The following is a 126,125-nucleotide window of genomic DNA, read 5'->3' on the forward strand; positions in this document are numbered from 1 at the left end:
TTATTTCAGCCAGTGGTCTGTTGTATTGCTTAGATGTTTGGTTGCATAGGCTAGTTTCTAATATAACGACTACTTACTTACTTGGTTGTTTGCTTTTAAGCATTTCATCTGGCACAGACGGTGTAGAAGTTAAACTCATCTCTTCTGCTTTTGTTAGGACCTTTTTTAACTGTTAAACTTTCTTGTATGTTGTTAAACGTCATCATAGCCGTTTCTCAATTCCTTTACCGTTATAGACCATTGTGTATAGACTTATGTTTGACAATGGTATACATGCCATAAGAGCTGCCAGCTGTCAAACTACTTTATTCATTCTTTAATCATTTAAGTCATTTTTCAAGCAACAAATTCCCTAGTTTCAGTTTCTCATCTGTGAGGATTGGCTGCTTTTCTTGGTTTTAAGTGATTGTAAACTGAATATCTTTGGGTTTCGGACTATTGCTCGGTCAAAACAAGACATTTGAAGACATCTACGTGGCCTTTGGAAAACTGAGATGGATATTTTTCACAATTCTTTAACATTTTATAGACCCAACACTCCACTAATCTAGAAAATAATCAGCACTTTAATTCATAATGAAATTAGTCGTTAGTTGCAGCCCTACATGGTATTCAACATATGTAATATATAACGTGTTGATGTAGTTTCTGGTATTTATCTGTTTTAGATGAGAACACCATTCTGAGCACAACCACCAGAAACCGAGACACCCAGTGAGAGGAGAAATGGAAAAGCCAGTCTTACAGACACAACCGTCCACCCTGCCTTTTTTCGACACGGCCCACGCCTTCAATCTGCTGCGGGGAATCCATGAACTCCGTGCCGAACGAAAGTTTTTCGATGTGACTTTGTGTGCAGAGGGCCGCGAGTTCCACTGTCACCGCACAGTGTTGGCCGCTGCCAGTACCTACTTCCGGGCGATGTTCGCAGGCACTTTGAGGGAGAGTGCTATGGACCGAGTGGTCCTACACGAGGTGTCAGCTGAGCTTTTAGGTCTGCTGGTGGACTTCTGCTACACGGGACGGGTCACCGTCACTCAGGATAATGTGGACGTCCTGCTGAAGACGGCTGATCTGTTTCAGTTCCCCTCTGTCAAAGAGGCCTGCTGTGCTTTTCTGGAGCAACGGCTGGATGTTTCCAACTGCTTAGAGATCCAGGACTTTGCAGAGGCTTACGCTTGCCGAGAGCTGGCGACCAGTGCTCGCCGCTTTGTCCTAAAAAACATAATGGAGCTGGCTAAAGGGATGGACTTTGAGCGGTTGACATGGAAACGTCTCCTTGAGTTTGTGTCAGATGATGAGCTTTGTGTGGACAAGGAGGAGACGGTTTATCAAATTGCAGTACGCTGGGTGAAGGCTGATCTCCAGCGGAGACTGCACTACTGGCCCGAGCTCCTCCAGCAGGTCCGACTCCCCTTCGTCAGGAGGTTCTTCCTGTTGGCCCATGTGGAGAGCGACCCACTGGTCTACCTGTCACCCACCTGCCTGCGCATGGTGAACGAAGCTCGTAGCTTCCAGTCCTGTGAGTACGACCGCCACGACAGGCCCTGCCACCGTATGAGGCCACGGCCGTCCACGGGATTGGCAGAAATCCTTGTGGTGGTAGGAGGCTGCGACCAGGACTGTGATGAGCTGGTCACAGTGGACTGTTACAACCCCCAGACTGGACAGTGGCGCTACCTGGCTGAGTTCCCTGACCACCTGGGAGGAGGCTACAGCATAGCTGCCCTCGGAAACGATATGTATGTCTCAGGTAAGTTCAAGATGTTCAAACACACTTTTTCAACAGATATTTTTTATCAGAGTTGAGTCGTTGGAATCCAAAGCATTGAGGAAATCAATATAAGTATAAAAAAGGTGTAAAAGTAGCACAGAGGACAATAAAGTGGATGGAGTAAACTGTATTTAAATGACACTTTCAATCTAAAATGAATGTTTTTCCATCAGATTCTTGAAGTTAGAGTTCAGTTTCATCTGGTGTCCCTTACTTACTGAAGGACAAGCCTTGGACAGAGTGCAGTGGTTACAGTTGCTGTGTATATTACATTCACTGTAGTGTGAAAGCTGCAGTCAGTAGATTTCCATTCCCGCTCCTTCATCTTATGAAATGGCCGTCAGACTGCGCTTATAAATACACTGCAGGCTCTTTGGCTGGTGGCTCTATGTGTGAGGCAGGACATGGTGTGCTGCCAGGACAGCAGTGGTGTTATCATCATCATCATCGTCATCTTCGTTACCAGCGGGCTGGCCTATCCCCTGAGAATCATCCTAGACCTTCACTCAGCGCTTGTGTCTCCTGCAAGACTCTGGTGGTGGGACGTAAATTTAGCAGCGTTAGCTCACTCTACGATGACAGAAATAACAGCAGCATATGATTGCATAATGTTGACAGGCAGACTTAGTTTTTATAACCTTTGATGCAGTTTCTTTGAAATAACATTTGAGATATTACTATTTAGTGTCAGGGCTACTTTAAACATTGTTTTTTTTTAAGTCCTTGAAATATTAAATGTTTGCAGTCGGACAGATTGAGAAGGAGGCCTGCAGATCGCTGCATCACAGGGTATCTAGAGTGTTCTTCACTCATAAACTGAGCTACTGTAAAGACGGGGAATAAACGGTTGCAGATCCTTAATGAAACTTATATTCTGAGATGACGCCTGGATGCATGAGAAGTCGTATCAATAGACGGGTGACTTTATTTGCAAGTAGAGCTACATTATCAAACTTCAGACGACTGATGATTTCCTTATTCTGAATGTTTAAAACCAGTGTATTGAGTGATTCCTCAGGTTATTTCAGTTTCAGGTTAATTTTTTTATTTGGATTTGTCAGTGTTCAGTAGATGGGAGTGGGGTCTGTATTGCAAGTTGCTTATCATTTGTTTTTTTAATTTCTGTTGTCCAAATTAAGGACTTCAAGCAAATTGAAATTAAAAGCTACCATAATGAGTTAGTTAGGGGTTTTGTTTTAGACATGTGAAGGATTTATTTGTTTCATTGAATACATAAGAGTGAGACACAGCTCATTGCATTCAACATTTTGATTGTTATATTTTGATTATTTAATGTGATGTTGCATACATTTGTTACATGGAGATACCTACAAATATTGAAAAAATGTCCATAACCCTAATTCATTAATTCTGCTGTGGAAAAGGTATTAAATTTCCTGTTGAGGTCTTAAAAAGCATTACATTTGATTTAAAACATTGTGCAGAAACCCTGATGAAGGCAGACACAGCTTTGTTGTGTATCTTATCACCTGGAGGATTGAAATGAATCTATATAGACAAAACAAAACTGCTATTTTGTTTTGTAGTATATCTTATTGTGCACCATGAAGCAAAGAGAGCAACGGATGGAAATCCTCGATGCACATTAACCGTTAACACAACATGTCTGCGTCCTCCAGGTGGCTCTGATGGCTCTCGCCTCTATGACGGCGTGTGGCGCTACAAGTCCAGTGTCAACGAGTGGACCGAGGTGTCGCCCATGCTGAAGGCCCGCGAGTACCACAGCTCCTGTGTGCTGAAAGGTCAGCTGTATGTGGTGGCATCGGACAGCACAGAGCGCTACGATCACGCTCTGGACTGCTGGGAGGCCTTACCGGCCATGCTGCACGCCATGGACAACTGCTCTACCACCACGTGCAGTGGACGCCTGTACGCCATAGGCTCTCTGACTGGGGAGGACACCATGGCCATCCAGAGCTATGATGCAGACACCAACCGCTGGGCCATGGTCAGCTGTGGACAGCTGCCCCCATGGTCCTTCACACCGAAAACTGTGACCCTCAAAAGCCTCATCTACTTCATCAGGTGAGTGACATATCTAAACTAAGTCATTTAGGGTGTACTTAGGAGGAGAATCGGCTTCCGTCTGACTTTAAGACACTGATTGGTTTCGTTTAAGAACAGTAGTCCAGATACTAATTGTAAGCACCAGTGATGGAAAGTAACTACATACAATTACTCCAGCACTTTTTGAGGAACTCAACCTTTACGTGAGTATTTCCATTTTATGCTACTTAATGCTGTACTCCATACTACTACTCTTTAAATCAAAAAAGTTGTTGCCAACCTGTTCAGACTTGTGACCCCTTACAAAAAAAGCAGTGTCTAGCTGGGGCACCTCCACCAAAAAGAGACATTTCCCCTCTAAACGTCTCAAATATTTTCATTTAAATGACTGTTTGAGGCCCAAAGCAGTAAAAAGAGGAACAAATTTGAGACATTTTTGAAAACGAATCCAAATTTCTGTATCAAAACTGTATTTTGTCGTCTTTCCTCTCCCATTAATCATCTCTTGACACCACAGATTTATCTTGTGCCCCTATGGAGGTGGGAACCACTGGATTAAACAACCTCACTATATAACGTGGTTCATACTAGCTCCACCTCGACCACATAGAACACCAAAATGCTGCTGAGGAAGCAGTATTAATAATGTCTATGATAATAAATCAGTTGAAGGGCAGAACAAATAATTTTACTTTTAATACTTTAAGTAAGTTGTTCCACATCTGATAAACGCGTCATGATAAAGGCATCTAGACTGTATCATCTAGTAAACAGATGATGGATGTTTTGGCAGCAGCTTGACTTTGGTGTGTTTCTATTTACAGGGACGACTCAGCTGAGGTTGATGCTTACAACCCTCAGAAGAACGAGTGGTACAAAATTAGTCCGATGACCCAGGTTTGTGTTTCACATCTGACACTTGTGTGCTAGCATTACAAATCTTGTGTCTCGATATCTAATAGTTCAGACCAAGCACCTTGACAGTCAAGGTGATGGATGAATGGATGTGGCCATTTGAATGACTTCAGTGTGATTACTTTCAAGTTTTGTTGACAGAAAATGTACGCTAACGCTAAATATTTTTACACTCCATTTTAATTAACTGCCTGTATCATGTATGTATGTATTTGCTTATATTTTTACTTACTAAATACAGTATATTCTTGCCTTTTACTGCCTTTTGTAATGTTTTGGGTATGTACATATTACAACATAAACTGCATTTTCTTAATGTCATTTCTTTTATCCAGGTCCACGTTGGAGGGAGTGTGGCAGTCCTGGGTGGTAAATTATTTGTGTCTGGAGGTTACGACAACACGTTTGAGCTGTCGGACGTGGTGGAGGCCTACGACCCGGCCACCCGCACGTGGACGCTTGCTGGACGACTGCCTCAGCCGACCTTCTGGCATGGCAGCGTCAGCATATTCCGCCAGTTCATGCCGCAGGTGTCCACTGCATTTGCACCTGCTGACATACCTGAGTCAAACGCCATTCACCTGCACCGGCACCAGCGTCACCAAGCGCTCCACAATCTCAACAACAATCTCAACCAAAACCAGGATGTGAACCAAGCACACTGAGTTTGGACTTAGAAATCCCTGTTAGAGTTTCAGTTTCAATTCTCTGCAGGTCATGAGTAGTTTACCTCGTCACAATGCTAAAGTTGTTAAAGGCAGAAGACTGAGCGCTTGAACTAACTGTTGGAGTGGAAATGAGGCTCGTGCACGTTCACCCAGTTCCACAATCATTGAGAGTCATAAAGCAGAACAGGGTGTACATGCAGCTTCATAAATCTGATGAAAAGTATGTGTATGCATATTTCTGTCTTTGTGTGTACACAGAGTTTTAGTCGTGAATCTACACAGAGTTTTTTGCATTTGATCCCTGGTGTTTCTTATCGCCGTGTGTGGGACACTGCATGGTCCCAGATGGAACCCATAGAAAAGGGAAGCAGCTGCCTTTTATACTCTAAATTGAAGACAGGGAAGTTAATCAAACCAAACAGTCCCAAATCCAAAGTGTCTTTAGTTGTTCTGAATGGCTACATTCAAAGGTGGACAGTCTCTCCAAGAAGGCATTCATGGTGTTGCAGTGACAGGAATAGCTGTGTGAAGGATGAAAAAAGAGAGTTCATATCCTGAATGTCGGATTCTTGGTTTTGGAAAGTTACAGAAATGGTTGGACACAGCTCCCCCCTAATCTGACATCTGAAAGGTTTCCAAAGCTGTTTGACTATACGACAACTACTTCTGAAGAGGGATTCTGGCACCTTCATCCTCGAGGTCTTAACTCTTGTAAAACACTTTCGATAAAGCACAAATGCCACCTTTGAGTTGTTTGTCCTTGTAGGTCACGAGGGCCAGCAACAAGCCACACTAAAGAACAACTTGGAAAAGCAGCACAAAAGTGACATGTATGTTTGTTTTGGTGTTACAAGAGAAAAAAACTTAAAGGATGAAGACTAATTGGTAAACTGTATAAAGAGCAGGCCACAGCTGGTTCCCTGAGCTTGACTCCCTGAGTCTGTCGGTTGGGGCTGAAGACCTCTGTAGCCCGCTCCTCATCTCTGCTTGAGGCTAGCGGCTTGAGGCTACATTAGCTACTACTAGCATAACACACCCAAATCTCCGACAGAACGAATGGCGGTCGAGTTGCATTGTGGGTAATGTAGGCGTGAAAAGAAGAAGAACCTGTCCACCATGAGTCCGTTAAAGTAGCTCAGAGCAAAATATTTGGTCAGAAACAGCAATAATCTGTTTACATTCCAAAAAACGACGACAATCACAATTAATATTAAGCACTAAACAGACTAATGGCTGAATAGGATGGGCTGAGATTTACCAGGAGAAATATCTTGTACTCAATGGTGTGCTGAGTTATCTTCATCATAGTCATTGTAGTTGAATTTCAGGATGGTTGCATGATGTTAACTTGTACCTGGTTGATATTCTATTACTAGTGATAATTAGGCCGCACAGCATCTCCTTGTGTCACTCCTGACCCTTGAACTTGGCTCCATCAGCCTTTATCACCACCAGTCGAATGTGCATGAAGAGTTTCCTTTAAAACTGTAGATGTTTTATTGTTTTGTATGTTTACTTATGGATATATTTGTGCTGTGGTTGCTTAAGATGCCCCTGCCTATCAGCTGAAAAGTAACACTTGGTAAATGTTGGTGATGGGTCATGAGACACAACTGGAAGTGCAAAAGAATCTCAATTTGTTCTCATATAAAATAATTTTTGCTAAAATGGTAATAATGTTTTTGAGTGTTTCTATGATAATGCATCATTGTTTTCTTAGTTTTTTCATACAAGTTTGTGTTGTTGAATCAGTTTTGTAAATACAGTATATTCTTAACCTTAGGTACTGTGTTTGTATAATGTTTACAGTGTGGTTACCATGAATGAAACTGCAAGCAGGTCTGAGAGTTTATTCTGCTGAGTCACATTCGATGAGCTGTTAGCAGTTTGCGAATGCATTTCTTATAAACAATGGACAGTAGTTACGGCTGAGTGTGAAAAGAAAAAATGCATTAAGTTTTTTTTATAAATAGTAAGCTAATGCACTTATAAAGCTGTATATTTTAACACAATCATTAACTTGTGCAGCGTCTTAATTCCAAATAAGGATGTTCTGATGTCTGTAAACAAACATTAAAGGTGCCCTGTGGGATTTTTCAAACAAAATTTACAGTCAGTGATTCTCACCAAAACAAAACACACTGTGTGCATCCTTTAGGCCTAACAACCAAATGCTTTTCCTTCTGCATGAAAAATTTGTAAAGCCATTTAAAAAAATATTTTCATTCTTTACGTCCATGTTTGTTTACTAGCAGTCTTCTTCTTCACTGTCTCCGCGGGAGCATTGTTAAGCGTCTTTGCATGTTATCGCCACCAACTGTCAATCAGCCAAATAGCATGAAATCGGTCGCTTGCGTCCTCTGTTGCATGCTCATTACAAACAAAACAGGGACCCGCACACAAAAAAAACATCACTCCATTGGTCAAAAACACCACAGGGTGCCTTTAACCAGGGCCGATTCAACATATATCTGCCCTGGTAATAGCCCCAAATTCAGTGTCCCCTATTTTAGCACTCTGTAGATATAGGAACATCCACCTTAAAGCAAAAAATTTGACATTTTGGGAAATGTGCTTATTTGATTGTTAAATATAAGTCTACAGGCAGCAGCCAGTTAGCTTAGCTTAAAGACTAGAAACAGGGTGAAACAGCTAGCAGCAGCTCTGTCAAATGGTACCAAAATCCGCCCACCAGCACCTCTAAAGCTCAGTAATTATAGTAGTTATATCTTGTTTATTTAACCCAAACAAAAACCAAAGTGTAAAACTGCCACTGCATTGGTCTCAGTTGAGAAATAGTCTGGCAGTTTTCTAAAACGGCAGTGGTCGTTTTTATGCTTAACAAATGAGATATCACACATTAGTGAGCTTTAGAGGTGCTGGTAGGTGGACGGAGCCAGGCTAACTGTTTCCCTCTGTCTCCAGTCTAGGTGCTAAGCTAAGCTAACTCTTCTAACTCTTAGTCAAAAAGAGAAGAAGTATTTCCCAAAATGTCGATTCCAGCTGCAGTAGGCACACTGATAAAAAAAAAATATATAATTTCACATTCAAGCAGCCTTCGCGAGCATGCAGTTCACTTACTGTGTTCACTTACACTAAAAGCACGAGAATTACTTGCTGCTCTTCTCTTGCGTGTCTTGAAACTCAACAGTAGCTGACTGTGTTGTAGTTTCTTTATCTTCGGATCTGAAGGCCAAATGTTTTAGGCTGAGCCTCATCATCCCTTATGTCACATTGAAGTGCCTCTCATTTAGGAAGTGGTCTTCACAGTAACCTTAACTCTAAGACTTAACTCTGAGACTCTGGTCTGTCAGTCCTCAGGTCTTACTCTCTGATAGATTCTCAACGATTCCCTCCATATCCATCGTGGACTCGTATGCCTCAGTGACCAGCTGTGTTTGCTGCAAGACCTCTGGCACAGAGAAACTCTCGGCTGCCTCGACGTGTCCCAGGTTCTGGTTGGACACCACCTCCTCCATCACGGCGTTGCTCGACTCGATCACCACCCTCACTATGCAGCTAGAACTGAGGCCTGTCACGGAGCCGGGCTCTGGGTTAGTGGATTCCTGGACGTCAGAGGTCTCTGGCTCGTAATCTGTCTCCTCTGCGATCAGTGAGGCTTCAGTTGCTTCGTTCTCATCAGGACTTCGGTCCACATCCTGCACTATCACGTTCCTCAGTTTCCTCTGCCGGGGGTTGTAGTTCTCAGTGCGTTTGTGGATTTGAATGTGTCGTCGCAAGTGCGCCTGAAAGAGAAAGCGTGTGAGGGCTGGGTGAGTGTATTGAGCTAAGGGGGTAAAGTTAAGTAGGGGTAAGGGTGGGGTGGGTAGAGTTGAAACAATTAGAAAAACACATTCAGGCGCATTCCTTGATTTTACTTCACACAAAGGCTACCATCCCTGTCCACTGTTTGAGCACAGTGGCTCCCCAGCAGCAGCCTCAGTGGCCTAATGGATAAGGCACTGGCCTCCTAAGCCAGGGATTGTGGGTTCGAGTCCCATCTGAGGTGCACAATCTCAGCAGAGTGGCGCAGCGGAAGCGTGCTGGGCCCATAACCCAGAGGTCGATGGATCGAAACCATCCTCTGCTACATAGGTGGATTTTATAAAGGAACTGAGTATCTGTTTATTAAGAAAACACATTACCTTGTTCTTGTGTCTTCCACCATGTTTCTAGCTTTGACCGGGTCATATGTAGGAGGTTTCCGGCCTTATCTGTTACAGTTTGAGGAAACATTAAAAGCCACTAATCTTCTCAGGTGTAATAAATTCTGAGGAAGATTTTAAAATTACAGAACTTCAAGCTTGAAAATGAAAAATATCTGGCGGTGTGGAGTTAGAAAGAAGTGAGACCTCTGTAGCCCGCTCCTCATCTCAGCTTGAGGCTAGCTGCTCGAGGATACATTAGCCGCTACTCGCATAACACACCTGGAACTGTCAGAGGTTGAGTTGCATTGTGGGTAATGTAGGCACCAGATTTTAACAAGGAAGAAGAATGTGTGAAACAAAACGTTCTGCTGCATCGATTCTGATTTTGTCCATCATGAGTCCGACAATGTCATAGAGTGCAAAGCTAAATCCGTCTTGTACTCTTTCAAGATCATTCAGATTACAGCATAAAGTAATTACATAGATATGGCAAGTAAATACAATTCAGTTTAGATGTAGGTGGTCCACAAATGTGTAACTGAGCTTCACAGCTGCATCCTGCGCTGTAGGATGTGTGGACAACAGAGACAAGCAGCTCTCAAGAACAAAACATCTCCTAACATGAACCATAAAGACTTGCTGCTGGGAGCAAACAGAAATCCAGTCTCTTTATCTTTCTGTCCAGTGTTGGACACAAAGAACAACATCACACAGGCGCATTCCCTGATTTCACTTCACACCAGCTGCCATCCCTCTCCACAGACAAGTGACTAACAAAGGATCACAGAGTGAATACCACTGTCCACTGATGAAGCACAATGGACCCCCTGCAGCAGCCTCAGTGGCCTAATGGATAAGGCACTGGCCTCCTAAGCCAGGGATTGTGGGTTCGAGTCCCATCTGAGGTGCGAGCTCTGAGCAGAGTGGCGCAGCGGAAGCGTGCTGGGCCCATAACCCAGAGGTCGATGGATCGAAACCATCCTCTGCTATACAGGTGATTTTTACAAAGGAACTGAGTATCTTTGGATTGTTCGATCAGCCTGAACAAGCCATATCTCTGGTTCTTATGCATCATGTGTGTTATAGGAGTGCAATGCTTAATCAGTGGAGTGCTCTCTTAGATTTTGTATTTATAAACCCTTGTTGTGCACTAACAAGTGGGTCAGAAGTTCATCTACAAATCAAGCTATCTGAAGAAGTCGCTTTGGGCTTTAAGTAATTCCGAAGCAGCACTACTGGTGAGCTTACCTGTCGAGTGAACTTGTAGCCACAGTCTATACACTCAAACTTCCTCATGCCTTTATGGCGACGCAGATGAACACGAAGCTGCTCCCTCGCTGGAAAAAACACAAGTGGAATCACATCAGTGAGTCTTTAACTCCGTGCTCATCAGGGCACACAACACGTCGTGTTCATTGATAATGAAAGTAATACAGTTATATACAGTTTAATCAGCATGGTGTTTCTTACCTTTGAAGGTTTTGCCGCATATGTGACAACAGTGGGGGCGGCCTTCCTCGTGCTTGCTGGCCTTGTGGCGGACGAGAGCGCCTTTCTCTGTGAAGCGCTGCTCACAAACGTCACAGCTAAAAGGACGCTCACCGGTGTGTGTCCGGTTGTGTTTATCGAGACTGGCTGGTATTAAAAAAGACAGTGATTAATACAATAAAGAATATCTTAGTCTTAAATTAGTGTTAAATGATTTATTAATCTATTACTTAATCTATCCATTAATCTAATCCAGGGGTTTTCAAAGTCTGACACTCTGACACAAAAATGTAATGTTAACGTACTTTGTCACTCCTGTTGTTATTTGTCTTTCTTATTTTGGGGGGATAATCATGCTCTACATTTGGAACTACAATTCCCACAATGCCTTGGGGGGGGGGGGTGTAAACAGGAAGTATAATGCTGTTGTGGAGTTACACTGTGGGCTACAACTTGATCTGAGTGACGACGACAGCAGCAGACCAGGAAGGACAGTTATTACCTTGAGTCCTGAAGGTTTTGCCACAGAGATGACATTGGTATGGCCTCTCACCACTGTGTATACGCAGATGCATGTTTAGGTTGTTCTTCTGGGAGAATGCATGGCCACATAGAGTACATACAAAAGGGCGCTCATTTCTGTAAAGCAGAACAAAAAAAATGATTATTCCCTGTAGTCTGATCAAACTAGCACTGCAGCAGACAAAAAGAAACACGTTCCTGTGAATGGCTTTGATGTGCATCTGCAGGCCGTTTCGACTTGATGCTCGATGGCCACACTCCTCACACACAAACGGCTTTTCGCCTCGATGTTTGGCTGCTTCATGCACACGCAGCTCCGTCCGAGTTAAGAAGGTTTTGGGGCACTGGGGACACTAAAAGGAAAACATTGTTTTAACAGTATCAAAACTACAAGGATACAAAAGTCTCGTTGGAAGACAGTTAGGAAAACTTACTGCGTGTGGTTTGGGATAACCATGGACCTTCATCATGTGAATTGTCAAGTTTTTCTTGTACATAAACTGCTCAGGACATGTTGAACACTGAAAAGAATGACACCACGTCAATGTAGATATCTTTCATTTTAGATCTGACATACTTGAATGCTATGTTCTGTGGGTATTAGGTGTTGGCTGTACCTTGTGGGGCATATCTCCTGTGTGGGAGATAACGTGCAAACGTAGCTCTTCTTTCCCATTAAATGTTGAGGAGCACGTCAGGCAGGTGTACGTCTGTAATTTCAACACAGCGCAAACATGATATCGAAGGCAGTTAACTGAATTGAACATATATTTTGCTGCTTCTTTGTTGTTTTTACTCACCTGTACTCTAGCACAGTCTCTGATCTCATGTATCAAAAGATTCTCCTTCCTGAAGTACCTCTTTCCACATTTAAGGCAACCAAAGGGCCTCTCTCCCGTATGCCGCCTATGAAAAAGACACATTACTGGTTTTTCTTTACACTGTAGTTTACAAGACAAATACTGACGACGTATACCTGTTGTGGACTTTGAGGTAGTATTTGCTCTTGAAGGATTTGTCACAGATGGGACACTGCACAGAGTCCTTCTTGGACTCTTCCTCCACAGCCTCACCGCTCTCGTTTTCGTCTGTTTTACTCTGGGATTTGCGTTTCCGTGCTGTTGACGTGGATGGGGCTAAGGAACTGGGCTCGGCAATGGGCACGTACTCCTCATCTGTGTCTTCAGTGATCCCCTCAAAATCCCCCACATCTTCATCTTCTTCTACGTCTTCATTTCCCTGGCTAACACCATTGTCATTTACGTCAATCTGCAAGTCAGTTATCTGCAAATACAAGACAAGTGTAGTAATAACCACCATATTCATCTTTATTTGCGGTTGTGTGTAGTAGCAAATACCCAATCACTGTGATAGTTTTTTATGCATATGGTCATGTCTTTTACCTCAGTTTCACCAGTTGGCTGATCTGGGTTTTGGTTCTCCACAACACCATCACCACTTTCTCTCTCCATGGGAATAAGTGATGCCCTCTTGCTGGCTTTTTCAGGGGCTGTAAAATCAGCAGTGGGGCTCTCATCAGTCACCAGTCGCCTCGGGCCCTTCACTACACGACCAGAGCGGGTGGTGGTGGCGGTGGCGGCCATGCTAAAATTAGCTGTGGCAGCATCAAAGCTGGACTCATCTTTGGTGACTGTAAGCAAGTTCTCTTCCTTGACTGAACTAGGAGGAGTTGCATCTGATGTAGACTTTCTTGGTCTGCCTCTTTTACGCTTCAAAGGAACAGGATCCACAGAGGTTTCCTTAAACTGCTGACAGAGTGCCAGAGCTTCCGGCACACACAGGCTGGTTGCTGCATGCTGCACCTTGTCGAGGTTGTGAGGATCCAGCTTCAGCTCTCCGGTGTAGACAAAGTTCAGGAGCAGCTCCAGGCCGTCGTTGGGGCACTCCTGAAGGCAGAACTCCATGCATGGTGCAGTGGGCATGTTTGACTGTTGGAATAGTTCACTGAAACAGGCGAGGATGTTGCGATGGGCCAGGTAGACCACCCCACCTCCCACATTCAACACTGCATCACAAAACCTCCCTACTGTCCTCTGCTGGTTCAGGGAGGACAGGACACGCTGTGCATGGTTGCTCTCTGCTGCAGGCATCCCTCCTGTCTCACTGAGGACTGCTGCTGCATGAAATGACAATTGATTGACAATAATTGAAATAGTTACTGATTCATTTTCTGTCAGTCGACTAATTGTTTGTTTGTTGTTTGTACATATGTAAATACATATGTATACACGTAATAGATTCATTGTTTTAGTTATTTTTTAAAGCAATAATGGCCAAAAATGCTGGTTCCAGCTTCTCAAATGTGAGGATTTGCACCTTTTATCTGTCTCCTGTAATAGTCAGATAAAACAAGCAATTTAAGGAAGCCACATTGGAGCTTTAGGAGATTGTGATGAGCATGTTTCACCATCTTCTGACATTTTAAGGCCAAAAGTTGTATGTAAGTACACTGAGAGCAAGTAGAGTCACGTTCCTTGTATGTCCAAACATACTGGGCCAATAAAGCTCATTCTGATTATTTCACATGTATGCAAATAATTCATATAGAGTTAATGTGAAATTGCACAACATGAAACATAGAATATCTGAACATTTTCAACAAGTGCTGAATATTTGGGATGGCTTGATATCACTTCCATCAGGTTAAAAGTCATCCACTTCTTAAATAATTAGCTAACTGACTTATTGTGTCAATGATAGCTACCACATTAAATATACTTTTTTTTTTTTTTATTAAAACACAGTCTAAACACTTTCCAGTATATTTTCCTGGAATGATCATATTTCTACTGTAAAGACTGTTTTTTTTAATATTGCAAACCCCTGGCTACCTACGCACCTCGACGTTTATCTCCTAGCACATATTTTAAGACGCTCCCTTAGCATGGTACGCACGCCACAGTTGCATTTTGAGACTCACATCTGCAGTATCGATGACAGCCGATTATTTCCTCTTATTTGTTGAGGAGCTGCACCCGCTTCGGTTGTACTGTAAATAGTTTGAAAACGTAGCAAAGCCGCTACATGCACCTTCTTTTCGTTTCTTGTAGGCCCCTAAAAACTGCAAAAGGAAGAGGATGTGACGCTGTTTACGCGACCGAACTCCGGGATAAACATGTATTGTCCATTATTAAACATAAACATGCATAACAGAAACAATACAATTGCTACAACTAAAATTATTATTTGTGGCTACGTAGTTTTGACTTAATTTTTGTCTTCGTGTGAATACGCTAAAACGGCGTAATAGGTTTGCATAATAACCTCGTCGTAAATAATAACACTCCGGGTAAAACCATAGTCGACCATCTACAAGCGGCGTCTGTTTGTGGATCACACATGTAAGCTAGCCGACTAGCACTGTTGTAGTAACAGTTGGCCAGCTCCTTGGCTTCACTTTAGCCAATTATAAACGCTGTCCGTTTAATAAAATCATTAAGAGCCATCTCTACAGTCCTGCATTGTTTTCCCACAAGCGGGGGGTAAGTTTTCTCCACCTGAATGCAACAACATTAGCTAGCAGTTAGCTGTTAGTTCCTTTAGAGCTATGATAAGTGACGTTAGCCCAGGTAACTTCACGCCAAGTTTAAAATGCACGTTGCATTTATTGTCTGACAGCTGGTTCCCCTTTGTATTGTATGTTTGTATTCATGTATTAATCAGCCTCACATATTGAGAAACTAAAGGGAAAGAAATATAGAGTTAGCTCGTTTTATGTCGTAGCATGGTTAGCTTAGCTTTCAACTGCTATCGAATTGTCTTGCTGCAAAATCAAGCTAGCTATTTGCTAATGTGTTTTGTAAATAAATAGTATCGTTGAATTAATTAGTGAATGGTAATTTGGTATTAGTGAATGGTAGTTTTGCTATTTTTGTTCGCGGAGCAAACTTTGTGATGACACCTGTCTTTTCAGATGCTAATTTTCTTGCCCCTCTCTTTGCAGGCTTTCCCCTTTTTGTTTTTTGTTTTTTTTATCGGCACCCACATGAATAATTGTTGATTACAGAAACATGAAGGTTAACAAACCCACACAGATTAAGGGCCATGCTAAATCTCAGAAGTGGAAGGATGTGAGGGGCAAACGGTGCAGGCCTCCCATCAGTTCCTCAGAGCTCAACTCTAGTCCTGTGATGGCCAGAGTGATCAAGGAGCACCAGGCGTCTGTGAAGAAAAAGCCCACCGTCAAGAGGTTGAAGAATAAGGCAAAGTCCGTTTCTGACTCCAAGAAAAACACTCCTCAGTCTGGAGGGAAGAAATCTCACACTCAGGCTAATGGAAGTTCAGTGTTTACAATGGACAACGAGTCAGAGGACTCTCAGGAGTGGAAGGAGTACTCCCAGTCCATTCTTGGGAATGGTGTGGAGACCTCAGGTGACATGGAAGATGTAAGGCCAGGTAGACTGGAGGGGGGGTCTCTCCATTACTGTGCAGCGAGAGATGATCGACAAAACCACGCAGTACTTGTCATGCAGAAGAATCAGGTATACTTCATGATGTCTTAGTAAAGATCTGGCAACAGTTTCGACATTTTTTAATCAATTGTAGTCTATTTCTATTACTGAGCATTACACTACTCTCCTGCAGACGCTGTGTTTCCGTGGAAAATGCTCTTTGACTTGTCTGTATGGTCGGGTAGAAGTGATGGGGTTCACCATTGAAGAAGGCCAGCAGTCGTATCCACTCTTCTCCCCAGCTTCACATTGTCCACTCACCATTAGAGCACTTGAAAGCTCTGATCACGTCAGAGATGACAAAACAGAGGCTTCACCCATCCTTCGAAAGTATCTACCATCAGGTAACCTCACCTGCCTCGTACTTAAAAGAAATTATTGCATGTAATTCTTTTTTTACATATTTGAGGTTAGAAGTTGTTATTTGGTTACACAATACTGAGCTGCATATTAGGAAAAGATTGGAGTGTATTATTTTGGAGTGTATTATTTTATGGTATTTTTCTGTCCTTAAAGCCCTTTTTATTATGTGCGTTTTTGCAGCATCACGGAAGAAGTTGCTAAAAAGGATTATGTCAAACTCATCCATCATCCTACTGGAGCCCATGGAGACACCTCTGACACGGTTTCTGTCAAGCTTCACAGATCTGAGTGAATTGTTCAGCCCCCCAATGGTAAGTTGACTGATGTTTGTACATGAACTTCTTGTGATTAGGTGAATATGGACATATGATTAGATTATAAATCATGTATAGGTTAATGGTTAGGTAATTGTGAGAGGTCAATCTTACATGTGTCTAACAGAAGCTTTTCCTCCCTGCCTGTTTGCAGAGTGAACTCATGTCAGCTGTTCTTGACACTCCACTCAATGGTTTGGGTATGATTCCCCTAGTCAGCAACATTGAGGGCCTGAAAATGCCAAAGAGCTACACAGATGCTCTTAGCACGGTGGTCAGCGCCTGCAGAGGTGAGCTCATAAGCATTGTGGCCGTTTCTGTGAGAGTGTGGATAAAGCCACCTACAAGTCATCTACATCAGAATAACAAAAAGCCATTACTTTTAACAGATGGATGAAGACAACAATGTTCTGTATTCCATGAGCAAACACTCACATTTGATTCTGCCCGGGCAAATTATTGGACACGTGTCTTTCATTTATAGGGGACATGGACGGTTGTGCAGTTATCCTTGTTTGTGGTTCCAAGAATGTGGGCAAGTCAACATTCATCCGCATCCTCATCAATACCTTACTAAATCAGTAAGTTCTCTTCCGTATATATTCAATAAATACTGGTATTGTAATGTTTTTATATTGTTATGCTACATTTGTATTCATAGTGCATCCCTTTTAGTGTTGAAGTTGGTACTTGAATATTGTTATGATCCCTGAGTGCGATATCATTGGTTATGCTCTGTTATTATGACTCTTTATTTGTTTGTTGTACTATAACAAGTTCTAATGTTTTTAGTAGGAAACTAAATGCGTGTGTGTGTGTGTCTGTGTCTGTAGCACTAGTAGTGTGGATTATTTGGAAGGTGACCTCGGTCAAACAGAGTTCACCCCTGCTGGTTGCCTGTCTTTGTCGACTGTCAGAGAGCCACTTCTGGGTATGTTTTTATCCTCTTGTTACTTCTCATCACCTCTTACACATCTTATTATTTAGTCTTGGATTAATTTTTGATTTTATTCCATAGATTTTTTACGGCTTCCTTTTAGTACGTATTAATAAGTGTATTAAGTGTTAAATTAATAGTTCAACATTTTGGGAAATACGCTTATTCGCTTTCTTGCCGAGAAATAACTGGCCTTGGTCTGTCAAGCCATAACAAAATCTGCCTAGCAGCACCTATAACGCTTACTAATTAACATTTTATGTGTTTGTTTAATCTGTACAAATGTAGCTTGTTACGGTGTTATGTGCCGGACTGTAGCTTCATATTCAGAGTATCGATCTTCTCATCTTGCTCTCGACAAAAAGCAAATATGCGTATTTCCCAAACTGGCAAACTGTTCCTTTAATATTTATCTCAACTCCCCCCCGATGTATTGTTCCTGTACTATTTGTGTAAAATGGGATTAGAAGACTTATGCTGAGTTATTTTTCAGGTCCTCCTTTCACACATCAATGCACACCAGAGCACATGATCTACTATGGTAATTCGTCATGCGAGTCGGACTTAGACCGCTACCTGGAATCCCTTAAATCCTTGTGGCGTAGACGCTCCCAGAGCAGAGAGACTACTGTCATTATCAACACCATGGGCTGGGTCAAAGGTGAGCTCAGGCTCTGTGGCAGCAGTGAAAGAATATGAAGAACTTTAATTGTATTAATTGTAAACAGTGTCTGAACATGTGCTTGTCTGGGCTGTCCACAGGATTCGGATTTCAGATGCTAGTGGACATGATCCGCTTCTTCCCAGTTTCACATGTCGTCCAGCTCAGTCATAGCGGCATCACGCAGTGTCCCGCCCTCACTCCAGAGTTCCTGAGGACAGCACACGGCTACCAGACGCACCCACCTGCCCAGACCGCCCTGGACGAGTTTACAGAGAGCCACAGTCCCTCCAGAAGTTACACTCACCTTATTGTACAATCAGAGTTTCAAGGAGTGGGGCGCCAAGGAACAGCGTAAGTCCACCACCACCAGCCTGTGTTTGCATCAGCATATAAAAACTTTCAGTATTACGTCATTAATTGTTGGTGCATTGTGTTTGACAGCAAACACCAGCGCACTAATGAGCACAGAGAGTTGTCGCTGTTGGCCTACCTGAGTCAGCTGCAGTCTCCTGACCCTGGACCAGTTAGACCTCTACACAGCCTCACCCCGTACCAGGTACATGAGAATCATGATGCTGCAGTTGTATTCTTGATAGGAGTCCCAGTTTTTTTTCTTTGATTACCTCCGAAAATGGTGGCCAGAATTTCAATTTATTATGAATTCAAAATGCACAAAGTTAGAGTGATATATGGCCTAGTAAAAAAAAAAACCCAATGTGATCTTCTCTGAATTATCATTATCATTCTAATCTTCCCCAATGAAAGTTACAAGTATAACCAGGTGTTTGAGGAAATAGACACCTTAAAAGATGTCAACAACAACACATGATGTTGACATTGCATGTCTGTACGCTAAATATGAAGCTGGAGCCAGCAGGCTATTAGCTTAGCTTAAACACTGGAAGCAGGGAAAGTATGCTAGCATGGACGAGGCACTGTCCAAAGTTTAAAAATATGAAGCTACCAGCACCTGTACATTTTACTTGTCACTGCTCCCGGCTAATAAATAGTTCCAGCGTGTAACTCCCAGTAAAACCACCGTTTGTGTTCGGATTAAACAACTGAGAAATAATGTGTTAATAAGTACCTAACCATTCTCCCTCTCTCCCGTAGGTGCCCCACACAGCGGTGGCTTTAGGTGTGATCCATTGCGAGGTAGGGCCCACTCACATGTTTTATGCTGCCAACGCCAGTCTGGTGGGACTCTGCTGCCTCGGAGAGAAAGTAACAAGCAGGGGAGGCCCAGTCCTGCTGTCACAGACACCCCTCTGCCCATGTGTGGGCTTCGGTACGTTTCCTGCCCGACCTTTGAATGAAAGGTCAAATTAATATGTAGTTTGACCCATTAACTGTTGCTTTTTGTTGACATTTGATTACGGTGATTGTAATTACACCAAATAATGAAATATTTTATGTTCATGTAGGCTATATGTGAACAAATATATATTGATTTTCTTTGCCAGTCAGTCACAAAGAAATGTATAGTGTGTTATACTGCATAGTCATGTTGCATATGTTTAGGGTCAGTTGGCTCTCAGAGAGGTCTAAATCCCTGTCTGACCTCTGAACAAACGGTTATAAAACTCCAATAACAAATCAAAAACGTCATCAAAATCATGTTTAGAAAGTTGGTAAAGAGAAGATTGAAATGAATTGAAATGTCAAAATTCAGTGTATTGACATGTTGATGTGTTCCAGGTGTGCTTCGAGGTATTGACATGGTGCGAGGTCTGTACTTTTTGCTGACGCCTGTAGATCCCTCCATCCTTCGTAAGGTCAACTGTCTCCTCTTGGGAGCGATATCGCTGCCTTCCTGCATCCTCAAAACGCAGGTCAGAAGATGGTTCTGTCCTTTCATACATAATACACTTCAAACTATGCTATTTACCTCGCTTTAGCATATAAAGTGATACATAAACGTGTCCAGAGCTTACTTTCACCGTGACTTACGGTATCTCTATCTGTGTTTCAGCCTGGCTTTGAAGGAGAGATGCCCTATGTCACGACAGACTACAGTTTTGATCTCACTGGTGCAGGAAAGTTGCGAGTCTTCAAAGGACTGACGAGACCCAGTCAAATAGGGATGTAATGACATTTTCTACACATTCTAGACATTTGCCCTTTACCCTTCTTGACCGGTGTCTCGTGCCAAACCAGTCACCATTGGCCTTTGAATGTACAGAACTGAGGGTGGGCCAGGCTGTTTTTTTTTATTTGAAGAGTCAGTCTGATAGAGAAGCCAGTATTAAAGACTCTGCAGGAGGAGATGGCTGCCTTCCTGTTAACTGCACTTCCTGCCTGAAAACCCTGGGTGTTCTCACCACGTCTTACAACCCCCTACTGTACGTACTTTGGATTGCGCTGTGAAGGAGTTTCTGTGTTTTCTGGACAATAATATCACACTTTGTAGTGAAAGCTCTTGTTTTGATGTCTTTTCTTTGTAGATGGCATTCCAAAGCTACAAGTGAATACAAAAACCTGCCAGATATTAAATGAGAAACAACTTTTGCTCAGACTTTGTGCTTTTCTTGCTTTCAAGAGCTCTTTAGACCAATGTTAATGTTTGTTTCACAGTCATATAGTCATACATTCATGTAGATTTCAACCAGGCAATGGTCATTTAACCAGCTAATCACAATGTAGTCCCTGATTCAGACAGTGGTTTGTTCATTTGTTACAGTTGTATTATTAGATAAAATGCCCATTGCCAAGACTTTTCATGTTTATGCTTACAATCCAACACCCACTAACTCTAAGGAGGGATCTTTAACATGACAATTTCTGTGAATCTGATGGATTTGCAAAAGAGAGAAGCCCATTTTGTCAGTATTGTTTTATGCCAGTCAAAGGTTTTGCTGAAATGGCTCTATTTTTATTGCTGACTAACTCTGTATTAACTGATGTACAGTTGGTATTGTGTTAAGAGGGACACAACAATGTTCCTGCATTTCATTCAAGATGTTTTGTAAATGCAATATGTTTACAATTTCTTATGTCGGCCTATGTGGGATATAAAAAATCTAATTTAAATGACAATTTTGTTTTTTGGTGCTACCTTTTGGACCTCAAGGGGGCAGCAAATGTATGTTGAGATTTTTCTCTGAACAGCAGCAGATGTTCACTTACAAAAAGTCTCAAGGGCAGGAAAGCTGCAATAAAAACCGTCAAGACACTGGCCTGTAATACTGAATACCTTTAATGTTTCATAATGGTTTTAAGAGCAAATCAAGACTAATTTAAGAAATTACAAACTCCATCTGAACAACTTGTAACTGCTTGTAGACTGACCTTCAAATTATCTGACTGGGAGAATTGAAGGAGGACTCGGTCGTAAACATCCACTCAGGCAGTGAAGAATTGCTAATTTGTTAAGTGGGCTGTTTTAACATCCCCTCTCTGCCCCCTCGCTTTTCTTTGTTCGCTGTTCCCCGCCTCTTTATTGAGGGTGGGAGCATACAAACACAACACGGCTACATTTTGGCAGAGTCATTGTTTTGGCTTTGTCAGGTCAGATGTTTTCCCATAGACCTCATGCAAACCAAAGAGAAATCCCTCTGTAGAGGGCCAATAGACGGTCTGCATGAACCTGGGTGATCAGAAATAACAACACACATCTTTGAAACGCATTCCATTCCAGTGCAGAATACAAATTTAAATTATTTATTTCATAACAAGCCAAGCAAAAACCACAGAATTTTTGAGTGAAAGATATAGTTTCTTCACTCTTTGGATTTATTTGAGGCTGCTGCCATGTATCTGCAAACTTCAAATGAAATGTGAGAGTATGTTAAACTTCCCTGTTGTGACCTGGCATCGAAGTTGAAAAAAGAGCATGTATGTAAATCAAATAGAGCAAAAGCTGTTAGCCAAAGTACTACTCAAATACAGGCTTGGAACTGAAATGATAAACTGTCAACTATTTTGATGAATAAGTCATTTTTCAAATTTCATGCCAAACAGCTTCTCAATTGTGCAGACTGGCTGTTTTTACCTGGGCTACATTTTAAATGTTCCTCACATGGTGACCTGGCAGAATCAGCGGTGTGTTCAAAGACTTGAACATCATCAAGAAAAGTATTAAGGACACCTGCCAACAGGCAAAGTCATGCAGAAATCTCTCTATTTTAACCGTAAGCCTTGTGTTGACAATAAACACTTGATTTCTCTCAAATAATGTGTGGCCACACTTCTGTGATGTCCTCCCTCCCAAACAAACAGTGCATCTGTTGCCTGCAAATACAATTGAGCTGAATCAAGTAACAATGCAGAGGCAGTGTGCCATTATAACAGCTCAAATCCCCCCTGTTCAGTTTCAGAATTAGAGAAAGCCCCACAGATTTAGCAGGCTATTTCATGATATGGTTTGATTTTTGAAGCCACACAAAACTAACTGTCGCCATGGCTGCTACCCCCCATTTCTCCCACTGTTTGTGCATTGAGTACAACCCAGGTTTGGTTGTTTTTGGTTATCTGATTTTCAAGACTCAGCTCAGGCAATAATGGTAGGACCCAAGTAAAGGTCCTGAGTTGATAAATATTAGTAGGGCATATTCTCAGGTTCCAAACCTACTACAAACAGTAGAAAAGCATTATTTACAAAGGCAAAGGGAATGCCATTAGCTAACTACTGTGTATTATTATTCATGGTCATGTTAGAAAAATACCCGTTTTGGACTGGAACATCTACTGCGTGGGAGCCAAGAGTACATCAGAGTTCAGAATAATGATGGTGACTCTGTCCTGCTTTTTATTTGGTTCGGGGAAGTTTACACTCCAGCAACTCCAGCCAAACTTGTGTTACATGCTGCTACATTTGTCAAACTCATTGGTTATTCCTCGTACTTAGTGAAACACACTCTTTAAAAATACATTTAATTTATATACTAAGCGCGCAAGTAGTAGAGAATAAATACTATTTTAACCCTTGTATTATGTTAAGGGTCAATTTGACCCATTTCAGTTTTCATGTTGACGAAAGTACTGGTTATCCTTTCTTTTTCTTCATAAAATTTTGTGACTTTTCCTCATCTTGGGTCATGAACTGGTGTGTAAAATCTGGACACATTGATGTGTAGTGGAATGTCTGTGCAGAGTTTGTATACAAAGATGATGTTGCGGGTCATTTTGACCCAGACACTTTAATGCGGGTAAGTAGCTGTTCAGATCCAAAATAAACATGTCTCTTTGATGTACTTTATTTAGATTGCCCAATTATTTGTATTTTGATTGCCTCTGAATAGCTATTCAGACCCAGAGACCCAGGTGTGAGTAGAGGAGGAACTTTCTCTCCCTTGTCCTTGTCACTGTTCTCATGTCATCTCTTTGACAAACACACCAAAAATGAGCTCCAGAAGGTTAACAGTTGAAGAAACTTTGGCACAGATTTTGAACTGGGATAGTGATGCAGAGGAAGAGATTTCAGAGACAGAGGATCTTTCAGAGACCGAGGACAATGTTATTGATGATCCAGATTGTCAATTTTCCTCCGATGAGGAGGAATCAGAGGACGAGTCTGCCGTTGTCTCTCCATCAGATGAAAACCAAGGAATGCAGCAATCATCATCCACAGAGGGGACATAGGCATCTAAAGATGGTAATATAAAATGGTCAATATCACCACACCAAAGCCGAGGCAGACTGTCATCTTCCAATGTCATCAAAATGACTCCCGGTCCTACAAGATTTGCTGTCACACGAGTTGATGATATTCAATCAGCATTTCAGCTCTTCATATCCCCACCAATAGAGAAGATTATACTGGACATGACCAATTTGGAGGGAAGGCGTGTATTTCAAGAGAAATGGAAGCCACTGGATCAGACTGACTTGCATGCTTACATTGGAATTCTGGTATTAGCTGGAGTGTACAGGTCAAAGGGAGAAGCAACTGCAAGTCTGTGGGATGAAGAGAATGGAAGGCCAATCTTTCGAGCAACAATGTCTCTGGAGACATTTCACATGATATCTCGTGTGATCCGATTTGACAACCGCGACACCAGAGCTGGTCGACGTGAAAGAGACAAGCTAGCTGCGATCAGAGATGTATGGGATAAATGGGTCGAAATTCTGCCATTGTTGTACAATCCTGGTCCCCATGTTACTGTTGATGAGCGCCTTGTTCCATTCAGGGGGCGCTGTCCTTTCCGACAGTACATGCCCAACAAGCCCGCTAAGTATGGCATCAAAATATGGGTAGCCTGTGATGCAAAATCTAGCTATGCATGGAATATGCAAGTATACACTGGAAAGCTACCTGGAGGAGCACCTGAGAAGAATCAGGGGATGCGTGTTGTGCTGGAGATGAGTGAAGGGCTGCAAGGTCATAACATCACATGTGACAACTTCTTTACATCCTACCGCCTTGGAGATGAACTTCAGAAGAGGAAGCTGACTATGTTGGGAACAGTCAGAAGAAATAAGCCAGAACTTCCCAAGGAAATTCTGAAGGTGCAGGGCAGACCTCTGCATTCCTCAATATTTGCTTTCAGTGAGAAAGCAACAGTTGTTTCATACTGCCCAAAGAGAAACAAGAATGTTCTTGTAATGAGCACAATGCACACAGATGCATCTCTGAGCACAAGAGAAGACATGAAGCCACAAATGATCCTGGACTACAACTCCACCAAAGGAGGAGTTGACAATCTGGACAAAGTCACAGCAACATACAGCTGCCAGCGCAAGACTGCCCGTTGGCCCTTGGTGATTTTCTACAACATTGTGGACGTGTCTGCTTACAATGCCTATGTCCTGTGGACTGAAATCAACCAACAATGGAATGCCGGCAAATTGTACCGACGTCGGCTTTTCCTGGAACAACTCGGCAAAGCACTTGTCACTCCCAAGATGCAGAGTCGAGCCAGGCCACCTCGAAACCCAGCAGCTGCAGTTGTCATTGAAAAGGTCAAGCTCACGTCACCCAACCAATCTGCAATGGATCTACTGGATACAGGTGTGAAGAAACGGAAAAGATGCCAGGTCTGTCCCTCCCGAGATGACAGTAAAACAAGTACCTGCTGTGTGAAATGCAAGAATTACATCTGCAGAAAGCACACAATTACATTCTGTCCATCATGTGGAGAACATTGAAAATGTTGAAATGAAAATCTGAGAAAATGGGGCAAGTCGAGTGTTCGTGAAGAGGGAAAAACTTTAAATAGTTCTTAAATATAGTGTTGGAATTAAAAATGTATTGTATGTCTCTTTTCTAAATGTTCATATAATCTAAAATAAAGATGTCATTGGTTTAACCTGTTTTTTTTACTGTTTTGAATGGATTTACACAGTACGGGTCAAAATGACCCACAACATAATCAATGTAATTTTTTTTCAACATAATACAAGGGTTAAGTACATTTTTTAGAACAATACTGCACTGAAGCTAACTAGCTTACATTAGGGCTAACTAACTAGCTAATTTCTTCTAGCTAACTTTACAACAATTAGATAATCGGCAGGTAAGGATACTGACATTTTCCCTGAGTAGGTTTAGCTGGTCTTTTATCATTATGTCATGTATGTAGCCACCATGTGCATATTTCTCACAGGTTTTTCCATTTTAAAGTAAATCAGCTAGAAACCTTAAAACATCAGCTGGAGTCGGTTTTCAACCAACTCGTAGAAGTTTTAGCGTTAGCATTAGCTTAAAATCGCTAGCTACACCTAAATTCCGCTAGCAATGTTTCAGCCGACAAAATCAACGGTTGTCAGCAAGAAATGAGAAGCTGCTTTTGTTTACTTATGTCTGAAATCGGAAAACCCATTGTCTCAAAAATGACTCATAAATGAATTTTGAGTGTCACGTCTGCCATGGTTATCATTGTAAACTGCTAGCTAACTATGGAAAGCTTGACAGGCTTAGCAACAGTAACTAAGGGGTCTGCTTTGTTTTTCCAGGTCGGTTTTGTCACAATATTTTCTAGTTTAATATCTGATCTCTCGCCATTTAAGATGGAATGAAGACAGGTGGTAATTCTGGATAATGTGCTCCCTCTTTCTGACTATTTTCAGATGTAACTTGGTCGGTTCTATCGACGGGACAGACATCTGAGTCATGTTTGGACACAATCACCCAGACAGTGAATGCACCTCTGGTCTGTGCGCTGCTGAATGGATGTGTTGTTGGTGTCTCTGGCGCCTCTAGCTGAAACATTGCGCCACTTGAGAGAGAAACTGCATCGAGTCTTTGTGGATCCAGGTTGTTTGAATGAATGGAGGAGAGCCGATGGTTGTTCGGAGAGGGCTGCGAGACGAAGCGGCGGACTATATTGTGTTCAACTTCAGCAGCACGTTGTGTAAAGTTGACAGAAGGAACTCCATCAGTGGATCTGCTGCTTTAAAGGACCTGAAGAAGGTTTTTTTTTCCTCGTAATCCCATTCCGACCGAGCTTCACCAGTAGACGTTTTCGTTGCACGTCGAGGAGATTTCTTTTTCGCGTGTGTGCAGCCAGCAACAGGTTATTTACAGCTTAGCTCGGCGTCCAACTTGCAGCTGCAGCTCGGTGCTTATTAGACCTGTGTTAACTTTGTTAAAACCGATGGATGCTTTTTTTTTGGCCACTCTTCACCGTGCATTCACCGTGATGTGAGTTGCAGCTTTGTGCTCGCCACAGACCAGATCTCACAGGCTGAGCGCACTGCGTTTGAGAGAGGAGGGCGACAGCAGAAATGGGAAGAATATGAGAATGCCATAGAGAAGACTGCTAATTAAACATTGCTGGGTGATCAGCATTGAGCCTGCCACCCCGACAGACAGACAGACAGACAGACCACCTGAGAGGAGCTGGTGTTGCTGCAGGAGAGTTTTCAAGACCGACTGCCTGCATAGATGGTGCCAAACAAGTGGACCATGAATTCAGTTCTGCACAAATCGCCACCAAGGAGCTGGCTTGGTCTCAGATTACGACTCAGTAAGTAAAAATTCATGAAGCCAGCTATTGATCACCCATTGCATATTAATACCACTGTCAGCAGCTGTTGGATAAGTCAGCATCTTAAAATGAGTCACCTGAGTGCTTTGTTCTTTTGAGAAACATCTTGTGTAATTCACTCTGTGCACCGAAGCCGGATAGGAAGGTGAACAGAGGAGCTTTCATGACTTTGATCCTCAGGCAGCAGATCTTTGTTTAATGCTTTCCTCCAGTCATCAAAGTTAATGGCTGGATTTGGCAAGTGACCTGAGCAATTATCCCAGCTGGAGGCAGAGAGGACAGTACACTCTGATCTGAAGTTCTCCTCATGATGAAGGGTCTTGGGACAATTGGGAATAAACTCATACGATAGATGTTACCTCTTGTAAATCTCCAACCAACAATATTTATTATGGGTTTTTTTTCCCTCCCAGACCTGCCATCTGTGCTAAAATCAACTCATAATTCACATAAAAGTGAACATTTTAATGTTTAGACATTCGTAGGGCTCCAACTAACTAATTATTTTCTTAATCAAAAAAAAAATGCCCATTGCAATTTCCCAGAGCCCAAGTACGCATATTTGAATAGTTTGTTTTGTCCAAAAGCCCAAAGAGAATGAGTTTACTGTAATAGGAGATTGTTATTCACATTTGAGAGGGTGGAACCTGTGAATTGTTGGTATTTTTGCTTTTAAAAAAACGACCTAAACGATTAAAGAATTATCAAGATCGTTGCAGATTAACATTCTATTAGTCTGCTAATTGATAACTCGACTAATTGTTTCAGCCCTGAATCTAGCAAGCTGAAGTTTTTTTTAGCTCTCTCTTTCTTGTAGGCTTTACATGCATGATGTATGCAGCGCTGGCAGTTCATGGGTTCATACAGTAAGGGAAGTAAGCATGGAGTTAAAGTTTAGCAGCCTTAATTGGTTGAGTCTGGAACCCTTCAATGTTCCAGGCCACCAGAGTCTTAAGCCTGTCTTAAACACACTGGTCTAATCTGGGACCAGATGTCTTGTCTGGTCTCTGTCCACCACCGAAAAACAAAAACCAAGGACAAGAAATCTCAGCTCGTAGTCTTTGATGAATCATTAGGATGTTAAAGTGTCGGTCATCATGAAAGAGGACATCTGTTGAAAAGCTAAATGATGCTCTGGCTTAAATTAATGATTTCGTGAATGTGTTTTAGTTAGTTTAGTTCAAAGGCCAACACACTATTTTCATTATGTGATGCACTGATATGTTTATGTTGGAATATTATTGGTTTCATCTATTGTTCAGATGTTAGTCTGCCTGCAGGTTAATGCAAGTGTCTACATGTCCATTCAGTAGCTGCTCTGGAGCTTTCGATCATATCACGTGATCTTCATCAGCAGGTGGAGTTTGCCCTGCTGTCATGGAAATGTAGATGCTCAAGTTTCTAATTTTTCTTTGCACTTGAAGGATTTTTTTGTCTGTGTTTGCTTTAAAGCTGAAGTTCAAAGTTTATCCTTGACCTTGGAAACCTCAGTTAAGAAAAAAAGTCTCACCACAAGGCCCCTTTAGCAGCTGTGCTTGAGCTTTTAATCACGTCACATGATGTTCTAGTTGGCCAGGAAAGTGCTGAGAAACATTTACAGAGAAATACTGCTGAAAGATATTGCATCCAAAGTATTTTTTTGGACAATAAGCACAAAACATGAAGTATTTCCCCCCCAAGCATGTATTTAAGAGCCAACCTGTCCAGTTCCAGTTACTTGACAAAACAATTTCACCACAAGGTCCATTGAGTAGCTGCTCTGGGGTCTTCAATCATATCACGTCATCTTCATCAGCAGATGGAGTTTGCATGGAATTGTAGCACTCCAAGAACTTCTGTTCGCATTAAAGATGAGGCCCATTTAGTAGCTTCTCTGGCGTTTGATCATTGACGTCACATGATCTTCATCAGCTAATGGAGTTTGCACTGACTGTCACTGTGTGTGTGTGTGTGTGTGTGATTATTTTTTTTGCCTCGCTCGTGGCTTGTTACAGTTCAAACTTCCTTCTTCAGACTGTCTTTCCATTGTTCCACTTTTTTCCCGGCAGTAATTTCCTTTCTCTTTTCCACTCTTTGCACTTCTGCCTTTTCCTGGTGGCGCTCCGGGTCACAGTTTCTCTGCCTTTTTTTTGTTTTTCTCGCTTGTCTCCAACTGCTCCAGAATAATGACGACAACCTTCATTTGTTTTATAGCGGTAATTTCGATTGTACTCTTGGTCTTAAAAACGGCTAAGAGACGGCAAGTTTGCCTTTTCTTGTACCACAGTAAATACTGGTCACCCTTGCAATGCAGCTAGTTCTAGCGAGCAACGACTCTCTGATCTTCTTTCTTATGTCTGACAGAAAATACATTTCCTTCCTTGCGTCTCATCATTTCTGTACTGTACTTCCTGTATGTGGATTTCACTGCAGCAGGGAGTACAAAAAGGTCACATGACACAGACAATGCCCTTTTAATTTCATGTACAACCACCAGACATACTATATTAAATGCATTTGAATATTGAACCTGTGTTATTTGAACACTACTCTTTTAGTGTCCTATTTCTTTTTTAAAACTCTGCTCTTGTCGTTCCTCTGAGACAGCTGAAGTCGTGTGCCCCTCCATGTTGCCTTCTGGTCAACTAGCTTTTAGTCCCCACTGTATTTTCTAATTATAGTTTTTTTTTATTTCTCTTGTGAAAACTGAAACATGATACTGTCCATATTCTAAGCTATTTAAGTATCTAGTACTGGATCGTAAAATGCGGCTGAAACAGTTAATCAATTATTATGCAACTATTTTTATAATAATTGATAATTTAGGCGATTATCTTAGCTTAGCATAAAGACTGAAGCTGCCAGGAAGTTATTGTGCCTGGAGAAAATTACAGCAGATAACTTCCCATAAAACCACAGTGTTGTTTTGTGAACAGATTCATCAAATGATTTACTGGTTGTAGGCACACTTTTGAGCTTTGGACAGACACAGGCTAGCTGCTTTCAGTATGAATGCTAAGCTAACTGACGTCTGGCTCTAGGTTCATACCTAACAGACAGATATTAGAGTAGCGTTAGTCTTTTCATGTAACTCTCAGCAAATAAGCATATTTCTCAAAATGTCAAACTTTTCCTTTAATGCAGCTTTGGCACAGGTGAATATCACAATACACAGATATAACAGGTGCTGTGGCCTTCTACACTTCACTACAGTGTCAGTTTTGCTGTTGTTTTCAGTCACAGATGAAGTCATAAATGTGCTCACAGCTGGAGGCCAAACCCCCCACCCTCTTGTCCCACGTATCTTTTCCCATCATCCCTTTTTTTTTTTACAAAGGACTCCCAGAACACTTGGAAACGGCTGATAGTTTACAGAAGCTGAGACTGTTGTATTACTCTTAACTCTGCGGCTCCTCTTACTTTACACTGGCTTTGTATAGCTGTTATTCTCATTTTTGTGGGACATTGCATCACAACAGTAGACATGTTTCTGGGTTCAGATTTCAGATGGTGTACTGCTTTTTTTTTTTTTGCCCTTAGGGGTCTTCTCTGGCCTCGTCCTACCCTCCTGGTTTGCATCATCAGACAGAGAACAAACTGGCTCTGCTTTGTATTCCCGTTTAATTTGCATACGCTATCACGTTAACCTAGTACAGGCTTGTATATTTGGATTAAAGTCTAACTAATATGATCGAAAACACCCCCATCCACATTGTCTTTCACCCTTCAGGCCCCACGTTGTAAATAGAGCAACAGTGAGCTGCTCCTCTTCATGCTGTGCAGCAGATAATTAGAGGGGCTACATTAAGGTCACATACACACATACACCTTCTTTAACATAACAGCAAATGTTTATCTCTGAATGTGTCCTTCCACATTTATAACCTCCACCCTGTTTAAATGACTGTTTACACGTATTGCAGCCTTCCACAGGACAATAACTGTACTTTTAGGGAATAAGTGTTTTTGATTCCTGTTGACTCTGTTATTGGCTTCTCAACAGCAGCCCCCACTGCAATTTTAACCAGATTGTTTCAATTATGGGATTATTCATATCAACAAGTTGAAGAGTGGTTGTTTGTCCCTGTGAACTGCTGGTTTAAGGATGGACAGTTAAATTACATGACGTCTCATAATAATTCACTTGGTGGGGATGGTCCTGCACGCGCTCTCCTTGTAGCAATTTTCTGATGGTTGATATATCAGTGTTTATGGTACAATGTTAGAATACATCTGTTGATAATATGGTAAAATCTACCGGTTTTATTTTAAATTTAGGCACTCAATCCCTTCTTGGATTTGGCTGTATGAAATCTTGCTGGTTGTAGCATGGCATTAAGCTGTTTTTGGCGGTACAGTGTCGGTTTGTCTACTATTTTGGTCCAGACTGAAATATCTTAACAACTATTGGATGGATTGCTATGGAATTTTGTACAGACGTTCATATTTGCCAGACTTTGGTGATCCCCTGGCTTTTTCACTAGTCGTGACGTTTTGAGTTATATGTCTCAACAACTGAGAGATTTTAACGAAATCTGGTTCAAAAATTCGGAATAACTTTGGTGATCCCTTAACTTTTATCTACCTCCATGCATTACCTTCAAAAAGTCAATCCTTTTAGCCTCATCTTAACTTTGTGCTTATCGCTAATTTGCAAACTTTAGCATGTCCCGTAACAGATGTAACAGATCGTCACATTGGAAAAGCTTGAGCTGGCAAATTTTTGCTTGAAAAATGACTTAAATGAATGAATGATTATCAAAATAGATACATTTTTCTGTTGATTGATCAGTTGTTTCAGTTGTACATTATACCTGCTAAAAATCAGCGTTGCTAGCATTCAGATCAAAGCACAGCTGTGTCTAAGTACTGCCTGCAGAGCCGCTAACATGGCTGTAGTCTCTTAGCCTTGTTAGCAGCAAGATGGTAGTTATGCAGATGAATAAATGACCGGAGCACAGGCTGTACTTATTAGTCTCTGCATCTGAGATAGAGATACAGTCAGTCTGGCTGGAAGTTTTTTATAGTGGCTCTTTGATGAAACTGAGGATTCACACAGACGAAGAAGTCTTGAACTACTCTTAGTCTTGGTTTGCCGGTGAAGGGTTAACCTCGGCCTGTTTGATGGGCCACCTTGCTAAATATAACCCCAAACCTCCTCCACATGGGCACGCACAAGCCTTCAACTGCACTCCCTCTGTCAACACTCTGGCTCACACACTTTTTTCCCCACAGCGTTCACACACTCCAGCAGTCTCATTTGCAGTCTTGTCGTACTGCAGTCGTTCACACACTCATTTCTCAACACACCATTAATACTTTAGTGAGTGGGATTCTATTGAGACAGTTCATTCATGCTCGGCACACTCAGAGGTTTTGCAGGCTATTTCTGTCTCACACTAAAACTAATTAGAGGTGGATGAGTCAACATTAGCTTTTGTTATTCTAATGCTCAGGTGTAGGAAATGAATTTGGAAATGTATATATTTTAGGTGTGTTTACCGGCAAACCGAGACTATATTAAAGGAGTAGTTTGACATTTTGGGAAATACGCTCATTCACTTCCTTGCAAAGATGAGTAAATTGATACTACCCTCTTATCTGTCCCATTGAATATGAAGTCACAGCCAGGAGATGTGATCTTAGCTTAGCATAAACACTGGAAGCAGAGAGAAACAGCTAGCCTGGCTCTGTCCCGAGGTAACAAAAACAGCCTACCATCACCTCTAAAGCTCACTTATTAACAAGTTATATTTTGTTTGTCTAATCCTCTAGAAGTGCTACAAGGCTGATTTTGTTACCTTTGGACAGAGCCAGGCTAGATGGTGCTTCCAGTCTTGCTAAGCTAAGCTGAACATCTCCTGGCTGTAGCTTCATATTCAACAGACAGAAAAGAGAATGGTATCAATCTTGTTGTATAACACTCAACATAATGAATGTATTTCGATTTTGTATGTCAAACTATTCCTTTAATATCCTGGATAATAATCTGTAAAATAATTATTCTGACAACATAATGAGCTGCTCCTTCCATCATCTTTATAGCACTAGAAGACACTGCCACACTGAATATGTGAGGTCCATGGTGGTCCATCTGAGGTCCTATCTTTCTTTGGGTGAGCCATTACACAATGTCAGTAAGGAAGGAAGAGGAGGTTGAGGGCTCGTGTTCAGGATTGCACTGTTGGCATCGAGATGATGTTTGCCCTAAACTGCTGGATGCCACATTTGGAAGAAGTTAACACTGTTATCTGATCTAATGATCTAAAGCCAAATCTAAGTCAAAAGCAGCTGTGCACGATGCTAAATCTTCGGCCGTGTTTTGTGTATTTTGTCTTTCATTTTAATGGTGGATGAGAATGTCCCATGCAGGTGTGACTACAAGGTGTCATTTAAAGGGGCACTCCGCCGATTCTACACATGACATTGATGTGGCTCTACAGGAGCTTTCAAAAGTAAAAACAAAGATGGAGCCTGCATTATAAACTAGCGGTGTGGAGTTTGAAAGATGAGAAATGCAGGGAGGGTCTACTTTAAAAGGTTGCGTTGCATCATGGGAAATGCAGGACCCAGTGTTTTTGGAGTTTGACCCATACAAGGGAGGAAAAGTCAAAATATCTCAGACTCTGCTGTTTGGATTTTAACTTGTGTTTCACAAGGCCCCCAACGTTATGAAAGTATAATGCTAAATAGCTGGAGAAGAGGAGAAAACATTCAAACCTGACAAAGTAGATTCACCTACATCCTGGTCGGGGTTATTGGGCTTTCGCTCTGTAACGGGTGACTCGACCTAAACCATGCGTACCAGCACACAGCTGCCAGAGCCCCTCACCGTGGAAAGAATATGTGTTGGTGTTTTCATTGAGTCCGTTCCTAAATTCATGTAATAAGATTTTTTTTCATAACCTAAATACTTTTTGTGTGAGATCAGATCGAAATGCATTTCAATGTCGGTACTTGCGCCATAATGGAGGCAGGTACTTTCTGGCCTTGTGACGGCTAAAAAAAAGCATCTTTTTATTAAAAGGTGATTTGATGGATGATGATGAAAGCGAGGCTGTCTAATACCTCCTCTGCTTCCCTCTTTGTTTCTGCAGTAGGTGGAAATTGGCCCTCGTATTTGCAGCCCAGTTCTCATGCTGCACAACTGCTCTGTTCATTAAAAGGGAAGCCGCGTGCTCAAAGCTGCTTCAGATTATTACCATATGTCTGCAAAGCCCAGAGCTGAGCAGCAAACCGGCTCCCATCCTACCCTCTAATTTCTTATCCCAAAATTGGACATGTGGGTCGTTGTGTGTGACAACGTCCCTCCCTTCCCCCGGCTGGTGCAGTACATTCTCACAGTATTTCTTCTCCCATTTTAGATGCATAATAGCAGTGCATCAACACTGGGGAAAATATTATGTCTCGACTTGATTTATCTAACTGCATGTTGTTTTAATCCTTCAGCTGTTTTTCAAAAATATTAGAGAAGTGGAACTCATTGTCTCAGATAAGCGTCTTTCAATCTTACCCTCCTTTTGGTCATTTAGTGTTTCTCATCTCCAAGAGGCCAATGTGTGCATTGTACATCCATCGAAATAACTGAGCTCAGTCACCACAGAGCTGGTGCATTCATAAAAAGGCATAAATCTTTCAGGAGACATAAAGGGCGCGGGCACTAATTAATGCAGAAAAATGTCAGCCTTTTACAGTTTGCGCAAAACATAACGAAAGTCCACTTTGGATGTAGGAGGAGGTTTAAAAGAGATCTTTGTGTCACCCAGTCCAAAAGCCATTGGCCCAGATTGCCTGTCCCAGCATGCAACTCACCTCTGCATGAATACAACACTTGTCTGATGGAGTGGGCAGAAAGCCCCCCTATCGCCAGGAGATCCTACACAGGGCTTTAACATGAGCAGCTTGCCTCACACACAAGTTTTTCTACAGTTTGAGATACTTTGCCATGGATAAGGTCGAGGCTCAGGGAAGGCGACAGCAGAGGACATTGTACTTGCTGGTGGAGATAAGTTTGCAACACCTTTTAGCAGTTGGACGTCTCTAATTTAGTCAGGAATAGCTCTGTTAAATGGATTAGAAGAGGGCAGCATTTGGTGCTTGACAGCACTTGGTGGGTGGCTTTCAGCGGATGATTAGTGGAGAATGAAAAATCTACAAAATCAACAGGAAGAGGCATCGAAATAAAGGTTGAGGGACACGTTTTAGTCTTTTGCTTGCCTGTTAAAACCTGGATGGCAGCGATAAAGATTATCGCAGGTTTGAAATCAATAATATGGTCCCCTGGAGATGTAATGGATTGTACTTGAAGGAAGTCTGTTTGCTCACTTGGACCGGCCTTGAAGTAGAATCAGACTTGGACAGAAGGTTCAAAGCAAAGTGTTTTGAGGCTTAGTCGGATGAGGTAATTGTGCAGGTGTTGGCAGTTGGCAGAGTTGAATGTTGAGTCGGGCTGGCAAGTTTTATATTATAAAGATGGTTGATGAGAAGGGTGTATTGATTGTCTGCAGAAGTTCAGATTATTATTTTTGTGGGGGGGTCAGGGGCTGGTTAGACATATCACTTCCACAGGTAACACTGTGGGATGAGTTCAGTTTTAAGGTGATGATTTGAACAGTTACATATTAATTACCATATAGCGTTAGCTGGTTGACGAACTCATGATGTTCCTGTACTGGAAGAAGCGCGGAGCGTACGAGCTGGAGGCACTGCCATCCTCTCTCACCCAAGGGGGAATAGAGCGCTACTCCTGGTCCTCATCCCTGGACGTCATCCATGATCTGTGTGGTAAGCTGGGGAACTAGGAGGATCACCTGACTAAGTGGTGGATTTGTGTTTGTTTGTGTGTGTGTATGTGTGTGTTTTCTCACAATGAAACAGGAGGCTGGGCAGTGGACTGGTTTGCGTTTGTTTATCCATTTTATTTTTGATTATTTGCCTCAGATGCCACTGGTCTATAGGTAAATAAAAGATAAAATTAAAATGTTCATAACAGTTTTTTTCTAAATGACCAAATCCTATTTCTCACACATCGTTTTATTGATTTAGAATTTGGTACACATATCCCCTAAAGCTTGCTCTTCAGCTCAGCCTACAGACCAACAATGTATGTCATGCTTGAATTTCACCTTTTATGTATTTTTCTGTAATTAAAAATGTTTGTTTGCCCTCAGAGAAGGACGTACGCTAAACTAAAACATGATAAACATTGCACCTGCTAAACATCAGCATCTTAGCATTATCATTGTGAGTATGTTAGCATGCTAATGCTGCTAGCTTGGCTGTAGACTCTTAGTCTTGTTTTCATGGTTGGGAAGGAGTAACAAGCTGTAAACTTGGTTCAGTTTTACCTATGATATCATGTTGGAAATCTCTCTATTTATAACATGAACATTATTCTGCACAATGGAAAAAGAAATAGATACCTTGTGTGTAGTTCAGACCTGCTCCACTCAGTCTCATCCTTATTCATCCAATGACATGGGTGATACTGTGTAACATTTACCATGGGTCAGACATTACTTCACATTGTTATATGTAACTTTTCTGCAAGCAGATGATCTGGGTCACTTGCACTTTTGAGCTAAGGACTTAAGCACCATCATGGAAAGGTTTTTTTTTTCCATTGCTCTGTTCTTCCGTGGAAAGCACTCAGTGACCTGGCATGAAGACAACCTCACATGAGAGAGAAGAGGGGGGAAAGAACGGATGAGACCAGCTCCACGATGAAATATTTACCACGGAAGAAGTGCATAGCTAAACTGCAATGCTTCCCTGTCTCCACTCAGTGCTTTTTTGACGTGGCACAGGGGCACTTGCTTTCCGCTGTGCCGCCCGATTTATGCCATTAGTGAAGGGGAAGTGATAACACAGGGCTGGGGAGGAATGTTCTTCATCCTCTCCTCTCTGCCAGCCAGACTCTTGGAAATCCGGCTACTTTCTGGTCAGCTTAAAGCCGGTGCCTGCTGAGGCAGACCTGTTTGGCAGAGACCGAAAAGAGGAATGCCACAGAGGGAACAGTGAGGCTTTGATCCTTACCTTTTCACCATCTCTATAATTAAGCTTCAAGTTTCTACTGAATACATTTCCCAACTCTGTTGGAGCACTCAGCTTTGGAACTTCTCAGCTTAAAGATACCTTCCCTTTCTCCAAAATAGAACAGAATCAGTCCCAAAACTCACTTCCCTTGCCTTATTGTAAGAATCACAACTGCATTCCCAGTCTTGTAACTCCATAAAATGACAGTACTTCAGTGCTGCAGGTAAACATTTCAAATTTGTAGTTGTTTCCTTGTGAAGCATGAACAACAAGCCCAGGGGTCCTCTCTGGACTTGCATTTTGCAGTTAGCACACTACTAAAGAAACCAATCTGTTTTCATGCCCTTTTGAAAATGACTTTCTTCATTTTGCCGAAAATCGCCATCAACATTGATAGTTAAATGTTTGTGTCAACATGCCTCACAATGTAGGCTCTAAATGTAGTCTGGGTCATTTTCAAGCTCAAACGATCAGTCAATTAGTCGATTAGTCGAAATGAATTGGCAGTTATTTTGATAATCAATCTATTTGTCATTTTTCAAGAATAAGTGCATTCTCTCTCCAGGCTCTCAAATGACAGGATTTGCTGCTTTTCTTTGTCATATATGATGAATATTTTGGACTCTCGGTCCGACAAAACAATGATACCTTGTGTGAGTTATGGGCTCACAAGAGTGTGCCGTCTTCCCTTTTTGGGAAATAAATGATGTGGGAACACAACCTGTCACACCTTAATCAGGATTATGTGACTATACATCTGCCTTCTGCTACTGAGGGATGGGAGGACGATCTGCAGAAGTGGTCTTGGAGAGCAGTAACACACAAAGCTAGCTTGCAGTAACTAAAGTGTTAGAGTTCAGGGACAAGTTGCGCTGTTTGCGACTGCATCAAGGAAAACTAGCATTGCTGCTTAAAGTAAAGTAGCTAAATATACTACTGTAGTTGTAGGCAGAGGTATGATCACATGATCCCGTTTTAAGGTGTGACAGGTTGTGCGTTTTTTTAGCTGACCACTCTTCTGACTCACAAGGAAAGCTTTTGTTGAGTCTGAAAATTAGGTTGTTTTGTGAGTCCTTATTTGGGTTTCAGTGAAATTTCAGTTCATGGGTTTATCCCAGCTCTAACCTTGTGCTGTACACTACGTTCACCAGTCCAAAATATCCCCAGTGTACAAGCACACACTGGCATTCCTCAGGTCATACTCAGCCCCGGGTTCCAGTAACAGCAGAACATGCCTCTATTTTGCTTGGAGTTTACCGCCAGTAAAGCCCATAAAAAGAATAGTCTGACACAAAAGGCCACACTATTATATAATAATCAGCTCGTACTTGACCAATTACTGTACTTTCTGACATAAATGCCTTAGAAAATTCAAGATATGCAGTAATCCCCTCATGACCGTTCTTAAATATGGTGACAAGGTATTAGTTTTCGGCTAATACTCTACCGTAATGTAAGAGTCATGTAGACCCCAGATATTCATGGAGCGACTTGAGAAAGCTGAATTTTCTCAACTGTCATTGGCATTAAATAATTCCAAAATGAGTCAGCAGAGTAACTCAGATATTATTTGTTTTCCTCCATGTTGTAAATTGAAAATTGTTGACTTCTCCTCCACCCCTCTCTGGAACAGTTTACACTTGTTGTTCTGTGGGTTTCAGTGTTATACATGGGGAGCTTGGGTTTGCTCAGATGTGGTGGAGGAGGGAGAAAGATAGAGGGAGGGGGTAGGAGAGTGTGTGATGCACATGTGTGTGATTTAACCACTATGGGGGTACAACAACATTAAACAGGAGGGCTGTGTCCTGCCCCCACTACCACTGAACCCTCAGCATTAGAAACAGCTGCAACCTGCTCACTTGGCCCAGGCTCGTTCACCTGTAGAGGAATACTGTGGGGGTTCAGTAGTGAAGGTTTGGGTTGTTATTCGCTAGCCAGAGCCTTTTAGGTGTCAGTATTCACCAAATGTGATTTTGTGTTTGAAATGTAATGTTAGATATAAATAGTTTTCTGTGTAACACATTAAGTAACTTTTCCAGAAAGCTAGGAATAAATAAAACACAAACTTTTGTGTTCTGTCATGAAAGTTTAGCAAGTAAGACTTTGCTCAGTTTGTCTCAATGGACTGAACAAACTATTGTCACAAAGCACAGCAAATAACCTGTCTCCCTACCTGCTGTCTACATCTCCACCTGACCGCCCTGCTGTCTTTCTAGGTGTTGATGGAGACAGTTGATACCACTCTTGTATCTGTTCATTCAATATGGAGCTTCGGCCAGGAGACAACTGGCTTAGCTTAGCGTAAAGAGTATTTCTTGGCTGGGAACAGTGAGTCCCTGCTGGTTGCCTTGCTGACAACAAGACTCCAGGAAGTCACTGCTCTCGGCCGATAAATAGTCCGGCACATAATCCTCCTTTAAAAATTGAGGCTGAATTTGTTTTTACACTTCACTTTTTATACGGATTAAACGAACAAGCTATAACCTGTTAATTAGCAGAATTTGTTACCCTCGGACAGAGCCAAGCTAACTGTTCCCCCGTTTCCAGTCTTTATGCTAAGCTAAGCTAACTGTCTCCTGGCTCCAACTTCATATTGGCTGGTATCAATCTTCTGATCGGAGTCTCTGCAAGAAATCAAATAAGCACGTTTCCCAAAACGTTGAACGATGCTTTTAAATTAGCTTCCCCATTAACAGAAGCGAATGCCAATGGGACAGTAATCCTGTCATGTGTAGCCTAATATGGTGGGAATTCTCCTGATGGTGGTGTTATAGCAACCACCGCTGCAACAAGTTTCACCGAAACATATACTGCAGCTTAGTGGAAATAAAAAAGTAAGTTGTTTTGTCTATGAATTGTCAGTAATGAAAAATGCGCAGTATCATTTCCCAGAGGCCTAAGTCCATCTTCAGATTCCTTGTTTTATCTGATCAAAGATAATCAATTTATAGTCATATATGACAAAGAAAATAATTTGTACTTTTGTTTCAGAAAAGATTAATCTTATTATCAAAATAGTTGCCACTCATCTATGAATCGATAATTATTGATTAATTGTTAAAATTCCACCAGAATTGCTGTAAATCATCTTTAGACCTAGATGAGCAATTTTTATATTCATAATATAACAATACTACCATATTTATAGTCAGACATTTTCCTTCATACCTACATTTACCTAATCTTTGTAAAATTAATTTGGGAGACAGAGGATATGTCGTTGATTACTTGTAGCATATTTCATTTATTAATCTTTAAATGAGAACCTACCACAAACCTGCCTTTCTTTCCTGCAGGGCTTCCTTAACTTCTTGTCTGCTCATTCCACATTTCTGTATTGTATGGTCTCGCGTTTCTGTCTGTCTGCTACCCTGCGTGTGCTGATATGACTATCTCTTTGCCAGGTTTCCCAGTGCGTATGCCATCCCGCCTGCCTGCCATCTGTGTTCATCTCTCAGGAGTCTTTTCATAACGATCTCCTAGCGAGGAGGTGCATGTTACCTTACATACGGGGTGGAGGGGCTCTGAAAAACATGATGTGAAAATGAGGAGAGGAGTCAAAGCCTGAGCAAACAAAAGAATAAGCTCACCCCCCTCCTCATGTGCCATGATGAGATCTCACCAAATAGGAGGCAGAGTGAAACATTCTTAACATTCCTCGTAAAAATGTGCGTAAGGCTCGCGGCTAAACGTGTGCTCGCCTCGGCCTCTCCCCGCCTAAACATGGAGTTCTGATGAGGCTCTGAAGGAGGCGTTGGTGCGAGAGGAGGTGAAGACTATGACTTGTGAACACGGCAAGGCATGATGTGGTGATAGAAGGCCTGGTTTAACCTTTTGGGAGTTTGATATTAGATTGCATTTCGGACCAAAAGTGTGCAGATCTTTGGCCTGCAATCGACTGTTCACCAAACTATGATTCATTTTCTGATCCGCTACGTGATCAATAGACTAATCGTTTCAGCACTGGGATGCTTTTCAATTTCCCTCATTGCTAGCACGCATGAAGATTTGACAGTAAAGAACTTGCAAGAACTCTGACTAATTTAAATATTTAAAACCACGTTCATAGTTGCATTATGGTTACAAAATGAGGAAGTGGAGATTGAAGTTGGAATACTTTGTACATCTTGCATGTTCAAGTGTGCATCATTTCGGACTCGCCCCTGCCGCTCTGGTTTATTAATGGGTGCCTAATGGGTCTTTGCCCCTGGCAATGTCTCTCTGTGGTGTGCAAGCCAGCAGAGAGCAGCGTAGATGGGATGCTCCACTGTCTCTTTAGTGTGCAAGCTCATTGTCTGCTGTCACGTGTGTTCGTGTATAGTGTGTGCTTGTGTTTGCTTTTGGCTTAATCAGCAGTGCTGAGTTCAGGAATTCCAGTTCATCAGAGAGAGAAAGAGGGAGAGTCAGCAAGATATGAGCAAGTAGGAGAGAAGATGGAGCTTCAGCAGATAATAGAGTGATTTTATAAAACAACGACATGGACAAGTAGTAGAGAGAGTTGAATGGGCTTAGGAGAGGCTTGAGTTTAGGACAGTGGGAAATAAACTGGATTTGAGGTCATTTGAGGTTATGGCTCAGTTAGGGTTATACGTTTTCAAAAATCACGTTTGAATGAAGGAAAAGTAACATGTAATGCAACACATGTAGCCACGTTCATTTGTGGGGCCTCTGTCGGCCTTTTTGCATGACAAGATGACCTGTCAGATTTGTTGCCATGGTTTCAGTTTCTCCCTCTGTTGAGTCAAATCCAAAATGTGGCTAACTTGTTAGCAAATAGTTGCTTATTTAGACATCCAGCAGATGCAGAGCAACATTAGCATTTATTTGTTTCTGTCCACCTGATGAATGTGAGTCATGAAGTCTCGCTGTGGTAAAGAAAGTTCTGCCTCTTTGGGAAACACTCCATAAAAGCTGGAGGCTCCCTCTGCAGCCTGCTGCTTGTAAACCCTGAGGGAGCCATTAGCTTGAGGCCCGCTGGCAGAGGCCACAGTCAGTGCTGAGAGCACGTCTCGGCCTGCGCACAGCAGAGACATGGGGGAGACTTTTTCCCCCTTTTTCCCTGAATGCGGTGGAAGTTTGACAAAATACACTCGCCTCGTGGAATTGTTGAGAGTTGTTCAAAGGGTCTTTTTAGCCATGCTAGCGGTGTGGCTCTAGGGATGGCAATGCCACTTTGGTCCAGACTGAAATCTCTTAAAAACTATCTGATTGATTGGCATGAAATTTGGTACAGATGTTCATGGTCCACAGAGGATGAATCCTACTGACTTTGGTGATCTCCTGACTTTTCTTCTAGTGCCATGAGCAGGTCAAAGTTTCCACTTATTCTGTGTAATATCTCAACATCAACTCATTGGATTAGCACAAAACTTTTTGCAGACTTTCATGGTTACCAGATGATGAATCCTCCTGACTTTGGTGATCCCTTGACTTTCCTTTAGTGCCACCAGCAGGTTGATATTTTTGGCCTAGTGAAATATCTTGACATCTATTAGGTGGATTGGTATGAGATTTGTTACAGACATTCATGCCCTCTCAGGATGAATTGTAATATCTTCGGTGATCCCTTAACTTTTTACAGATATTTCAAAAACTAATGACATTCCCATCAGGCTTAGCGGTACTTTGTGTTTAGTGCTTATTATCAAATGTTAGCATGCTAACACAGTAAACTAAGATGGTGTCAATGGTAAACATTACACCTGCTAAACATCAGCATGGCATCATTGTCATTGTGAGCATGTTAGCATGTTGAAGTTAGAGTTTAGCTCAAAACACAGATGTGCCTCAGTACACTCTCACAGAGCTGCTAGCGTGGCTGTAGACTCTTAATTTTGTTTTTACTTGGACTGAGCGAATTCATTGCAGACAGGTTGACTCTTCCCTTCACAGTGGGGAAGCCATGGGCTCTGTGGTATGCACCAATTACAGTGTTTTTCCCTCTTCCCCACAAGCACCCTTGACCTGTGAGTGCAGCTGTAGCCAAGTGGATGACTCAAGGTGACTTGTTGTCGTACGCCAGCTCAGAGAAGGGCCTCGGCTGTTATACCATTTCTTTCATGGTGACAAATTATTGTTTGAAGTTGGCCTTTAAGTTCAGCCACTAAGTGACTTCATTTTCTAGCAGCAGCCCGTCTCTATTACTGACGATTCAGTAATGATATTACATGTGTAGCTCGGCCAAAGGTGACATTACAATGAACAGGTTATCTGATCTTGCTGGAAAGGTTTGGCTACAAAGTCCTGTCATGCCCAGAAACTGGAGACTTTTTGCAACAAGCACCTTCCCCGTCTGTCCCAACCCCCCCCCCCCTCCAGCTCTTCCTGCTCCCCTTTCCTGGTCTTACTTTCTCCCTCCTGCACGTGTATTCTCTGTTTTTCTCATTAGGCAGACAGATAAATACTGGTGCGCTCAGGGTCTCTGTTATGATATCTTTATCGTGTGTTTACATGTAGAAGATGTAGACGTAAACACTGCCTTTTATCATGCCCTCAATGCAGCGTTGGCCAACTAGTCAAGTAGATTTTAGAGATTTATTTGACAATGGTGATTTGTTATGGTGGAGTGGAGTACAGCGAGCTTACCCACGATGAGTGCACTTTTGTACAAAAACCAGAATGGGACTTCCTCTCATTTGCTCCATTTTCTTCCTGCCTCTTTGGCCGTTATTCATTTCTCTCTGATCTCCTCCCAACAACACACCCCGCCCTCTTCCCTCTGTTTACCTTTCCATCTAGAAATCTCTTTAACCAGAGTTTTTCATTTTATGACATGGCTTCTCTGTCTATTACTGTGTGAGAGTGTTTCTTGTGCTCATAGTCACTCTCCCTCCCTCTTTTTCACTCCGTCCTTATATAAACACAGGCAGTGACTTCAGTCAGCGTGTCTACAATATGTTTTTACAGCTTTACCAAGAAAGGTGTGTTAATGAATGTGTAGCTGGCTGGGTGGCTGGTTTGGTGTTTTAGTGATAAAGAGAGATGTCAAATTGACTTATGTGTTCTGTTTCAGATGACAAGCCCGTCCAGGAGGAGGACTGGGTGGTGTGCCAGCACCCTGAGTGTCCTGAGCGCCGGAGGGCCTCCAAGGTAAGATCCTTTAAACCTGCCAGGTCAACTAAAAGCAGGTCTGTGCAGGGACTGATTTCACTGACAAGTACGACAGTCAGCAGGTTTATCTTCAGAGAGTCTTCGTGTCCTTTTGGGATTTTTGTGACAATACGCTTGTTTGCTTTCTTGCAGAAGAAGAGCAATACCACTCTCATGTCTGTTTGAAACTGCAGCCAGCAGCAGGTTAGCTTAGCATGTTATATCTTGTTTGTTTAATCTGTACAAAAACCAAAGTGTAAAAAGTAAAAGAGTCTCTGCTGGTTGCCTGGCAACCTCACAGGGACTCCAGGGAGTTACTGCTCCTGGCCAAGAAATAGTCTGGCACATAACCCCCCATAAAACCACAAATTGTCCTTCTTACAGTTCAGTTTTTGTACAAATTTAACAAAAGAGATATAATGTATGAATTGACCTTCAGAGATGCTAACAGATTTTTTCAGGCTAGCTTTTTCCACCTGTTTCCAGTGTGTATGCTAAGCTAAGGTAACCGGCTTCTTTTATGACCCTCTGCCTGAAACTCTCCACCTGAAAGCAAATTTCCCAAAATATTGAATTTTTCCTTTTCATTGAAGTTTCAAAACAGGTGTTATATTTTCTTTTTGGGTGACAATAAAAATGTGCGTTCTTACAACCATTCTGTTCCTTTTATTAGACAGTGGACAGTAGAGAGAGGAGAGTAAACAAGGATAGAGAGAGAAAGATGGGGACCAGCATTTAACAAGGGTCCCAGGCCGGACTCGAATCTTTGCGGACATTGTGATTAGAGACTCTTCTCCCTCCTGTTATCCATCAGAGCAAAGGAGGAAATAGTGTGATGTTGTTATAGAGCCACAAGGTCTGTAGAGAGAGGAGATCAGGGTGGTTGAATGGGTTAACAAATGGTCAGACTTTACCACAGGACACTGCAGTTCGTTTCCCGTTTCCTACCGACAGGCAACATTGGTTTCTTTTTGCCACGACCACAATTGTCCCCTAATCTTAACCAAGTGGTTATTATTGTAACCTTGATGACAAACGTCCCCGTGACCTTAACCAAGTAGTTATTTTAACCTAAACCATGATCTTTCCTTAACCATAACCAAGTCGTTTTTGTGCCTAAAACTAACCAAACCTTAAAATGCTTTCTTTTGCAACAGTGATTTGCTATGGTTTTGGGAGGCACTGACCAATGACGTCCTGCCGACAGAGATGTCAGATCAGAAAACGCCTATATTTGTTGTTTTGGTAGCAATTACATACATCACAGTAATTTGCCGGACTTGTTGTGCTACTCAAGGCAAGCACCTTGAACCCTTAAGCCACTAGGACACCTCAAAACAGGAACCAAAAATGAACAGTGGTGGAGGAAGTATTCACCTTCACAATGCTTTGTTTTGTCCAACCAATAGTCCAAACCTTAAAGTTAATTTGACAAGCTGGAACAGTTAAATTTTTTTAAATGAAAAATGACTTCAACCATTATGAGAATGGTTGCCAATTAATTTTCTGTCAATCGATTATGTTTTTCAGCTGTACTTGTTTAAACTGTGCAGTTAAATGTATAAGAAAACATCATATTTTATGAGCTCTTCACATGTTTTGTATGCAAAAATCTTAACTTGTAAAGTAACTAGAGACTAAAGATGTCAGATAAACGTACAATGTCCCTCTGAGATGAAATAGAAATTAGAATGAAATGAAAATACTCATGTAAAGTACAAGTACCTCAACTTTGTACTTAAGTACAGTACTTGAGTACATTCCACCACTGAAAATGAAACGGCTTTAAAATGAAGATGCACACACTCTGACTTTGTCCCTTTAACTCCCGTTCGGCCCGTTAATCTTTTGACCCTCGTGGGATGCACCCAGCATCTCTCTTGTGTTGCACTGCAACACAGTGAAGGTGAAGCAGTGAGTGGCAAAGCTGCTTTTCTTCTTTTAGGTGTTAAAAGGGGCGTGAGTGCCGGGGCTCTGTGTCTGGCCACTAGACTGTGAAATGAATTATTCCTTTGAAGCCACTGGTTTCTGAAAATGGGAGTCTGGCCAGAAGACCAAGAGAGACCGACATAGTGTTTGGTCTGTCTGTCGGCCTGTCGGCTGTTTTGGTTTGTCGGCTCCCTCATGCCACTAGAGCTGAGCATTAGACGGATTTTTCCCATTGAATCAAGATGTTGTCCTTTGCTGTCCTCTCTGCGGAGACAATGGAAAGGGAAAATGACAGAGATGACAGAGAAGAGACAGAGGATGGTGAATTCAGTCAGCATGTGGAGAGAGAGAGACGTTTATATATAGTTTTTCTCCACGGCAACTGAGAATAATAAAGTGGGGGAAGAAGAGAGAGCCAAAGAGCTTAACCTGAACTATCCTTGCTGCCTCTTCCCCTGCTCCTCACATTATTGAGTCTCCCAAACCCACTTTTCCTGAAAGACAAAAACACTTGGGCCTATCTGGCCCCTCTCACATAACAAGGTCCCTCCTTTATGCATTTGTGTTTATATGACCTACTGTGGCACGGGGGGTGGGGGGGGGTAGTATGGGACAAAGCGTGTCTGACTGATGCCACCTGTCTCCTTGGTCAGGGTCAGGGTTGATGTTATTATGTAAGGATATTAGGGAAAGACTTTTAGCCCAGTGTGGACTGGGATAGACGGACAGACAGTGAGACGGAGGGGGACAGGTTGACAGAGAGGGTAAAAAAAGACAAAGAGGGGTCCAAGGAAAATATTACATTTTTAGATTTATCAGTTGGTGTTCAGACCTCTAATGATTGCATCATGATACACTTTTTTCCCACAATAACCGTTTCTCTCCTAGTAAAGAGGAGATATCCCAAGATGTCACAATTCTTAATATTTCTGGTGATTTTAGTACATCGAGGTGTGAAGTAAGAAGGTGAGTCATGATAGTTTGGGCATTTCCGGACTATAACTAATGAAATTTACTGTGCTGCGTAATTGTTTTTGACACATTTCTCATTTGGCTCAATCTTGTGGCTGTTGCTCAAGAGTTATGCATGTATTGCCTGTAACGAGCTTTAAACAGCAGGGGGCAATGTCATGGCAACCCTGGCCTACAGGCCTCGCTCTGTTGCTTATTCCCCTCAAGAGCTCACTCACACTGCGTTTGCTTCACAAGTGAGAGGCACATTTCTAGGAAGGGATGGGAACATAAATATATCCCTTGATTTTAGCCCACTCCACCCACTAAACAGTTTTAGAAGCATCAAAGACGGCATTTTTACTCAGAAAATGAAAATAAAACATTAAACTTTTATTATTCACTTTAAGAGTTTTTCATAAAGTAGTGCAAAATCTCTTTGATATACTGGCGGCTTGGCAACAGGACACAGAGCAGACACAAACACAGACAGACAGAGAGAGAATCTTAGGCCGGTCCTGCACTGCATTTAAACCGTTTTATTCCCAGACAGGCCTGCCTTTGGTCTCCTACTGCCATATATCAGCTCCCGACGGGGCTGCATCTCTTCCAGTCACAGCATGACTGGCCTGGAACTGAATGAGTCCACCTGCACCATAATTTACTGAAATCACACCAGGTGTCGGCCTGTGTATTTGCGCTGCTATAGCTCAGCGCTGTCACCACATTACACAACAGCACTTAAAGGGTACTAGAAGGCTTTTAGATAGGCCGACACATGTACTTCCAACAGGGTTATTTGGATACTTTGCTGTGGGTTTCTGCAAGCCAGTGGGATTTAAAATCAGCCTGCAGGTGTCCAACTGGAAGATGACGTTCAATCCAGAGTTAGTTCTTGGCTGAGTTGGTGGGATTCATTTCAGATTACGCTGGTTAGCACTCAATGCTAGTCTGAGCTTGCTCCCTGGATCTAGACTCCCACATAGAAGGGCTTATTATCCCTGGTCGCCTGCCCCCCCCCCTCGCTTCTATACCCGTCTCCTTCGTTTCCCTCCCTCCCTCAGCTTTGACAAGACAGGACCAGACAAGACAACTCGTAAGGTGTGGGTCGCCTTGGCAACGGGCCCCTCCTTGCCCAAACAGCTGGAGGCTCAGGGATAATGTGAAGGGATTCTGCGTTTGACGGAGAGAGAAAGGATGAGAAAAAGTTTCAGTCAGCTGACTTTGACTTTGGGATCCCTCTCTCTGCATTTCCACCCACCTGTTTTTAAGCACATTTTCAATCTGCATATTAAAAAAAAAAAACATTGAAATATTGCAACAATATGCTAACAATGCTTGGAGGTGGAGAGGTTGGCGCATTGATTAAAGCAAAATATGACAAAACAATGGAAACAGACTTGGCGAATATATCATGACGTACATGAAGCATTGTGATGTAGTGGTCACTGAAGCTTCCACTGAAGTGATGAGAACATCCGATCTGTGTGGGCCGATAAGGAGACTTTTGCAGATTTTCTTGAAATTCTGTTTAAACTTGTGCTACATTTTCGACAGAAACCCGGTTTGCGTGCCTCATGCCGTCACTGACTCCTCACACTCACCCCCATTGTTTGGTTGACTTCCATTCTCTCTTTGTCTCCCTCTTTTCTGTCCCCATTGCTGATCTTTTAGGGGAAGTAATATCATATCAGTCAGACAAGCACAGACGTACCCCTGTGATATATAAGATATTGCACAGAATCACCTTACTACTACTGGTTGAATCATTCCACCTTTAGCTGTGCTCTTTTTTTTTAATAGTTGTTTTCTTTTCATGCCCATTTTTGCTTTTTTACAAATACAGACGAACCGGCTCTAGTGACTTAACCTCGCTTTGTGCCTTCCACTGACCGGCTTTGCCAAAAATCTCACCTAACTGACACTGACAGGGACCTGCTAAGGCTGCTCAGTAAACACTGTCATTGGGCTGGATGCCCACTTTCTGTATGTGTCAAGGGGTTCAAGGTATTAGGTGCCATTTCCTGGTAGAGCTGAATTAAGTTCTGGGTTTCATTCAGTTATACTAACTGCATCCCACCAGCCCAATTGTAGTCCATCTGTCAGCCTGCAGGGATTCTCCTCTCCTGCAGTCACTCAGCATGTATAGAACTGTTTAAAACATCTGTGTGTATCTTCTTAGTTTACCTGCCTCTCCGCCTCATCCTTCTTGTGCTTCTTTTGAGAAATATTCTGTTAATGTTTAAAAAGGTCCTGCTGAGCAAAACTGCCATGCATTTTATGAATATGCTTATATACTTCCTATGTTTTCTTTATTTGCCTTTTTCCTTGTTTTTTCCATGATGTTTCCATCGTCTTCAAAAGTAAGCTGTCTTAGTTGATTTATTTCAGAACAGGAAAAAGCAGTATGTTCATCAGTTTTGCTTGATTGCTACCCATATGTATTTCTCACAGCTTGTATTGTACTTGAGAAACTTGAGTGACTGCAGACTGCAGAGTCTTTAAATTGTTTTTCTGGGAAAAATGTAAAAGGATGTGACCTCAGCTATAACTGTAAAGTTCTTGGAAAGTTTATTTTATGAAGTAATGCAAGCTCACTAATGGAAACGTTGGTCTGCAATGCTCTGATGACTGGAGTCATTTAGACATCAGGGGAGCAGAGTTACCTAATCGCTATTCAACATGGCGCTGACCATTGAGATACGCGGGTGATAATTTGTTTATGAAGGGAAGGGTGAGCGTGCATGTTCTTTTCCAGCATTTCATTCCCTGCTTCACATTCGCAGACGTACTTGTTCACACAGCAGCCGCACAGTACACAGTTTTTCTGCTGCTAGACTAACTAGAAATTGAGGGTAGTTGTTGTAACTGAAACGACTTCATATAGGGTTCTTGTGTAAAGGAAGCAGCTGTAAGATCAAAGTATGGAAGCTATGATTCATTCATGTACGAGTGTCAGAGATTACGCTCAGTGCTCATCAGCCTGTGGATACTACTTCTGGCTGCCTGAGTTTGGTGAAACTCACTGCTGTAGTTTGGTTAATAGTTAGACTACTTGTAGTGAGTATTGATTTGAATACTTTAAGTGTCTTCAATTAATTTCTTATTACTTATTCCAACATCTATACGTATTGGTGGATTTTTGTTTATTTACTGGACAATTAATGCACAAGTAGAATTAACACAGTTATTACAAGTAAAGTAAAATAAGCCATGATTTTATAATGTAGCCTCCAATTTATAGTATTTTGGAAGTATAATGAAGCATTGATTAAACAAAACTGAAAGTCTACAGCCAGGTTAGCAGCTATGCCAGCCTAAGTGGTAATGTTAGCATGCTAACATGCTCATAATGACAATGCTGACATGCTGCTTTGACCTGATGATGGCACTAAAAGAAACGTCAAAGGATCACCAAAGTTATTACAGTTCATCCTGAGGGGGACATAGATGTCTGTACCAAATTTCATGGCACTCCATTCAATAGTCGTTGAGACTGCTAACTGAAAGCCACAAATGTCAACCTCATGGTGGCTCTACAGGAAAAGTCAGTAGGATGAACTGTCTGGGGACCATGAATGTCTGTATAAAGTTTTGCGGCAATCAATCCAATAGTTGTTGAGATATTTCAGTCTGGACCAAAGTGATGGACCAACACTCGCTAGTATGGCAAAAAGGATTTGGATACACATGCCAGATTCAGTCAGTGTGTTGTGGTCCAGTTGGCTGAGGGGCAATACAATGTACAATGTGAAGCTGAAATGCATAAAAATCATTACAAACCTATTACTGTTATTCTCAGGAAAAGTGGGCTCAGACAGCGTCTATGTGAACCTTAGAGTGTTTCATTTGGTGTGTGGCGGCACTCTAGATCCATCTCTTGCATTTTAACACATTGTTCTTGATTCGCTGTTAATCATCTCCCTGTTTTGATCAGGAGTTTCTCCCATGATTCAACAGTCTGCATGAACCGTCTGTGTTTGGGTTTGAGAAACATTCTTTTGTTTTGATTTGTTTACTTCATATATTTGACGCAGTAATCAGCTTTGTGACTGTGACCAGTGAGTTAACAGTAAGTCGACTTGTCATCACACATTTATAAGACATCTCATAAATAATTTTACTACGTGGGAAGGATGAATTGATCATCAGTCTTGCTTAAGGATAAGCTTTTGTGTTGAGTACCAGCTGGCTTCGTTGTACTGCGTCAGCTGATAACTGAACTTTTTCTCATTAAGTATTTGTAGCTTATAAAAGACAGAAACGTATTCCCTGTTTTCAGTCATTACTCGGACATGATATTCCCATGTTTATGTGCCCATTTCTCTCCGGTGGAGTAAGACTGTCACGATGTGGATCCCAGCCACCCCAGCAGGCTACGACAGGCTGGCAGCTCCCTCTTGTACAGACACACAAGGACTTCATCAGCTAAGAACCAATCGCAGTGTCTTTTGCCCAGCTGTACTTTTCCAGCCCTATGGGACGTGATAGTCCATAAAGAGAGGCTGATGACTCTGAGACAGTGACTCATTTTACGTCAGACAACAGTCACCTCAGCCTCCACGGAGGGGTGACTGTATGAAGCAGTGAAAGTAGAAAACACAGCCATGTAGAGTGCAAAGTTTTGTTTATTAACTTGAAAAATGTATTTCATCACTTTTACTTGGAGCATTTCTACAACACGGGCTGACTATGATTTTTGGCAAAGTACCCAGAATAACTCCGTCAGATAAAAAACAAAGTATAATGTGTGGTGTTGGGTAGGTAGTGTACAGTACGTTTATCAGAGCTTTTTCTCTGAAAACAGCTGCCTGGTGCAGCTGGAAATGATGCTGATGAAAGCAGTGAGAGTCAATCAAAACAGTAAAGTTGTGGGCTGTAAAAAAAAAAACCCAATTAGCTGAAAGATGCCAAACTGCGTTGAGTGATAATTATCTGTGGGTTCATAACTTTGAGTGACCCCTTTCACATAACACAGTTATTTCATAATATATAAATACTGATTAGAGCAGCTTTAAAGCAACTGACTAAAGAGAAGTAAAGAGAAATTCAACGTACTGTCATCCTGTAATTGCTACTTGTGGCCACAGTGGCTGCTGTTCTGCAAATTTTACATATTTGGCTTTGAAGTCTAGTTATGTATATACAACTGCAACTTATCTTACTTTGTTGTAAGATGCTACACTGAGCTTCTAGATCAAATACTAACCCAAAATAATGGTGTAACGCCACTGAAATCTGGATAAAAGGGGACGCCTGTCCATCAGGGTTAGTGGAAAGAAAATCAGTTTGACAGGCATCCAGCAATAACAGACAAGCTGGACATTGATGTGTGTCCATCCATACAATGTCTCATCAGGAAAGTAAAGGGGGGGTGTACGAGTGACGCCAGTTCAACTCCCCAGGAGCATCCCAGTCAGGAAGCAGCATCGTGGCAGTCAGGGGAATAACAGGAAGAGGGTACCTGACTGATGCTCCAATGGAAACGACCTTGTATGGGCCGACCAATATAGCCGGGGTTCAAAGACTTAAGAGGAGGCCCCCAGTGAGGAGATGGATTGAGAAAACAACCCCCCTAAATCCCTCTCATGCGAAGAGTCTTCTCATGGCAAACCCCAGTAATTGTTGGTTTGCTCTGAGTGTTTTGAGAATGTAAACAACCGCTGCTTAATGAAATGCTGTGAGAGTGGCAGTCTGCACAGCTTAGTTAGAGAGGCGATAATAAGCTTTGAAAAATCTCCAATTCAGAACGTGTTATTATGGTTATGGAAGCGCTTGCTCTCTAAATCACTCTTAACTGCAGCCAGCCACGAAACCGTGGAACTTCCAGCAGCATCACGGGCAAAATATTTGGCTTTAATCCTTCTCTTTATCGACACTTCTCACACCACCTTACTCATCCTTCGTTATCTTCAGGCTCACATTTCCCTTTGTTTTTCCTCCTTATTTAACCGCTCCCCTTGAAGACGTGAAAGAATTCAGAGCTTGTGGTTACTGAGGGGTTAATGCCAAGGTCAGGCATCAAGGGAAGGTCACTCATGTTCAGCCTCCCATCTCTGCCTCCAACAATGACAGTGTCAGTGGGGTCTAATCCTTCAGGGTAATTGCATCGCTGCTGTCCTCTCTTTTAAATATAGCCCCCCCTAATTAAGCCTGACAATGGGGGGTGGCGGGGCAGACATGGATTCAACAGGTCGCCTTGTTTTGAAGACACAGGACAGGGAGAGGTGGGGTTTGGGCATTAAAACTTACCCGCTCCCTCCGCCAGTTCACCTCCCCCCATTCTCTTACACCAAACATGTGCCCCCCCAGCCTCGGGGGGTTTTGTTTTTGTGAGCTAGCTAATTGCGGGGGATTTAAACACGGTTCATCTCGGATTAACCTGAATGACAAAAGAACAGAGAGTAGTGGGCTGAGTGTTTGCGGTCAGCGCAACAGACTGTAACAGGACATTAGGCTATAAATATAGAATCTGTGGATTTCCCCTTTCAAAAAGGACTCTAATAACATTACATTAATGAATACATTTTCTGTTAGTTGACTAATCAGTTAATTGACTAATCGATTCACAACGACACCACATTTCCATTACTCTGTTTTTGAATTCATACTGATCTGGGCTGAACAGGTACTCTGAAAGTGGTATTATAAATGTGTGTATGGTAATGTTTGTGTGTTGGTTGTGTTGGAGCAGATTTATTGTCCCTGGTCAGCACTTTTCAAGAAATCCGACTGACCCTGAGGGGAAAGGAGGTTACTTGAGGGAGTTCAAAGTTCAAGTTCAAGTACTAAATCGGGCAGCAGCGTTTAGCGCAGACATGAATAAGAAAAAATGTGACGATTGCTCACCGAAGTGTTTGAACTACATCTGGATCAGCTGAAACATCACACAACTGCACGTCAGATGGAAAACTTTGCTAATTCCCAGTAGAAAAGAGATCAGTTTCAGTGGGAGTTTACGTGAGTCAGCCAGGATGTGTGTGAGCTTGCGGGGGTGTGATTGAGAAGAAGGGGCGGGGTTGATGATTTTCTCAGTGTGTATGTTTATGTGTCTTCCCAGTAGACTGCTGTAGTAAACAGAGTGAGCCTCTTCAGCTCTGTCACATTCTTTTTCGATCCTGCCGTCTGTCAGATTAACTCCGTCCAGTGTTTTCACCCTGAAGATTGGGATTATTTTAGGAACTTGAAACGCACTCATCTGAGGGACTACAGAGCAAGTTCAATATAGGTTACGACTTAAACTTTCACCACCTGCTGCCTTTTGGAGCTTGGACATATTGATTGTTTTTTCCACTGAAATTTAAAAGGGTTGCCTGCAAACTGGAGCTGTCTATGGTGGGTAAACGAAATGTAAAAAGAAAAGCTTTCTCTTTTATTACAGAATATACGATGTTGGAGTTTGTGCCTAGAAACACTCTGATAGCATGTGTTGTTGCACTTTTCATTCATTCTCTGTAAAAGCAAAGGATAGCAGAACTAATGCAGGTCAGATTGTTTCATCATTGGTTAATCTGCTGATTATTTTCTCAATTCATCGGTAATCTAGAAAACATCCAAAATTTTCTAGAGCTCAAGGTGACGTCATCAAATGTTTTTTGTTCAACCAACAGTCCAAAACCCAAACATTCAAGATTGACTTGATTATAGGACGAGCAGCAAATCGTCCAGAAGCTGCCAAATGAAACGATTAATGGATTAATCTTCTGTCGATCAACTAATCGATTAATATACTACTTGTTGCAGCTCTAAACTAAACATTCAGCATTTACGTCATTGTCTTTTTCCCTGTGTGTGTGTGTGTGTGTGTGAGGCAGTGAAGGTAACACACGTTCACATCTGTGCACATCAGCAAGTTTGTTTTTCCTCCTATGTCTGCATATTTCACATCTGCTTCTTATATCAGCAGACCAGTGTACCCCCTGGCACCCACCAGCCTTCTCTCCTTTCCATATTCTTTTAGACCAAATTGGAAGTGGTTTCCCAATAATCAATTTCCATGTCATATTTGGAGCAGCTTGCGTCCAAATCACTGTCGGTTGAAGTTCTAATTCAACTTGGAATACCCTGTTCTTTTTCCTCTCACTTCCTCCTTTTTTGGTCTTGTTCACCGCCCTCCTGTCTATCTCTCTTTCTTCTCCTGCCCTGAAGCTATGGATAGGAAGGCTGGTTGCGTCACAGTCCAGCCAACATTGCCTGAGACAGCAGTCGGTACACTTGACTTTGTTAGAGCAGAAAGAGACCAGCTGCTGGTGAGTGGTGCTTTTTCGCATGTAGTCGTATTGATCATCCTGAAATGAATAGTGTCGAGCCTGGTTGTGTTTAGTTCTTCAGCTCTAAGAGGATTTAGTGCTGTTTCCCTCCTTAAGAGGCAGCTTGAGTGTGTTGTTTTTCTCAGTGACAACACTGTGACAGTGGCATGTGTCATTTGGGTGTCATGTAAACATTTTACTGTGCTGCTGGGGTTGGGGTCAGTTGTGTTTCAGCTGAAGTAGATCTAAAAACGATAACAGAAAATTGAAATCTGTTTTGCTTTTGCTTTAAAACTCCTCGGAATACACTCTATGAAGTAATTAAGAAGGAATTTCCTGTTGCCAGTAATTGTTGCAGTTTCAATTTATGCTTGGATTCAGCTGAAAAAAGGGACCATATTCAGTTGTCCAATAGGAAAATTAGTTGTGGAAGATAAGGAAGTTTTTCTTGGGAAAACTTTGCTGCATGTTGAAACATACCTTTCACAGGAATGCATAGTTTGCTTCACAAAAAAGGAGTTACAGTATTTCCTGTGAGCATGTTTGTTCCTGAGTTTGTTACTTTCTGTGGCTTAGACCTGGAGTGCCTGTGTGCTGTCAGATGGACCTTTGGACAGTGTCTGATCTCACCTTTACATTATTTGCATAGCTGTAGGTGATAGCGGCAGGGGGGGGAAAGATGGCGTAGATGTGACAACAGTGTTGATGCACCATCAGGACAGTCATTCGCTGGAGAGTTAATGAACATTTAGAGTCAACACACCTGTAATTTACATATTTATTACCAGAAGAGGAAATACACAATGTTGTATTCCATAATGGACTTTGGGGAGTCATTTACTTCTGCTGTGTTGCAGTATGAATATGAAAGTGATGTCAGTGTGTTAATAATACAAAAGTGGGCCAAATTCTCCTCTATGTCTATAGTATGTAATCTGGGAAAAAACCTCCTGCATCATGTGTCACTGTGCAGAGGAGGATGACCTCATGAAATGCTACGTACGGTTATACAGTCTGTCCAAAATACTGTCAAACAAGAAAATGAGTCACACAAACTGATCTGGAGTCTTAAATGAGCCTACTGGATATGATATGTTTGTTTTTGGGAGGTGGGAGTTTTTTTCCCGCCTTTGCTGTTGATAATAGTCATGTTGTACAAACCAAATTAATTGCTGAAATCCGGGAAAGCTGTGACATAAAAAGAAAAAATGTGAGCGGTCAAATAGATAAAAGTCAAATGGTAAAGTTATTACCCGAACAGACCGACTTCATGATTCCGCTTGTTGTGCGCATTCTTACTGTGGCTGATTATTACAACCATTAGAGTTGCCATCACTTTTAAGCAATACAAACACATTACTGCTTCATATGTATTATGGCTTCTACATGAATCATCAGCTGGTGAGGATGCTGACTTTTTGGACATATGGACATGTAGCTTTAGCCTCAGCCTTTTAGCATTATAGCATGTATGTAGCCTTCGAGTGTATATTCAGACCCTTTTACAGGGTTCTTGTTTTAAAGAAAACTGGTTGTTAAACTGGTTGTTTCAAGCTTACCTAAACACACGGCGTATTTTGTTTTTAGAATTATTATAAAAAGTCAGCTCCGGACCTTTTATCGGCCAGTCCACTGTGTTAATAGCATTAATAAGCTACAGCTGATAAAATCTGCAAGTTGTAAGCTAGAAATAAGAAGCCTGCTTTTGCTTACTTTAGTGGGAAATCAAAGTCCCATTGTTTCAAAAATGTGTAGTTATTTTGCGTGGTAAGCCTGTCACTGTTATCATTGTTAAGTGCATACACTACAAGCTTGGCATAGCAAAGGGGGGGGGATGCTCAACTGCTCAACTGTGTGATCGTCTGACCTCTCGTGTCGCAGTATTCCCCAGCTCAAAGCAATTAGAGTTGTAAAGTAAGTTGTAATAAGCAGAAATGATCCTTTAAAGTATCAGTTACATGTGGCTGGATGTACAGTATGCCTCATGGGGATCATTATATACACCTGCTTTCATTGTTTTATTTCCACTTACAGTTATTGGCTTTGGATGACATCATCCCCTGTTAAACACCCCTCCTCATCCTACATTTGATATCTGTTAGTGAATGTATACTCACCAGAGTTTACCACCGCGGGTCCTTTTGATGAACATAGTTAACATGTGTTAGGATAACACACACACACACACACACACACACACACACACACACACACACACACACACTCCTGGGAGGATGAAGCACAGCAAGTGCCTCCGTTTGAGTAAATCCATATGTGTGTGGGGCGTCAGGACTGTGCGGTACCAGAATGAGAGAGAGTCGGTTAATAGGGAACAGGCGTACAGACAGGTTGTTGCATAACGGCCGCAGTAAAAAACCAGGCCCTGGCTCTCCTCCTCCGGCCAGAGGACAGATGGCGGCAGAAGAAAGCGAGCGAGCGGCAGCGGCCCTCTCCAATGCCACTCCTCAACAGATGCATCGTTTATTTATTGAAAAATAAATCAGACTCAGGCCAGGCCTGCCCAGGTTCCCCCTTTGATCTCCTGCAGCCTTACTGGGCGCTGTTTTCAATCCCACCTACTGGGCCACAGCTAATGGCAACTCTGTGTAATGTTTAGGAAAGCAGGCCCTCTCCAGCATACACAGGGAGGCCCTATGGGGTCGCGTGCTCTGCTCCCAAGAGGACAATGAAAATCGGCTCTTAGAAAAAGGTAGCAAAAGAAGTAACATGTAGCAGAGTTTGACCTGTCTCTGTCTCTGTCAGCACAGCTGGATGAAAAGCACGCTCGCTCTGCAGGCATTTAGCTCTTTAAACGTTTTCTGTGACAATCGATCACGCTTAATGCAGTAGCATTAACCGTAAGTGTTGCTCAAAAACAAAGTAAAATAGAATTAATTAAACTAAGCTATTTGAAGATCACACCTTTGTGGTCTGGGAACGATTATTATTTATAGATTAAATTATTAATTGACTAATTATTACAATTTTTGTTTTTTAGCAGCCCAAAGATCAGTTCTATCCAGAAAATCATTAGCTTTTGATCTGATGTTACAAAGGAAAATGACACGTGAAGGCGTTTGGGATTACAGTAAAATGAGCTTGCAACCGACAGACAAACATTTATCTTTATTTGCATGGTACACCTGTGTTTGTGCAGTCTCTGCACTCTGTACTGTACTGTATTGATGTATGCACGGGTCAGAGGTCACATCAGTGTATTTGACGGTGAAAACGAGACAGTGGTTGTCTTTCTTTGAGTCGTAGACTATGAACCACTGATGATGTGTACTTGCGTCTGACTTTTGGGTTATCTTTGATTAATCTGATGTTGTAGACGGCATGAGTTGGTCTGACCAAAGTCTGTCTGGATGTTTCACTGACTTCACAGCAGTCATACTATTTGAACAAGACTGTGCATGACTCTGCCTCGTCTAGTGCTAACCAATCATTTTCGTGCGTAGGTGTGTTTATTGGGATGCACTTGAGCTTTTTGCTTCTTTTTTGTGTTTTTTTTGTGTGTAAGAAAAAGGCCAGAGTGGGTTTTTGACAGAAAAATAAAGGGTAAGAGTGTTGACTCCAAGTTACCGTGAGCGGACTCATGATTGATGAGGAGTTAACGCTAACATAACTTACTGCTGAGGAGATTCTCGACCCGTTGCCAAATCAGTGATGACTTTCATGTTAGGACAGGACCTTAAAGCAGCCTTTTTGTGGGAGTGGAGTGATGGTAAGCATTAAAGTTGGCCCGTGTAATTAAACACAGTGTACCTGGATGTCACCCGCAGTCTCAACAAAGACTGAAGTACAATGAAACCTTTCGGTGTTGGACAGAAGGTTGGCCCGAACAATATGGTTTGTGCTCAACGTAACCAAACCATTGTCCCCAATATGAAGCATTAATCAAGCTGTTTTGTGTTGGTTCAGGTTAGCTTTGATTTCATGTTTTCTATAGTGTGTGTGTGGGTGTGTGTGTGTGTGGAGGTTGATGATGGCCACTTGGAACAATGACAGGGAACTGAGTTTGCTCTATGGGCGTGGGCACCACCACGATAAACAGCTGTGTGTGTTTTTATGTGTGTGTGTTATGGAGCATGTGTGAGAACTCCTGTTTTCACAATATGTCAATAAAAGATCTTGCAGTATGTTTTTCTGTTGGATGCAGTAAATTTACGTGTTGCACATTAACCCTTGCCTCCTGGACCCACCCTCACACCTCCGCACACTTACAGCGTGACACATACACACACTCTAACAGTAATCATAACACAATAAAAGCGTCATTAAAAGCTGGAGCTGGAGCATATTTCCTCTCTTAGCCAGCTCCACCTGTTAATTCTCACCTATCATATTATTATGCATCTGGTTGGCTAGTGATTGTCTTGTGTTGACATTAATTTATCCACCCTTAGGGTTGGTTTCCAGTAGCTGGTTCCAGTTCTCGGTCTGTAAAATACCCTGATTTGCTGAGCTCTGATGCTGACAAACCTTTTACCTCTCCTCCCTCTTTTTATCAGACAAGCGCAATGTTGAAGACTCTCTCTTCTCATTTTAAGCATGCACTGTCTGCTTTCACTGGTAAAATGACAAATCTCACCAACAGACCAACAACAGATTATATCAGCTGTAGCTAATTAACATTCATTCCATAATGGCTAAAATGGTGTTGTCTGGTTAATATGCTGTCTTCAAGCTGGTGTCTGCACTGGGCCAAGCCTCGTTCAGGACTGTCTCGTCTACTGCGCGGGATGTTTCCCATTGAAAAACTCAGGGAAGTGGCTGTGTACTGCTCTCTGTTGAAGGTGAGGAGGATAACCAGACGTATATTTGCCAAACCAACCACTTAGTCCGCATCCTTAAAGCCTTTTCTCTTGTTAAATTAAAAAAAACATAGTTTGAAAACTTCCAATAAATCATAAATCTCACCTTCCGCTGTAACCATCCGGGAGTGGAAAAGAGTACCGAATGCGGCTACACTAGGCCAAAGTTTGTGAGTGAATACCACCGACCGGGAGTGAACTGTGTGTTTTTGTTGTTCAATAAAACAAACAGAGTGGTGCCTCTTCCCTACAGAAATGATCCAGCTGACTGCATCATGTCAATATCTGGAGAATCACATCATCAATATTTTTAGCTTATCAACTCAACTTACTTTGGCTAATCAACAGCATTTGGAGGAAAAATAAGATGTGAAAGTCAGAAGGATACAGATGTGACTTTTAAGTGAGGCTCATCTTATTTTGTGGATTTGTGGCTAAAATCGCGAAAACTTAGTGTTTATGGCTCCTTAGCCAACAAAAAGCTATATGGATCTAGACAGTATCTTTGAGGTTTAGTTATTTATAACAGATGTTGAAAACTAAACCTATTTAGATTTGATGAGGGATTCAGGTTCAATAAAATGCTATACAACTCCAACTCTCTCAAGTTTTACACAACAAAACAAGGAAAGCCTATTATTTCTCTGAAGATACACCGTGATACTTGGCTGTGAGAGAAACTATAGCCTACGGCTCACATTACATTTTTTTTTTTACTCCTCACACACACATGCACACGGTGATGCATGCTATTACATAAGTGCTAGGTGTGCTCTGGCAGGACAAGCTGTTCCGGAGGAGGGCTGAGGGAATATGCAGTCAGGTTGTAGTTTTGGCTTTACAAAAACCATGAATGTTATCAGTGTACTCCTCCTGGACAAAGATGTGGAGATGGAGAGATCCTCACAGCCCTGTGATGGATGGGCCTTGTATCACATTGAGTCAGATCTGTAATCTGGGTTTGAATTTATGGGCAGCCTTTTCACTCAATGTGTCATATAATTCTATACACAAAGACTGATTACCCACAGATTTTCCAGCTTGCGAAGGATGTGGCAGGCCGTCAAAACGTATCTGAAATGGTCCTCGGGGGCCAAAATTGTGATGGTGGTGAGGATGTTGCAGCCAAATTGAACTGCCAGGCTGTCACTTTAAACCCACAAGTTCCATCCGTAATTATAAATCATGTTAAAGACATTTGAATCTAAAGTTAATGTAACCATTTCTCAGTTTAATGTCTTTAGCATCAGCTGTGTGAAGTAGACTTGTGCCCTGTAAAGCCACTTTGTACCAAAATAAGATCAAACTCTTAACGTGTGTCAGTGCAAAGTGTGCAGTATGTGTTACAAAGTGTGTTGAAATAGCCTTCGTATGTCGCGTGTCAGTGTTTGGAGGATTAAGTGTAGGTAAGGTAATAATCCTGATTCACCTCAGAAGACTCCAGCTGTCTTCATCCAAACAAGAACGGCTTTATTACAGATGAGCGACTGGGCTCTTCATCGATGACACAGCCTTGGACCGGGCATGCCTGTGTTTGTAAGTCCGTGTATGTGTGTGTGGGAGTGTTGGCGTGTTTGCAGGATGTGTGGAAACAAGGGTGCATAAGCAGGTGCCACGTGGCATTGGATGTGCTAAGCCCAAGACGAGGGCCGCTGTTGGGCTGGTGTGTGTTCTCAGCTGTTGGGGAGGGGGATGAAGGTGGGGCTGTGTGTGTGTGTGTGTGTGTGTGTGTGTGTGTGTGTGTGTGTGTGTGTGTGTGTGTGTGTGTGTGTGTGTGTGCGTGTGTGTGTGTATGCAGCGTTTCATCTACAGTCACTCATGCTCCCCCGAACCTCCCCACTAATCCGTAAAGATCTGAGAGCAGGCATGCGGGGGGCACACGCGACACACACTCACATGACACATGTTGTCTCGCACACAGTCATACACTCGCAGTACGAGGCACGCATGGCCTCCTGTCAGCTGTCCGGCGTGGTCACATTCTCCTACAGTCAGCTTCACTCACACACTCCTCCTCCTCCTTCTTGTTGTGTTGAGAAAGCTGATCCAGATCCAGAAACGGCTGGATAATAAAGTCAGGTTGTCCTCTTACCCAACCATCAATCATCCCTCTCTTTGATAGGAATGTTGAGCATTGCAAAAGTCCCTGTTGCACATATCCGGAGCTGAAACGCAGTTATTTTACGTGTATATTATCAGGTATCTATCATGAATGTAAGATTAAAAGTTTTTTCCATTAGGTGCTTTTTGGTCCACTCATAGAGCCCTTTCTTCATCCTATGATGCACTCGTTTGTCTTGGCTAAAGCGTCAGATATTTCCAGCTGCTTTAGTTGCAGCGGGAATGGGAACGCCCCAACTTGATAGCGAGGAAGGCCTACCTATCTGGGATATTGTCTAAATATGGCATCTGATTTGCTCATATTTCTCTGGCCCGGCCGTCTGTCTCCACACCTCACAGAGAACATACCACCTCTGTGCCATGGGACATTTCACTCTGCTACACGAAAAAATGCGTGCGCATGCGTTGACGTCCACTTCAGGGAAGCATAAGTAGGTGATGTTGTAACAGATTTCTGCGACTTGTTTGCTTCTGCCATGAAGCTGTCTCAGTGGCAGCGTGGTCGTCGAGCGGTAAGTTGAGGTCAGTGACTCAGTCAGAGGTGAGACACTTCACTCCTCTGTACCTGCAACATGTCGAACGTCATCAACTGCCACGATTGAGAAATGTCTTGAATAGTATTATAGTCACCACAAAGTGAGCACAGGACTGAACAGGATCTCAGTTTGTTTAAAAAAAATAGAACACACCACCACCACAGACTGAGATATCTCAACAACTATTCAATGGATTGTTGTAGTGACGTCACCGTGTTCGCAGCGCACTTTAATAAGTCCAAAGTTATCATAACTGATAGAAATTAGCCAAAACTATGTTGCTAACAGTTGCTTACAGGAGGAGAGCATGTGTACAAGGCCGCTCTCTGACTCTTGTCTCTGTCTCTCAGTCTCTTTCTATTTAAAACCTCTCTCTGGTTGGGGGGGCTCTGCCTGGGTATAGTGACCCTGGGTGTATGAGAGGAAGGGAGGAGTCGTTGCTGGTGGTGGCAGAGGACAGAGAAGAAAGAGAGAGAGCGGAAAAAGAGGAGAAGACCACGTCTCGTGGAGCTCCGAGCGGGGCTGTTTAATCTCTGCAGGACCGTCAGATGGCTTTGACAGAGCACAGGCACCAATTAGGCTGCAAGATTAGGGGGGCTTTGTACTTCTGAAAAGCTTCTGGATGGACCTTTTTTTCTTCCTTCCTGCCTTGGGTTTATATCTTTACTGGGACTCCTCACCCTCCCATAACCTTATCCCTCCCTCCTTCCCTCCCTCCTTCTGTCCTCTTCCAGCCCTGCGACCAGCTTCTTAAAATCTGCGATTATACCCGGCTAGACATTGAGAGGAGTGGATTAATAAGGCAGCTCGTCAGTGTGGCTTGACAGGGGAGCGTTGCAGAGTGAATTAGCAGGCCAACGAGGTGGCGAGTTGGATGTTTATTGGGGTCCTGGGTGCCTGCTGGCATGGATATGGAGCCGAATTGCAGGAGTGGGGGAGACTTCTGCTCCAATCTGCAGAATATCACGGTAGAGTACCATTGGTGGGGACAGAGTCATTTGTATTGAAATCTGAGTTACTTGATTGCACTTAAACTCTGTTATGTTTAGCTAGAGCATGTGGCAGTGCATATGCGTGTGTTACAACAATATAGTTAAGTAAGACGGGCCTATATAACAGTGTTTTGTCAGGGGATGGCATCTACCCCTTGCATATCTATAGTTGTTGTGTTTACATGAAAGCTACATTCCTAGCTTGCGCTCAAATCCCTGTTGTGCACATACACACATTAACACACACACATGCACAGACACACTGCTCCTCCTGAGTACATGGAAACAATGACAGGAAGTACATTAGCAGGACCTCCATTGTATCTCCCCATACATCCTCGCTTCCTCAGCTCACCGGGCTGAGGGTGATGGTGAAGGGCGATGTAGGGTGGAGTGAATAGATGTAGAAGAGCCCTCTGATGCCAGGTGCTGAGGTGAGGGGAAAGAGCAGTAGGGTGGGGGTCGGATCTGTCTGGGCCGAGACAGAGAGATCCTTAATCCTGCAGCCTTCTGCTGCCTGTCGCCTCGGCCGCAGAGCTTGTGGAGCTCTGCGGCCTGGATGTCTCCCAGTTGCTGACCTGTGGTCGGTTTCATTGTTTCACTTCTCGGGATATGATTTTGGATTATGTAAGGGGTAAGCTGGTCCCAGATCAGCACACAAGGTGAAAAACTGACTTTAAGTCAATTAGTTGTCATCCCACAGAGGGGGACAGATGGCGGGAAGGTGGGAGTCACCAGACCTCAGGAATGCCCGTGGCAGCCTCTGTGGTCATTTAATTGTGGCAGAAACAATAGTCAGGCAGGGAGCTGTTTATTCTAAATGTGTGTGACTGTTTTACCCTTTTCACTTTGGCCCAAGCTTTTAACAATGTTTTTGTATTTTAATGCAGGGACCTTGTGTACTTGGCAGTTATGTGATCTGACTCTTGTCCTCTTCTCCCCTCTGTATCTCTCTGTTTCTGCTTTTAGGTTTGCCACCACCCAGACTGCCAAGACCTGAATAGCAAAAGCCCCCTTCACCTGTGTGAGTCATGTGACTCACGCTGCCATTCAGAGAACACAGACAACATGCACTTTGACCGGCACCCCCGATTTGACTTACAACCTCAAGGTAGACTTGCATTATTTCATTATTTGGTATTCCCTCTCTTACAGTGACGTCATGCCCATTGCCTCATTACAGGATTTCACTGTGTAAATATCAAGAACACTGAGTTTTCATTGTTGTCTAAATAAGGCAAAAAATGGAAATCAACATTTTCCTTTTTACTTCTTTAACTCTTATGATTTATGTAATTATTCAATGTATGTCTGAATAGTTAAACTCTCATTGTGACTGTTATCAAAGGGCTGGTTCACCCAAAAAATGATCAATTTATTTTCTCACTTACCTTTAGTCCTGATTTTTTGTATCAGTACCGGGTCACATATCCATCCCGGCGGTTGCTAGGAGCAATTACCTTTCAATACAATCATTTATAAATAGGTTTTACAGTTTAGGAGTTGTTACTTCTGTAAGTCAACTCTGATGACAACAACCTGTACAGCTGTGTCGGTCTCATCCACGCCTGTGGCCATGCAGCCAGATGATGTCGTCATTCTTAATCCTGTCTACAAAACTGTTATTGGTCGACTGTTTTTTCCAACCGGCAGTATCTGCCCTCCGTCGGCACAATGCAAGACCTATTTGAATTGTTGTAGAAATCATAGATGTGGACGGCGATTCACAGGTCTGGACCCAGGCTCGTGCTAATTCGCCAGAGCATTTTAGATTTTTTGCCCTGGACTTGTTATATCCATCCCTGAGACTTCTGCCTCCACCCCAACAAACTGAATTGCTTTAGTGGTGGATAATCTACAGACCTCACTATGAACAGATATCCTTGGAACTACTTTCTACCGGAGAAATAGTCCATAAGAAAACTATCCAGAGCAGGATTTTCCAAAGTCTGACACTGTGGGCCCCAGGCTACAACTTGAGGCCTGTTAGCTTATATTTTTATCTACATTTGGAAAATTGGCACCATTAAAAGTCATGCCGAATTAGCTGCTATTATTATTATTATTATTATTATTATTATTATGATTATTATTATTATCTTTGGATGTATGGACAACTATCACTGGATTACTTTGATGCTGAAGAAAAATGACAAATATCATGATTCTCAGGCAAGTTCTGGAGTTATGAGGAGTGTCTTTTTTGTATGATTTTTAAGCAGATTTAAGGATATTTATTTGTTACGGACATCAGAGATGACGATCACGATAAACCTCTGATCCAGACTAACAAAGACACTGAGTCCGGAAAGAGATGCTGCATTAAATGTAATGTGAACACCACAAACAAAATCCCAATTTATTGGGGTGGAGGCAGAAGTCTCAGAGACGAATATATAAAAACTTTATTCAAGCAAAACTATCTGCATGGCAAGACACCACAAGAGGGAGGCGGGTGGAGTTTCCTTTTAATTTGGGTGGACTTGATATTAAAGGCTGTCTTAGGTGTGATCCAACAGAAGGAATGACTGCTGTCTTTTCTTAACCTTTAGCCTCCATCCTGGCTCGGAACGTGTCCACACGCTCCTGTCCCCCGCGCACCAGCCCCCCCTCCGACCTGGAGGAAGAGGATGAGGGGAGCAATGACCGCGGGTCAGTAACCCCTCGTTATATCATGCAAGTGTTCATGTATTCCTGCCTGTCAGTAGAGCTCTTGTCTTTTCACGCTGGAGGATAAGTTACAGCCATGAAATGTGTGTCTCCTGACAGAGATTTTGATCACTTCTTTCCAACTCTCGATGGCCACATTAAGCAGGCAGTTTCTCTTATGTTGGGTTCTTTTGAAGAACTGGTATATAAAAAGTATGATAATGTGTGTCTAACTGTTTTGCAGGGAGCGTAAAACAGGGGGGATGAAGTTGGTGAAGAAGAAGCCGCGGAGACGACACACTGATGTAAGTAATCAGACACATGGCTGCAGCGTGCAACAAAAAGAGTCCCCTCAGGAAACCTGGAAGGAGTCTACAATACTTTACAAGATTTGTGGGGGGAAATAAACAGTATTTGTCACTTGTTTTGTGACAGATATATGTGTAGAAGTGTGGTTTTTCACAAATGTGTACCATACAAGCAGAGAGTTGTGTAATACGAAAGCAGCCACCATTATTCTCTGCAACAATGATATAACATAATGGTATCTCCCAGGCTGCTCTTTGTCTGACTCAGGCAGAGTAGTGAGAAGGAGCCCCCCTGTGGATCTGCTGAGAGCACGCATACAGCATGAGCCCGGGGTGGGCCAGCAGAGCTGCAGCCCCACCTGTGTAAACTAACAGTGTGTCCGTTCCCCCCGCAGGACCCCAGTAAGGAGTGCTTCAGCCTTAAGTTTGATCTCAACGTGGACATAAACACAGAGATTGTACCTGCAATGAAAAAGAAAACCTTGAGGTAGGAGGAGAGGAGGAACGGCCACATAACATGTATTGGAAGATATGAATCCTAATTAACCACTTCTCTTTTATCTGTTACCAGAGAGGTTCTCGGTCCGGTGTTTGAGAGGAACGGCATTGAGCTGTCCCGGGTCAACTTGTTCCTGGATCAGTCCAACACGCCGCTGTCCCTCAACTTCGAGGCCTACCGTTTTGGAGGACACTACCTCAAAGTCAAAGGTGAAAACACCACATGACCCATACACACATTTCTGCACAGAATCAACCCCACCTTGCAACAATCCCCTGCCCTCTGTCTGAGTCATTGGAGGACATAGCTCAAGCATTTGTGGCCCGTTGAACACTAAATTTGCATTTGTCATAATTTACTGAAGGACTGCACTGAGGTTTTGCGCTGCAAGTCAGATGAACTGCAGCTGGGCTCATTTACATCTTTAGTAAAAATGGTGGTGACGCTAAATTTTGCATCCTCGAGGTTAATTTGTGGTAGTAAATATCTATATATTCTCCTGTAAATCCCCCGTTGTGTTTTGTCTTAAAGTGATGAATGTGAATCCATCAGGGACACATAATGGTTGAATTAGAAGTAAAGTGTTACGTGTTGGTGAGAGATTTCTAGGTAAAAGAAATGGTGCTGATGTGCCTACATAGAGGTCCATTAATAATACAAAAGACTTTTTTTTTTTGCTCTGTTGGTTTATTTTTCAAGCATGTGCTGTGAATGTTTACCCACTGTCTCCATGGACTCTGGGCAAAGAATCACACCATGAACTTAATAAATTAGTAAAATAGATTATAATAGTAGCAATAGAAAGAGTCGATCTTTCACTGTGTTCATAGAAAGTGGTACAGTCTTGTACTTTGCAGTCACGGCGTATTTTAGACGTCACACCATTCTTATCTGTGCGCCTTTAACAATGACTGAGCAGGACAGATGGCGTGGGCCAGTTTCCTCTCCCTCCCGTGTTTCTGACTGGGAGGAAAAAGGAGTGGACTGTATCCTTAAAAGTGATCAGAACTACTGTTATTAATAATTCCCATGACTCTTAATGACACAGTAGCAGCATGATGACTCTGCCAGCTTTCTTTCCCTTGATGCCTGAGTGGAAACTGGGAATGGTGCCTCCTCTCTGAGATCACTGCAGTTACACTTGTTGCAGTCTTTGGATGAAAGACCCATTTAAGCCTTCCATAAAAGAGATCCTATACCATGACTAACTGCTATTCTTTTGAAATTGTCACCCTCCCGACATGCACCTCTTGACCACAGTCTGGAGTTACATACAGTCTGAAACACAGAGGTCGAGGGCTAACAGTCCACAGCTGTTTAGTCTCGTGGTTGGAGGGTTAAGAGGTTTTCATGAAGGCATGACTGAGAATCTATATCGTTCTGCTCTATTTTGTTCTATATTGTCAACACTTTCAATAAAATCTCACTTTTTTAAATCTTTAATCTAAGCTTTAAGAAACATTAAAGCAGCTATAATCAGTATTTGTATCACATAACTTCTTGTAGTCGTAGTTGTGGTTAAAGGTGTCGCTCGTAGTGATGAATTATCACCCGACTGCAGTTTCCCTCAGCTACATGGAGCGTTTCAACTTGTTTCAGATCACTGTTTAGTTTTTTCAGTCTGCAACTTTAGTGTTTTGGTTCACTCTCACCACTCTCATAGCATGTTTTTGATTGCAGCAGGCAGTTGTTTTCTGCAAAAAAGCGCCAGAAAATGACTGTGCACTACTTCAGCAGCAAACGGCAGACAGACAAAGTTAGCGACTAGCTGGTGAACATGGTGAAGCATTTGGCTGCTAAAGAGCCAGATATTTCCCTCAGGAGTTAATGGAGACCGAGAACAGAGATAAAAGAGAGGTGGACAGAGACACGACTCGTTTATTTTATATCGGTGTTGAATCTACAACTTGTTTCTGCTGCCCTCAACTGGCCAAAAAGATTATTATTATAGGTTTAATTTGAGTCCTGCTTTGGTTCGTATTATCCTTTCTACAATGTTTACAAGAGTCTGTTTATGGATTTAACTTCAAGAAAAAAACGTGAGCCCTTTGGGTGTGGTGCTCAGTTCAAAATGACTCAAAACTGAAAAAAAAGAAAAGTGAACTTGAAAAGAAAGCGTTCGGCATTGACTATAGTGGCTTCCTAAAAAATAAATAAATAATGATCTGAGGACTGTGCAAGTTTTTAGTTTTACAGGATTCCCTTTCCCAGACTGTCCAACCTTATTTATTTTTTTCCATTTAGCACGGCTGGGTGATGAGGTGAAGGTGGAGCAGAGTGTGAAGGACTTGCGGTCGCTCAGTCTGCCCAACATGAAGCCCTCTGTAGGTCAGAGCCCCTACATCCTCACCCCAGGCAGCGAGAAGGTGGAGCATGGATCTCTGGGACGCAAAGAGAGCATCGACCTGCTGGTGAGTTGCATCTGGCCGAACAGGACGGCAGTATCATTTGAAAGTGGTTATATTTCATGTGACGCTCCAGCTCATAACGTACGAAACTGTCTCTCAGACTCATCAAGCCAAAATACACCACCCCTTCAAACCACACACAAACACAGACACACCCTGTGACTCGTACTGCTTTGCCACACCCTTTACTCTTTTCCATAACTTCACCTCCTCTTCCCTCAGTCCCATGATGCCTTGGGCCCGTGTAGTATCTCATGGTAATCCCACCATGACCTCATTCTATTGCATTACCTTTATCTGCCCAGCAGAACCCTGGGAATGTATTTTTGGATTTCCGCTTCAGTCTACTGCCAGCTGTGTGTGTGTGTGTGTGTGTGTGTGTTTCTGTGTACACACTCGTGTACGTGCATGCAAGCCCGCTTGGTGCTGCCAATTGATCCCTTGAATCTCATATGGTGATGAGTTCACTCAGGAACACTCTGTGCCACTTCAGCACTTCCTGCAGCTACAGGAAGTGGTTGTTTTGTTACCGATGAGAGATGCCGAGAGGCCGGCTGAGGCCTGCAGGATCCTGATCCACATGGCTGCCAAACATGGAGCATGGAAATAAGGCAGACAGTCATCGGGTTCATGTCGTGGCATATAGGGACTCTGTGTCATGGACCCGGAGTTCTGAAGGAGGAGGTCTTTCAGCACTTTGGATTAGTTTTAGCAATAAGACACGTGGACCATTCTTTAGCCATAGAGCTGCAACTAACAGTTATTTTGATTATCGCAATATTTGTCAATTATTTCTTTTGATTAATTGATCAGTTGTTTAGTCTATAAAATGCAATAGTGCACCTCATGAGTTCCCAGAGCCCAAGGTGACAAATTGACTAGTTAGTCCTATATGATAAAGAAAAACTATAGCTGCCATCCTTTGTATTTTCAGTATGTTTTAACATTGCAAGAGAAAAGGCTTTTAGTATGAGGACCATTGTGCTTACACACAGTGGGGGGAAATCACACAGTGGATGTGCTTGTCATGACTGGGGCCTTTTTCAACGAAGGCCTAGTTATGGTTGCTGAGCTATGATTGGACAATCGCTGTGTGGGGGAGAGGATTAGCAAACGTTCAATTGCTTGTTTTTTCTGACCAACAGTCCAAAAGCCAAAGATATTTCATTCACAGAGATAATGCAACTGAGAAAAGCAGCAAATCCTCTCATTTGAGAAGCTGGAACCAGCAAATGTTTGGTAGCTTTGCTTAATGAATGGTTAGGGTTAGGGTTTAAATTATTAAATCAATTATATGAGATATCATTATTCATCTCATTCTTTCAGCTCTGTTTACAACAGTTCAGGTTTATGGGCTCACTGGCTTGGCTGTCTCTACAGCAGAGACGCAATTCAACAGTTGAATATTTATAAACGTTATTTAAAAATCAGCAATTGAAATTGCTTCCTCTGCATGACAATATTCTCACTGAGGAGGAGCTGAACAAAGTGGTTGCTTAGCAACATCCGCTCCAGTGGGAGCAATGATTCTTGTTCAGCACAATAATATTTACATGAACAGTTGTATCATCACTGCCGTGTATAATTGCCAGATGTTGCTCAGACCTGAATCATCATTATGCTGTCATCCATGTGCCCTCTAGTAGCACGACATGACGCTGTTGGGGAGGAAACAGGAGCAGGGGTGGGCCGATTGATCCCCAAACTATCAATACTACCGATACAAAATTGTTTTAAGTATTGATATAACGTCAATAGGAAAAAAATGGAATCTGGGCACATGAACACTCTTCTTAGTGCTACAACATTTGCTGCTGTCACGTATTTAAACATGCATTAGAGGTCGGCGATGCCACAAGATTTGGTTTTGATCAGATACCGAGTAATACCAGGGTCAGGACCACCGATATCAATACAAATTTGTTATTGTTAAAAGCATCTAATGGGGTATCATGAGAGAGATGTGTCATGATTTATGAGCTGAATGTATTATTAATAGTCTACTTCTGAATATACTTTAATTACCACCAAATCGTTTGCCAGACATGATTCTCTGTTAATCACTTAATCACACGCACATTTAACCACAAGACAGTTTCTATTGGCAAATAACAAATGCTCATTAAGTGAATTCTCTGAACTAAAGAGGTGAGTTTTGAGAGTGATTAATGGAATAGTAAAAAGAAATACCTAATGTTTGACAAATTAATTGTAATTAGAATATATTCAGAAGCCTGTTGATAATTAAATCACATTATAAATCATGACATATTTCTTTCTCTTACATGATAGTAATTTAGCTGCTTTTAACCGGTATTATTTATCCGGTATTACTTGGTATCTCCGACCCCTACACAGAAGGAGTCATACCCCTTAAGCTAAAGCATTAGTGCCAATCACTTTTGATAAACTGCACTGCACTTTCATTATGTCTCTGTGAACCTCCGTATGTTCTCATTTTCGGTGTTCGGTGCTCAGGTTTAGGCAGTCAGCCTGTGAGCTGCCCTGTTACGCACTTGAAACAAGTCATTGGTTGTTAAACACCCTTGAGGCAAGTCCAGACCCACACACAGGTGAGTTTGATTATGTGTGTGTGTGTGTGTGTGTGTGTTATCTTGATGTCATCGTTGCCTTGAGCAGGTAGAGGCTCGGTTGAAGCATTTTCTACCGTCTGTGTTGGTAAGTCACTAAGGTTAGTCACCAAGCGGAGACATAAACACCGGAGGTTGCTGAGGAAAGCAGAGTTTTAGTCACACAGTATCTGACCTCCGGTCTCTGTGGGGAATTGTTCTACTTTATTTTGTTTGTGCCATCAAACTACTGACAATGTCATTCCTCTCAAGGAATTTTGCTAAAGAATTTCATTGTACCAACACCGCAGGTGATGACTTGTCAGTTTTTTTGGCTGTGAATGTGGAAATGTGTGATAAAATCAACTGTAGTGGAGTCGCACCTCTTGACCACGGGGGGGCAGTAATGTGCTGCATTGATACTCTGATGGAAGGTGGTGCAGAATCATGTGTGTCACTTAAATGTCAATATTTACTGTTTTTCGTAGTCTTCAACTACCAATATATTCAGGTTTTTGACGGGTGATCGGGCAAAATAAGCAGCATGAATATGTCAACTTGGGCTCTTGGAAATTGTCACTATTTTCTGATGTTTTATAAACCAGTTAATGATTTGGTTAACCAAGAAAATATCCAGCAGAGTAATCAATAAGTCTCTGTGAAACTATTTGGTAAGAGTGACTTATAAATCATTTCACTCTTGGAGCCACATGAGAGTCTCTGGCCACAGAACTTAAGCTCATTGAAGTCTATTGATACTTTTGTCTTTAACAGACTCAACAGCAGAAACCCTGTGATCCCTTTTTGGGTGGCAGCCCATATTTTATGAAAGCTTTTTGGAGGACAAAAGCTCCACTTGGACATGTGGGCACTGAGTGCGGTCTTTGAGTTTCTATGGCAGCAGCTTTGGCACTCGCCATAAAACACATGCGTGCCTGCTTTTTATGGAATCAAGAGCTTTGCTCAAAGACGTTTAGATATTTGCCTAGTGACCGGAGTCATGGCCTGGCATCGCAGCGGCTTGTGCCAGGCTCCAGAGGAAACGCTGCCAAGTCCTGTCCTTTTCTGTATAGAGTTACTCTTTTGTTTCAGTGAGGTATTTCAACTTTATTATTGCATGCATGTTACATTTTATAGGCTCTGGCAGCATTGTGATACGCTGCAGAGAGCTTTGATGGTTCAGATTGATTATTTTACAACAGGGAGCCTAGGCCAAGCTCTCTGATTGGTCGAAGACGCATTCCAACCTTGCTGATAGTTCCCGTATAAGCACCGCTACCCGCCTGTGCCTCGCACTTATTGCACCATCCGCAAATAATGCATCCTTTTACACCCTCACAATATCAGCAGTGTATCAACTGATCTTTAACAAGTTCAACTTTTAACCTGCATCACTCAGTGTGCGATGAGGAAAAACACATTTACAACATCAAATACAAAAGCTATATTTTACATTGTTAAGTGAATTCATCCAGTAATCATGTTTCTCTGCAGGGTTAATTCGACCAATTGAGTCACGTAACCTGACAAAACTAAAAGTAAAACCTGAAGGTTGGGATCCCCCTCCTGTATATACTCTAGTAGCTGTGACTCATTTTACCTGTTTGCTATGTTGAAGTCATTTATCCCCAGGGTCAGGGCTCAGGATGTTTTTCATCCATATGCAGCGCAATATGACGTCAGGTTGGAGCAAAAACAAAACTTTATACACAGGGGACATACAAAATACTGGCATTGCTTTTACAGTATCACAGCAGCCTTTGTGGGGACACACACACACACAGTTCAGACACTCGCTTGTCTTTCCTTCTCCTGAGAAAAGAAACTGCAAGTTTTACAGTCGTCATAAAGATAGCTCAACCGTCTTGGACCTTGTGATTTTCAGTTAGAACATGCAGCACATTGATCCTCGCTCTTTTTATGTAACACTCGACCACGAGTTGCCATAGCACACTGAATACAGCACTAAGTGGCTCCGCCGCTCTGCCACACTGACTGTCTCCGAATCAAGTTAAATACATAAAACCCATGTAACGGAGTATTCAGATACACTAAGATTATTTGATCCAGAGATTGCAAATCACAGTGACCGGGATGACATTACAGTTTGCAGTTGGATGGTTTCGGCTTTCCCAGGGAGTTAAGTCAAGTAATGGATCCTCCATATGTGTGTCAGTGCTCAGGCCTCCCATAATGCACTCCTCCATCACACCAGGGAAAACCTTCCTGCATATTCTCAATTCTAGGGCAGCGTATCAGACCTCAGTACTTATGTGGTACCGACTGAAATGTGTCTTTAACACAAAGTTTCTAAAACGTTTATGCACCAAAAGCTGCCGTTCAATCTCTGGTCAGATTTATAATCTTGTTTACTCGTTCCCTGATCAGTAGTTCTGATGTACCTATCCTATGATATTTTGGCAAAATGATTGTATTGTTCTTTGTGTTAAGTTAACATTTAATGTTTGAGAAAGAAAGTTACAAAAAAAGTAGTACTTTGGTGGCATTAAACGTAAACTTAGTATCCTCACCCATGTTAAAAGTGATGTACTAACTGGTATCTTTGTTGCTTCAAGGTTCCCATTAGAGGTGAAATGATTAATTGACTATTTTGATAATTGGTTAATAGTCCTTTTTCAAGCAAAAATGCCAAACCTTCTTTAGTTCCAGCTTCTCTAATGTGAGGATTTGCTGCTTTTCTTTGTCTTCTGTGAAAATTGTCATATTTCCTCTATTTTCTGACCATTTATAGACCAAAGCATGAATCGATGAAATGAAATAAAGATCTGCAGATGAAGCAATAGTTGCCGCCCTGCTTCACTCATCCAAAAAGAGGCAGAGACTCCTGGCTTTGCCTCGGGGGCGGAAGGGTTTGTTGTGTAATAGACAGGAGAGGTAGATAGTGTTGTTTCATAATAGACACTCTGCTGGGGAAATACTATATGACACAAAACCCCAAAAAGCCTTCAGGGCTGGAGGCACTGTGATGACGTAGAGAGCCCACAGAGACAGTGAAAGGAGTGGCAAGTGTCTCGTCTTCTCACTGTTTGTATGCTGAACTCAAAACAGAGCGACACATGCCTTTTCTTCACCACTGATATTGTATTCATGTAGCTCATACAATGCACTCCGTGTGCTTTGTTCAGGAAGGCGGAAGACGTTGGCAATTGTCATTATTTATTGCCTCTTTTTCAAACTGGCTCATACCGCGTGGTTTTACTTCCCTGCATTACACGACTGTGGATGGTAATGCGTGGAGATTGTTCCTCAGCCGGGCTATCACACCCAACAGCCACCTCTTCTCTCACTATCGGACCTCACAATGGGGACAATTGTCGATTAACACAGAGTCACTTTGAATGATAATGGCTGAATCAGCGGCTGTCACACGGGAGTTCATCGCCACGTTTGATTTGAAGAAACATGACGTGTTCTACACAACAGTCAGTATAGTTTGTTAATAGAGTGAGAAGTATCTGTGATTGAGTTGATAAGGTCTTTGGCATAAACATTAGACTTAAAAGTTTGCTTTCAAGTGTGCATGCGGTTGAATTTTATCCCCGACATCAGGGCTAGTTTGTAAAGTAAGAACTGACAGAAAATCCTATTTTAATTCATGTGAAAATTGTGAAATAATAATACCATAGTACAATACATTATGCATACGTTTGTATATACTCTAAAAAGTAGATTAACTATAGTAAATTAGAGCTGCAACTATTTTGATTTTGATTTACTTCAGTTATTTGTTGAGCAAAAATATTCTCAGACTTCGGCTTCTCCAATCTGACAATTTGCTGCATTTCTCAGTTTTATATTATTGTAAACTGAATATTTCTGGGTTTTGACTGCTGGTCGGACAAAACAAGACATTTGAAGGAATTTACTTTTGATGATTTAAATTTTTCACTATTTAATTGATTGTCGAAAAATTAGTTGCAGCCCTAAAGTTTCTTATGTGTCCATATCATTTGTAATCACTGAATTTGGAGAACATGCTGATTTTTTTGGGGACGTTTTATATATCACATAACAACTATGATTGTTGGAAATGAAACTCACAGCACTCTCTGCTGCCTGTGTTGCTGTTTAGATCTAATATTAGAATCATTTAGCTCCTCACTAATTGCTGAATCCAGTTTGTCCACTCTGTGTGGGAAGAGTTTAAAAGACTGACTCATGTGTTTTGGTAGCACACTCGCTAATTAAACTAATTATACCAGGTGTTAGGAGACTATTATTTATCCCCCATATGGCGTGGGAGGAGCTACATGCTGAGAGAAGATGTGTGTCTGTGGCAGAAAGGTGTGTGCGCTGGAAAACAAAGAACTTCCCCTGGTGCCTAAAGGTGGAGATTACTGCAGGGTTAACACACACCTTTATGATTGTCATTTGTGTGACCGTTGGCCTGCACAGTGACTGCAGGATCAGACACATAAAGGAAGTGGCTGCAATGCCTCACGCTGCTCTGTACTTTTGTCTGGATTGTGATTTCCTGGAAATGGATTCTTCCTGACATTTAAAATTTGCCTCTGTGCTTTTGTTTCTGTTTACTCAGATCTTTGGTTTTTTTTAATCTGAGGTTTTGGGGATTTTTTTTGGTTTCGTTTTTTGTGGAAAATGGTTCGTTTTGGTCGTCTGTCATCCTGGCGCAGCTGGGACCTGCTGCATGTGGACTCAGAGATTCCTGAGTCCCCTTCTCCTGACACGAAACCAACACCAACTGACTGTCAGGTGAGATGGTGACATGTCTGTGTGCATCACTAAGACTGATGATATAGTTTAATATAATGCGCCATGTCTTCCTGCCTCTGTTGGCTGTTGCAATAATATGTTTTAGAGCTGCAATTATTAGTTGATTAATCGATCGACAGAGAATTAAAATCTCCAACAACTTTTTAATTTTAAGCAAAAAGGACATTTCTTACTTCCAGCTTCTCAGATTTGATGCTTGTCTTAAATGATAGAAAGCTGACTATATTTGGGTTTTGGACTGTTGGTGGGACAAAAAAATAGATTTTAAGATGTTACCATGGGCATTTTTCACATGGGCAGATTAATCCATAATGACAGTAATTGTTATTTGTAGCCTCAATGTGTTTAAACTTAATTTAATGTTGTATGCAAAAGAGTTTGACCGTTGATTTGTTGTCATTAATCTCATCTGCTCTGCTGGAACAGAGTTCAGACGTTTGTGATTGTGTATTGGCTGAAGTGTGATGGTGGCCGGGATCTCATTGCATTAGCTCCTAGAATGATGGGGGTCGACTAACAGGAGCGTTGTTTTGACGACTCTCCTCTCTCACCTCAGGCTGAAAGCCTCTGTTTGTGTCACTGTTGTCGCGGTCATCAGGTCCAGATTACTGGAACTGAAATGGCCTTGAAGCATGCAGCATGCGTGGACCACCGGGGGTTTCTTTTAGTTTCTATTTCCTGGTTGTGAGCACGTGTAGTGTGTGTTTGTGCGCCTGTGTTGGTGTGTGTCCAGGCCTTCAGGAAGGTCAGTGTCATGCTGTTTTCCCATCGTTAATCAACCCACCTGATCAAGGGGAGTTGTTATCAGTTGACTAACATAAAGGCAGTAGCAGGGGTCAGAAAGAGAAGGGGGGGTGGGGGGTCTCTTTGCTCTGCTGCTCTTTCTTGGTCACCACTTATTTTAATACAATCCCTTCCCATTTAAAGATTTTCTCCTTTCCAGGCCAAGGTTAATGCCACAAACCGCGGTGATAAGATAAGGGACACAAGGCTTGATATCGTTAACCCGACTGGCCCCCCTCCAGACCCACTGCACAAGTCACAGCTCCCAGAGCGGGTAGCTGTGTAAAGAGAGCTCGCTGCCCTCTGTCCTGACTGACACAGGAGGCACAAGGGAAACCTTGTAAACATAATTAGTTAGGCAGACATGACTAGAGCGGCTTAGCGTTTACTATGAGGGTGTTTTTGCTTGAGCTGAAGTTGTTGAAATTGTTTTAGTATTATTAGCTGCAGAAATATAACCAACTGTGATTAGAATTATTTTCATTCACATATTGTTTGCTTGACCAACAGTCCAAAACACAAAGATATTAAACAGATAAAAACAGCAAATCTACACATTTGAAGATTAAACAACCAGAACAATTAACGGGTTATCAAAATGAATATTCATTTTCTGTCGATCAACTGAATTGTGTTCAAAGTTTACTGACTTTTCTGCTGAGGTGGAGTGCTTGTGCTTATCTGCTGGCCATACACAGCCTATTAAATGTGCTGAAACATGCAAGTAAACAAAGGGAATTTCCCGTTTGGCCATTATCGGGGCATTTCTTTCCTTGTTTTGGCCAACTAGCATGGCATTGTTTGAAGGTCTCCAGGCAAAACAGTGATCTGAGATAGCACAAAGAATAGTGGACCAACTTCAAATAAAAGCAAAGAATGAAGCGTCCCATCCGTTTACGGTCACCCTGTAATTGTCTTGGTTTTATTCGTTGGAATGAAAGCTAATGTTGCATTCGTTTGGAAAAAGATGGCTGATATCAGTGAAAAACCTTTGGGGTGTGTATTTACAAGAAGTGAGCTGACCTAAAGAGCATTTGGCACCTTCAAACACCAGGATGTGTGTCTCAGGGATCAGGGAGCTCCCTACAAGCTGTCACCCTGACTCCTCCTCCAAATATTCAAATCAGCCTTCCCTTCCCTTTTTTTTTTTTGACCTGGCCCTGCCTCCTCTTTCCTGCCCAACACAATGAGGCAGGATCCTCCTGGTTGCTATGACTTCAGGCCAGTGTCCGTATGAAATGCAAGCACTGACTGTTTGGACAGCAGGACAGGACAGAGATACGTCCCATGTTCAAAGAGAAGCTGCTGACGGGCACGGCAGGACGCGGCAGCCAGACACCGGCGCTCGGTGAGCAACCCGGACCCTGTCAGCTGGAACGAGACGTCTCAAGACCGAATGAAGTTCAACGCAAGTCTCTGGATGGGGGAATAACGTGGCGGTGTTACAGTTGTCACTCAGCTTCTCGGACTGATTCGGCATCTCGGCTCCGGACGGCGTGGACGACTTGGATGTGTGTGTGTTTATCAGTGGAAGTGGAGAGAGACAGGAGGCTAGAAGTTGAGAGAGTGCAGCAGCTGGCTCCAGAATGGGCTGCGATCCATGAATCCAATTGAAGGATTAGGATGGTTTTTGTTACTTTTGACATGCCTCTGGCTTCAATGGTGAGCACTGTTAATATGGTGGGAAACTGCTGGTAGCTTCTATCTCTGTGTCCTTTTTAATTACCACTTCCTGGCTTCGTCTTTGTCTTTGGGAAACCAGTTTCTTGTTAAGTGATATTCAAGATGTTTGCTTCCTTTAACCGCAACTACAGCATATTTAATTTTAAGTTTGTCAGATTTTTTTTCATGTGATATGCTGAAACACCTCCAATATCTGTTTTTTCTCAATTATCATTATTTCTAGAGAGCTGTCACGTACCGCGAACACAGACGAAACTTACCGGGTTTCAGTTTGGCTAGTAGTGTGCTGTCAGCACCAGAGACTTTCCCTGTTTGTCCACGGAGACTGAACACTTCCTGACACCTGTGTCCTTGACCATTCGGCCCAGATTCTCCCCCCCTAAAAAAAAAAACCCTAAATGGGTCCAGGCTCGTTTCCACATTCACTAAAGCCACTCTAAGTGTGTCCCATTTTCCCTTTCACTCTAGTTGCCAACATGTCTATTTGCAGTGAAGTCACTCTCCTCTTTGGTAATCATTGAAAAAAGATAAAAGGACTAAAAGCTGTTTGAAAACCTGCAGGACCCCCCACTCAGATTTACTATCTTGTTATGCAACTGTGTGTAGGCCACTTGTGTGCCTTTTACTCTAGTTGAGTGGTTTCACAAAGATCTTGGGATGTTCTTCCTAAAATGTGAACCTGTGTAATGCAGAACAATTTGACAAGAGGTATTCATAATATTTACATTTCATTTTGTTAGATATACATGCCACAAACGTATATACTTTGATAAGACTTTATCTGTAGTGTAATGGAGGTTGTTTAACTCAAATAGCCGGGATGCACAACCTCAAACGTCTGCCTGTTCATACAGTCTGTCTCCATTCTTCAGATGTTGGAAAAGTGGGGTTGATAAAAGTTTGAAAACAGGACTGTTGCTGTAAGCTCTCCTGCATGTTTTTTTGGGTTGAAAAATGATCTATCTTTTTGTTTACAGTCAATATTCTGCTAGAAGGATGCTAGAATTGACCATCAATCAAAGATAAGGCAGTCAAGTAGTGTTTATCATAAAGTATGAGGAAAAAGTTGTATAAAGCCTTTTGTGTGAAGTCTGATAAATCTTTGGTTGGTGCTGGAGACGGCTTTGTTTTGAAAATGAACCAAATGTGGTTGTGTGGAGTTAGAAAGAAGTGAGCTTATCAGACCTCTGTAGCCCGCCCGTCATCTCTGCTTGAGGCTAGCCGCTACTAGCATACTAACACGCCTGAATCTCTGACTGAAGTGTTGGTGGACGATCTCTCTGGTTCTGCCGCATCGATTCTGATACTTTCAGTCTCAAAATGTCCATCATGAGTCTGACAATGTTGCAGGAATGCAACGCTAAGTCAGTGTATTAATAATAAGGCAACGTGCATAGCATTTCAAAATATTTTATTAGATTGCCACTCATTTGGAACGCCCAGTTTCATGATGTGTTATTTACTGTATTGATATAAATGTTATAAAGAGGGTTTTTTGGGGGGGTTTGAGGAACACTTCTGAAACCGAACCTGCACCCTTGTGTCTGTGTTACCAGCCTATCAGCTTAGGGCATAAGTGTTTTGATTGTATTGTGTTTGTGTGTGTGGGGGGGGTCAGTGATCAGTAAAAGAATTTCGTTGGAATGGCCGGTCAGTTTCAGCAACAGTGTCAGTGTCCTGGAATGTAAGTTCCTTGTCGCAGTGTTTGAAGGGGGGTCAGTGGCCTGACTCTCGCCGACTCCCCACCAGGAGATTCCTCAGTCTAACGGCAAAAACAACTGCTTCCTCAGATACTGAGGAGGCCCCTGTTTGTTTGCTTTGCTGGTGCTCGTAAAGTAGACAGAGATTGCATGAGTGAGGGTGCGCGGCAGGGCCTGCTGACAGGGGGACAATGGAGGGGGGAACAATGGCCAGACTCGGGCCGTCTGTTCTTATGGAACAACCACCCGCCTGCTCCTTGTGATGTAATGAAGGAAGTGGCAGTCCTTCCCTCTCCTGTTTGTGTCTGATCATTAGGGTGGCTTTAACGGTCGTGCTGATGTCATCCTCACGGAGAATTCCCCTCCGATTTCCTGTTTATCCTGTCTTTGTATATTTCTCTCTTTCCTTCATTGTCTCATTCCATCCGTCGGACTGGAAACTTTTGAACTTCCCCTTGAGATGACAAAATCCATCATGCCAGTCAGCCTTCTATCATTTTCTGTTTCATTGTTCCTTTTACACTCTGTAAATTTGTCCTCTCTGCCTTGCAGGGTCAGGCACGACGGAGGAAGAACATGACCGAGTTCCTGGGGGAGACGAATATTCCTACCCCAGATACTCTGGGACAGATCGGGGGCTCTCTGCCTGGCGTTGGTGGCGGGCCGGACAGCTGGAAGAACCGCGCCGCCAGCCGCTTCAGTGGCTTCTTCAGCTCCAACGCTGGAGCAGGACCCTTCGGCAAGGTAACACTGATCACGACAGTACAAGCTGTTTTAAGCAAAGTGGTGCACCTTCTCTTGGCTGTAAAACAGACGTTTGTTGTCCAGACATTTCTCAGATTAAAACATGTAAAAGCAAACAAAACAGTAGCGAGCAGCAGTGGGAGGGAATCGGAAGGCCATATCCCCCGAGTCCTGGTGAGGTTATTTCCCGTCAATGTCTTCTGACTTGTTGGCTCACATACTTTCCTCCCAGCAGCTCTGGAAATGAGTAGGTGGAGCAAAGGCCTCGCTCAATTCTATCCAAATGCTTTCTTAATTTTTAAAACTCACAAAAAAGCTTAAATAGTTCATTTTGGGAAATGCGCTTACTGCTTATTTTTAGTTAGATGAGAAGATTGATACTTCTCCTGTCTGGCCAGCTGTAGGCTAACTTAGCTTAGCATAAAGACTGGAATCAGGAGGAAACCAAAGGTAACAAACTCTGCTTTCTAACACCTGACGCTCATTAATTAACAGAAATCCCAAAATATTGAACCTTTCCTTTAACTTCTGTATCAGAGGTTTTCAACAAAAATAATAATTTATTCCAATAAAGCACACACACACACACACACACACACACACACACACACACACACACACACACACACTCCCATTGTATCTTCCCTCCTGAGGTCACATCCTGCACAGTAGCAGATGTCAGATAGAGACAGTATCTGTCAGTCACCGGTCACTGCCTGGCTCATCTCTGTTCACCCCAACTGTCCCCCTTAACCCCTTCAGGGCCAGAGATCCTTCACCGGGACCTGGACCTCTTGCACCCTCCATATTGTAGGGATGAACCTCTGTCAGTCCCTCCTTTCACAAATGTTTTAAAAGGAGTGGGGCAAGTGCTAATCTCTGATCACTTTACTCTAAAATCTGTTATACAATTTCTCACCATTAATGAACGTGGAACGGTACTTTCTCTAAATGTTTCATGAACCATTAGCCTCTGGTCCATCTTCCCCCTCTGTGCTGTAGCTTTTTCCCCCACTCCCTAGTCTTCTATTGTTAAAATGGTCTCAATGCACTGAGCTCATTTTCATAACTACATAAGGCCTGTCAGACTGAACAAAGGCCTGAATAGCAGCTACTGTTGGATTTAAGAATTAAGGCGCCAGTGAGGACGGGATTTATATGCTAATTTGTGGACTCATCTTTTACTTACAGTTTGAATGTAACGATAAATTGACACACAAAGGACAGAAATGGACAATTACTTTAGCATCTCCTCTCGCTGTCATGCCGTTAACCCTGTTTAATCTATTTAGGCTTGTTTTTCTTAAATGTTTTTTTGTCTGATCACAGGAGTTGGACCGTCTGGAGCAGCTCCAGAGCAAGCTGCACTCCTACACGTTGTTCGGGCTGCCCAAGGTGCCGCGGCAGCTCTCCTTCCACCAGGACTCCTGGGAGGAGGAGACCAACCTGGCCCTGGAGGACAGTTGGCAGATGCTACTGGACAACTCAGAGGTACAGCAAACAGAGGCTGGTGTGTGTGTGTGTGTGAGGGGGGGGTATGTATGTCAATTTGTCATGTGCTTGTGGTTCCTGCTTTTTCTTATGGATATAGACCCCATATCAGCTCACATGTCAAGTCTCCCGTTTTACCTGTAAGACGTTTGAATGCATTTGTTCATCAATATCAGATTTCCACACAGTCAGAGGAATAAAAAAGTGTGTGTCACGGTCATAGATTCATTTAAAATGCTAGTGCATCACGAAGCGTCTCTCCTGCGTGGCTGCTGAGAGCAGAGGTTGCGCCCCAGTGTCTGGTTCAAAAGTAGCTCAGCTGACTTCGCTAACATTCAGCATCGGAGCAGGAAACAGAAACGAGTTATTTTGAGACAAGACTTGCTTTGTTTATTGCCATGGCGTTATCGTACATTGCCCTGTGTCCAATGACGCAGCTAAAACTGGAAAAAATGCAGTCAGTGTCGTCAGTGTGTGGGCCGCAGCACTGCAACTGAAATCAAATGAAAATTAGAAGCAACTTTAACTCAAAATAAGACTCATGTTCTTTGATGTATGAAACTTCAGAGGTGTTGTGCCTTCTTTCAATACTGGACACATGATGAAAGAACATTTTCAACTAATACCTCTTAGAGACTTGATTCACCATGAATAACTAAAAGAGGCAAAGCAGAAAGAACGGTATAAGCAGATGGTATATCCCAACCTTAACCCTAATCATTTTCATACATGTCCGCATTGACAAACATTCCCCGCAGCTGATTACATAAAGTCCATGCATACTGGCAATCCTCCTCCCTGGCAAGCATCTGACTCTTACTTCCTTGTCATTCGTCTCTGTCACACCTGCCCCGACGCGGGTTTTCCCAGAATGATGCTTACAAAGCACTTTATTGTAACTCTGCTGTCAGCAACCGTACATGTATTATGTAAATGATAACACCCTTCGCGCGCTGACGCTGGCTTCCATCTGTTAATGTGTATATGACTAATCAGGGCAGAGACAGAGCAATATCACCGCTCAGCTGCTGTACAGTCCCTCGTACTGTACCTTCAAACCCTGACGGTTAGTTACGTAAGACATATTACAGATGTTGTCCAGCAATCAAGTCGGTAATGTGAGTTATTGGAAAATATCATACATATATTCACATATACATTTAAACAAACATAATCCAAACAGAATTTATGTTTATGTAAGTTAAAACATTGTATATCTGATGAGTATCGTAGTATAAGTATTAAACCAAATCTAAATCTGCAACATGGATTTTTTAAACAATCATGACATGAAGGGCTGTAGAGAATAAAATGAATTTAGTTTTTCATCTCAGTCCTCATCTCTGTATCTTCCAGATTCAATATGTAGTGGCAAATAAAGCAGTGGTGATATAGCTGAAATTCCCTGTCAGGTTACAGAATTTGAAAATTTGAGCCTGGCTCAACTTTTGCTGCAGTGCAACGTGACGTCATCCATCAAGGTGCTCCATGATGATGCCACGATTGTGTATATCTACAAGAAAGAATGTTCTTACTGTTATTCTTTATCAAACTATTTGGTACTACATTTCTGACATCCTGAATATGTAAAAATTTCAATTATTTATCAATTATCAACATTTTTTAATTCATTAAAAAAAAGAAAGGAGAGCTTTAGCGAAACACGTTCCAATGTTTGACCTCTACTGTTCCAAACCCCTTTAACCCCAAACAGGAATGAGTTGGTGAATGAAATGATGAAAGTCACCATTACTGTAATAGTGTAATAATCTGGGAATATATTTGTTATATTTAATAACCTGATCTGTGTGTGCGTGCAGACATTGACAAGGCGACAGTTCCACCAGCAGGAGGCGATATGGGAGCTGCTGCAGACAGAGGCTACCTACATAAAGAAACTCAGAGTCATCACTGATGTAAGTTCAATGAGAACTCCTGTAAAGATCCTGTACTGATACTGAAGTCTGTCGGCTGTTGTGTAATATGAACTGGCTTCTGTCCTGAGATAGACAGACGCACAATGAGACCGGCCTTTATCAGCACTCAGTGAGCTGAATGCAGAGAAAAATAATTATGTTTTAACCGCGAGGCTGATAACCTCTGGCTTTAAAGGCTTTGTGTCAGCTTAGTGTCTCACTCATGTTGATAAAAAACATTTAGCTCATATTCTTTTTTTATCACCCTCTACAGCTGTTCCTGTGTGGGCTGCTGAACCTGCAGGAGAGCGGCCTGCTGACAGAGGTGGAGCCTGCCAAGCTGTTCAGTAACACCCAGGAGATTGTCCGCCTCCACACATCCCTGTGGAACCATGTCATGCTGCCGGTCCTGGAGAAGGCCAGGCAGGCCCGGGCTCTGCTCGACCCCACTGACCTTCACCACGGCTTCAGGACGGTCAGTTGTAATCACACTGTAGATATATTCCATCTCCACAGGTACCACAAAGAAGGGTCATCGAGAAGCCTTGACCCTGTGGACCGCCGTGCACCTCAAAGCCAATAAAAGGTTATCAGACAGGTCAAAAATATAACTGAATACATCAATAAATAATACAGCTAGTGGCATTTGAAATGGAGTGTAAAAATAAATGTATACAATTTCCCTTAAACTTTAATCATTTGGTAAGAAAAGCGATCAGTTGATCAACTTTGTTTGGTCATAGCGCATGTTCAATCCACAACAGTTTAGAGGGAATTATTATATTAAGTACTTTTTACTACTTATGATGCATTCCTGTAGATTAAACTACCAAACAGTATGTGAAGTAGTTAAATTGGCTTCACTTTGACTAACTAAAGCAATAAAATACTGCTTACACATTATCACACATCAGTAAGCCAATAATAATATAATAGCATATATTTTGTAAAAGAATTAATTAACTTATACGGATAATATTTGGAGTGTGGTATTGCTACTTTAGCAATAGTAAGTAAAGGACACTTCTTCCACATTGTATTATGTATTGATATATTCAGTTATATTTTTGGCTGTAATAACCATGTGTTTCAGGAGAACATTAACATTACAACATCTTTTAGATACATAAACGTAATGGGTTGGATCATGTAAAAATACTTAACACAGTTTTTTACATGTGTAAATCAGACATAAAAGAAGATTACCATCTGAAACAGCGCCTTAATTTGAGCCAGCACCCAGAATACTCTGTATACATGTAAATGCACAGTTTAGACGCCTGTATTTCTTATGAACTAATTCCATAAAATGTCGTTTTACATCTAACACAGTGTTGGCTTTAGGCTTTAGACTGAGGCAGAAGTAAATATGTTTTCCCTCATGTTGATGTTAGTAATATCTGTGAGTCATGTCTTTGTTTATGTGTGTGCTCAGTTTGGCTCCAGGTTCAAGCCCTACATCCGTTATTGCATGGAGGAGGAGGGCTGTATGGAGTACATGCGCACGCTTCACAGGGACAATGAGCTCTTCAGGACCTACGTCACGGTCAGTTCTCTCTGCTCTCTCGCCTTACAGTACACCCTGTACTGGGACACTCCTCCTCAGTTTTTCTTCATATTTCTGGCTCATTAAATGTTTCATTTCCTGTCTTTGTCTGGCTCAATTCAGTGGGGTGAGACCCATAAGCAGTGTAACCGTCTGAAGCTGGCTGACATGTTGGCAAAGCCTCACCAGAGACTGACCAAATATCCACTCCTGCTGAAGAGTGTTCTCAAGAAGACGGATGAGCCGTCGGCCCGCGACATTGTCAACAGCATGGTAAGGATGTAGAAAAACACACACTGCTTTTCTAATTGACTTTCTAATTAAAATGTCTAAACGAGAGTGTATTGTATATGTTTTTCCTCCTCAAGGTGGCCGCAGTCGAGGGCTTTATCAACAGCGTGGACTCCCAGATGCGCCAGCGTCAGGAACAACAGAAGCTGGCCACCATTTCTGCCCGTATAGACTCCTACGAGGCTGTAGAGGGCAGCACTGAAGAAGTGGAGAAGGTAAGAAACGATTTATGGGGCTCCATTGCTTTACCACGTCTTCAAAAAGAAAGCTCTGTCAGATATTAGACGTCAGAAGTCATCGCGTAAGATTCGGCTTCATGCTTTTGTCTTTTCCCCTCTCAGATCCTCAAGGAGTACAACCGCTTCGACCTTATGGCTCCCATGAGAGAAGTATCACCGGAGGAGACCCGACAGCTGCATCTTGAGGGAGCGCTGAGGATGAAAGAGGGCAAAGACAGTCGGGTAAGACTCACACGACTGCTTGTAAACACATGAGAGCTCTTATCTTTATACTCAACATCTGGTTCTCACGTTGGCTTCGCAGCCGCCTCACATTTCACATAAAATGGTTGACCCATAAAGCAAAATGCGTTTCTGTCAGACCTGAGATGAGTTTATTTCCTCTGCAGATGGATGTCTATTGTGTCCTGTTCACTGACCTGCTGCTAATTACCAAGCCAGTGAAAAGAGTGGAGAAAGTCAAAATCATCCGCCAGCCTCTCCTCATTGACAATGTCGTCTGTAAGGAGCTCAAAGACCCCGGTGAGTGCTCAGACGAAGACTGTTGGCTGACACTAATGATCATTTTCATAATTGAGACATATTGACAAAGCTCATTTTGTCGAAATGAAATCTTGACATTTGAGAAGCTGTAACCAGCGAACCTTTACAATATAACTTATATATTTATAGGCTAATTGTTTCAGTGTGGATGTAAAGCTGTAAAAATGAGCTGAAGTAACTGAAGCTTAAATAACGTAGAACTCACTGATGATGGTTAGACTTTTTTCCAACTGTTGCTGAATTGTTGTCCTTCTCGTCTCTGTAGGCACATTCATCCTCGTCTACCTCAATGAGTTTAAAAGTGCAGTGGCTGCCTACACTTTCCAAGCCAACAGCGCCACCCAGGGGCGAAGCTGGATCGATGCAATCTGCAATGTCCAGGTTGGAGAGCCAGTTCATATCTTATTAAATGTTTAACAACATGGAAATAAGATTCAGAGGCAGCCTTTTGTGGTTTGCATACTTAATGTGGCTGTATGATTACTCTGCAGAACCAGCTCCAGAGGCTCCGCACTGAGGAGGTCCTCCGGCAGCAGAAGAGTCTGAAGAGATGTAAGGAGGGTGAGGAAGAAGAGGAGGAGGAAGATGAGAGCAGCAACTCCACTACAAGTTCCCCATGCCTGAGGCACAAAGACCAGCAGAACTCCAGGTACCACAGTGTAATAAATGACTCATTCAAAGAAGGATAATGAATGCCTGCTATTGTAAATGTAATTTCAATATTCAGAAATAGCAAGTTACACCCACTTACGTGTTTTCCTGACAAAGTTTAGGTATAATCGGTCATGTTCAGGTCAAAAGATGAGCTAAAAAGATTGAAATCCACTCTGTTTCAGAATTAAAGTACATGTGAATGTAACTTGTACTCCGTTCTTGTGAGCTCCAAGTTGTTGTTGTTGTTGTTGTTGTTGTCTACCCATCCAATTAACTGACCAATCCTCTCTTTTCAGTCAATCAGACGGTTCCACTGAGACCCTGTCAGTGATGGAGATCGATGAACCAGAGCCTGCTGCCCCCAACATGAACCTCGAGGGAGCCACTAAAAAAGACTGCGATGTGGCTCCCCTGGCTGAGAGGTCTGAAATCCAGCAGTCTCAGTCCACGAGCCCACGTAGAGTCCACACCAGCGTTTACTCTGAGCACGATCAGGAGACGGGGCCTGACGGCGAGGAGCTGGACCCCCAGTGTCGCTCTCTCTCCATGGACAGCGCCTACGGTACCCTCTCCCCCGAATCCCTCCTGAGAGAACTTCAGCCACAGCCCGGCCAAAGTGAGGGAGAGGAGACCGAGGAGGAAGAGGGAGACAGGGAGGGCGAGGAGGCGGAGCAGGAAGAGGCAGGAATAGAGGAGGTAGAAGAAGAGCAGGAGGAAGAAGAGGAAGAGGAGGAGGATGCTGCCTCCTCACTGGGGTCCCAGCTCTCAGTAATCCAGTCCTCTAAACCTCGCAGGCGGCCTCATGTTCAGCCACGTCTCCACTGCCTCCAGAGGCTGTCCACTCTGACCTTGTCCCGCTCTGAGGACAATCTGCTGCAGCGCCTCCACGGTAAAACCTCCGTATCCCACACACACTCCCTAAGCTCTAAGACACAGGACCAGTCACAATGTAGGGACCTGGACTCATCAGCGCTGCCACACAGTAAAAGCATGTCAGAGCTGGGTCAGAACTGCATGGAGCTGTTATCCAGTGACCTCGGCCAGTCTGACGACTGCTTGAACGTGACCTCTGACAAACTGTGCGCCACCCTGAGGAGGGCGGAGGCCAGGCGAGGCCACATGGCGCCCGCCGGACCACGAGAGAGTAACGAGTCCCAAAGCAACAGCTCAGACGGGGAAACGGCTCCATCTGCCTGCGTGGGTCGGAAAAACGAGTCAACAGCCACGGGTGATTCAGGGGAAATGTCACCCAAAAAGAGGAAATCACCGACCCAGCAGCACAAGAAGCTGACGCTAGCTCAGCTGTATAGGATACGCACCACTCTTGTCCTCAACTCCACACTCACTGCATCGTAAGTCATCACTTCTGTAATACCAGTTTCTGGGTTTACTCCATTTAAAGGAGACGTTTGATTAGACTCTGCCTACCAGCACCTTTAAAGCTCCCAAATTAACATTTTATATCTTGTTTGTTTTATCCAAGGCTCCAGGAAGTAAATGTGCATATTCCAATAAATATTCTGGCATGTAACTCCATAAATCAAACAACTTGTCATTTTAACACTTTGGTTTTTATACGGAGTAAACAAACCAGATCTGACATGTTAATTAGTGAGCTTTGGTAAGCTAAGCTAAGCTAACCGGCAGCTGGCTGTAGCCTCATGTGTAGCGTACAGACATGACAGTTAATTTAATTAATCTTCTCTTTTAACACAAAAAGCAAAGTAGTGTACTTCCCAATAAGGTTGAACTATTCCTTTAATTCCAAGAAAATTATATTGAATTTGGTTGTAGATACAGCATTTTTTAATTTAAGGTAATATGTGTATTAATGTTGTTTCGTTTGCTTTATTTCCAGGGAGGTATAACCACTCTTCCAAACAGCTGACCAGTGGCATGTGGGCATAATAAGGAACAACAACTTGTTTTGCTTCGATGGACTGAATTTCTTGAGACACAAATGCACTCTCTCTTGCTGCCCTCTCCCTTCCTGTTGCTTTTTGGACACTGATCGTACCATTTTAGCATTTGAACAGTAACAATCCTTTTTCTTTTTGCTGTTGCATTGGTTTCTTGAGGGGAGGGGAGAGGCAGAGAGACATTAACTGCTTGCACTTTGCAACGGAAGTAGCATTATGGGGGCTGGGACCTTAACGTGGACTAGGGGAGTGCTGCCCCCTGCAGAGAGAAGAGACATCCAGGTGGAGGTCTTCAAACCTCATCCCTGCACTCTGCGCCGGAGGGAGGAGGTGGATCTCCACCATCTCTGTTACCAGAGTCAAAAAGAGGGACAGTAAGAAAGTGTCCCTGAAAATGCTCTCTACACGTATCTAAAAGACAGCACCAAGGACGTCCTCCGAATATTTGTACTACTCCTGGTTTGCTTCAACAAAAGAAAAAATTGCACAGTTATCTATGTTAAGTAGAAGAAACACTAAGGAGTGAATTTACATTTACAGTCACACAATGAATTTGAATTTATTGTTTGCTGTTTGTGTCTGCTCGTGTACAGATGTGTGTTTGTGTGTGTGTGTGTGTGTGTGTGTGTGTATGAATGGATGTCTGTCTGTGTTCGAATGATAACATGGTCCTTGATTCCTGACTGAACCAAAACTGATTCCCATCTCCTGTGAATACGCTGACACGCCCCAAAGATGGAAGACCTGAGCGAGCCAGTAGATTCCCGAAGGTCGAATACAGCCAATCACGTTTCCCGCTCGCACAACAGCTGCATCACCACACACACGGACTTCCTTCTTTACTGGTAATCGTGGTTGAACTAATGCCATTTGTTATGTGGAACTAATGAGAAGATGAGCTGATTTCCTAAAAAAAACAATGACTGAATGTGGGTGACTAAAGCTTTTTTGAGGAATTTCCTGCACTTGCACTGTCTAAATAAATATATATATATTTATATATAATAATAAATATATATATATATTTATTAAGGCTTGAGTGTACACTCACTCTGGAGGTCTAAATGTATCAACGCCACATACACAAGTGCACAAGCAGGAACGTGGTCATAGGAAAATAAACAAGAAGAAGGAGTCTACACTTGAGTAATGCCCGTGTTAGAGCACCTTTTTTTTTTTACATTTCATTTCCTGTTGTGTTTCTTTAGGATGGTAACACTAATAAGACATTGAACAAAGAGGTTTGGGTTGGATATTCTGTAACGTGTGAGTCTGCAGAGCTGAAGCTTTAGTTGAACACAGTTTTCCAGGAGATTTTATTAAAAAAAAAAAAAAAGTGACCGCCACAGAAACGTAACATTCACACTTGATGTTCAGCTTTTCAGTTCAGTGATTTATAACATTATTCCAAACATTGCCCAAACCAAATCGGTTAACTCTTGTTTACTTTTAGTTTTTTTTTGTTTATGTGTAATATTTATTATGCCTGCGATGTTTTATATATAAGATATTGTTTATATTGTTTGCTTCCATGATTTGTACATGTTTTTTGTTAATGTAGTCTTAATATTTTTTTTCAGGCATGAATGTGCTATGAACCAAAATCACGTGTTTTCCTCTTTCAGGAATGACTTTAAAGTGTCTTACAAAATAAATGCTAAAATACTTTACAATCCCTCTGTTTAATGGCTTAATCCGTTGTAATGGAGCGATTTGAGGGCTGAATCTGAATGTCCGCCGCATTAGAACAACATGAACGGGTCGCACTGTTTTGAACGCAGACAGACAGCAGGTGGCGAAAGAATGTGTTTGGGGAGGTGAAGAAGAATTACAGCAGCGAGGTCGTGACCGCGTGTGGCGGTAATTCATTACATCATCTTTTAAAAAAAATTTTATGTCATGATGTTAAGCCCAACCTGTTGCCCTGAGCAGTGAGTGTTAAAACCGGGTCAGTTTTCCAAGCCGGCCTGCACTGGAGAAAAGAAGTAATGAGATATTTATATATAAGTAAAAGTAGAAATACATCACTATAAAAATACTCCATTATAAAAAGATTATTTTTAAAAATTATGTAACTCCAATAAAAGTCCTGGATTCATAATTGTACTTACATAGAAGTTTAAAAAGTAGCAGCAAAATGTACTTAAAATATAAAAATAAAAGAGTGTTATATTGTTGGATTAGTATTACGGATGCAGGCAGCATTTGAATGTTTTAGCTGGTTGAGGTGGAGCTCATTTTAACTATATAGTGTCTGGTAGTTCAGTCTATGAATGCATCTTGAGCTGAAACAATCGATTAATTGATTAGTCTATCAGCAGAAAATGAATCCGCTTTTAGTCGTTTTGCAAGCACAAATACCAAACATCAATGTGAGGATTTGCTGCTTGTGTCTGTACAATGAATTTCTTGTAACGATTTTCTGACATATTATAGACCAAATGATTAATCGATTAGCCAAGAAAATAATCGTCAGGTTAATCGACAATGAAAAGAATCATTAGTTGCAGCCCTACATGCATCATATGTTTTGTGTATAAAATCTTGATCTTTAAAGTAACAAGTAACTAAAGCTGTTAAATAAATGTAATGAAGTGCAGTATTTGCTCCTGAAATGTGTAGAAGTACTGTATACTGTATAAGTAAGTACTTGAGTAAATGTACTTTCTACTTGAATACTACTTTCCACTTCTGGAGAAAAGTGGTTTTGATACGTCCATATTTACGACGGTGAAATGTGTATGTATTGTACATCAGTGTATTTTTAAAGTTCCTGCTACTTTACACATCTACAGTACTACAGTACTATAGGCCATTCAGTCTGCATTAGACTACTTTTACTTTTGCTACTTTAAGTACAGTTTTGTAGATAATACTTTCATGCTTTTATGAATGCAGGACTTTCCCTTGAAATAGAGTTTTACTGAAGGAAATGATCTCAATACTTCTTCCACCACTGCCTATTTATTTATAAGTCTGACTCTTAGACAAACGTATATTTCCAGAACTGTGCACAAAGTCTTGTACCTGTGGATCACATCTTATAGTGGTGGAGGACGTATTCAAACCTGTATACTTCAGTCAAGGTAGAAATGCAACAAAATATACTCAGCTACAAGTAAAAGTCCTGATGCGTTCAAGCGTAAGCAACATTTGAATGTTGCAGCTGGTCGAGGTGGAGATACAGATTACTGTTTTGTATGTCAAATAATATTAATTGTAACTATAGCTGTCAAATAAATGTAGTGGAGTAAAAAGTACAATAGTTTCCTGTGAAATGAAGTGAAGCAAAAGTATTTAGAAGTAGTAGAACATAGAAATACTCAAAGTGCAAGTACCTCAGAATTGCTCTAAAGTACACTTTCCTTTAACTCCTATGTATTATTTATAAGCACTGCTGTACAAAAACACGTGATAATGTAGTTGTACCTGTGCCATGTTTTTATTAATGTACAGTATTTGTGAACAATTATAACTGATTCTAAATGCTAACTTAGGGGGTGTGGAAGTAAAGTGTTACCAGAGTGCTGTTTCAAAACACTTTAGTTATTTAGGTTACTTGGAGTTAAACAACATTCATCTGTTCAGTGTAGTTTCTGGGAACTCAGTCAGATCACATATCTCGTCCAGCTGTCTGTCTGGTCCGACCGTCTGGTTCTGGTTCCCAGAAAGTTCAGATGAGTCCAAATCTGAGCGTCCAGCACACACACACACACACACACACACATGTGGGGCCGCAGTAACATCATGGCCAAGGTGTATTTACAGGTGATTATATCAGCTAATCGGTGGATTACAGCATGTTGAGTCCACACAAGCCTCTAAGCTGCAGAGAAAAGACCTGTGGTCCTGTGGGATTTTCTGTCTAATCTGGTCCCAGAGTGCAGCAGCCCCCCCACCCCCCCCCCCCCCCCGGCTCTCACATCTGGCCCGTCGGGATTTACTGTTGTAATCCTTGATTTTAAAACAATTTTATTATGCTTTATTGCTGATACGCTGGACTTTAATTATTAAAATGCAGCTTTCTATTTTAGCAATGAAGTAATTACACGTCCCTCTTGTTCTATTAGCCTTCACTAAGTAAGTAATGAGGTTGTGCCGCAGTCAGCGGCAGGCCGGCTGCATCCCATATAGATTATATTCAGGTATGTGATGTTATGTTAAGGCAGAGCAGGCTGCTACATATCTGGTGCATCTCACCCAGACAGGCAATATAATAGAATAATAGAAAAATAAAGCTCTAAATGCTAAAAACAAAAAGTGTAATTGACCCAAAAAGCGTAATTTCTCAAGTTGTGAATCCTTATATAAAATGCAAAATGTTCACACTTTGCACACTCTCCGGTTTTGTTCATGTATGTATTCTGTGCACTTCTCTGCATGAGGTCTGGTGGAAGTGTACGCTGCATGCAGCTGGGGCAGCAGTAGGGGTTAACACCACCTGCTGTGGCAGATGTCAAAAACCATGCTGTAAAAAATGTCCGATTAACACAAAGGGGCACTTTGGCAAATCCTGATTATAAGAGCACTTTCATTTATTAAACTCTGCCAATCCCCTGTACTCTTTTTGAGCGGGGATTAAAACCAGGTAGACACCATTGTCTATCTAAACAATCCCTCACTAAGCTCTAGCTGTTTCCTGGTGCCCTGGACAGGCCGGGCAGGCTGGCTGGTTGCCTGCCTGTAATCTCAGCAGGGGCTTATAGGTCACTACAACCGCTACACATTCCCATTCATCAACATCATCCCCTTTAGAGGGACTAGGTGATTGGATTTAGGACATGTTTTACAGGGGCAGAAAAAAAAGAGAACAGCGAACTAAAGCGTGTTTACAAGAGCTGTGCTGTGAAAAGGCCCGTGGACGAGTGGCAGCCATATGGAATGGATAACCCCGTGAACATCTGCCCTCGATCAGTACCACGCACCGCCATCAGACCGGTGGCTGTGACCTTCACATGGTGCACACGAACATCTGGCCCCGTTACTGGTCTCATGGAGCCCCGAAAAAACCAGCACGAAGCAGACGAGTGGCTGCAGAGAAATCCGCAGTGATGATGGAGAGTTCAGCGTTCCCATGTGGTAAAGGTCAAAACGAAGGTTCTGATTAGCAGAGGTTAAGTACAGTTTTGAGGTACTTGTACTTTACTTCTGTAGTTTCAGCTCAGAGGTAAATATTGTACTTTTTACTCCATTACATTTAGTTAATAACTTTAGTTACAAGTTGCTTTGCAGATTCAGGTTAATAATACAATCAGCAAATAAATGATAGTGTATTATTATTGGTTAGAATAAGTATTTATTGATCCCGAAGGGGGAAATACACAAACTACCCAGCAGTATATGAAGTGATTAGAATGAGCTCCACCTTCACCAGCAGCAACATTAAAGTGATGAACACATTAATGCATCAATAATTATTATAATCCAATAATATAATAATAATAATACATGATTCTGAAATGGTACATTTACTTGAGTAACTTTTACTTATAACAGAGTATTTCGACGCTGTGATATTAGTACTTTTACATACGTAAAAGTTTTGCGAACTTCTTCCACCACTGAATCTATTTTGAGAAGAAAACTATATAAATGTGCAAACTACCAAGTGCACCATCGTCTCTTTTTGGAGTACGACATGAATAAGATCACTTTAAATAATGAGTACACCTGAAGCACACGATGTTGTGTACTGAAAGACAAATATCAGTGAAAACAAACAAAGACTATAGCAGATGATGCAGAGGTCAATGAGCGAACTAGTTTTACAAATTGTTAGATTTCAGAGTAAATGTCCTCAAGCGATTCATACTTTCAACTTCATCAGTTCTATTAATGAACATTTCAGGTTGACTCAGTTTAAAGCATCACCGCAGGTTATTTCACTAATGCTACATCTTTCCGGGGAGGAAAGTAACTAATTACATGTACTCAAGTATTGTAATTAAGTACAATTTTGAGGTACTTGTACTTTACTTGAGTATTTCCATTTTATGCTACTTCAACTCCACACTTCAACCACATTTCAGAGAGAAATATTGTACTTTTCACTCCTCTACATTTATCTACCAGGTGTAACGACTAGTTACTTTTCAGGTTAAGACTTTACTTTAAAAAGAAAAACACATGATAAGATTATAAAATACACATCGTTAAAGATTAAACCAGAGTTTCAGTCTCGTCACGTATCAGAAGTCAATGAGTTGCTGGCAGATTTCCCCTCTGAACTTCTCAAATAGTTTCATTTTATCTGTTCGGGGCCCAAAGAGGTAAAAGTATCCGTTGTTTCACAAAACAGATTACAAAGATTACAGACAAGTCAAAAAGAAAAAGAAAGAAGGAACCGTTTGCCACGTTAATCATCTCACGACCCCTCAGATTTATCTTGTGACCCTTTGGAAGTTCCCGACCGCATGGATCGAATAGATAGAACCACTGGACTAAACAACTGTAAACTCTAAAGTAGATCAATGACCTAAACCAGCTACGATAGTAAAATGCATCATTATTAACAATCTAATAATGTCGTAATACATCAGTCACCAAGAGCCACTTTTCTGCAGAATGAGTACTTTTACTTTAGCTGACTATACTTTTATTTTTTTTAATCTTTTACTTGCACTTGCGAGATTTCGTACATGTTTTTATTGGTACTTTTACTTTAGTAAAATATCTGAGTACTTCCTCCACCACAGGTCTGCTCGGATGCCTTTACAAAATGAATCACAGCTGACGCTTTCTCCCTCTTGTTTTGGTTTTTTCTTTGGGCCACGCAGTCCCCAACAGCAGCAGCAGCAGCAGCAAGGTGATAATGTATTGCCAGCTGCTCTCTGGCATAAATTCATTCCACAAAGACGTGGCATATGCTAGAGGATCAAATGTCTTTATCCTCGGAAAAGTTGTGTTGTTTTCTAAATTGAAAGAGCATAAGGTCCCACTTTCACGCGACAATATAAACTCCTCACCTCAATAATTGTATCAGCTTATAAGAAGCTTACTGTAATTACAATATTGTCTTCTTAGAGCAGCAGCCTAAAACGTGAAACACAAAAATCACCCATTTCTAAAATTAAATGGAAACTCGTCGAAAGAGAAGCTATACTGGAGGAGGGCAGAGGGATTAACGTGTAAGTCCGGCACATTTAATATTTACAGCACAATCGCACAATTAATCTGACAATGTGTTCTGTGTTTAATACCTGAACTGATGGCCCTCCACAATCACCGGGGGGAGGGGGCAAAGTGGAATAAATGCACTTTAACCAGAAACAACTTTCACTTTTTTAAGAATTCTCATGTAGCCTCACTGTTATATTTACAGAATGAATGAACGACATTTATATTATTGAGTCATACATGTTACTGCGCCCACAAACTCACGCCTAGTATTTAAATGTGTGATTAACTGTAGTTTACTTACTTTTAATCTCTTATTCTCATAAAAGCCCCTCGAGGGACGGGGGTGTTCTAAATCAGCAGCTGCTATAAACGCTTTGATACTCACCCCATCAAATAAACCACAAATAAATAAATAAATAAATAAGACACCGTAAATTCATACAATATGTAAATTCCTGCGTATACATTTTCAAACAACAGAGGAAGTCCAAAAGTAGAGAAACAGCTCAAGCATCCTTCATGGTCCGATCTTCAGACCATCATTGATTACTAACTAAATTCATGGATCACTGACAGAAACATTTACTGTGCAAGAATAAATACGAACTGAATAATCGATCCAATCCTGCCTTCTTTTCCAGGCTTTTGAGACAAATTTGGCAACTTGAACACATCAAGATTAAACAGCCGCACCAGGATACCGTGTGAAGCAGCTTTATGGAGCAGGAGAAGGGACTCATTTGACTCAAATCACTCACAAAATCACTTTTCCTCCTGAGTGTTTCTCAGCCAACCTCAGTGGCCGGAGGAAGAACAGCAGCTCATGTGGATAAACCAGCTGTAACATACGATGGCTTTGACAGGATGTTTTCGAGTCTTCAGACTTCAATAACATAATAATAATATTCCTGTAGATGTCCAGCATATCCACTCTTTTTGCCAAGGGAGGAGTGTGTGATTCACTCCACAAAAACACCTCCTCATTTATTCTTGTTCTGTTCATTCTATCCTCTGCAGACGTTTGGATTAGACGGTTCCACAGTCGGATTATTTGGTTGTACTCATTCTGGCACCACGTCGCCCTGAATTGCTGGAATTGATCTAAACTTGGATTGTAACACATAAGATTAAGAGAGCAGGCGCCTAAAACTAAAAAAAAAAAGAAAAAAAAACCCCTCAAAACAGGGTCATGTACCAAACCCTGTCTTATATATTTGCAATTTAGCAAACTAGTCATTACAGGGAGAACTTGGGACATGTGCTGTTTCTATTCTCCATAGAGACGTCCTCTAGTTGTGGGACAAACAACAGAAATGTCATCAGTTTTACCTCTGAAAACTTATCATGATGTCAACACTTTTATCCTCTGAAATGTGCATTGTTATACATGAAAGTACTCAACAGTTGTTAAAATGAACTCCCTTGACATCACATTCAGCTGCTGTTTAGATGGTAATTAAGGAAGGAGCCATTCTGCATAATGAATACTTTTACTTTTGATGCTACTAAGTACAATTTGTTGCTAGTATTTATTTGTGTATTTTTTTTTTAATACAGTAAGATTTTCAATGCAGGACTTTCACTTGTAACAGACTATTTTTTCATTGTTTTATTGCTATTTCTTTTCACTTCTTCTTTTCTATTTCTTCCATCACTTTCATATCTTGCATCTGCAATCGCAATAAAAAGTCCCTATTACAAGTCAAGTAAAAGTCAAATAAGAGTGCAGTATTATCATTAAGGAATAAGCAAAAATACAAGTACTCATTATGCAGAGTTGTCTTATTGGAGCTATTTGAACCGATTCATATACTGTTGTTATACTGATCATGTTTTTTTTATCTGAATCTGCAAAGTAACTGTTAAATAAATGTAGTACAACTACAATATTTCTCTCTGAAAGGTAGTAAAGTAAAAGTGTATATGTGTAAGTAAGGCACAGAATGGAAATATTCTGTAGTAAATGTACTGTAGTTACTTTCCACCTCTGCTTACAGTGTAATATTGTACTTTTTACTCCACTACGTGTATTTGATAACTTTTTAATTTCGAATTACTTTACATATTCAGATTACTTATACTAAAAATAACCAACAAATCAACGCTGGTGAATAGATAGAGGTTAAGGTAAGATAAAACTTGATTGATCCGCTGCAACATTAAAGTGATGAACACATTAATGCATCAGTAATTATAATCCAGTGACATCATATGCGTGACTCTGAAATGGGCCATTCTGCACAATGAGTACTTTTACTTTTGGTACTTTAAGTATATTTTGATGCTACACTGTGGTTTACAAGATTTGAGTACCTGTTCGACCACATTTGAATACTTTCTGAGAAGAAAACTACATAAACATGCAAAGCACCAACAAACTGAAGTACACAGTGAGTACTGGGTGAATGTGAGACGTTCACGATCACTCTCAGTAATGAGGATAACGCGCACACGCTTCAAGTGTGACCTTTTTTTCCACAAAGGTAATGAGTGATGCAGTGAAAATACCAGAGAAGACAGACAGACTGCAGCAGATAAGATGCTGAGGTGGTGTCTTTAAAGGGTTAACAGGAGGAGGCGCAGCAGCGCTCAGCTCCTCTGGGTGGAGTGAAGTTCAGACATGAACTATAACAAAATTAGCCAGGAGGACTGCAGTATGGCTGAGTGAAAACTGAAAAACATCTTTTTTTTAAAAAGCAGAGAAAGTCCAGCTCGACAGAAAGACGGCAGAAACACTGATCTGAGATCTGAGATGAGTGATGTGAGAGAAGAGTCGCTGCTGGATTATTTCTACTCCGCCGGAGGCAATTCAGGCAGAGTCAGAAATGCAGACATACTGAAGACATTTAAGCCCTTTATCGGCCACAGTGACTTGCAGTTACGTGGTAAGTAGCCGGTCGTTGTATCACCGATTCAAGCGGTTGAAAATATTCGCCCGAAAAAAGAGGAAATGTGATGTGATGTGAACGTGCGGCATCAGTTGGAGGTCGGTGGAGCGGGATGGCACAAACACCAACCTCGTGTTTGCGTTACATGTCTCATATATGGATTAATATGATTAATAATAAAGGCAAACAGCCCCCCCCCTATCTGCTTCAACAAACGGCTTTCATTGTTCTCTGCTGTGCAGCACACATCTGGTTTGCGTTAAAAGCCCCCAAAAGATCTGCAGGGATTGTGTCATTTCCTCCCCCCAAAGGCCAGAACAGGGGACCTGAACCAGCCCATCACCAAAAACATGGCACCACGCGGGGTCACATGAAGGCCCTGTGGCCCCTCAGGCAGAGCTGTGGCCCCCCCAGCTAAATGAGGAATAATAATTATGAGTTTAGCTCCGTCACACTGTATCTGCTGCTCCTCTCCACCCGCCTACTGTACAGATGCTTATGCAATGCTGCTCTGAATCACTGCAACACCAAAACTCCTCAGATTTGGCTCCGACAGCCACATATTTTTGGGTGTAATATGTTTTTATAGTTGTTGTACACCTGGCTAATGCAGCCTCACTGCGCTGGAATACACCCCCGTCAGTCCCACTTTAAAGCTTCTAAAAGAAGAAACAACACAATCTTCCTGCCACACATGAAAAGTCGAATTCAAAAGGGAATAAAATGTGATATTTCTCACCTAATACACTCAGGAGTTCTGCTGCTGCAGCCTTACTTTGTCTGTTGTGACCAATCGCTTCATTGTTTCTGTCATTTCTCAAACTAAAATGTTTTGATTGCTACTTGTCTTGGTCCTACGTGATAGTAAACTGAATATCTTTGGGTTTCGGACTGTTGGTTGAACAAAACAAGACATTTGAAGAGTCATGTTGGAGTTTGGGAAACTGGGGTGGACATTAGTCACTGTTTTCTGATGCATCAATCAATGAATTGAGAGAATAATCAGCAGATTAACTAACTAAATAATCGTTATTTGCAGAGCGAATGCTGGTAGACTTTATATTTGTGACTTTGTCTCACTGTCACACGACATTTTCGCATGTCATAAATGAACATTTTCAATGTTTGTTTCTGCTTACACAGGAATATCTAACATTAGCTCACGTTAGCCTCCAGAAGCTATCGGTCATACCAGACCAAGTGCGGCTGCGGCAGAGTGTGTTAGCTGAGCATTTTATTGCTTTTTTTTTTTTTGTAACAGGAAGATTGTGTCATTTATTCCCTCGGAAGTGACATAATCCAGTGGGAAGGACAGGGTTTAAATTCAGGGCTGCAGTAGTTTTAGCTAGATCTACATGTCCTGTTGAAACCCTTAAAAGATAAAGCACACGTCACTCACTAATGACAGAATATCTGCAGTTTAATTGCACAATGTTGTTGGCCCAGAAGACAAATAATGAGTCATTATCTGTCTATTCAAAAAAAAAAAAAAAAGGGCCTTAACCTTTGGTACCACCTGGAATACAAACATATTTGAACCTCCCTAAATGATTATCCAAAGTGACCTTGTGTTGCAGCAGCCAGCATGTACTGTCCAGATGCCATGTCAGCACTGCAGTTGTTGACAGAGGTTTAGAGGGCTGCCTTGATACTCCGCCATCTGACATGGCTGTCCAATTAGAGAAGTGCTTCCCACATATTTAAAGTCTGTCGTAGCATGTGGTTGCAGATTTCCAAGTCGTAAATGTGATGATAGCGTTTTAATCATAATTAAGTCCACATGCATGACTGGATGTAGACCTCTAATAGGGTTGCTTTTTCATCAGATCTGAAAAGTGGGGCATGGTGGGGAGTGTAGCGAGGGGGGTGCAGGCACATGTGTGTGTGTGTTAGTTGCTTGTTTGTGCAGACCTTTGGCTAATAAATAACAAGCACGTATACGATGTTACTCACTCTGGTGAGCAAGGAATTCTGTTGTTGAGACAGATGTAAGTGGCTGCTTCCTTTTGGGTTTCCTGTTGTTGTGAACGTGAGCCGTGCAACCGTCTCGCTGCATCAGGAAAAAGGAAACGCTTCAATTGTCCTGAGCTGCATGCCACCGTGCACCTAAGCATGAATGGAATACCTACGCCTGGAAAATGTCTTGCATGCGTAGCCGATCTGGCCGCCTGATAACCAGCTCTTAACCACACGGTCTGCACACGTCTGAACATCTGCTGCTCGGGGGTGTAAACAAAAAGGCAGGTAGCTTTATCTGATGAGGTCCCATCGCCTCGTCAGCTGTAGTCTGTTTGGTTCCCACAGGAAAGATTTACTGCAAGTGACTCAGGTTTTTGCCTTTGGGGATACACTGGGATCTGTTTGGATCTTTGCTGGAGGGGAACCTCTTTTCTCTTGTGCCCCCCCCCCCTGTAACTCACAAACCCACACATGTATTGGAAACACTTTTACATTCTAGTCTGTAAATACTTTCTTGTCTCCCACGTATAATTTGACATTTTTAGTGTTTTGGAGCCACTTATGTGTTACTGAATGTGAGGAATTCAAAGCTATATTTAGTTTTCAGCTTTTCACATCAACATATTTTTTTCCCTGCAGCTAAATACAGAGAGGAATTCAAGCTCATTATTGACCGAATCGCTGTGGTGAAGTCAGAGAATGTAAGTAAACTGTTAAAATTCACCTTTTGTGGAAAAAGCTCTGCTCCCATGTGTTCATATGTTAACAGTGAGGCACAATCAGGCTAATCTCTCACTGCGATGAACAAGGACTTGTCTGGTCTGTTCGTACCCACCGCTTTCCCCCAAAGGGACCGCAGCTGCAGCTAGTATTTAAAGTATTTTCACTTATTAGGAAATATTACTGCAAGATGAATCAGGCCAAACTAAACTATTATTAACTTAACTATTATTATTATTATTCATAGACTGGATTTGTTGTTTGAATCAAATTGTCTAAATCTTTCTTTAAAGGATCAGTTTTTTGGGAAATACGCTTATTTACTTAAAGTTAGAAGAGAAGACGGACGCCACCCTCATGTCTGCCCGTTAAAGGTGACCTGTGGGGTTTTCTTGTAAACAAACAAAAGTTATGTTTACATTCAGTGTTTCTCACCAAAACACATTGTGTGTATCCTCGAGGGCTTACAAATGTATTGGATTCATTTCCTTCATTATAAAACATTTGCAAAGTATTTAAAATTTGCATTGTTTACATGCATGTTTACCAGCTTGCAGTCTTCTTCTTCTCTGCCTTTGCTGATGCATCGCTGCATATCTCGGTGCATTACCGCCACCATCTGGTGGCGTAGTGGAATAGTGTGAAACCAGCTTAGCATAAAAACTGGAAGCAGGAGGAAACAGCTAGCCTGGCTCTGTACAATGCTTAAGAACTTCCACCTACCACCACCTCTAAAGCTGGACATTAAGTACCTCCTCAAAAAACCACAACTAGTATTCATTTTTATATTTCTGTTTGTATAAATTCTAACAAACTAGATATAACAAGTTATTGATAAATGTTTTTTTTTGTTTTTTTTACATTGGACAGAGCCGGGCTAGCTATTTCCCCCTGCTTATAGTCTTTATGCTAAGCTAAGCTAAGCTAAGCATCTCTTGGCTGTAGCTTCAGACGTAATGGACAGATATGAGAGTTGTATCAATCTTCTAATCTGAGTCATCAAGAAAGCAAATCAGCGTATTTCCCAAAATGTCAAACTTCTCTGTTAATGGAGCAGCAAGTTGAGATATTTTTTTTTCCCAAGCGAGACTCTAAACAAAAGTTATTTGACTAAATCATATATACAAGCTTTCAACAATATAAAAATCTACACATTTTACATCATATAGACCATTAACACATTTATTATTGCTTGAAAATGTAAACGTGGCAAGAAAGTCCAGATCTTTACAGCCTGAAACTGGTCCTCAGTAACTAACGTGACTTCAGAGGGAATTAGAGATGTGAGGCACAGCAGTGTCTTTATATAAAACATTAATTTGTGTCTGATATGTTTTTCCACAAATCTTAGTTAAATTCCACAAATCTAAATGACTTAAACTCACGTCTATTCCTTCCCTCTCATTACAAAAGGAAACAGAATCTATGAATATACAAATATTGTTCATTTCAAGTGTTTAACTGGAAAGTGTTTGTGCACTGGAACATTTGACTACGACCGGCTTCTTAAAGAGACGCGATGTCACAAAGTCCTGCTCGTACATCCACGTCCTAAACTCCTATACGAGGAGCAGATGAACGTGAACTCTGCTCATACCTCATTCTGCACATTGAAGGTCAAACATCCAAATCAAGCAACAATAAGCACATGTTTGAGTGGAGGGGGGTCTTTAAAAAGAAAACAACCCACATGACTGGTGTTTTTTACATGCTGTGTTAAGTGACTCTGTTTGTCGCAGGGTGAGAAGTATCTCGTCCTGAAGAAGAAATACAGGCAGATGCTGCATGAGCGAGACGCCAGACATCCCGGGACAGATGGGGACGGACAGAGACACTCGAGCCCGGCCAGGACTCCGGCCTCTGTACAGTGGGACGCGACGGACGCCTCGACTTCTTCTCCTCCCCAGAAGGAACAACAGGATGAGCCGATGTCGTGCGGAGAGCCCGACAGCGCTGCGGAGGTGAATGTAAAATCAGCTTGCTGCTCTGTAAGAACATAATAAACTGCGGGACAAGCTGCGATGATTCAGCAACAACACTGGGTGCTAAAATGCAACTTGCTGAATGTGCTATCGCCGCAGCACACCGTGTTTACTCTTCGTGTGAATGACACATTTATTTCTAAACAAGGCCGTCTTTGTTAGTGTACGCTGCCTTTTCTCCACCACCGTGTGTCAGCAGTTAAAGAGCGTCGTGTTGTGCGCACATTTACACAGAGGAACACTGTGGAGCAGAAATCTAAGTTAGCCACTGTGAGAAGAAAGCGAAGGTCAAAGGGCTTATGTCTTTACAAGCAGGGCGGAGCGGTTTCAAACTAATGCACAGAAGCACTTGGCTGTTGTGAAAATAAACACTATGTGCCGGTTTAATGCACGATAATCCTCTGGAAGTACTTTTACATATTGTTCATGCAATAAACTTTAAGCATTTAATCATAGATTTGAAAGATTAATATGTTTTATGTCCTTGCACATGATTTGTTCAAACAGGCACTAAAGCAAACATTATCTGTCCACACCCAGATGGCGAAGGGAGGAAAAGAGCAAACAAAGTGCTAATGCTGTCTGTTAACCTCAGCCAGCTGAACGTTCGGCCTGTGAACGCTCAGATCACACGTTCGGATCAGAGGCAGTTTGAGTTTATAGCACAATTGTGTCTGTGCTCCTGTAGGACCAGCAGACAGGGGCAGCCTTCATGCAGCACACTCTGCTGCAACGTCCTGCCGTCCAAATCCAGGAACCCTCGGCACGAAGCAACGAGGAGGATGAGCTGGACAAAGACTCGGGGTCAAAGGTGACGATTTGGCTGATTGAGAGGCAACGCTTGAATATTTGGCTGAAGTCTGAAGCTACGTGGCTCCTTTTCTGGCCAAACAAGGCTGGAAATACGATGCTGCTCCGTCGCTCTCTGAGGTGCAATATGTGGCTCAGTACAGAGTCGATTCGTTGATCCACAGAAACAATTTTGGAAATTGATTAAATATTAAAGTCATTCTCTAATCTAAAATGTCAACAACTAACTGGTTCCATTCTTCTCAAATGTAGACATTCATTCTTCTATGATAGAAAATAAAATATCACAGAGACGTCACCTTGGGCTGTGGGAAAGTATGATTGGACTTTTTGTTTCTGACATTTTGTAAACGAAACAATGAATCAAGAAAATAATGGGCAGATTAATTGATGAAGATTTTATTATTTATTTATTGAGGCTGATCTTAAGTGTATTTATTGTCACAATAATGAATAAACCAACTACGGCTACGATGAGCCGACTGCACACGAGGACACACCTGTGTGCCACCGACCTGAGTCACTTGTGACACCTGAACAATACGTGCTGCGACTGAGAGTGAAAACTGGTTTGACAGCAAGCAGAGAAGTCGGAATAGGAAGCTTAACGTCCAGCTTCTGCCTCTCTAAGAGGTAGTAGTATGAAGAAGTATTCAGATCCTTTACTAAAGTAAAAGTACTAATCCCATACTAAACATACTATATTACAAGTGCATTGAAAATCTTATTTATGTAGAAGTATGTAAGTATAATCAGGAAAATGTACTGCAGCTAATGATTATTTTCAGTATGGATTAATTAATAATTCGGTTGATTGTTTGGTTTGTAAAAAATCTGAAAATCGTGAGAAATGCTCGTCATACTCAAGTCCTCAGAGCCCAAAGTGACACCGAATCTCAAAGTTATTAAAAAATAAATTAAAACAGTTAAAATTATTAAAAGGAAAAGCAGCAAATCTTCACATTCGTGAAGCTGGAACCATGACATGCAAGACAAATTACAATTAGCAAAATAGTTGATATATCGATCGTTTCAGCTGTACTTATGAACTGTTGAGTAGTTTAATATATAAAAAACATCAGATTTTATAATCTCGTCATTTATTTTGTACGCAAAAATATGACTTCATTTGTAAAATAACTAAAGCTGTCTGACTGTCAGACTACAGAGATGAGAGTAGAAAGTTGCATAAAATGGAAATATGCAAGTAAAGTACAAGTACCTCAAATTTGTACTTAAGTGCAGTACAGTAAATCTACTTGGTACCATTTTTCATTTCCATTTAAACCTTTTGGTGTCTTGAAATGATGAACTAGTAGTATAAATATAAGCTCCCTAGTTGGCTGCCGGCACTTTTTTGATTTATATTTAAAGTTTTCATGATTAATTTACGTTATTAACATAATCAGCGTTTAGATGAACATTCAGTGTGAGTGAACGTCCACTTTTTAATTACATTTCACTGTAAGTGCTCAGAGGAAGGACACGGCTTTGACTTCGAGTTTCACAGACTTCCCCTGCAGTGGTTCCTCCTTCACCCACCAGGTGGTGCTAAGTAAATTACCTGGATTTGTAACCTGAAGTCTGTTGAATTTGAGTGGGAGGAGAACCCACTGGGGGAGAAGTGGGGGAGAATCTGCATTTAAATTAAGCTCTCTGTTATTATGTTAAGCAGCAACATGTAGGACCTCATTAGAAAGATAATAATCATTTGTGCCCATTAAAGAGATTGAGATTCATCCCAGAGGAAGACATGTGGCTCTCCTTGATGACCCGCTCCACGGACAGATGAAATATGTTGAAGTGTGTTAATATAGCGGCGCAATCAGATTAAGTGTGTTTGCTTAAGGTATTAGTCACACCGGTGAACTTTGTATTCAGGACACTCAGTGTTGACAGTTGTTTCAGAGTACAGAAGCTACCTGGAAGGTGTCGTACACTGTTCTCCAATCAGGACCCCCGAGGCTGCACCCTCTGCTGTTATTCTCCCTGCACAGGAAATGTAATTTATAACATCATGCTCTGGTATACAGGTTGACTCTCTGGAGCAGATACATTCAGGTTCCTGTAAGTTTAAATTTCAATCAGGAGCAACGTCCATCCGTAGTTTGAGTTTTGTTCCCTCATAGAGACGAGCAGCTGCGCTCGTCTTGTTGATTATAATAGTTTCGAATTACAGCTTGACTGATATATGATATATATCGGCTTATATGTCGGCACAGAAGTACAAATAAATTGCAGTACATAAATGCCAAATATATTTTTTAAGGACATTTTGAGATGGATGTCTAAAGAGAAGTTTATTTTTGGCCTGAAACAAGTAGTTTAAAACCACATTTTAGGGGTATTTATTTATTTAGAAATGTTTGTTTATGTTATGTGTTCATGTAAAAAAAATCACTGTTGTATTTTTAAAAAACAGTAAAGAGAAGGCGAACAAACGGTGCAGATGGTAGGTCATGCTGCAGGAGTGGTTTAAGAAGTTTTGTCCAGCTGTAAAACCTGTTGCCATAGAGATCCAATGTAACGGACATGAATTCAAGCTCCAGTTCTCTGGGAGACAAAACTACCAGCTTTTAACAGCTCCCTTTCTGCCGTTGGGAGATTAACATTTGAGATGAATTCATTTTGGTTATTGTCATTTGCTCAGTTGGTGGTAAAGATCTGTCGCACGGATTACCATTAAGTTTCATACGGACATTATGAAGGTCGACATTTTTAGTTTTGAGTGAAATGTCTCGACGACTGTTAGATGGATTACCGTGAAGTTTGGTACAGACATCCGAGTCCTCTTCAGGGTGAAATGTGATAACTTTGGTGATCCCTCGACTCTTCATCTAGCGCCATCATCAGGTTCAAAATGTTTATTTGCCCTACACGACCAAATACTGATGGCATTCCCATCAGCCTCAGTCTCATGCTAACATGTCCTAAATTGCGATATTAGCATGCAAGCACGCTAAAACTAAGATGGTGAACATGATGAATATTACCTCCTAAGCACTAGCACGTTAGCATGTTGTCTTTAGCATTTAGCTGTGCTTCAGTGCAGCTTCACAGAGACTCTTGTTTAATTATCCAACATTATTAACTTGATTTGACCTAATTGCGTAAAGAACACAAGAAGAATCCCCTGTGTGAAAAGTCATTAGTGACCTCTTCCTACGAGTGGTCATCTGACGCCCCCCTTCACTTTGAAGACTCTCTTCAAATTAGTTTTGTTTGTTTAGGTAGAGTTTCACCTCACTCTGCTTCTACTCCATGACGTCCACTAGACGACGAAACAACACGGGCGGTAACGATTATTCGATTAATCAACAAGTCGACTGACAGAAGTTTTAATCGCCAGCTGTCTCGATGATTGATTAATGGTGTAATTTATCAAGCAAACATGACAAACATTTCTAGGACCTAGTTTATCTGTTTTATATCATTGTAAATTGAACATCTATTGGTTCCGAACTGTTGGTCGGACAAAAGTGCAATTTTTCTGTATTTTCTGACCAGTTGAATAATCTAAAAAATGATCAACAAATGGATCAATAGTGAAAATAATATTTGCAGCCCTAAAAGTGCAAATTGAATAGAAAGTGCTGGAACCTCTCAGTCTTTCCCTTCATGCCCAACTATGTTTTCCTCCGCCTGTTATTATTGGTAAAAAAAAATAATAATGGACGTGTGCTGGAGTGGAATAGGCTGGATAAATACAATCCCTCCACTTTTCATGTTCAGCACGCTGACGTGTGACAGTTTGTGCAAGAGACATGAAAGACTTATTTTAACATCATGTCTCTGTGTGATCTGAGAACAATTTGCAATCAAGTCCTCCTAAAAAAAAAAAACAACCCTCTCCCGTCTCACATAAATCAGCCACAGTGACACTTTTATACACTGCTGGAGGAGTTTTCCTCTTGACCCCTTTAGACTGAAATGTTGACAGAAACACACCCGACTGTGGGCGCGTTGTGTTTTTTTTTGGTTAATTGTTAATTGGATTGTTATTCATTACCCCTTATGTGTGAAAGCGGCGCCTCTGTCTCGCTGTCTCATTACCTCTCTATCTGTCTGACACCTTTTGGTCACGTCTCGTCAGCCGGAAAACATCACAGCAGTGTGACCGGTGTGTGTGAAAGTGGATGTTATGGGTGTGTGTGTGTGTTTGTACCCTGTGAGGCTGGATCATGCTGTGTCACCATTATGACTGATACGGTACAGTTAGGCTTTTTGTCACCACTGAGTAACAGCCGTCTGCTTTCTGTCTTTCAGTCCGAGTCGGAGCAAGACGAGGAGGGTACGGGCAGCATGGGCTCCGCCGCGGTCGCTGTGAGTCCGTTTCCTGTGGTTTTCTTATTAACAAGGCCTTAGAGGACTTATAGGTAGAACATTTAAAGTGTCTTTTCTCTTAACAATAGATGACTGTTAGGGTTTGGTCTCTTGGAAATACATATCCACTCTCCCTGTGATGTCACGGCCCTCGTTCCCTTTAAACCAGTAACAGAAGTAAAAGCGTGAACTGATGTGAACTATGTGCAGTGGGATCATGGGTGTCTCCCACAATGTGTCAGTTGGCCGTGACTCAGTCGTTTGTAGGAAATGGATTAGAGGTTTGTAGTTTCAGCATTATCAAAAGAGCCCACAACAGGATGTGGACAGTTGGGTGTGTGTTTGTGTGTGTGTGTGTGTGTGTGTGTGTGCACATCTGAGCTCCCCCTCCCCTCTCTGTGATAGCTGGATCCTATAGAGAAGGAGTGGATCTACTCCGCTGCCGGTGCTCGAGTCCCTGACCTCTCTCAGCTGCTCAGGCAGGACCCCTCGCTGGCAAACAAGAAGGTAGCAACGCTCTCTGCTCTGCCTCCTAAAGGATAATTCCATTTTATTGCAAATTGGATCTTATTTTCATACTATCGGCCATCTGTCGGTACTCATAACATCTGGGAATGTGGCGGTATCGCGACCACAAAGTCTGACGGGGCGAGAAACGTGAGCAGTCCAACAGTCAGACAGATCAGACACAAACATCAAGGCTCACCAAACTTATCTAGAGGAAAAAGAAACGGTAAAATTATTACCCATAATTCATCCCACGTCGGCTGTAAACAGAGAGACTCTCGAGCGGCTGCTATGGCCTGCAAGGGGAGGGTCACGTGACAGACACAAACAGCCACAGTTGTCACGAGGATAATTCTCAGTAGCCTTGCTAGCTTGTCACCTTGTATGCTATTGTAACGAAGCTGTCCTTTGAACATTTTGTAAAACTCCCTACAGAGAAAAGAGAAAAATGCTTGTTAATCAACCTGCCGCCTTTCTTTGCTCTACTTCATTATGAAAAGTTTAGACAGACAGATTAGATAATCTGGCTAAACGGCCTTGTTTACAAGTTAAGGGCCTTTCTACCAAAGAACCTCTTGAGCAACACAGGAACTTTACCCGAGTTTCGACTAGAGAAACCAGGGACTGAATTTAGTTCCTCTACTATATCTTCAATTTGCCAAAGACGTCCCTACTCCGGAGGCTCCTTCTGTCCAACAGTCCAGGAACTATCGCGGTGGAGTTTGCAGTGCTGAGCGCTGATGATTGGTCAACTTTTACAACTTCATTCACAAAATCGGGGACGTAGTGGACACTTCTAGTATCAATACCACTTGTGATGTTTACTGACATTAAAAACAAAGCTATGCTAAAGCTAGACAGTGAATAAGAGAAAGGGAGCCACGATAATGATATTTGCTAATTGTTTCATGGTGGTTAAAGCTGAAATAAATGAGCGTCAAACACTCAACAGATCATTGCTGCTGTGGAGAGAGGAGCTCTGGAGTTTAACTGTTGTTAATTTTGTCATTGGTGCAAAACAGACTTTTAAGTTCCTAGTTTAGCGTTGGGAGCCGTGAAGGTTGAAAATCGCTGTATAAGTGAGGCCATTTAGCATTTTTTTTTTATTCTTGCCCTGTTGGACTTCATTTCAGCGACGTCATCCTGTTCCTGAAAACTATATATAAATATATAAACCACGCAAATAAGTTTTAATAAACCGGAATTATCCTTTAATGTAATGTGGGACTTGAAAGTGAACAAAACAAAAAAAAAAGACACACAAACTGTTGCATGTGGTTGGATACACGGCATACAGGGTTTTACTAATATATCCTTTTGTGTTTTTTGGGTCAAACCAGGACTTCACCTCAGTGAGTATTTGATGTAACGTGTTGCATGTTGTGTTGTTATCGTCAACTCAATAATATTGTGTTGGATGACGTTTATTATCGCATGATTTCTGTCCGACTTAAAGCTTCTTATTTTATCATTTTGACACTCTGTCGCTCCCGACTGTGACCACGACCGTCCTTCTCAGGGGGTAAGTTTCCTCACGTACTTTTATCTGTAATAACTGACCATATTTCAGCTCTGCGCTTCTTGATCTTTCATCTGTGATTGTGTAGTTCACAGTGTGATCCTCCCTCTCAGACCCGTGTTTTGCTTGTATAACTTTCACAAGCTCATTCTGCTGAGATTTTCCCCTTAATAGTATTCTGAGAACCCTGTGTTAAAACATCCAGATCATGCATTTCAAAGGTCCACTATCAAAAGGATTATGAAAGATAGCTTTTTAGCTCCTGTGCCCCCCTGACAACCCAAATCCTTTTATTTGTCTCCCTGTGCGCTTAAGAGATTTGAGCTCATGTTTGTTGTCCCTCCCCTGTGTCACAGTTCTCACACTGTCCTGTGGCCACGGCGGACCACCTTCTAAGAGTGGCCCTAAGCCTCTGCCATCCCCACCCGGACAAGATAGCACGGCCGCCATTGAAGTGTAGGGAGATGAGTGGGGGGGGTGGCGGATTAAGGAGAGTCTTAATGCCCCACAAAGACTTCACCCACTTAAAGATAATCTGAAAGTAATAGAGCAGGCTGGGATTAATTGTAGAACAATGCTGGTTGTGTCCCTGGGAAGGTGCTAAGTCCCCCTCAGGCCTCTTTGATGTTCCCTTTAGCCCTCGGCCTTTCCCTGTTCAGCAGAGGTGGAGGCCTTTTCCAGAGATAACATACGGAGATACCTCAAATCACAAAAGTCACAAGACTCATGGGAACCAGAGTCTTTAAAAGCAGCAGATATTATATCGGATCTGCAGTTGTCGCGTCCTGACTTTGCTCAACAGAAGTTACGTTAAGTGAACCAAATACCAGGCTCTGAAATCACATGTTTGACCAGGACTGAAGGGATTACTCTTCATCCTGGGTGGACTTAAGTGTTTCCTGTTCTGACCAAATGTTTGTTGGGATCAGGTGGTTTTTATATAGATATGCACTTCAAACGTGACGTGACACAGGTCAGAACACCCAGATCTCACCTCAAGCCAAACGCCTCTCACTCCAAAGTCTCTCTCTTCTTCTCTCCGTGCTCTGCTCGTGACGTGGACCTCCACTCCTGCTGTGACGGACTTCCTCTGCCACACAGTTTGTAAGTACATCATTAGCCCATCACTCCTCACTGTCTTCCTCCATATCAAGTGTCAGGCCATTGTGTCCCCTGTTGATGTGAGCCCTCTTTAGCCACCACTTCCCTCACTGGGGAGCGCGTGGCGGGGACAGAGCTGCCCCTGAGTGATTGGACAGGTGGAGGAGGGGTGGGGGGGGGTCCACCCCAGTGGGCAGGAACAGAAACGAGTGGCGAGAGGAAGGGGAGACGCTGCATCCTGTTCAGCCTCGTCCATCACCCGTGCCCACCGGGAGAGCCGCCGAGCCGCCTGTCAAACAGCCCGTTGGCCAATCCGTCTTGAGGTGTGACAGGAGACGGACAAAAGAGATGGAGATACTTCAGCCAGACAGCATCTATCACAATCTGTCTCCCAGACGCCCGACACAGAGAGGTGTAGCTACCTATCGCTCCCTCGCTCCCTTCAGTGGGTACAAGCAGACATTTTTCTCTCTCCAGCTGTTGGACAGGCTTGTTGTGCTACGATTAGCGCAATTAGCCGCTAAACACAAAAGGACTTGTGTCCTGTTCAAGCAGCGTGTTCGCCCCCAGTCTGCACCTCCCGTGTATTACCATTAGATTCGAGCCACAGAGCTAAACATCTGTTTCTCTGCTAGATAAATGCCCGGCGATGTTGTTCAACAACACTTACAGCTGTTCTGAAGGTATTTCCAGAATCCTCATAGACTTTTCTAACTGTGTGGATGAAAGAATATTCTGTCCGCCACAAGAACAAAAAGATTTATAACCTGTTTCTCAAATTTCCTAATCCAGATTACATTAACCCTCGCTTTTATTGTACAACACAAGAAAAATATGAGCTCATTATACAACAACATCCTTATAGACAAATATAATTAATAGTCTGCCATCTTTGTTTGGGTTAGGCGCAACTTGGGAAACAGGTTAAAAATCTTGCAGCAAAATGAATATTTTGTCATCAGATGGTCTGAAGAGTGGTTGAGGTTTCTGGAAACACCTTCAGAACATCTGTAAGCCTTGTTTAATGACTACATGAGATGCACAAACTGTGTCAGAAGACAGCTTTGCTATCAAAGCTTTGATTGTTTTTAGCACATTTCATATTGCGAAGGCGGCAGTGCTGAAGTCTGAGGGTGATTCAGAGGAGTTTAAGACATTAACGCACTTCATTTTTATTACGAACATTATTTGAGCAAAAGTGTGATTCTGTTTACAAATGTAAAAGGATTTAAAATGTTACGGATATTAAGTTGTTCCATAATGAAATAATGACCCATTTGACCCAATGAACTCCTACAATTTAATTAATTTATTTTCAAAGCTCAGTATTGTTGCTGTTGGATGAAAACTTTAATCTCCACAATTTTTCAGGAGCCAACAAACGTAGTTTTCATCTCGTCCAGTCAGGCATGAAAGGCTTTCTGTCTCAAGCAAGCATGTATTAACAGAAGTAAAGACATAAAATATCAACACAAACTGAGGTTATGAGGTTTTCATCCATCCACAGTTAATAGGTGATTGTGAAGTGGTTACTGTTTGATTTACTGTGCTAAGGGTCAGACTCAGAAGGGGTTGATGCGGTTACTTAGCCGACATCTGCACCTACGCTCTGCTTTCACCTGTTGATAGCCCGTAATTACGCAGCTTAAAGTGTGCAGGAAAAACTGTGGAGATCACAGGTCGAGCCCGACAGGTGGATGTGGTTTTCAGTGTGTGTCGTACACACACACACACACACACGTCTATTATTTCCACAACTACGCGCACGCTTGAGTATCTTTGCATGTGGACATGTGGGTGTATCTCTGAGAGTTGTGTCGCGGGGGCCCATGTTTCCCTCTTTGACGTGTGCTGACAGTAGTGCGGTGATGTCTGGGTGGGTCTCCGCTCTGCAGGTCACACTAACATCATCAATCTTCCCCCTGGTGACAGGCGGCCGGGCCCCCCAACTGTGGGCACAGTGCTGTGTTGTTTTGTAATTAGGCTCTGTTAGATGGCAGGAAACCATCTCTCCATCCCTCCTTCTCACCATCCCTCCATCCGTCCACTCCCCTCTGAGCGCAGCTGGCAGCCCTCTGCCCTCTCACAGCCAAGAAGAAGCTGCTCAGCTTAGACAACTTGTAACAACGCTACAGCGATTACCGTGCCCGACAAAAGTCCAGAACATTGTAGAAGCATTTTATGAATAGCTCTTCTTTCCTTATGGCACACAGACAGCTCTGCACTGGGCTGCCAAACATGGCAGCGGGGACATGGCCTCTCTGGTGGCTAATGCTGGCGCCGATGTCAACACCAAATCAGTGAGTACATTTTAATGATTTTAAAGGGGCACTCCAGATGTTTAGTGCTGCACACACACAATTAATTAGGGGGATTTGTGAGAGATGGAAATATGGGTTGAGCTCCAAAAAAAAAACGCTGCATCCTACATTCCCCATAATGCAACTCAATAGCATCTTTCATATAGAGCCCTGATGTCACGTCCCAGTTAGCCTCTGTTCCTCCAGCTTCTGTACCTCAATGCAGTTTCGCTCCTGTGTTTCGGGGGTTTATTTCCATATTCCATGACAAATCAGGAGAATCTATTAAGTTGAAACCTACGTGATTTTTACATCTCCCATGAAAGTCTACCAGCGCAGCAGTGCGGGTACTTGTGTCGTTGTAGCTTGTTTTTTTCCCGTATCCATACAATTCAACAACCCTCTCATCTAAAGTCGTTTTTTCCAACTTTTGAGCCTCTTCTGATGAGCCGTGACGTTAAATCCGTGATAGTCTAGGGTTTATGGGAAATAATGTTCATCAAAGGCTGCTAAAAAACTGAAATATTAAATAAACAACAATATTAGATGTAAATATCAATGGGGTTTTGAATTAGGTTTTCTTAACCAAAGTTTGTGCCACAGATTTCAAACATTTGACGCCTCAAACCAACTCAAGCTAACTCTGATGACATCACCAGGGTTATTTCTCTCTATGATGAGTAAACTAAACTTCATGTGTCAGATCGATGGAGTGCCCCTTTTATTCTACAGTGCAACGCAGTTTGCTTTTCTGTCTCATACACAATCACTGATTTATTCATTCATTCTTCTTTCTTGCAGCATGTGAGTATCCAGTTTATTTCAACAGGAAGTGATGAGTATGTACAGTAAGTTGTTTGATTTGAGTGGACAACAACACGGCTGCTGGTTTCTTCTTTCGTGCCCCTCAGTGATGTAATGTTCCCAAATGATCTCTGTGAAAATCCAGCTGTGCAAATGTATTACAGCAGCATGTGTTGTCGGGCTGCAGGAGTACTCCGCTAATAAATCATGTCATGTCATGTTAATTGTTTCCCAAAACAGTGTGTCTGTGTGCCAGCATGCACAACTCTACAACTATGCAATTTTCAGCAATTATGTTTTTATCATTATCTTATGTTTCCATAACCTTTGCTAATTTGTATTTTTTTTTTCATGCTGTTTTCATTGGCTGCGTTTGGGCCTGGGAAACTCCAGGGGGTAAGTACTAAACCCTTCCAGCTCTTTGCCACAGTTATTCCCCTGAACCCATCAAAGAAAAAAATGTCAGTTTTACACTGCTTTAGCCCTTTTATGTGTCAGTGAAGTGAACGTTGAGGTTGTCCCTAAAAGGAGAAAAACTCTACACTTCAGAATACACGCTTTTGATTTCCTTTATGCATGTTTTCCTTTTGTTTCACTCTTTTGTTTTTGTTCTGCAGGGATATACACCTTTACACATCGCGGCGTTACACGGTCATCGGCATATTCTAGACCTGCTCATCAGGACATATGGTAAAAACTGCTTTCGTTTGACCTCTTGGTTGCAGGGATAGCACCGCCATGACTGCACAATAGCAGTGCTGTTCAGGCTCATCAGTACTTTAAGTTAGAGATCAAATGCATAATTGAAGAATTTGAGATATATAAGAAAAATCTAAACTATAAGCCCCTTTCAGACCAACGTTTACAATCATTACTAGTAAATAAATCAAATTGAAACCTTGATTTAATGTAAAATGCATGATTTTACAATATATGTGCAGTAAATCAGTTTCAGATTTTGTTTACCTTCGGATCATGTGTTGTTTCTTAAAGCTTTAGGTTTAAGGTGTCAGTGACGTAGCTTACCTGCTGCCTCCCATGTCGAGTCTTTGTTATCAGAGATTTAAATTTTCTCCCATCAGGGGCAAAAGAGAACTTAAGGGACTACAGCGGCCATCTTGCCTGCCATTATCTGAACATTAAAGAACCAGAGGGTCCAGAGGAAGACTGCGAGCTGCGTGAGTGATTAGAAATGATTTGATGGATAATAACTGACTATGTTATTAATGCTACAAGTTGAGTTTTCATACCTTTGTTTGGTTTATGTTCTTGTTATATTTTGTTGTACTTCTCTCTGTTTGGCCATTCCCTGAAATTCCTTTTGTATTTTATGTGAAGCATCTTTTAACTCTGGTTTTGAAACTCCATAGAAATAAAGTTTACTTACTTATTAAAAGTAATACATGAACAGTACTGCAGCTTTTTGTTTGGAAAATAAGTAATTGGTTCACATTTTGATGACGAGTTCCAGGAAATCAAATGTTAGAGTGAGATAAAGTCTTTGTTTTGTCTTTGTTTTCTGACTGAGGTACATATGACCAAAATTTACATTTGAATGAATTTGTAAAACAAAGTAAAAAAAAAAAAAAAAAAGTTCTGCATTTTGTGAAATTTGCTTTCTTTGGCGAAAGTTAGATAAGAAGATCAATACCTCTCTCATATCTGTGCGCCAAATATGAAGCTACCACCAGTTAGCTTAGCTTAGCATAAAGACTGGAAGCAGGTGGAAACAACTAGCCTGGCTCTGTCCAAAGGTACAAACAAGTACGTCTGCCAGCACCTTAACAATTAACAATTAATAATTAACATGCTATATCTTGTTCGATTAATCCGTACAAAATAGAAAGTTTAAAAACGAGAATTAACAGTTTTATGTGCCAGACATCTGCGCTCAGCCAGTCTTTATGCTAAGCTAACTGTCTTCTTCATGTTTAACGGTCAGATATGTGAGTGGTACACGTCTTCTCATGTAACTCTCAAGAAAGTGAATAAACTATTGCTTTAATTTGCTGTCATGTCTGAAAGTTTCTCCAATGTGGCTATCCCGAATGAAAAACTCTAAAATATTGATTAGAGAACCTTCACTGTAGGTTGAACCTCCCAGCGTTTCAGTTCTGCTATCTAGGATATGAAAACATGCATTTCCCCTAGTCAATTAACTTTGATTTCCTGTGATCCCAGAGTTTCAAGTCACTCAGGCCAGGGAGAGGAACAGGAACAGGAAGTTGGTATCGTTGTTCCACTCCAAGAAGAAGTGGGGCTCAGCTGAGGAGCTGGCTCCGATAGAGGAGGAGAGGACCGGGTCACATCAGCTCGTCCTTCCTGCATTCAGACCCAGAAAATTCTCCCGCTGAGGAAAAAACAGACGCCGGGGGACGATTTCGGACTCCGCTAGCTCTGCCGCACTCACACATCCACTTAATCCTTACATTCATCTATATTTACACACATAATGTACATGTATATAATACGGGTGCATTCACACGTGTATATTGATTATGTAGACGTACCTTTCATACCTTTGCTTACACGATGCATCTAAACAGCTCATCCAAGAACTCAACACAGACGCTTTAACATTCGGTAGAAGTGTTGCAGATGATGCCATAATTATATGTGTATTATGAATATTTATACTTACCATAAAAGTATTTCTTGAAGCCTTCAAAATTTGAATGAATGTTGCCAACTGTTACTTATGCCTTACAATTTCAAATGAGCTCAGGCCACATGGAGTCTTCAAGCTTTAAGCCCTTGTTTGTGTTAAAGTGAGCAACAACTGAACTGTAAAAGTGTCCCGATGATCAAGAGTCACGTTCACTCTCAGCGAGGAGTGAAAGGACAAGCCTGCACATATTCTGTGTTTTTGTTACCGTCTACAAATCCAATGAAAACACCATTTTGTCAATACTCATGACTTTCCGTCATTCTGTCTCGTGGCCCCCGAGCCCACTGTTTCTCACTGAAGACATACATGTTTAAAAACAAGTCACAAATAAATATTTAAGTTTTTTTTTAAAAGCTAAATACTGTAGTAACACAATACTGCACTGTAGTAACATTAACATTACTTAAACAGGAGTAAATAATGCATTTGTTGGGGAGGTCTCCGTCTCGACTTTACACCATGCTGAACAAGTTGATTTCTTTTTACCTCTTACACAGCCACTGATTTAGATTATAATCAACTTGCAGAGACGCTACAGGTGATTCATTATGGTGAAAATGTTAATTTTGTCCTGAATTGATTATTTTAAAATCACAATTACATCGTCAGCTAAGGGTCCGTACGAGAGTTGTAATTCTCCGATATTAGATAATGTCCGCGAACGCACCGGCAACACAAACAAATTATTATGAGACAATAACGTAAGTCTGACAGATCAGTCAATGAGCTATTTGAAGGAAGACTCTGTTTCCTGAAAGTTAATTTTCAAACTGTTGCGAAGACAGTGGCTTCTTGGAAGGTAGCAAATAAGTCTCTACAGCGTTAATGTTCTTAAACATACAAAACCATCAGTGTGTTACTTTAAATCTCTCTCTTTTTCATCACCATTGCTGATAAAAGGTCAAGGTTTAGATCCAGAGCCTGTTAGTGGGTTCAGTCAGCCACTGTCACGTCCGTCAGACCGCTGCTGGATTTGTTGTCATGATTCAAGTCGGTTGCCACTGACAGACTGAGAACAGATAATCTGACCTCTCTTACTTGATTTAACTTGTTTTAAAAACTCTTGTGTCAAAGCGCTGATTGTCAACTGATTGTACTTTAATTATTAATCTAAAGTGTCCACCCCCCCCCTATGCATTAAAGCGCTGTGTTAACTTTAGAAAATTGCACTGTTACATTGTGAATCAGTGTCTTTGGTTTAAAGGGCTTTCGTATTGCTTCATTTGTTGTAAAAGATGCTTATTGTGACTTTTTGTTGATAATTACCAGTGTAAACGTTTTCAAGCTAATTGTGTAATCTGAACTGAAAAACCTGCCTCCATCACATCTTTTGCACAATATTTATATAATGAAGATATTTTGGTATTAAACTGTATTTTATATCGAACTGTATATCCGTGTTTCGTTGTTCACACACAGCAGTGAGTCATTGTGCGTCTACTTCACTGACACACTGGAATTATCTACATCTAACTGCAAACTTTGGACTGAGTGGCTGCTCACACACAATTTCTCCTCATAAAGCAGAGAAGAAGAACAACTTGTGATAATGCCCCCCCCCCCCTCCTTTCAATACAATAACCCCAGTTTTTTAAGCCACCTTTGATCTCACTTTAACCACCTGACTTTGTGGGCTACAGATGGAGTAAATATGGGTCCTGCTAACTCTCCATACGGCTTTAGACCTTAATTCCTGATTAGCCGAAAAGGGGCAGCACTTGCTTTTAGGTCTTGGATATCAGACGACACAGAGGGGAACAGAGGCAAGTGTTTTTGTGCTTCATTTTTGAAGCGAGGATGTTTGGGGGATAAGAGGGGAGTTTCTGTAATAGATACTTATCTTACTGCCCTCAAGCCCCTCAAACAAAGTCCCCCTCTGAAGAGATTATAACCCAGGGAGGGCACATTAACTCTAATCCAATGCTTTGAGGCCTCGCACCCCCATACCACCCTCTGCCCCACTTATTTCAACCCTTCTGTTGTTGGGGGGCTACCTTGTATCCAGTGCATGTATGAGTAGGGCCTGTGGCTACGCACGAGGGCTGTGTGTGTGTGTGTGTGTGTGTGTGTTTGTGTGTGAGTCAGGGGGGTGGAGGTGGGGGGAAGGGGGGGGAGCGACTGATTCAATAGCACGCTGACTCTAATGAAAAGCATTGAGGGGTGCATACTGCTGTGTAACTGATTCCTCTCTCTGAAGAGATTAGGCGCTACATTGTTGGTTCAGTTGCTCATTTCCATGAGAGCACAGCCTCCCACCAGCGGCTGCTTGGCTTTGTTATTTTGAGTTGGAAAACACAGAGCCCAATGTCCCTGGCTTCCTTGTTACCATTGTTTCACAAATAGGCCAAAATGTAGATGTCACGTCACAGATGCCCAATAACCTCATTAGCTGCTCTCTGTGTGAGACTATAGAGGGAAAATGATGAATGCATGAACTTCAGTTTGTTGACTGGATGGAGTTTCTGCGTAACACTACTGTTAAAAGCTTTTGTTTCACTGGAATATAACAATGATAGATAGATAGAAATAACCCATACGGTAACGTCCTGGGCAGGAGATACGGCGTCTCTGCCTTTTCTAAGCTCTATGTATGTGCAGGAGAAACAGTGTGCAGCGTTAAAATGATGATTATAGGGTAAAAAGGCAAAACCTTGACTTTAAGTTCCCTTATTTAGCTTTATATTGATATGGTTTATATCACACTGTAACGTAGCTGTAAGCAGATGTAAGTGTTTATTAATCCATTTGTCAACAACGAACTTCTCCTGTAGGCACCCATAAGTGTATATATATATATATATGTCTTCATGGCCCTTATAGCTGTGTACAACTACATTACAGTGTGTCATTAATTGTTTGTATACTGCTAATAAATGCTAAGTAGGAGGACTTAACGTAAAGTTCATTTACCTTCAGATATAACCCATACAGCTGCGTCCTGGGCAGGGAAAAGTGGCATCCCTGTCTTTATTAAAATTTACATCTCTACAGTACGTGCAGTAGAAACTTGCAACTGAGGCGGCGAGATAAAGTACGATTTTTCATTAGGAAGATACACGTAAGGATCCTTCATTACACGTTGTACCCGATGAAGACACTCTTCGCTGCTGTAACGCTCAGAAACAACACCCTATGCTCTACATATGTGCGGGGAAACTTGCAGCTGAGGCGTAGAAACAGGGTGCAGTGAGCTAACAAGCTGATCTGCAACAACGAGCACACTGGGGAGCTGCTCTGACCGGGCTCCAGCAAACTGGGCCAGGGCTCTAGCTGAGGGATCCTGGGGGCCCCGACACAAGGAGACACCAGCAGCAGCAGCACCAGCTGTCACACCGGCCATCACGGCCCAACCAACGCCGCCTGTCACTCACCCAGCGGAGGGCCGTCAATCAGGCTGCACCCAGGAGGGAGCTGGGAGGCGGGCCACTGCCCGGCCCTAAACAAAGACATACTTACATTTGCAAGCGGTTTCAGCGCCACTACTATTTTGAAAGAATGATAGAGTGGTCCTGATAAGAGTAATGACAAAGGACAAAGAGTGGAAGGGGGTCTGGGAAGAGGGGGTCAGATAGTAAAGAGGTGGGAGAGCTTGATAACATTCACACTTTGCTTACATCTCTCCATTTGTGTTGGTGCCCCAGGAAAATCTCATTAGGGAGGAAAATTGGAGTTCTGGCTGGAGACCATTATATATTTGTTGTCAATTGACCTTTTTCATTATGCAAATCCTCCGTCAACTTTACGCTTGTCTTTGTTGGGATTTTGATCTGCGGCTGTTCTGTCAAAATATCCGAAAACACTTTAAAAACACAATTTTCATCTTTCATTCTTATTTAATGTCCGAGTATTTTCCAGATTTTCACATGATGTACCTAAAATAAATATAAATCTTTCCCCTCCTTTGGCTCAATTTCAATGAGTCAACTTTCTCCCCTTTCAGTATCTGCTGCAGTAAAAATAAACTAACAAGCAATAGGTGTCGAAGACTCTGCGGATTCTCTTTAGGCTATTGTTGTCTTGTTCACACCTACCTATGAGCTATTCTAATTGCATGTTTAGTCCCTTTGTCGGCTCGTAGGTAGGGGATTGCCTGTAATTGAGGTCACACCTAAACCTTTTGTCCTGACCTGCTCATTAGCCCCTTGCATTCTGCATTTTTACCCAAAACCAGGGCCTTACTTGACTTAACTGAGCTGCTGAGTTACAATGTGGAAAATGCAGAGGATTTGTAGATAAAGGAGGATATACAGCACTGTTTCAACACAGAGGACTGACTCAGGTGTTATCAGAGATGAAGATAATTTCATCCTCTTTGCTATCTCGCATTGTATCTCTTCGGGTACTGAGGACAATCGTCTTCCATTTGGTGACTTTTCTCTCCTGTAAACGACCGACATCCTAACGGCAAACAGCACAAACTCGACCTGTCAGAGCAAGACCAACACCTGCATTGTGGCGGAGCGGCCGAACGAGGAAGAGAATGTAAAGAAGTTCTGCAAGAGGGACAAAGGCTGATGCCCTGAGCTGTTTGTGTTGTGAGATGTAGACTACTGATGCTATAAGCCTCCTTCTCTTTGCACTCTGGTCGGCCCATTGTTGCTCTTGTTCAAATTTGCTTTAGGTTCTGTGGACCCCACCCAAATAAATTCCTCCTTTCCCTCCACCTTTTGCCACTTTTTATCTGTGGCTGCCCCCGGTATCTCTCCCTCTCTCGCTTCACATGAGGGCCCAAGATTATACGCTCGTCTACCCTCAATTATATGACATATTAGAAACGCCTGTTGGGATAACACAGCACCAGGAGAGGTTTGCAACTAATGATTATTTTCATTATCAATTCATCTGGTGAATATTCATGTGATTAATCAATGAAAATTTGTTGCAATGATGTCTTCAAATGTCTAGTTTTGTTTGACCAAAATGTATTTACTTCACTATTCTACGTGACAAACAGAAGCAGCAAATCCGGCCATTTGAGAAGCTGCAACCTGATCATGTGTAGAGATTATTTCACTCGAAAAATGACTGAAACGATTATCCAATTAAAAACAGTTACAGATCCCCATTCTTTCAGCTCAGACTCTGACGTTGCATTTAAAAATACACGTTTTGACACCAACAGAAATTACATTACATCCCACTGATAGTAATAAAAACACCTCAAGGAGATCCATTCCTGCGTCTTTTTGTGCTTATTTACTTCCACTCACGTTCAGTGCAATCACCTCAGGTTGAAGTGGGAAAAGAAATCTGCAAATGAGAGGAAACAATACGTGTTCATGAACGGTGACGGAAGAAGTACTCAGATCCTTATATACTTAAGTAAAAGTATCAATAAGTAAATATCCTTTATTCAAAATCTTACTTCAGTAAAAGGTAACAGAAGTATCAGCAGCAAAATGTATTAAAGTATTAAAAGTATTCATTACGTAGCAGAATTACTTCTGTTAGTGTTATATTATTATTATTATATGCATTATATTAAGCAGAATTTTAATGTTGCAGCAGGTCGAGGTGGAAATTGAAAAGTCTAACTACTTTGTATACTGCTGGCTGTTTTAGTCAATAATATTTTATACAATGATCAAATGTTATATGTAAAACTCCCATCTTCAGTTTCAAACTAAAGCTGTTAAATAAATGTAGTGGAGTAGAAGCATAAAGTAAAAAATGGGAAAAAGCAAAGTACAAATATCTCAAAAGTGAAGTATTTGAGTTGAGACTGTTGAGTTAACCTGCTGAGTGAGAAATCTCTGTAAGCATACATGTGCTGCAACAAGGGAATCAACACATTACACTGCATAGTTCCTTTCTATTACATTTGCAAATTTTCATTTTCAAATAATTATAAAAAGACGACCAAGGTTGCTGGTATAAAGTCTATAAAGTCTGTGTGTGTGTGTGTGTGTGTGTGTGTGTGTGTGTGTGTGTGTGTGTGTGTGTGTGCACATTGGTATTATTAACATTAAGGGTAATTTAAATGTCTTTAAAATAAGGAAAAAGGTATAGGAGACATTGTAGAAGTTAAAATAAGTCTTGTGCCACTGAATCACATTTAAAATTTGTCAGATTTTAAAAGGAGTTTCATCAAAAGCAATTTAAGAAAAAAAACAAACTTATTGAAGCTGAGTTAGTGAAAGAAAACTTTAAAGAAAGAAAAAAATGCACATGTGAAGTCATTTGGGGTTTTGAATAAATTGCAACCAAAGAAGGAAAAATAATCGAAACTGAAACATCAGTAAAGATTATCAATTTAAAACCAGAAGTTTGTAAATGGCATTTCTCAATGAGTGTCTTTGGGTATTGTCCCTGCGATTCAACACTTCTTTTACCATTTAATAAAAGTACTACTGCTCTCACCAGCAGCACTACACCTCTTAATGCTGTTAATATAATAATCAAAACGATGCAAGATAAGCGAGCTGTCCTGCTCCTTTGAACTCAAACACTGAGCTTAACTGTGGCTCTTTTGAAGGGCATGAGGGGGGGACAGTGGAATAAGAAGTGTAATCTTCTCCTCTCATCTCCAACAACCCCCCCTCCACACACACACACATTAGCATCTGTTATCTCACAATTATCATATACAGCAGTCAACACCTGTTTCACTTAACCTCGTTTAATTAGGGCCATTGAAACGTTGCGCTTCACCCAAAACAATGCCATCCGCCATGTGAAAGGGCAGTTTGTTATGGTTCAGTCAGTAAATTAACAAATAAAAAAGGTTTGGCTCCGAGGCTAAATGAAAACTGTTATATGCTTTATTCATTTTCTCAATTATTCAGTGACAGAACTGCAAGGAGTTTATT

General features: G+C 41.9%; 6 protein-coding genes and 4 non-coding genes across 10 annotated transcripts; 9 read left to right on the plus strand and 1 right to left on the minus strand.

Annotated features, from left to right (window-relative positions):
• Window positions 1-726: 726 nt before the first annotated feature.
• Window positions 727-5,382, plus strand: klhl21 (kelch-like family member 21). The gene is made up of 4 exons (XM_070910901.1): window positions 727-1,753; window positions 3,415-3,820; window positions 4,627-4,699; window positions 5,053-5,382. The coding sequence occupies exons 1-4, from the start codon at window positions 727-729 to the stop codon at window positions 5,380-5,382; spliced, it is 1,836 nt and encodes a 611-aa protein (XP_070767002.1).
• A 2,985-nt stretch (window positions 5,383-8,367) lies between these two features.
• On the minus strand, window positions 8,368-14,590 carry zbtb48 (zinc finger and BTB domain containing 48). Its single transcript, XM_070910852.1, is given in 12 exon segments — window positions 8,368-9,131; window positions 10,782-10,870; window positions 11,004-11,168; window positions 11,524-11,660; window positions 11,736-11,896; window positions 11,978-12,064; window positions 12,161-12,253; window positions 12,344-12,449; window positions 12,520-12,827; window positions 12,947-13,680; window positions 14,460-14,562; window positions 14,564-14,590. Coding segments are annotated over 12 exon segments (2,439 nt in total). The 3' UTR covers window positions 8,368-8,702.
• trnar-ccu (transfer RNA arginine (anticodon CCU)) lies at window positions 9,322-9,394 on the plus strand. The gene has a single exon. It is a non-coding gene; the product is annotated as a tRNA-Arg (tRNA).
• On the plus strand, window positions 9,404-9,475 carry trnam-cau (transfer RNA methionine (anticodon CAU)). Its single transcript has one exon. It is a non-coding gene; the product is annotated as a tRNA-Met (tRNA).
• Window positions 10,369-10,441, plus strand: trnar-ccu (transfer RNA arginine (anticodon CCU)). Its single transcript has one exon. It is a non-coding gene; the product is annotated as a tRNA-Arg (tRNA).
• Window positions 10,451-10,522, plus strand: trnam-cau (transfer RNA methionine (anticodon CAU)). The gene has a single exon. It is a non-coding gene; the product is annotated as a tRNA-Met (tRNA).
• Window positions 14,591-15,574: 984 nt separating the features above from the next.
• nol9 (nucleolar protein 9) lies at window positions 15,575-21,465 on the plus strand. Its single transcript, XM_070910891.1, has 12 exons — window positions 15,575-16,045; window positions 16,149-16,359; window positions 16,559-16,689; window positions 16,847-16,982; window positions 17,177-17,273; window positions 17,526-17,623; window positions 18,123-18,290; window positions 18,392-18,644; window positions 18,735-18,849; window positions 19,407-19,581; window positions 19,992-20,125; window positions 20,266-21,465. The coding sequence occupies exons 1-12, from the start codon at window positions 15,575-15,577 to the stop codon at window positions 20,380-20,382; spliced, it is 2,106 nt and encodes a 701-aa protein (XP_070766992.1). The 3' UTR covers window positions 20,383-21,465.
• Window positions 21,466-23,954: 2,489 nt separating this feature from the next.
• Window positions 23,955-25,379, plus strand: LOC139288569 (piggyBac transposable element-derived protein 4-like). The gene has a single exon (XM_070909887.1). It carries the CDS (start codon window positions 23,955-23,957, stop codon window positions 25,377-25,379), a length of 1,425 nt encoding a protein of 474 aa, XP_070765988.1.
• Window positions 25,380-44,248: 18,869 nt separating this feature from the next.
• plekhg5b (pleckstrin homology domain containing, family G (with RhoGef domain) member 5b) lies at window positions 44,249-92,424 on the plus strand. Its single transcript, XM_070910005.1, has 21 exons — window positions 44,249-44,323; window positions 64,888-65,029; window positions 66,471-66,570; window positions 66,812-66,872; window positions 67,271-67,362; window positions 67,447-67,583; window positions 69,619-69,785; window positions 81,826-82,017; window positions 83,347-83,508; window positions 85,329-85,424; window positions 85,699-85,899; window positions 86,860-86,970; window positions 87,094-87,243; window positions 87,339-87,476; window positions 87,603-87,722; window positions 87,890-88,022; window positions 88,309-88,424; window positions 88,535-88,692; window positions 88,994-89,159; window positions 89,196-90,049; window positions 90,556-92,424. The coding sequence occupies exons 2-21, from the start codon at window positions 64,987-64,989 to the stop codon at window positions 90,563-90,565; spliced, it is 3,207 nt and encodes a 1,068-aa protein (XP_070766106.1). The 5' UTR covers window positions 44,249-44,323; window positions 64,888-64,986; the 3' UTR covers window positions 90,566-92,424.
• Window positions 92,425-100,413: 7,989 nt separating this feature from the next.
• On the plus strand, window positions 100,414-119,558 carry LOC139289171 (ankyrin repeat domain-containing protein SOWAHA). Its single transcript, XM_070910707.1, has 12 exons — window positions 100,414-100,620; window positions 103,222-103,283; window positions 105,042-105,269; window positions 105,973-106,095; window positions 110,367-110,417; window positions 110,823-110,924; window positions 112,265-112,276; window positions 113,545-113,547; window positions 115,758-115,844; window positions 117,266-117,338; window positions 117,731-117,826; window positions 118,830-119,558. Exons 1-12 carry the CDS (start codon window positions 100,488-100,490, stop codon window positions 119,000-119,002), a joined length of 1,143 nt encoding a protein of 380 aa, XP_070766808.1. The 5' UTR covers window positions 100,414-100,487; the 3' UTR covers window positions 119,003-119,558.
• Window positions 119,559-126,125: the final 6,567 nt, after the last annotated feature.

The sequence above is a fragment of the Enoplosus armatus genome, chromosome 8, assembly GCF_043641665.1.
Source record: "Enoplosus armatus isolate fEnoArm2 chromosome 8, fEnoArm2.hap1, whole genome shotgun sequence".
Lineage (NCBI taxonomy): Eukaryota > Metazoa > Chordata > Actinopteri > Centrarchiformes > Enoplosidae > Enoplosus > Enoplosus armatus.

Bases quoted from the DNA above. Each gene is read 5' to 3' on its own strand.
- klhl21 (XM_070910901.1), top strand. From the start codon at position 727: ATGGAAAAGCCAGTCTTACAGACACAACCGTCCACCCTGCCTTTTTTC. The intron at 3,821-4,626 runs GTGAGTGACATA...TTCTATTTACAG, and splicing joins AGCCTCATCTACTTCATCAG to GGACGACTCAGCTGAGGTTG. The intron at 4,700-5,052 runs GTTTGTGTTTCA...TCTTTTATCCAG, and splicing joins AAATTAGTCCGATGACCCAG to GTCCACGTTGGAGGGAGTGT.
- nol9 (XM_070910891.1), top strand. From the start codon at position 15,575: ATGAAGGTTAACAAACCCACACAGATTAAGGGCCATGCTAAATCTCAG. The intron at 16,690-16,846 runs GTAAGTTGACTG...GCCTGTTTGCAG, and splicing joins AATTGTTCAGCCCCCCAATG to AGTGAACTCATGTCAGCTGT. The intron at 17,274-17,525 runs GTAAGTTCTCTT...CTGTGTCTGTAG, and splicing joins ATCAATACCTTACTAAATCA to CACTAGTAGTGTGGATTATT.
- LOC139288569 (XM_070909887.1), top strand. From the start codon at position 23,955: ATGACTCCCGGTCCTACAAGATTTGCTGTCACACGAGTTGATGATATT.
- plekhg5b (XM_070910005.1), top strand. From the start codon at position 64,987: ATGCACTTTGACCGGCACCCCCGATTTGACTTACAACCTCAAG. The intron at 66,571-66,811 runs GTCAGTAACCCC...ACTGTTTTGCAG, and splicing joins GAGGGGAGCAATGACCGCGG to GGAGCGTAAAACAGGGGGGA. The intron at 85,425-85,698 runs GTAAGTTCAATG...CACCCTCTACAG, and splicing joins AACTCAGAGTCATCACTGAT to CTGTTCCTGTGTGGGCTGCT.
- LOC139289171 (XM_070910707.1), top strand. From the start codon at position 100,488: ATGAGTGATGTGAGAGAAGAGTCGCTGCTGGATTATTTCTACTCCGCC. The intron at 100,621-103,221 runs GTAAGTAGCCGG...TTTTCCCTGCAG, and splicing joins CAGTGACTTGCAGTTACGTG to CTAAATACAGAGAGGAATTC. The intron at 115,845-117,265 runs GTGAGTACATTT...TTTGTTCTGCAG, and splicing joins CCGATGTCAACACCAAATCA to GGATATACACCTTTACACAT.